General features: G+C 41.6%; 1 protein-coding gene across 1 annotated transcript; it reads right to left on the bottom strand.

The window, feature by feature from the left end:
* Nucleotides 1–30,628: 30,628 nt before the first annotated feature.
* On the bottom strand, nucleotides 30,629–106,366 carry WARS2 (tryptophanyl tRNA synthetase 2, mitochondrial). The gene is made up of 6 exons (XM_081025313.1): nucleotides 106,234–106,366; nucleotides 67,152–67,409; nucleotides 49,753–49,833; nucleotides 46,805–46,890; nucleotides 34,351–34,469; nucleotides 30,629–32,772 (listed from the first exon to the last, which is right to left on the bottom strand). The coding sequence occupies exons 1-6, from the start codon at nucleotides 106,321–106,323 to the stop codon at nucleotides 32,324–32,326; spliced, it is 1,083 nt and encodes a 360-aa protein (XP_080881439.1). The 5' UTR covers nucleotides 106,324–106,366; the 3' UTR covers nucleotides 30,629–32,323.
* Between the last annotated feature and the right edge of the window lie 37,813 nt (nucleotides 106,367–144,179).

The raw sequence follows: 144,179 nt of genomic DNA, 5'->3' as shown, positions 1-144,179 counted from the left end.
GAGCGTCCTCGCGAGCGAGGAGATAAACCCGCAGGGGCTCCATCCGGACTTCCCTCAGGGCGAGGCGTGGCCAGGCGCGGAGCAGGACAGACGTGAGGCCACCAGCCACACTGGTTGCTTCCGGGAAGAGAAGTGTCGTCCCTGGCGGGGCTCAGCCAACTAAGGATGAAGGCTCTGAGCTCCGGCTGGTCTCCAGTGGCTCCGCCGTGCAGGCCTGTCCCCGCGGAGTCGCCAGCCCCCGGCGCTCCCTCGCTGCGCGGGGGTCCGGTGGGCTTGGGCTGCTGCACGTGGAACTGCCGGTTTTCCGTGGCTCCGACTCTTTATTGGTTCAACCCCGAAACCCCCTAGTCCCCAAAGCTTCCTGCCTGCCACCCCCCACCCCTCACGCGCCGAGCCTCCACGGGACACTTGTGGGCTGGTAACTAAGGCGGAGGTACCTGTCTCTCCCCAGGGGAATTCGTCCCGGCCAGTGTAGCCGGTCGCCAGTGCCCTGCAGACCGTCGCCGCCCTCAGACTGGCAGTTTCCTGGGGACAGAGGGTGTTACTCCGGCCTGGGAGCCATCTCCCTCACTCCAAGGGCGCTGGAGGGAGGCAGCTCCCTGAGGCGGACCCTCAGAGGTCTTCACACTGAGTCCCCTTCCCGCCCTCTTGCCACCCCCACCCACCCACACCTTCGCAGGGCTCAACTGCCAGCTCCTCCTTATATTTTGATCTTTATTTGTACTACTCCGATCCGCTTGAAATGCCAATAAGAAATAGGTCTTGTGGCCCCAGCACTGATGGGTGTCGGTCGTTTATTCCTCAAAATAGCTGAGGACTCGGACCTCAGGTTTGTCGCACAAGAGGGGACCGAGAGGGAAAACGCCTAGGTCCTTGGGGCCCGGGGTAAGGGACAACTCCGGGGTTCGGAAGAAAAACCAAGACGTGGGAGGGAAAGCTTTTTGGCTTAATTTGGTGGGAAAAGGGAGGAAAGCAGAGGTTCCCGGCGCGGAAGGAGGGCTCCCCGTGAAACCACATAGCATCTCCTGGAAGCCGGGCTACCCAGGAGACAGGCTCGTCGTCGTCAGAGCCCCCACCTTGCAACGGGCGCGCCTGGCAGTGATGCCCCCACGTCCCGCGAGACCTTCAGGCTCCCAAGCTCCTGTTGAGTTTAGTCGTGTTTCCCGTCCGGGTGGCTTTCAGCCTCCTGCCTTCGCCCAGGTCGCAGGCCTCGCTCATCCCTTCCACCCCCAGCGAAGGTAGGCTTGGGGAGCTGGGGGTGCGGGGTGAAGGCGGCTGTGAGAACCGTCCCGGGAGGGTCCCGGGCTCGGGCCCCCGCCGCTGCTTCCTGCGGGATCCGGACAGAGGGAAGACGGTGAAACGCAAGAAGACCTTCCCTCCTCCTTTTTCCCTTTTCCTGATTTTGGTTTCTCGGCGGAATGTTGGCAGCCTCTCTTCTTGGGCTATTTTTCTCTCTCCTCCTGATGGCAATCCCAGTCTCACTGGCAGACTTGCTCCGAGCAAACACTCCTGTAGTGTGTGCCGCTTTCTGTGGGTGGGGTGGGTGTTGCCCCAGGAGCGAGCCGGCTGCCCTTCTGGCGTTCTCACAGGTCACCTCCACCTGCGTCCTTCATGCGGGGGAAGCTTCCCTCAGTGCCACAGATGCATTTTTCCACCCAACCAGGTGACCACGTCTGCTCTCCTACCGGTAGCTGTCCTGGACATTCTCGTGCCGCCTTTCCATCTATTTTTTCCTGAATTTTTACATTATAACTGGAAGCCGAGCTCGCAAGTGTCTTTTGGGGAGAACTGTGGGGAGAGAGGTGAGTGAGTCGGGGTGTTAGTGGGGCAAAGGAGAGGCGAGGTTTGCGCAGGGAGGGTCACTGAGCCCCTCTCTTTCTGATTTCCTCCCAGTTTCCCACCGGGGTCCCTGAAGGCTCTATCTGGGTCCAGCAGTGGGGGGGGGGGCAGGTCGCTGGTGGCTTCCTTAGAGCCTGAAAAATGTGGGTTGGGGCTTTTAGGACTAAGGGCTGAAGAAAGTAAAAGCTACGGAAACGTCAAAGGGAAAGGTAGCATAGAAGGCAAAGACCCACCTTAGGGGAGAAAGAAAGAAAAGAAAGGGAAAACAACAAAAGGAAAGAAAAGGAAACCGAAAACAAAGGGAAGGAAGAATAGAAGAATAAAGGCCAGGACTGCTTCCACTCCTGAAACCTCAGCCCCACTCTTCAACTGGGCATAAAAATCGGGTGCCCACTCTAACCCCTATTCCCAAAGAAGGATTTGGGGTGAGTGGAGGCAGAGGTTTAGGGAGAGGGCCAGGAATGGGTCTTCTGGGCAAATACGTCAGGCACAGCAGAGCTCCTGTGGCCAGCCACCTAGGGTTTGCAGCCCTTGGCGAAGGGTTCTTAGCAGGAACCAGACTCCCACAGAGACCCCTGTGGCCTAGCGGGACCAGCCTGCAGACTGACGGGCTAGGTCGGGGGAGCCTCCTAGACCGCTGGCTCAAGCATTGACGTGTTGGATCCAGAGTCCTCGGGTCTCCGGAGAGGAAAGGGAAGAAATTCCAGTTAGAGAATAGAAAGAGAGGGTAGCTATGAGGTGAAAGGGCTGAGGACCCCAGGGAATCAGAGACTCCACACTGGCCCTAAAGCGGTGGGAGTTTGGCCAGATCGGTGGAGGCCGAGGGGGGACGGCCTTTCAGCTGGGTGTGAGAGTGGGAGGAGTTGGTGGGAAGCCCGCGGCGTTTGACTGGCGCTCTCGTAGTTTAATACTCTCCCAAATCTTAATCCAATTTGAGGTTATTAGTCAAAATGCCAGGAAAGGTTGCACGTCGGTTTTATTTCCCCGGGCGGGCAAAGACCGATGGGGACTGGTTGATGTTACCTTCCACGCACCAGGTGTGCAACTGCCCTCACTCCTTTCCTGGCGGAGGAGAGGGTGGGGGGCACCGAGCTCTCCACTTGAAGGCAGGAGGTGGTTTTTCTCCCTGAGCTGCTCCTCCCCTCTCTTCCAGTGCAATTCACCCAACGGGGAGCCTCAGTCTTAACTTGGACAGGGCACCCTGGTCCCCCACCACCAACCTCTCCACACCTTCTGTCCCAAAGACAAATAAAGCCCAGCTTCCTGCCGGGGGGGGGGGGGGTGAATCACACGGACCGGTCTGCTGGGGGAGGGGAGGGCGCAGAGGAATGCGCTGCGAAACCGGGGAAACCAGATGTGCCTGGCGCCCGGGGCCCACCCCTGGCCCGGCCCAGAAAGCCTCTCCTCAGCCCTGCGCCCGCGGAATTATATTATTTTCTTCCCGGTCCAATCATCTTTTTACAGAAAAAAAAAATATTTAAAGAAATATAAATTGCTGCTTTGCGAGATCAAAGTGCCGCTTTCTGGGGCATGTGGCTGAGCCGGGAGACGGGGGAGGGCGAGGGGTAGAGTGGCGCAGTCACAGGAACCCAACTTCAAAGTGTTCTCGAGAGTGAATTTGGGCCAGTATATTTTAACTTCTCTTCCCCTCCAACTACGCGGGGTGCGCAGCGGGGAAGCGCGTACCTACGCGCGTTCGGGGGCGCGGAGAAACCTGGCCTTGACCAACTCCGCACCCGCACCAGGTTCCGCGCCCTGAGGCTCCCGTGGAGACCCTGCCTCCGGGGCCGTGCGGGGGGCGTGGTGAGCGCGAAGGCGACGGCGGCCACCTGCAGACCGTCGAGTCCCCAAACACCCAAGTCAACTGGCGGAGACGCCCCCAAATCGCTACATTCCTCTGCAAGTAGCTGTCAGACGCTCCAGCCACCGCTGCGCTCGGGCTGCCATATCACTCCTGCTCCGGCCGAAGGACTGGGGAGAACTAGATTAGGATTCGGATTATTCGGGGGACCCGGGTCCATCCCAGGCTGTCCAGGCAGAGGGTAGCGTGGATCTGGAGGGTGGATTTTTTTTCCATGTGGCAGACCACGGGGCAACGATGCAGGCCTGGGGAATTAGGCCGGAGCTCCCTCGGCCCCCACGCGCTGCCCACGAGCGACGCGCGGGGCTGGCATCCGCCTGGCCGAGCGCTCGGAAGTGGGCCAGAGCGCGGGCGCCCGCAGCCGGGAGAGGGGCGCCCAGGGTTCGCAAGCCTTGGGAGCTTTTGCGGCCAAAGAAGTGAAGCCAGGTTGGGCTGAGTCCCGGGGAGCGCTGAGTGATTTTACTCTCGCGACTCGGCACCCACCTCCGGAGCAAGGCGGTAGGGAGACCGCCACGTCCCCACCGGGCTCCTTGCGCCCTTTGGGGCGGGCCCGGGGTGGGGGTGGGGGTGTCAGGCCGGAAGACTGGGCTTCTCCTAAACCCCAGCGGTCTTCCCTTTCCTGGAAAGACCAAGTGCACACGCAAAGCCACCTCAGTTACACTTGATCTGAGTTGTCCCTGCGTGGCTGTTTCTGAGGATTTAAATGTCAGAGTTTCCTGCCAGAATACCATGGGTTAAGACAGCCGATGGCGCGCCTGCTCTTCCCTGCCCTGGGCTCCACGTCTCCCCGGCCGCCCACGGGACTCCGTCTCCCATAAGACTGCTGTTGCCCCCTGAGGGGGGGGGCATGGTGTAATTAGTCTCAATTCGAGATAAGGAAACCAAGGTTCCCTAAAACTTCATTGACTGGTCCCCTCGGTTGCTGAGCGGCAGTTAGAACCATCACCCAGGTCACCTAAGAATTCTTGTTCTTCCCCCCCCCCCGCCCCCCCGAGGGTGAGTCCACCCGTCTCACGCTCCCGTCTCCCGCCCGCCACTCGAGGTCATGGCCCCGGCAGCTGGAGCTGTGCGCAGCGCCCGCGCGGCGCGCCGGGCATCTCACCTCAGCCAGGCAGGTGCAGAGGTGGCGGGAGCAGCAGTCGTGGGTCGTCTGGCCGAAGGGCAGGAGAAAGCTGGCCGCCTTTCTGCTGCCCGGTGGCTGAGGGGGCAGAGAAGGGGGGGAACAGGGCTGGGGAAACCGCCGTCAGCGGGTCCCGGCCCCGCCTCCCCAACACAACGTCCAGGAAACCTCGGAACTTTCCATTGTCTAAGGAGCTTCACTAAACAAATCGTCCCTATAACTATGGGGCTACGGAGAAGAGCGGATCACTGGGGGGGTTGAGGAGACAAGCGGCCCGGGCAGGCCCAGGAGGAGCCCGGGGCTGGGAAGTAGGGCCGGAAGCCCTGCGCCGCTGGGGAGCGGCGGGGAGCGCGGGGCGCAGCGCCTCGGTCCTTCCCAGTGCTGCACTCAGAGAGCTAAGTCCCCGGCGTCTGGGCTCCAGCAGGAGTGCGGGGGGGCGGGGGTCCAGGCCTGGCCTCTAAGGTTGCGGGTGGTCATGGCGCGGGAGTCAGGCAGCGGCGGACTTCGGGGACAACGCGAGTTCCTTGGAAGACTGATGACAAACCACCAACCCGAAGCGCCAGGTTTCTGGATAGGAATGTGTCGCGGTCCCCACCCTAGACGGTGTCGGGTGGGGAAGCTTCCCTTTCCTTATCTACACAGAAGTTACCGCCCCATCCCCCCTAGATACTTGCTTTCTGTCTGCAAATCGTGCGCGCCCCACTTTGCCTGGCACGCGCGGTCCTGCAGCGTGCGCTCCCCATCACCCCAGCCCGCCCTTGGAGACGGATTCTCAAGAGGCCCAGGGACCCGGACGGCGACTCTTCTGGTCTTCTCACCACCTGGGGTAAAAACACGGCAGCCTCCTCTCGGGAAACAGCCGCGTGTGGGCGTAGACCCCACGCCCTGGGCTGTCGGGTCCGGAGCTAACCTTGCGCAAGTCTCTGGATTCCCAAGGCCACATTCCTCAGGTGTCAACCTAGGGCGTTTGAGGCAGCTTAAGAGAGCTCTGTGGTTCCTGGGACTCGTCACCTGTGGCGCCCATTCTCAGCACACTTAGGAACATCTACATTTGACTCCCCGCCACCTGAACCCCTGCGCACCAGCGCACAGACCCACTCCGTCTCTCTGTCCCTCTCGGTACTTTTCCTGCCGGCTGGCCTGGTTTCTGCTGGGTGATTAACGGCCTCAGATAGTGTAAGGAATTCGGCTTCTCAAGCTCAGCATTTTCAATTCCTTAATTTGTCCCTAGGTGACCGTTAGCGATCGCGGCTGTAGAATCACACGGGGGCGGGTCAGGTAGAGGGAGCAGCTGATTCAACACCGGTGAGTTAGGATTTGGTTTCGTTCTTTAAAGGCGATTCAGAAAGTAGCCCCCGGAGAACTCCAAGAAGGCGTCAGTCAGCAGACTGCGGAGGTCCCGGCGCTGGGCTAGCCTTTGGGTTGTCACCACTCTCGTGCTTTATAAACTGTAAAGCGCTAACAAATCGCAAAGCCCCTCTGGGCCTCAGCCTCTGATGTAGGTGGGGCAGATAGGTGGGGAAACGGAGGCTCCCAGGCGTCCTGCCCAAGCCCAGGGCCACACTGGGAGAACGGTGCTCTCCGCCAGGCCTGTTCCCGGAACCCACTGACTACCTAGCCGCTCCAGAGACAACAGGTTGGAGTCAAAACCAAGTTAGACTCCCTTCCCCCTCTGATGAGAGTTTGCTGCCCCTCTCCCCTTACCCCACTCTGAGTTCTGATGGCTGTCTATCTCATTTAAAAAGGAGGTATTGTCCCTTGGGGGTCTGACACTTTCCAAGTGGCCCCAAAGAGCTGCCACTATTTCTTTGGCAGTTTTGATTTTAGCGGAGCTTTTAAAATACTCCTTTCCTGCCTCTGCCCCTCCTTCCTTTCTGATGTAGCAAGCGTCTGCCCTGGGGGTGGGGGGTGGAGGTGGGGGTGGGGGGGGTGGGGAGCCTTGAGAGACAGCTCCCTCTTGGACTTCCCAGACTCCCAAATGCTAGGAGTTTGAGGAGAGAGATGGAAGATAAGTAAGAGGAGCACAGAGGGAAAGGGAAAGGTCTTCGTCCTTGTTTTCCTGGGTCTTTCAGGCTGGGTCAGACCCTTTAGAGGGGCCAGAGATTAGCTGGTTTTCTCCTCTGCAGTGACAGGTTGGCTGTTATCCTTCCAGCGGGCTAGTTCTCATAAAGGTCTGGGGGAGGTGGCAGGGAGAGGATATCAGCATTCTCTAGGTGGCAGCAGGCTGGCTGGGGCACCGTAGAGGACCCTCCAACTCCCTCTGAGGGAGGAGGACTTGGGGACCATTGGATGGCAAGAGAAAGACCCACTGAGCTTCAAGGCACTGGCTCTGGACTCCCTTCTTGGGGTCACCAGGTTTGTTATTTCTGGGGTCATACACTATTGTGATTAAATATATGTTTTTGTGAAACAAACCTAGAGCAGAAGACGAGTCTCAGCCAGACGGGGAACAGTGGCTTCTATCCTTCCCGGAACTGCCAATCCTCTTCCAAATTAAGACCCCAAGCTTTCCTGAGAACTTTGTGGAAATTCTGTGGAAATGCTGACTGAGGCTGGGTCGGCTAACAGGGGTGCCCTGCCTGTTTGCAGGCCTGTGAAACCCAACCAGCATGCCACCTAGAGAGAGTATAAGGGCACTTTGAGGTGACATCAGCCAAAGAACCTTTACAGAAGCAGGAGTGTGATCTGTGAGAGAAGTAAGGACGTGACCAAAGTAATGAATTTGCTTTTACTGGCTGACGGGACAGGCTTGGGTGGAGGTGGGGTACATTTACCAACTGGCCTCAGGCAGGAACACTGGATGGGAGGGTGGGGGTGGCGGGTGAGGGCTGCTTAGGAGAACTGGAAGGCAAAAAGACAGGTACGAAAATTTCCCCTATGTTCTGGGCACACAATTCTTTGTCGCAATATATATTACACATGCATATACCAGCTTATTTAGTTAAAACAGTTGCCTTGGACAGAATAAATACACACATGAGTTCAGTCATTCACTCAACAAATAATCATTGAATGTCTACCACGTGCAGAGCATTTTACTAAGCTCTCCTTTGTAAAACTGTGTGTGTGTGTGTGTGTGTGTGTGTGTACAAGTGTGTGTGTGTACAAGTTCATGTAATGAACTCTGATTTGGCTTCATGGCAGGTTAGTGAGACTTTCAGTTCTGAACAGAGTGATGGGGCTTAGACTTCAGGATGAACACACACTTGGAGTCATTGTCAGAGATGGTAATGAGTCTGCTGGTGCCCTAGGAATTCGCACTTTGGCTACCGCGCAGTTGTGGAAGTGGCGGAGGGACGGCCGTGAGCTCCAGTGTCCAGTCCTCCTACCTTTAGGGGAAGTGCTGAGAAGCAGAATATGTTGAATCCCTTTTAGACAATGTTTTTCATTTCTAAAGCCTGTCCCCTTTCCAGGAACGTTCTCAGGAGCATGAGAATCATAAAGTCTGCAACCAAAAAATTTATTTTCAGTGTGTATGCCAGAGAGAAGGAGAGATTGATGGAGGGCAATTTCCCTAGCTGCACATTTCAATTGCATGCTCTCACACACACAGAGACACATGTGCACCCAAATGCACTTATTACAACACTGCTGTACACGCTCATTGACACACCTGCAATAGAAGCAGAACGGGAGCAGGCTCTATTCAGTGGTCCCTGTTTCCCAAATTCAGAAACTCTACAGGTAGGCTCCAAGGACCACTCAGCTTCTTAACAGCCCTTTTCAGACGCCCTTACCAACTTATCTGCTTTATCAGCGCAGGGCCAGCCCAGCAGAACCCAGCCTGGACGTTAGCAGCTAACGAGCCAGTGGCCTGGTTTCATGGCACAGTGGGTTAACATCAGATCTACAGACCCTGGGGTGGAATGCTGAGACCCCCCCGAGACCCAGCCGAGGCTCAGCAGCCTGGGAGTAGGCATTTGCACGTACAGGAACGTTCCTGGGCAGTGACTTTGAACTCTAAGATCCAGGCCAGGCAGAGAGCTACCAACATAAAGATTCGGTCTGAGAAGTGCCTTTTTTGGTCTTATTGCGGGAAGGACGTGTGTGACAAAGGGGAGGAGAGGAAGGTAAAACGACCCAAAACAGAGAAAAGCTGCAATGGAAAATACGCCGCTGACGCGACTGGGGGCACAGGCGGGAGTGGGGGCTGAATGCTACCGAGTTGGTCCAGACGCCGCTGCGCTCTCGCTCTCCCCACGCCATCGGCGGAGGCGGGCACGATTTTCCCAACGCGGAGGCACTGCGGCCCCGGAGCTTTTCTTTTTCCAGTTTCAGAGGCCAGTGTAAATTGCACACGACCTTCCTCATTGCACACGACCTTCCTCATTGCCCCTTCACCTTAAGCTCTGTCTAGTGGAGTGGACAACGGAGAAATTCCAGTTCTCCCAAGCCGGAAACGTTTTCACTTTCCCCTTGAACCAGTGACGTGTAAACGGCCTTTCCTTTTCTGACCCTCGTTCTTACTTTTCCAGCCAGACTTTGGAAATGTAGCCTGGGACTTACACGCGCCCGGTCCTTTCCACTGCACCTGTGCGGGTGTGACCGGCTCACCCACCCCGCTGCGCTGGTGGCTAAATGTCCCAGGCAGGCGGCTACCATCCAGGTGGAGCCCTGGCCGCGGGCTCCCCTTCCTGGCCCAGCGTCAGCAGTGGGGCCCGCAGAGGTGCGGGCCACAGGGAGAGGCAGAGAGGTTTGCTTGCGGACCCCGTTGCCTACCCGCGCAGGAGCTCGGCGAGAAAAGGAGTGCAGCCGCCGGGGTGCTCGGGCGCAGGAAGCGGGCGGTGCCCAGGGCACCCACGGCAGCTCTGCTCTCTCACGCCGTCGCGGAGCGCCGTGGATTCTTCGCCAGACTCGGTGCTCACCCGGCTGAGCTCCTGAGCTCCACGCGCGCCTCCGGCGTTTCCGGGATATTCAAACGCAGACCAGGCTGCTGCGCCTGCCTTTGTCCCAGGCGGGAAGCCGGCGCGCGGGGCTCGAGTGGGCCTGCGAGGCAGAAAACAAGTTAACAAGGAAAAACAAGGGAAGGAGAGCGGAGGGCCCGAGCTCCTGGATGGGGCCCCCTTGCAGGCCAGGTCTGCGCCCAAATATGCCTTTCGGTCCCGCGGGCTTGGGACCTGATGCTACCCGCGAATTCACACGCTAGACACGGAAGAGACTTCGACCTGGGGTCCCCGGCGGCCTTGGACCCCTCTTGAGGTTTCCAACCTCATGTCCTCGCAAGACCCCCCCTCCCGCGAACACCCCACGTGAGCAGGACGTGAGGGGGCAAAAAGGCGTCTTCCCTTATTTCTAGGGGCTCTGAAATGAAGACGCGCAGAGCCATTAATCCATCCAGAGTCAGGTATTGTCCTCCTCTCCGTCTTCTGGAAGAAGAAGAAAAGCAAATGCCATTTTGAACTTGAACAATTTTCTTTTCGGGTTTTGACAAGGGACCGCCTCTCCCTCTTTTCCATAAGGGCCCGTCCCGCAGGCACAACTTGCGGAGCCATGGGCCGGCGCCCTGATCTCCGCGGAGCCTGCGGGCGAGGGCCCCGCGCTGGGGTCGCCTAGTTCGCTCCGCGCGGACCCGCGTGGGGTCCTGGGCTGGAGGAGGCCTCGGCAGTGGGCTCAGCGTTCAGGCCAAGGTCAACGCCGAGACCTCGGAGCCCATTTGCTCCGAGTTCCCCGCCTGACACTTCCCCCCCCTCGGGAAACGTCGCTGCTCCCTGATTTGGGAGGGTACCCCCTCCTTTGCAGGGCAGGCCTGAAGCAGAAGGAGCTCAAGCCGGGGGAAGTCCCCGCTCAGAAAGCCAGACACCCCGCCGCTGTGTTGCGGAGCGAGGATCTGGCTTTGTTTTCGGGAGCGCTCGGTGCCCTTGGGTTTACTTTACACTCTCCCAGCTCGCACGCCCGGCTGCACGCGCGCTCCGCCGGTTCTCGAGCTGCCCGACACGCATGTACACGAAGGGACACTCACTCGAAGGGACACGTGTACGCGAAGGGACGCATGCACACGAAGGGACGCCTGCACGCGAAGACACACAAGCACGCCAAGTGACAAAGCCCTCCAGGCCCCGCGCCCTTGCCCACGCCCAGGGGAGCCCGCGGTCGCCTTCCTTTTCACGGACTTTATCCTCTGGCACACCAAGGGTTTAGGGACTCCTAATGCTAAGACATGAACCCTTTGAGTGGGGAAGAGCACGAAGGTTTCAGACACGCGCGTGGCCTGACTGCGAAGGCTGCAGCGAGTGAGCCCGCATCCCTCCTTGCCCAACGGCGGGTCCCTGGAAACGCCCCCGGAGCGACCCCGAAAGCGCACGCCTGTGAGAGCACCGCTCCGCACGCTTCTGGCCGCCGCGCCTTTGGGGGCAGGCCTGGGAGCCCGAGCCCGTGTCTCCACGGTTGGGGTCAGGGAGCGCCTCGCAGGGTCCACGCCCCGTCCTCCCTGTGCTGACAAGTTCCCGCGCGGTCGCAGGCGGGAGCTGGGGTCTCAGAACACCAGGAGCTGGCCCGGCGCGGTGGCGCAGGGAGGACTGTTTGTGCCGGCAGGGGGGGGCGGGGAGGGAGGAGAGGCTTCGTAAGTCCCCGGAATGCGGGGAATCCCAGCCTCTCTCTCTCTTGCCATCCGCGCTGAGGTCGTTAGTATCCCAGGATCCGCAGTCTGCAGCCCCCCCCTTCGCTTCAGAGGCTTTCCATTTCAAAGCCCCAAAGGACAACTTTTGTGACTCTTCACAACTCCTGCACATTCTCGTGGTATCACCTCCTGGCTGCTTGAGGAAGTGGAAGGCTCAGTTCCTCAGCCGTCTCCCCCCTGGCGCTTTTTTTTTTTTTTTTCTCACCCCTCAACTTCAGATCAAGAAACCGAGCACATCCAGGAGGGAATAAAAAAAAGCACCATTTGTGCTCGAATAAGGCAGAGTAGGTTTAGCAGTCACAAGACTGCCCCCAGGTGATGGTTTTCAGCAATAACATTTCTGGGCAACTTGAGGTTTCTCTTTTGCGCCCGTGTCATCAGTGGTGGAGACATTATTGAATCCAAACGTTTATATTAATCTCCCAAGAAAAGAAGAAATGGCCTTGAGAAACCTTCTTCCCACAGACGCTGAGAAATTGTTCAATTTGTCTTTCTAGCCTCACTACGTGAACGTTTGATAACTGCGCTTTCAAGATCAAACTCTTCCCTCCCCAAGGTGCAGACCTGCTCCCACCCATTCCTTTTTCTTCTTCTTCTTCCCCCACCCCCTTCTCCGTTGTTTCCTCCTTCTGAAACAATAGCATAGGCTGCTGCAGTCAGTCTGATGATATAATCCTTAAGGCATTCACGGGCAGACCAAGGGCCAAGCTATCAAAGGGTTCAGCTTCTTCTTTTTAAAAGCTGTTTACTATTCAGGAAATTTGGTAATTATTTTTTTTTCTTCATGTAGTGGCATTACCCTCTTCCTTTTGATATTAGATCCTCTGTGGGCCCCTAGCTTCATGCTGTAGAGACAGGAGAAAGATGAAGGGGCTGAATTCTGCATCAGAATGTAATTTTCCTTTATGTCATCATTGCTGCTAAAGACCAGCTGAGGGCTTCCAAAAGAACAGGAACCCCCAGAGCAGGCAGAGTCTTCATATTTCCAGAGGCAGAAGAGGGTGCCGATTTCATTTATTTTTTTACACCACAAACTTATTTTTTTTCGTATCTCACTCAACCAAATAACTTTCAGTATTTTTATAGTAGGATGGAAGAAGCTTTCCTCAGGAGGGGAAAGGGAAGACAATAACCAAATTTAAAAAAAAAAAATCATTTGTTTAGAATGTTTCAGAATGAATCATGGTATTTCAGGGGTGTTCCTGTCAGTATTGATACCCTGCATAGACCTGGTTTTCCCTGTGCCCAGCATAGAGTCTTGCTCCTGACAGGTGGCACTTGATATCTGTTGAATGGATGGACAGATTGTTTGAGAAGTATCAAGTTGGTGCAAAAGTCATTGCGGTTTAAAAGGTTAAAACCTAATATAAACAAAGGAGTACAAAAGGGATTGGATATTTACCTCCATTTGGTTCAAAACCCCTCCATGATCCATTTCTTGAGTGAGATCCATTTCTGTGTTCTACAAAGCAGGACTACTTTTGCTGGGTTGTGAGGGACTGACCATGTTTAAGTGGGTTTAAGTTTTGTCTCCTTGACTAAACTGTAACATATCGAGATCAGAGATTCAATGTTAATACTTACGTTACATACAGTGTCTTGCATATTGCTGGGTACACTGATTAACCATCTTGGAGTACAGTGAAGAGGAAGACTCAACTTAAGATGGAAAATGTTAAGAGAAATTTAATGTGTGGGAATCCCTCTGGGCAGTGCCAGGTTTCCCAGTAGAGGGGGAATAGTGGTCGGGAGGCGGGGAAATTTCTGTTCTGACTCCCCCTGCAGTTGAGTCATACCTCCTCTTGCCCAAATTCTCTCCAGAACCAACATCCTTTCCTCCCGTCCTTTCCCACATTGGCTAGGACAGCATAGAGAGGGGGATAAGTTGAGCTGAGGATAACTCTTCCACGTTACCTCTCACCCCATTCCCCCATCCACAACTTTCTTCACTGCTTCATTGTAAGCTGTGGTGACTGGTTAGCTCAGTGGGTTTGTGTGGGAACTCATGAAATCTTTACAAAGGTTCCACCCACTTGGGTGCTAGTTAGTTTGGCCTAATTCCAAACACATCATGATAGCCTTTCTTATAAATACATGCTATTTGGCCAAAGGGAAGTGTGTAAGGGCCACCCTTAATCTCCTCACAGGAGATTATGTTTTTGGAAAAGGTATGGCAATTGGATTTTCTCATAGGAGCCAAGGCATCACACAAGGTTATGTGCCTGTGTTGGGCGATGTAATAAAAACTCTCCAAGGAGATTTCTGTTTTCCACTTTCTTTTACGTTTTTCATTTAAAATTTCCCCAAGGCAAAGATAGGTCCTCAAGATCAAGCCATCTGTCATTTCCTCGTGGCTTTCCAAATAGAAAGACTTTCTACCTGTAAAGCAAGATACACAAACATTTAAAATGCTGGCCTTCCTCGCTGTTGAAGCCTGGTGGTGGTGGGAGTGGGGGAGGGGGAAGGAGAGGGTTTGTAGGTCTCCTATAGCGGATTCCTGGAAATGCCCTTCATCCTTCCATTCCTCATTATGTTTCTGCTTTAGCATGTACTCGTACAAAAGTCTCAAACATTTGAACGGCGTGTTGGCTAAATTAGAAGGCAAACACTGTTGGCTTTGGTGCTAAATCCCCCTAATCAGAAGTATTTTCTATCTCAGTCACACACCCTGCATTTTATCTCAGGATGGTGACTAGCAGCTCTCACTAAGGCAGAGCTCTTTCCTTTGATCAGTTAAAAAAAAAAAATTTTTTTTTGGGAATCAAGGATTGAAAGCTGACTAGAAAGTAATGGGGCTGATATATATTTTTAAATACCAGAATTTATTTACTCAAATTGGAGTTGTCTTTCCCAGAAGTTACCCTGGGGTTCTAGATCTCATTCAAATGAGTGCTCAAAGCAGTTTTGGAATGCCTCTTTCGGAAATGACTTCAGGGAAAGTAGTTTACCTGCCACAAAAAAGGCTGCATCGTCACTGACTCCAATACTTTTTTTCCTCCTTGCGCACTAATATGGGTGTACTCCTGGAAACCAAAGCTGCCCAGACTGAGGAATTCACTCAAAGCTAGGAGTGTCGGGGGCAGAGCAGCACCTTTGCCTAGAAAAAAGAGTGTCATTTCAATGGTGTCCTCATGACAGAACACACAGCAAGCGAAGGGGTGACCTAAAGTAATCACGGGCCAGTCCCAACTAAATCCAGTGGCCCCAGCCCTCCAGAACAAGGCAGCACCAGGAAACCAGAGCAGATTCCGAGAGGAGGTGCACTTACCTGGGAGCTCCAGATATTCTGGTCCCTTATGAGAGAGCTAGAGTTCGTTGCAGGACAGCATTCTTATTGGAAGTTTCTAAGATACTCTAAGATGGCCTCAGAGGAATTGAGCTAAATTAGCTGTCAGGCCCCTCATCTTGCCTACCCCTCTAAACAAAACAAAATGAAACAATAACAAGTGCTTTAGACGAGGAGTCATACCAGTAAGGCCCAACAGTGGAATAACAAAAATTTGCTGGTGGTTTAAATGATGATGGAACATCTATAGTTTAAGAAATAACAGTCCAACGGCAAACCACAGGTTTCTGAGTGCCCCCAATATAATCCTCCAAAATATGGATGAAGGAAGACTCCCTGCTCACTACCTAGCCCATGTCTGCCCCTTAGGATGTGCTGGAATGTGTGTGTGTGGCGGGGGGATGTCTCACGCTCCAGTATATACACAATACTGGCAGCTGGAGGTGGAGGAAGTGTCCCCTTTGCTTCTCATCGACACTTCCAGACTGTTATTCCTCTCTCATCCCTAAAACCTCTGATTTTGGCTCTCATGCCATTGCCTATAGACTCCCAAGACCATTCCCTTTTACTTTTTGAAGATTTTATTCCTAGCTTGCTCTGTCTGCAGCGCTACTCTGGGCTTTGTCTTTGTGGTTGCACATTGAAGTAAATGATCTTTGCAGTGCCCTAGCTTCTTTGACCTTCTCTCCGCCGGAGACCATATATTCCACCCTGGATCAACAGTCATTCCTCAGGCCATACCTCAGACTTCACCAGTACCAAGAATTGCACGCCCATATCTTGAATTCAAGCTCAGACCCACACCTCCCGTCTTTCCAGCTGTCTCCCTCAATCCTTTGACAACACTGGGACTGTCAATCTCTTGAGTGCCATCTTCTCACTGTCTCCACACCCCTCACACCCTCATGCCCCTGGCCCTGTGAGGGCACGGTGGCTCATTGTTGTGCATGCTTAGGTCCTTTGCCCTTTTGCTCTTTTGTTGCAGTCACCTAAGAAGAGGCCAGGTCTAGGTGAACCCAAGTTTGCTTACGTTCTGCCTACACCCATACAGCGGAAGGTGGCTGGAGAAAACCAATCCACTGCAGTGAGCTCTCGGAAATTCATGTTTTCTAGCCTCAAGAGAGTCTGTAAATGCTGCCCAGCAGTTCTACTGCGTTTCTCCAGTCGTTCTCTTTCCTTTTCGCTAGATGACTATTTCACAGCTCCTCCACTCTCCTCAAACCTCCAACACGTCTTCCCTCACCCTAATTCTTTGCGGAGCACCTGGAGTCCTATATCAGTAAAAAAACTGGAGCCATGAAGAGATCTTCTACTTGCTTTTCTACCATGTGTAAAAATCCATCTGTGCCTGTGCCCATATGTTCTTCCTTCTCTTTGGTCTCCCATCGAACTCCAGCCTGTTCACGTGTGCTCTGAACCCCCTCATTCCTTACTTCCTCAAGGACATGCATCAGTGATTGTCCTCTCTCACTCATCTGTCATTCAACATTTCCTCTTAACTGGATTATTGCTATCAGCATACACACTTGCAGTTATGTCCCCCAACTTAAAAGGTAACCAACCCCTCTCTTGACTCTATATTATTTTCACACTGCCCCATTTCTCTGCTTCTCTTCATAACATTACTCCTTGCAAGGGTTGTCAAGGTCACCCTCTCTAATTTCTCTTCTTCTATTTCTTCTTAAACCTATTCAGTTAGACTTTTGACCCCACCATCCACCCAAACTGCTTTGATCAAGGTCTCCATGACTCCCCTATGGCTAAATCCAACGGTCCTTTTTCGGAACTCACCTTACACATTAGTTCTTTTCTGAAAAACAGCTTTTTCACTTGGCTGCCAGGGCAACACTCTGTCCTGGTTTTCCTTGTGTCATACTGGCCTTTCTTTTTCAGTCTCTTTACTGCGTATTTTCTCACGTCCCTCCACCTCTAAACAGGTTCAGTCCCTGGAATCCTCTTTTCTCTGCCCGCACTCACTCCCTTAGAGATTTCAAGACTCCTGGCTTTAAATGCTATGTCTATATTGATGACCCCCTAGTTAATATCTCTCGCCGGGACCTCTCCTTGACCTCTAGTTTTAAATATCCAACTGCCCACTAAACATCTCCACATGTCCAAGACCAAGCTCCTGATCTTTCCAGTTTTGCTCCTCCTACGGTCTTTCCCAGTCCAGTAAACAGCAATTCCATCCTTCTGACTTCTTAAGTTAAAAATCTTAAAGTTATCTTTGACTTCTTTTTTTTCTATCTCTCAAATATCACAACCATTCTGTTAGCTAGATAACAAATACTGGCAAGAATGTGCAGAAAAGGGCACTCTTGTAAACTGGTAGAGCCACTATGGAAAACAGTATGGAGGTTCCTCAAAAAATTAAAAATAGAACTACCTTATGACAGAGCAATTTCACTTCTGGAAATAGCTGAAGGAAATGAAAGCACTATGTTGAAGAAATATCTGCACCCCCATGTTCATAGCAGCGTTATGTACAACAGCCAAGATGTGGAAACAACCCATGTGCCCGTTGATGGATGAATGGATAAAGAAGTTGTGGTATATATATAATGGAGTACTATTCAGCCATAAAAAGAAGGAAATCCTGCCACTTGCAGCAACATAGATGGATCTTGAGGGCATTATGCTAAATGAAATAAGTCAGACAGAGAAAGACAAATATTGTATGATCTCACTTATATGTGGAATCTAAACAAACAAACTGTGGGGACAGAGCCAGGAGTGCAGTTTCCAGGCTCTTGGCCTCACGTGGAAAGGTGCTGGCTCGGGTAGTAAATGGCCATCAACTGTGATTGGATGGCCATCAGCGGTGGCTAGTTGGCCGTCAGCTGTAACCAGTGAGCCATTGGCCACTAATATAACTGCCGTGGCTACGCTAGCAAGAAAAATGGGGGCTAGCAAGAAGATGGTGGCTGAGCTAGCAAGCGTGGATTGCAGTTAGGATGGCGGGTTGAGAACAGTGTGGCTCCTGCTTCCTGTGTCTCCAACCCAGCCACCAGTGAGACGATAGTGGTTTGACTCCCCTACCTATGGCTCCGTGGGTGTTCCTTTTTGGCCTCACCATGTCCTGCGTTCTTATGTGGGGAGCGGGAGCTGAGACCCCGCAGGCTGTCCTGCATGACACAAACAAAAAACCAAACTCATAGAAAAAGAGATCAGATTTATGGTTACTAGAGGTGGGGGTGTGGAGAGGGCCAGAATTGGGTATAGGTGGTCAAAAAGTACAAACATCTAGTTATAAGATAATTAAGTTCTGGGGATATAATGTACAGCATATTGACTATTGTTAACACTGCTGTATGGCATATTTGAAAGTTTTTAAGAGAGTAAATCTTAAGAGTTCTCATCACAAGCAAAAAAAATTGTATCTATGTGAGATGATGGAAGTTAACCAAACTTATTGTGATTATTTCACAGTATGTCACATCATTAAGCTGTATACCTTAAACTTATACAATGTTGCATGTCAATTATATCTCAGTAAAACTGGGGTGGAAATCCTGTTAGCTCTACTTTCAGAAATGTATCTCAAAGTTGATCATGTCTCACCACTTCCTTCACTATTACCCCACTCCAAGCCTTCCCTCTTACGTGGATGATTAAAATACCTCTTGAACTTGGTCTTCCCACATCTATCTCTGACTCCTATAGTCTATTTCCCAACATAATAGCCAGCATGAACTTTTATAACGTCAGCCTACCATGGCTTCCCAATTCCATTGCCCTGAAGTAAAAGCCAAAAACCTAACAAAGGCCTAAAAGTCCTTGGGTGCACTACAGTTCCCACCTCGTTTCCTGCTCTCCCTCTAATTCCCCGACTCTAGCCACCCTGGTCTCCTTGCTACTCTGTAAACCAATCAAGCACCCTCCTGCTTCAAGGCTTTTGTGTTTGATGGACCCCTGTCTCGACTGGTTTTCCCCCAGATATTACATGGCCATGTTCCTCACCCCATTCAGTTTTCTGTTTAACCTCAGCAAAACCATCCTTTATAACCTTATGTAAAATAAGCACTGATATTAATGGCTAGGGCTGCCATAACACAGTACCACAGACTGTTAAACAACAGAAATTTATTTTCTCCCGGGGTGGAGGATGGAAGTCTGAGATCAAGGTATTGGTTTCTTCTGAGGCCTCTCTCCTTGGCTTGCAGGTGGTCACCTTCTCACTGTGTCCCCCCCATGGCCTTTTCTCTGTGCACCCCTGCTGTCCCTCTATGCGTTCTGATCTCTTCTTATAGAGACGACAGGCAGACTGGATTAGTCCATTTTTATTCAGTCACCTCTTTAAATGTCCTCTCTCTTCTAATATAATCACATTCTCAGGTGCTGGGTATTTTCTTTATATTTCTACATAACACTGATCACCTGGTGACCTACCGTTTACTTTCCCGTTGTCTCTCTCCACTACAATGTTAATTCAAAGAAGATGGGGATTTTTGTCTGTTTTTGTTCATCCTTGTACTTCTTGTGTCTAGAGCAGTGCCTGGCACATGGTAAGCACTGAATAAATATTTGCCAAGCTATTTAATAACATTAAAAAGTGATCTGTCTCTCGAAGCCATTTGAATTTGCAACGCTTCACCCCCCTCTCTCCCTCAGGGTTGTTTTCAATCAATAAGCATTTATTCAGCATCTATCCCTGCCCCCATATTGTGCTCCAGACTACGCATAATTTACAAAACAAAAACAACAATAAAATCCCCAATCTTTTTGTAACAGTATGCTCTCAAAGTCACTTATAAGCAAGTACATCTATGATAAAAAAATACCAGTAACTTATGGTGCAAACTTCAAGTGTCATAAATAGATCAGGTGGTGACAAAAGACTCAGGGAAAACTTACCTGTAAAATGGGGATAACAATTCTTCTGCTTTACGCAGGTTTGTGAAGATGAAATAGGGTTAGAGTTCACCAACCACTTCTTCATATGTTAAATTAGGAAATGGTTGGAAAGTTATGAAAGAGACTTCTGGGGGGTCACATAAGCTCTCTTGTGGAAGGTTCATGCGGACCAAGAAGGAGTTAACCTGCCCGGCAGTGCCCAGGGGCCTGGTCAGCCAATATAAGCAGATCACAGTGATGTAATTCTTGAAACATGAGTCCTTGCTGGGGTGCAACAGTGGGGCATGCTGGGGCCTCACAGAGGAGCCCCTCTCTAGCCTGCCCACACAGTTCGATTTACTCTCAATAAAAATGCAATAAAAAGCTCACTTGCCTCCAGACTGTTGAATGCTTTTGACTCTGAATTATTTGGAATAGAAATCCTGACTGACAGTATTTGGGGAAAGAAGATGGATGAAGTATCCTTAAAGGGATCAAGGAGGGAAAGAAGGAATAAAGTAGTTGCCTTTTACCAACCTGGATGGTAGTTTAAAGATATTGCAAGAGTTTAAAAACAGATAAGCCAGAGTTGAAATAATTTCTAGCAGCAAATGGCAGACATACAAAATGACTGTGTGTTTCTAACCGTGGGTGGAGAGATTAAAACCCTTTTTTCTAGAGATTCATATAGCTTTGGGGAAGGTGGGCAATACTAATTGCTATCTTTCCATTATCACAAAGTCTAGAGTTCCAAAGTCTCAAGTTTGGCTAATTTGGGGCTGTGCCAACACTTCTCTACGTTAGCGCTATACAAAGAGTTTAGCACCTATCCCAACGACATAAGGTCAGTTTACTGTGTGTACTAATCATTACATATAATTTAGGTCTTTGATTATCTACAGATTTCAGTGATCTGGGTTGTCTCTTGTTAATAAGAATAATGGCACACTGGCTTTACTCAGAAAAATCACAAGTTCTTTTCAGAATCACATCCATTGTCTTCCATGTTTTCTCTACCTTTATCATCCATTAAATCTGAAGTGTGTCCAGGTTTTTATAAAACACACTAAGTCCAAGAGTCTCTGTCCTCAGGAACCTCCTTCCGAGCCCATCACCAATTCCATCTTCATTGGTGTCATCGGGTCCAACCTAGAGTTCTGAACACGGAAGATGATGAGAATAAGGGTGGTGATAGCCAAGATGGTAGTTTCTAGCATATCAACATTAGACACTTTCAGAAATGATGTGAACATTCCTAACTTGTGCTTGATGCAATTTTATGACACTCTCACTCATAAATGTAATCCATGCTCAACTGTTTTTATTTCCAGGTCATAGAACCCTTTATAGCGTAGTAAGTACTGTAATTTTACTACTCACGGTGTAAAATAACTCCCTCTTCTTATTTGTCTCTCTTGGCTTCAAAAGATCCTCATTAATTCTAGTATTGATGATCAAATCTCTGTGTATCTACAAATGTAACTTCAGTTATTTCCCCTTTTAGGATGTTCATAGACCCAATGACCTAAGTTTTTAGCCTGTTTATTTTTTAAAGATTTTTTTAAATAAAAATATAGCTAACCTACAATATTATATTAGTTTCAGGGGTACACCATTGTTATTCGACATTTATATATCTAAAGGAGTGATCACCATAAACCCAGCAACCATCTGACACCGTACCACGCTGTCACAATATTACTGACTATATTCCCTGTGCTGTACATTATGTCCCCATGACTTATTTGTTTTATACCTGGAAATTTGGACCTCTTATTCCTCTCCCCTCCTTCCCTTTGAAATTTATCAATTATAGTTGACATTCAGTATTATTTTATATTAATTTCAAGTGTACCGCATAGTGGTTAGACATTTATATAATTTAAGAAATGATTTCCCTGACTAGTCTAGTACCCCCCTGGCACTATACGGTTATTCCCGTTTCATTGGCTATATTCCCTATACTTTATAGCCCCATGACTAGTGAATACCAAGTTGTACTTCTTAATCCCTTCACCTTTTTTTATCTTGCCTCCAAACCCCCTCCCATCTATCACTCCAACAAATCTAGTACCCATCTGACAGCATACGTAGTTATTACAATATTATTGACAATATTCCTTATGCTGTACCTTCCATCCCCATAACTACTTTGCAACAACGAATTTGTACTTCTTAAAACTTTCCCCTCTTTTTCACCCACACCCTCAATCTCCCTCCCATCTGTCAACAATCAAAATGTACTCTGTATCTATGAATTTGTTTCTGTTTTGTTTGTTAATTTTGTTCTTAGATTCCACATGAGTGAAATCGCAATGAATATGTCTTTCCCTGTCTAACATACTCTACTCAGTACAATACCCTCCTGGTCCGTTCATGCCACCACAGGTGGCAAAAACCCATTCCCTTCCATGGCTAAGTAATATGCCATTGTATATATGTACCACCTCCTCTTTATCCATTTTCCATCAACAGACATCCAGGCTGCCTCCATATCTTGTCCATTCTAAAGAATGCTGCAATGAATGTATGGAGGCACATATTCCCTTGAAGTAGCTTTTTGGGTTTCTTCAGATAAATACCCTGAAGTGGGATTTCTGAGCCCTTCATTGTCTCTTCTTATAGCTTTTGTTTTAAAGTCTCTTTTGTCTGGTATAAGGATTGCTACCCCAGTTTTTTTTGTTTCCATTTTCATGAAATACCTTTTTCCATCCCTTTACTTTCTGTCTGTGTGTGTCTTTCAATCTGAAGTGAGTCTCTTATAGGCAGCATATGTAAGGGTTTTTCTTATCCATTCAACCACCCTATATCTTTTCATTGGAGCATTTAATCCATTTACATTGAAAGTAATTGTTGACAGATATGTAGCTGTTGCCATTTTATTATTCATAATTTTGCTTTTTTTTTTCCTGTCTTAAATAAGTCCCTCTAACATTCCTTGTAATACTGGTTTGGTACTCCTTTTGCTTCTTCTTGTCTGGGAAGCTCTTTATCTGTCCTTCAATTTTAAACGATAGCCTTGCTGGGTAGAATAGTCTTGGTTGTAGGTCCTTGTTTTTCTCACATTGAATATTTTGTGCCCAACCCTTCTGGCCTGCAAAGTTTTTGTTGAGAAATCAGCCGGCAGTCTTATCAGAGCTCCCTTATATGTTACTAGTTGCCTTTTTCTTGCTGCTTTTTGTTATTTTTTTTTAAATTAAGGTTTATTGGGGTGACAATGGTTAGTAAAGTTACATACGTTTCAGGTGTACAATTCTGTAATACATCATCTATACATCACATTGTGTGTTCACCACCCAGTCAGTTCTTGCTGCTGTTAGGATTCTCTCCTTGTCTTTAACCTTTGCCATTTTATTTATAATGTGTGTAGGTGTGGGCCTGTTTGGGTTCATCCCGTTTGGGACTCTCTGCACTTTCTGGACTTGTATGTCTCTTTCTTTTGCCAGATTAGGAAAGTTTTCAGTCATTATTTCTTCACATAGGTTCTCAATGTCTAGCTTTCTCTCTTCTCCTTCTGGTACCCCTAGGATGTGAGTGTTATTATGCTTCATGTTGCCCCAGAGGTCTCTTAAACTCTCCTCATTTTGGGGGGGATTCTTTTTTTCTTTTTGCTGTTCCGATTGGGTATTTTCTGCTACCTTGTCTTCCAAATCGCTGATTTGATCCTCTGCTTATCTAGCTGGTAATTCCTTCTAGTGCATTCTTCAGTTACTGTATTCTTCACTTCTAACTAGTTCTTTTTATGGTTTCTATGTACTTTGTAATGCTTGCTACCTCTGTGTTGAAGTTCTCACTAAGTTCCTTGAGCATCCTTATAACCAATGTTTTGAATTCTGTCTCTGGTAGGTTGCTTACCTCCATTTCATTTAGTTCTTTATCTGGATTTTTCTCCTGTTCTTTCATTTGGGACACATTTCTTTGTGTCCACATTTTGGCTGCCTCCCTGTATTTGTTTCTAAGTATTAGGTGGATCTGCTATATACCCCAGTCTTGGCTGAGTGGCCTTACGTATTAGGTGCCCTGTGGGGCCCAGTGGCACAGTCTCTCTGGGCACCTACCCCTGGTGCTCCAGAAGTGTCCCTTGTGTGTGCCCTCCTGTTACAATTGAGACTTGATTGCTATTGGCATGTCAGTGGGTGGGATTGACCTTAGGCTGACTGGCTGTGAGGTTTGGCCACATCCACAGCTTATGGACTGCTATGTGGGGGGGCTTACACCACTGAGTGGGATTTACCCCAGTTGGCTCTGGTGCCTGTTGAGACCACCCTTTGTGTGTGTCGCTTGTGGGGCTAACTGGGTGGTGTTCTGCTGTGGTCTGAGCCGATCTCCAAATATGTTGGTTCTGGGGCCTCTTGGAAGGGGCTCTGGTGCAGGCCCAGGTCACCCACTGCCTGTGACTGTTTGGGAACGACCTGGTAGGAGCTACAAAGTGATCCACAGTTGTTTGCTGCCTGTGCTAACTCTAGAGGCACACGGGAGAGGCCACACTACGAACGGAGGATGTCTGCCACCACTACCAGGCCGGGGGTAGTTCTGCAAAAAGCCAGGACGTCCCGAGGCCTTCTGCCACCTGCTGGCTCCCTTGAGGTTCAGCCACTGATAAGAGCCTCATATGCAAATTGGGTGAGGCAGGGTCTCAGGGAGTCACTAGAGTGGAAAGGTTAATGCAGACTCTGGTGTTGGGCCTGGAGCTACTCAGCAAAAACCTTAGAGGACACCGAGGCGTTGCTACCCTCTGAGGGTCTGCCAGACTTTGATAGTTTCCTAAGAAAGAGTGCAATGTGGGCAGGGCAGGCTACTCACAGAGAAAGTGCCTCCGGCGTTGGGGAGTGGGTGGGGTACAGTCCCAGTGAATCAGCAGAAGGAAGCAGCAGAGCTCACCAGGCCAATCAGATTCAGATTTGGCCAGAGGGGGCGGGCTCAACATGGAAAGATGGCGCCTGCCTGTTGCTTGTATGGGAGGAGGACTTCACGCTTGTGTGGGAGGAGGACTTCATGCCAACTGTCTTCCAGTCTTCCCCCAAAGCTTCACACCTCAGTCTGCTCCCCTGTATGTCTCCGAGGCCCCCTGAATAACCGTCCTCCGCTGGAGCCCAAGGTGAGTGCCTGCGAGTGAGTGAGTCTGTGCAGGGGCCGTTTAAGAGGACGTCTGAGTTTCCCAAAGCCTTCCGTCCCACCTGGATGGTCAAAATCCCCACTGTTTTTCACAACCAGATGTTGTGGGGACTCCTCTTCTTGGCACTAGTACTCCGCCTAGCTGGGGAGATTGGTGTGGGCAGGCTGGGGTACCTTGCTTCTTTGGGGGGAAATTCTGCAGCTGAGATATCGCTCCTGATTCTCAACTGCCACATGCAAGTGTGGGGCCCGTTCTACATCTCCGCTTCTCCTAGTCTCGACGTGGCTTCTTCTTTATATTTAGTCATAAGACTTCTGCTCAGCTAGCCTTCTGATGGTTCTCTAGGTTGATTGTTCTATAATTTAGTTGTAATTTTAATCTGTTCACAGAAGGATGCAGGTGGTGTTTATCTACTCCACCATCTTGGATCTCCCATGGGGTCTCTCATTGTGAAATTTAATAGTTAATGTTTGTATGTTTGAGCTCAGCACTTAGTGGACTGCTTTGCTGAAAATAGGTGCTACAGTCTAGAATGTTTATAAATAATCATATATATAAATAAAAACAATTTAAGCTAAATTATTTTCAGTTAATCTGATGAAAAGGTGGGCAGAGAGGAAATTGCAGAAAGTCAAGACAACCATTGTTTTTATGACTCCTTGACAGAGGCTGGGTTTTATTCCCTTTTTATTCCTCCAGCACAGTGGTTCTCAATTATTAAGGTGCAGCTGGATCAGCTGAAGGGTTTGTTCAAACCAATTGCTGAGTCCCACCCCCAGAGTTTCCCATTCAGTAAATCTGGTGTGGAGTTTGGATTTGCATATCTAATAAGTTCCCACTTGAGGATGATGGTGCTTGTCTGGGAACCACACTTTGAGAAGCACTGCCTCACCACATAGAAGGCTTTCACACAATGTTGAATTGAACTGAAATGCCCCAGTTGGATGGGAGACATGAGACAAAGAGATAGTAAGATTAGTGTATTAGTTGGGATGGTAGCTAAGGTACTATAACAAAGTGATCCCAAGATAAAAGTGGCTTAAATATGATAAAAGTTTCTCACATAACAGTCCAGAGGTAGGTGGGCAGTCCAGGGCAGAAAGGCAGTGCTGCTTGCTGAGTCCAGGGACCCAAGCTTAGGGTTGACTCACCCTATCTTTCTCATGGGGCTTCTTCAGTGGGTCTAACATGCTGTTCCAGGAAGCTGGAGGTGGGAGGAGCAATTTCCTTTTAAAAAACTATGACCTGAAAATTGTACACATCACTTTTGCTCATATCCCATTGGCTAGAACAAATTCACAGGACCATACCTTTTTGCAGGGTAGGCTGGGATATGTAGTCCTCACCTGGAACTGTGTGCTCTGGTCAAAGTGAGAGCGAGGGTTCCACTAAGTGAAAAGGAAGGTGAGACTAGATACTGGGGTATAGTTAGCAGTCTCTGCCAAAACAACTTTATGGTCAATTCATGTATAAAGTTATGAAAATCTGAACCATAAATACAGTAAGAGTTCTTTGTATGTTTGTACACATTGTTTTTTTGGGGGGGAGATGGGATGGGATGGGGTGGGAAAGCATTTATATTTAACACAGAGGTTGTTAATTTGGAATTACGATGGATCAAAAGGCAAAAACTCTTCCATTTACCGTGACATGTCAATACACCAGGATATCAGAGGGCATCAGAATGTGCTCTCCTCAAAAGAAGAATATGGAGGAACAGGTTGTTTGATGAATACAAAGTTGTAGAAGGTGTGAGAAATGGCATGGAAGCCATCGTAGTGGAGGGGGTAGAGGGGACAAGGGGGCTGCGAAGTGTGTGGGAGTGATGTACACAGGGGTGGTTACTGCAGAACAGTGGGCAGGAAATAAGGGGGAATCCAGAGGCCCAGACACAACATGAGCCCGTGGAGGTGGCTTTCCTCGGCTGTGGTGGTGTTAGACATCAAGGGACACTAGGGAAGAAAGAAATAAAACTTACACAGGAGTCAGGCAAGATCTTGAGCTAGGAGAGAGCAAAGTTGAAAAGCTCTCAGGAGAAGGAATATTTGGTTTATTTGTTTCTCTAGAAACGAAGTAGGCAAGGATCAGGTAAGAGGAGCAGCAGCAGCTGGCGGGGTATCCACCTAGTTACGGGGCGCGGGCAGGAGATGCCAAAGAGCACATGTCCATTATACACAAATGTTGGGGTACACTAATCACCAGGGAATTCTGTCCTTGCACTGAGCTTGCAGGACCTAAAGATAACTAGAAAATAACAAATAGAAAAGGCAGGTATAGAAACAATGAAAGAATAATAATTGACCAAGGAAGCAGCAACCTCAGCCATCCCACTGCTTGTTAATTCCCAGGAGAGGATTCCATCACAAAACAATGTTGTGACTTTGAATTCCCATGAGTCCTCACCTCCACTTCTAGAAAGAGGACTTTCTTCTGGAATATTGCTGAGGAATAGCACCCTTCTTGCTCACTAGCTGTCTGGTTCGTGGTGGGAACACTTTCCTCCCCAGGTCTGGTTCCCATGGTCATGTCTAGACAAGCCACATAGTGCTTTGTTTTCTTAAATTAGCTCCTCTTTGTCCGGAAGGCTACTGCACACGCAGGGAACTCTCTGGATCTATTCATTTGAACTGACGATCGCACTCCCTGTGGGACAGGCGAGTGAGGGAGACCCAGTGGTAAACACCAGGCACACTGGCTTCTTCATTCTGTGTTCTCAGATAGGAGATGGGACTGGCTTTCTTCCCAGGAGGAGTCTGTATTTTAAAACCTTCTTTGAAAAAGCGATTAAGGTGGAAATGATAAGACAGTGACTATGTAAAAATCAGACCAGTTTATTCTAAATAGAATCATATAATGTCACATCATCGGCTTTTCAGAAACACTTTTAGAAAAGGGAGACTGTCAGCCTAGCCTCGCGTGTATGTGTATAGGTAGGAGTGGGGAGGGGATTAAAAAAAAAAAAGTTTGCATGCCACAGAGGCAACATGGTTATAGCAAATGCTAACTATTCTATTTGTTTGAGAACTATTGAGTGTGACATTTAGAAGCCATATTCCAAATAATTAGGACCTAATGCCATAGATGATATACCCAGAAGGAGTACATGGCTCAAAACACTTTGGCTCGAGTTCCTTGTCTGCCTCTTACTTTCCATGTTTATCTCCACGTCGTCGAGAAGGCCGAGGATGAACGCTGTGTTGCATTTCTAATTCTTAGTGCTTGGCTGATGCCAGCAAAATAGGTGCTCTACAAAATGCTTGTCTACTGGATATACTAGGCTGTTCCACACGGAACTACCAGATTTGCTGGTAAAAATCATAACCCACCCTTGACACTTTCATATGGCTCCATCTAATAGTTCCATCCTCATTTTGCTTACAGACTGCATGGATTTGCTTTTCCCTAAATGTTTTCATGTTCCCGGATGATAGTGTCTCATCAGAACCCCATTTTCTCTTACCTGGTAGCGTATTTCTTTCCTCAACATCTTGGTTAATCACTCATTCCCAGGCTCACCCAGCATTTGTTAGCTAGTAACTCCTCTGCATCATAGGCATGTGCTAGTTCCCCTGTGCTTTTCACGAAATAGGCCCTATGTAAACATTGCCAGACTGCTGCGTTACATATCCGAGGATAAGTGACTGACACTCTGAACCCCAGTTTCCTTACTGGAGAAAGAAGATAATCCCTAGCTAACATACCAGAATTGTTGAAAGTTAACATATAAGGGTTTAAAATGATTAACAGTAAAGCCTCCAGGTTGCCCTGCCAGTGGGGGTATTTGAAAATGTTCCGTGATGGTGACAGGCAGTCAGCTTTCAGCTCAGTTTTGCTTGGAATGGACTCTTCTCAGCCAACGAAATTTTAAAAGGCCCATCCGGTTGACAGAGTGCAAACAGGATATGGATCACACAGCGAGAACACATCGTCAGTGAGAAAAAACACAGAGTCGTCACGTTAAAGACCCAGAGCTGCCCCAGGGCACTGTTACCCCCTTAAACCAGTAACGCAGGCACACAGCACTTGACAGAGTGACCTGGAGGAAAACAAAGGCTGCAGGAGAAAGCAACCTAAAGCCTGTTGTGTGCACAGGTGAAGAACTTTGGGGGAGTAACTATATGAGCACTGAAGTAAGAAGGCACAGGGAGGAAGAAGGGAGGGAGATGTAAGGGCTGAAATCACGGGACATGAAGAGGGCATCCCAAGTGCTGAGAGAAGAATCTAGATCGTCAAGAAGGGGCAGGTCACTCCGCTAGTTTTCTAAGTAGGAGAAACTAGAGACTAATACTGTGGGTGTGACTTAAAGCAAGTTGCTGAATCTTACTTATTTGAAAAAGTAGCACCAATAGTTCCGATCTCATAAGGGTGATATAAATATTGAGATATTGCATATAAACACACAAAGTGCCCCACATAGAGCAGGTATATACTACACGCTAGCTCTTATTATCTAAGTATTGTTTGGGAAGCTCTATGGTCTGTCGTTCTCCGTAATCCTTTTGCTAACGTCACGAATTCTCCAGGGAGAGTCCTCAGCGGTATGTGCTTGGTCTCTTACAGACCAATCCAGTAAGCTGAATGCCTAAAGCAGCGGTGTCCAAAAGACATTTCTGTGGTGACGGAAATAGTCTCTATCTGCACTGTCCAATGTGCTGGCCATTAGCCGCTGGGCACTTGAAACTGCTGTTGAGGAAGTGAGTTGTTTATCTAATTCGAATACATTTAAATTTAAATGGACACATGCTGTGTTGGACGGGTGCAGCCTCAGAGCACATTACCCCAAACACACCAGATGATATTCTGCAGGCGCCAGGGTGGCCTAGCGGGGCTCTGGAACAGACAACGTGACTCTACCTTTTAGAAGCTGAACGATCTTGGGCAAGTCACTCAGCCTTCTATGTCTCGGTTTCATCCTTAATAAAATGAGACTGATAATAGCATACTTTAGTGGGTTATGAGGATTACATGAGAGAATACATGTAAAGCACTGATTCTCAAAGTTTAGCACGCATCAGAATTACCTGGGAGGCTGCCGGGTTTATCCCCAGAGTTTTGATTCAGTAGGTCTCGGGTAGAGCCAGATAATTTGCATTCGTAATGCGTTCCCAGGGGGTACTCAAACTGCTATGGGGACCACACTTGGGAAAACACTGTGCTAAGACATTTAGTATGGTGTCTGATACGCAATAGTGACAGTTATTATTCTATGATTAGCATCTTCAAGGTGTTTCAAAGGTTCATGAAAAACAAACTAACAAGCCTCACGCTTTATTAGGAATCGCTAGCTCATTTTCTGACATTATTTTGGTAAATGTTTGTGAGGCACCTACAAAAGGCATGATAGCCCCACTGAGCTCTGAGTGACAAGACAGTCCATCCGGGTGGGTTTGGAATAGGGTTTGCCAGTTCGTGGAGCTACAGAGCCCCGAGTTACCTGACCATTATTACAACCATCTGAAATATTTGTCATCATTTCATCTCTCCATAAAATATACAGAAAATAACAATTAAAATCACCTTTTGAGGTGAGGCACAAGAGAGATTTCTCCCCGATTCTTCATCTAGATAAAAAGATTGTGCTGAGGCCTGTAAATGGTTAAGTGGTAGGAATGTGAAAATAGATCTGGGGTCTAGCATTGGCTTTTTAAAATTTTTTAAAATTTTTAATTATTTTTTATTTATTTATTTGATTTTTTTATCAGAGCTCCCGAGATCCCTGGACACATCTCTCAATCATTATGGGCTGACTGTGGACCTGATGAGCCTTCGGGTCACTTTCAAAGAGTAATATCAGGGTGTTCACAAGCCCAACCTCATCTGTGCAGAGTTTTGTTCCTTGGAAGTTGTCACAAGTCATCTAGTTTTTCTTCCCTGACATTCTTTCCATGCTGCCTTTAGTTCTATGGATGAAAGGTGCTGCAAGGGGATAACAAAAACCCCACACAGACAGACAGACAATAGTTTGATAGATCCATCTTTAATTTTATCATTTTCCAGTATTCATAATAGGTTTCCTTTGAAAGAAAAAGCAAAGAGCCTTGGAAGAAATATGCCCCAAAAGGCTCTAAAACTATAGAGACCCCGTTCCAAAAAATGTTCCCCAAAAGGGCTTTTCAGTTTGGATCTCACCACGCGGTATTTTGTGGATTTTTATCTGTTGGTACAAGGACCACTCTACTTCTTTCTCTTAAGACACACGAGTAAAAATTCTTCGCCCAACATACTAGTCTTTTATGTATAAACGACAATCATTATTATACTCATTGGCAAAAAAAATGATAAGCAATTTTTCTTATAAAATCAGTCTTGTGGACAGACCTGGTAAGTCAGGGTTACCACTTCCATTTTCAGGTGTGGAAAATGGAAGTGCTGAGAAGCTAGGTTTCACAGTGACTTGTTCTTACTTAGAGACTGAGGTGGGGTGAGATGAGAAGCTTCCATGCACTGGGAAAATCTGATTTGTCGGCCTCACTACTGTAGGAGTCTGGCAGAGAATCCTAGAAAAATCTCTGCAATTAGCTTGGGACACTGAACTTGGGACCTGCCTTGGGGGTTTTGTGGAGGAAATGTGACTGAGGTGGGCTGAATCCAGATGTAAGGCAGGCAGCTATCAGTTGATATAAACAGTATATTTATGATATAAACAGTATCGGTAGTTCAGGTTTTGTATTTTCAGTACCCACCGTTAAAATAAGCCTGTTTGGAGTCTCAGACATGCCGCCTCTCAGGGTTTTGTGCTGATCACAAAAGCACTGCTCTTAGGAATAAGGAGAAAAGGTTTTGATCCTGGATTTGCTTCTCACTTACTGAGGGATACTGTCCAAGCTAACTGTACTTCTGAGCCTCACTTTCCTCAGGGATAAAATGGCAATTTGTCTCCTATATATTTCACAGGGGGTTAGGGAGATTAGACTGACAGAAGAATGCTAGGAAGTACTTATTAAGAACATAATCCAGGAAATTGGGTTCTTGTACAATGAATAAATCAAGTTGAAATAATGCAACCTTCTCAGAAGGTTCTATCATGTAGTTTTAAATTAAAAAAAAAAAAGAAACAAAACTTGCTGAAACAGTCAATGTGGTCTCTTGGGAAATAAGTTAAGCAGTTTTAAAAGATTAAGGCAGGCCCCATCACAGCAACAAACAAACTATAATAATAAATTCTTTTTATGAGATCTAAACACAAATGGGTCCAAAGGGTATCCCAAGGATGATAATTCTAAGACCTCTGCATATTACTAGAAAAGGGTTAGATTAAGTGTCCACCTGTGACAATACATGCTTGAGAGACACAAATGATACCCCCATTTGCCAATTACAGCTCACCACAGTCAGTTCTGTGTGGATAAATTCAAGCCAAGGAGCGTACCTCAAAAACTGAGGATTAGGACAGCTATGACGTCTTTGATTTTTTTTTTTCTTTTTTCTGGCCACAGCATTTTGCTGAGGGGATTCAGAGCGTTGCTCTGTTTGAAGGCTACGAAGCATTTTTCATCAAAGGAAGCCAATAATTAGGCACACCAAATCAAATGTCCCCAAATTATCGTTGTTGTTTTTTTGTTGTTGTTGTTTTGCCGGTGAGGAAAGCTGCCTTTATCGGAGTGCACAGACCACAGAATAAAAAAGCCTCTTTTGAGATGAGCTGAAAGGTCCTATCGAAACCCCACCAACTCCTTCACCTCCTGGCACACAGGATATGCCAATTCCTTGGCTTTTGCTGACCCCGCTTCTAAAACCTTCTGTAAGTGGCCCTTGTCCATCTGCAGTTTTGCCATTTCGCTCCGAATTGGAGCAAATTTCTCAATCACAGCATCTGCCACCACCAGCTTGTAGCGAGCCGTGTCCATACCAGCACTCTGGCGGACCACTTCCTCCACTGGGAGTCCTGTCACTGCGGAGTGAATGGCAACCAAGTTGGAGACGCCCCCACGGCTGGCAGGGTCGTAGGTGACCTCGGAGGTGAAATCCGTCACAGCCTTGCGGAATTTCTGCACTATCTCCTCCGGGCTGTCTGTTATCCTGACGGTGGCCAGTTTGTCAGGGTCTGATTTTGACATTTTGGCAGAAGGATCACGGAGGGATTTGACCTTCTTCATTGAGGCTTCGGTAAAAACACCAACACACACACATGCCCAAAACAAAAACAGCAATTAAAAAAAAAAACTCACCAGGAATGTCCGTGTCTACATCTTAAAAAAAATGCCAAGAATACCAAAGGATTTAATTATTTTTCTCTGATTATGTAAATGTCACATACTCATTGTGTAAAATGCAATTTATACCGGCACGGAAGTAGAGATATCTGAAATTTGTAATAATACTGTTTACATTTTGTCGATCATAGTTTTATCATCTTTGAATGCACATATAAACATAAAAATGCATAATCTTATACAAATTAAATTGTATCAATCACACTGTTTTTGCTGGTCAAACCTTTTAAAAAAGTACGATTTCTTTCCTGTCCCTCTGTCTTGCTCTCTGTGCTTCCCTACTAGCTAAGACCTCTACCCACAGCCACTGCCCTTCCTCTCCCCAAACTAGTTTTAACAGTGTGTGGCAATCCGTCAAATTCTTTACCCACAACTAAATAAGTGTACACACACACACACACACACACACACACACACACACGGCTTGTTTATTACTCTGATAGAATCAAGATGTTAAGCTGTGCTTCATAAACCAGTGTTGGTAATAATTGCCTATTTTAGGGCTATTACAGAAACATATAAAGTTGAAATAGGTAAAATCATAATAGGCCAAAACATTACAATGTTACTTATTGCTAAAAGGCTGATTTCAGTACATTGGTGCTCTGAAGTTCTCTGTGGGAACTGTTGGAATAACTTAGAAATTCATACCCGCCTTATGTTTCTAAATTGTTCCTAGGCACATGTTATACTCCTTGAAAATGCTGTCAGCTTAATAAAGATGGACAGAGCTTAGGTTCAGTGATTTTTGCCCCTGCCACAAGTTTACACAGCTCGAAAAATGTTGATAGAGATTTACAGCTTCTTTCCTTAAGAAAATGCTAGACTAGAATAGCCTTGCAAGCTGTGGCTGAGGGCTCAGATGCAAGTTTCCACCTGAGACGTGCTTTTAAGAAGGCAGAGTGTGAGGATTTGTTTTACCTAGATTCTGAGTTGGCAGTTCTCACTCTCGTGACTTTTGTTTTATTGTGAACAGGGACGGCAAGGGACACTGGTTTTGGCATCAGAAGAACTCCGTGTAGAACCCAGCTTGGCCACTAACTAGATACATGACTTGGGCACAAAGTTAGCCCTGCCAAGTCGTAGTTTTCTCTTCCATAAAATCGGGAGACACACCTGCTCTACCAAATGAGATGTGTTTATATATATATATATATATATATATATATATATATATATATATATATATATTGATAAATTATGTAATGCTTTGTAAATGAAAGTGATCATTTTTAGTTTTTAATCTCTCCCATACTTTTCAAGCTCTTTTCGTTGTTTTAGTCAATTAGCCAATGAGGTCTACTAGTCCTACATGACAGAAAACGATGGGGATTCTAGTTACAAATCCTGAGGCCTATCTGCAAGAAAGCTGAATTTAGCCTCAAGAAAGTTTTAAGCTTCAGTCCGTGATCCGATCCTCTCTCCACAACATACCTTGATGTGTCAGTCACATGTTTGTTACTTACTTAGAATGGACTTGGGGACCGGGAAGAACTCCCCGTACTTCTTGTTAAACCCTCGAGCGAGATCCTGGATGAGCTCCATGTGCTGGATTTGATCCTCCCCAACAGGAACGTGTGTGGACCTTTAATAAAAGACAGAAAAACTCTGCAAGACTCCTGCCTATCCGGAAATGATATTGCAAGCAGCTGTATTTCCTGTACCTATTTCACGGGTGGTGTTCAACAAACGTTCACCCACTACAGAGGGCATGTGGAGACCCACGTCTTTATTTCGTGTATCAGACAAATGCCAAAGAGACGTTTGTCTACTCTAGTTCTCTTTCTTCCATAGCAGCGGAATATAGCCATCAACACCCGTGTGACAAGATCTTGCTGGGAGGAAGGAATGGTATCTTAAATAGCACATGCTCTAAGCATAATTGTATTTTAAAACCATTCCTTGTTCTCTCACCAAGTCAGCACATATTATCCTAGCCCTGACCAGATGCTTTTTACTTCAGAGCCTGGGCTCACACTTGAAAGACACTCCACCCTACTCGTCAAATCAAACACGGCAGACAGCTATTGAGGCAAAAGGTTTTCCTCCCTGTCATGCAGGGAGTAACCCAAGATCTTCCTGGAATATGCTCCTTTGTTTTCAGGTAAATTGCAATCACAGGACAATTAATATGCTGCAGGGGGAAAAAAAAAACAAATGAACAAAATCTATCAGTACTATGTAGACAGATCTCAAAAATGCTGAACAGAAAAAGCAAGTTGCCGAAGACATGTAGCATACAATGATAGTTACGTACATCTGAAATGTACATATGGAAATACGACTATGCATTGTTTACAGATGCGTGTGTGAGTGTAAACACGTGGTGGAAGGCCCTTTCGCACTCACGATTACAGCTTCCTCCAGAGAAGGAGGAAAGACAATGGGCTTGAGGAAAGGAACAAAGGAGACCTAAATTTTCTCTAAGATTTTACTTTATTAAAAAATGAAGACACAAACCCCAAATTAGCAGAATATGGGGACTTTACTGATAATTATTTTAATCCCATACATAAAGCTTGTAGCATTAGATCGTCAAACAAGGGAAGAATTAAGCATTATAGAGAAGACTGGATGGGGAAAACTTTACACGGAAATGTTATTGGGAAAGGAGATGGGTGATTTTAAGTTTTTAATGCTTTTGGCTGGGGAGTTTACATTTGATAATACAGTTAATAAAGTGCTGTCGTTTCTTGATCAAGGAAGTTTCATATTCCCGCTGTGAAAGGAGCAGCCTTAAAGTGAACTTGAATATTTAAATAATTGTACATTTTAAGTGGAAAAATAACAGATTTTCAAAACAGCCACAGCAAAGGAAAACCACTAGACAGCTATGGTGTTTTGTTATAGAGAGGAGAACCTCCTAGCTCCTAGATTAATTAGTGGTTCTTGAAACACTGGCAGAGATCTTTTATTTTCCTTGGGAATTACTGTCCATGGGCCACTGGTCCATTTAACACAGTTGTCTAGAGCAGGAGGAAGTCAATTTAGGTTTGACTAGCATAAAGACTAGCTACTTGAAGACAGTAAAATACTTGAAGACATTTTGAAAAATTTTGCAATATCCTTCATAATTTTGCAATTATTTTTATTTTTGCAAATTACTTTCCAGTCCTTGTTCTTATCTATTTGGATGCATATTTTTACATAACTAGTTATAATATGCATGCCATCTTTTATGTTAACCTAAGAGGCATTTACCATGTTTCTATGTGGTCTTCATTAATATAATGTTTAATAGATGCATAATAGTGTTCCTATACTATAGTTACAGAACCATAAGTAACTTATATTATTCTGTGACAGATTTTTTGAATATTCATATAGGGGAAAATTTTGATTCCAGTGGAAAAAAATTTTTTATATAATAACACAAAGTCCTATACAGACAAATCTGATAAATGAAAGTTCAATACTTTCTGGTCAAAAACAAGGTAAGACTATCAGTTAATTAAACTAATATTTATATCATAAAAAAATCTGAATATATTTCCAAAAGAAGAGCTGATTATTAAATAAGCGCTAGGTGTCAAACAACTCTTTGATATACTTTTGCATGAAAGCAATAAATGGTATTCATTAAACAAATCCATGGATATGTAGTCCCTCATGTACTCATGCAGTTGCCGTGTGTGTGTGTGTGTGTGTGTGTGTGTGTGTGTGAGAAAGAGAGAGAGTAGAGAACACAACAAAAGAGCACAGCTTTTGGGGTCAGGCCAGCTTCAAACCCCGACTCTGTCATTCTTGTCTTGTGTGACTTTGGGTAAATCATAGACTTTCTATCATAGGCAACTTTCATACTATAAAGTGGGAGTAATAATAGTCACCCCATACTATTGTTTTGGAGATTAAGTGAGACAATGCATATAAAGTGCTTAACACAGTACCTGAAATTTGGTAAGCCTTCAAATAACGGTGGTTATGCAGGGAATAAAATCTTACAATGGTATATATGTACTGTATTTCAGAAAACTGTTCAAGACACACCCCGTACGTAACTAGAGGGTCCCTCATTACCAGACTCTGATTCCAAGTTCTCTCCAGCGTGGCCAGAAATAGGGCAGTTGGTGAGGGGAGAAACAAAGCCCAGGGTTATCATGCATATTAAGTAAGGCAGATCATCAGGAGCAGACGTAATACTTATTTAGGTGTAAATTTTCACAGGAGAGTAAAAGTAAGAGAATCAACAGTGCCATGCATTGGCTTATTTTTCTCCTTTTGTCCCCTAAATGGAGACATTTCTATTAAGAAAAATATAGTCTTGGCCCTCATGTTCTCTCCCACCACTGGGGAGCTTATCAACACGAGGAGCCACATGCCTCTTCTCTTCTGATGACTTCTAGGGCTCTGTCTCTAGCTCTGCCAGCTCCTGGAAGACTCAGGACTGCATCTCTGCCCTCCTACTAGGTAGTGGCATTAAATATTCCACATTGATGCCCAAACTCAACATGGAAGAATCATCGTTTGACATGCTATCAGAATTTGACATTTGACATGATAGCAGACATGAAATTCAGAATAACCTATCTGAATTTCTTACTAGGATATCCATGAAGACAGAGGACATATAAATAACTGAAAACTAGTACTGAGAGTTTAAACTGAGGACTGAATTTGAGAAGACTTTTCATTAACAGTGAAGGTCAACTGAACTGAAAGAGCAACGGTTGATCTTCCTGTGGTACATGGTCAGAGCAAATGCCCCCGTTGCTGGGCCCGCTGCTCTACCCCAGGACACAGAAGGTTTTCTGGCTGTGGATGGGCAACACTCAAGGAACATTCGTTGAATGAATGAAATGAAAAGTGCCGAAAGGGAGAGACTAAAGCAGGACGAGCTCTGTAGCAGTGTATCCCTCTGACGGTTCTTTTTCATGGACTACATCTTACCAGTGAGTGTAAGAGCCAGGCAGGCAGTGGGGGAGAAACCTAGCTCAGGCCGGCAGCATTTACCTAGTTGAGAGACACAAACAGTTGGATGAGGAGTATAGCACCGTGTTCTGCTTTCCTGTTGAATTCTCAGCGGGGAATCCAACTAGTATCCAAGTAGACAGAAGGTAGGCAGAGGCCCTTTTGATTCTGTCTACTGGCATGAATAGAGTTTTCTGGTTTCAGTATGGATTTTAAACACCCAGCACATTAAAATCCATCAAACCCACAAGCAAGTAAAAAAACCCCAGTACGGAGCCTATGAAAAATAGCGTAGGACGAGGGCAAGACTACTGTACCCCAAGGAAGATCAGACATTTGAAAATGAACTTTTACGAGACACAGATACTTTTGTTTTTCGAAAAGAAACTGTTTGGTAACTCCAATAGGATTCAAAAAAAATGTGGCTGTGTTAAGACAAGAGGAAGAAGCCACAAAAGGAGAAAACATAGGTGGTGACAGAAGACATTAAAATGAAGAGAAGATGAAATGATGATACAAAGAAAACCAAACACATAATGGAAGGATCAAGAGTGCTGAGCAGCAGAGGCATAGGACAGGTTTGTATTGGTGATCTGGAGGGGAACCATGATGCTTTTCAAGGACTCAGAGAAAGAGGAAAAAGAAGCAAATCAGGGGTTCGGACCATCCCTTGGTCTAAGAGAAGGGTCCTCCTAAGGAAGACATCAGGCCCATCTGGACAGAAGCAATCACCGAAAAGAGAAGGAAACCTGATGGAGTTAAAAACAAACCGGCAAACAGACAAAACCGAACATGCATATTGAAGGGGCTCAACGAGCTTCAGGAAGAAACACCGAAACATGACCCAGAAAAATATTTGAATTCTTAAGCAAAAATCCTATAGGCCACAGTCAGGAAATAAAAACAAAAATAAGAAAAATCAGGTTGCTAATACAATGGAACAGTGTTTACAGGGTGGAGAAAAAAAGGCATTAGAAACCTGGCCAAGCTATCTTTTTTTGTGAACTATAATCATAATTACTGTGATGATAGGAAAGTAGCTAATAGCTATTGAACATTTCCTATACGCTGTGCATACAAGTGCCAAGCACTTTTAATGTATTGTTATTGGACTTAATCCCATTTTATAGATGAGGCATGTAAAGGACTGGGAAAAATTTTGAATCAAACCTAAGGACTCAAGAACTCAGAAATGGAGATGCTGAGGTATTAAGACGGGCTGTAAATACTGAAAACATAAAGTCTAAATTTTGGTCACAGTTTGAAATATAAAATAATGGAATCTAAAATCAATCCATTTATAACACCCAGCTTTGTTGGAAATCCCAGGTTAGTTAACAAAATCAAAAGGAAGTGAGTATAGACTGGGGGTCCCAGCACGCTGTCATTTTTAATTTTTTTTTTGCTTGGAATGCTTTTTAAAAGACTCAAAAATTATTTTTTTTAAAGTGAGAAACTGATATACAAATGACCAAACAATACATGACCAAAAAACTATGACCCCGAACCTTGGGAGCAACCAAACGAGGAAGCCAAACCACAACCTCTGGGGCAACTAGCCAAGAAAAGCCAAGACTTGGCCAGTAACTGCCGAAGTCCCAATCTTTGTTCGGCTCAGGACCAACCAGAGAATTGCGTTCCCCAAGCCAATCCCATAAGATGCCCCCCTTCCAGTTAGCCAGCCTCTAGCTTCCCCAATGGCGACAACCTCAAATCAGAAAGCATGCCGGAATCCTTCCTTTCCTCTAACGCTTCTTGCACTCCTCTTCTGCCTTCGAGGCCCCTAGAAACACAAGCGATGGTAGCTGACTCCCTTGCTGTGGCAACTCTGAATAAACAGCCTCTGTGTGTTCTCATTTGGGTGGTCTTTGGTTAGTTCAAAGATGATCGCTACTAGGATGAAACACAGCAAGTACACCTTCCGAATGAATCACTGGAGTAGACAAAAGCAAAGACAACACAATGTATCTAGCCAAAGACACGAAACAAAGAATCCCCCCAAAAAAGAAAACATTTAACGATGTGGGAAAATATAAGACGAAAGAAGTAGGAGGCAAGTGTTTTGTAAAAACACATACAACATGGATTCCCATAAAGGCGAGGTCACAGAGCTTGGAGTGTGGACTCTGGTGTCAGGAGGTTCTGGGTTCAGATTCTGCTCCGCTGCTTACCAGCTGGGTGTTCCTGGGCACATGATTCAACCTCCTTCAGCCTGTTTTTTTTTCATCTTTGAAACTGACTAATAATAGTTCCCACTCATGGGGTTCTTTGGGGAGTAAAATAATACACGCAAAGCCTACAGTCTGGCACATAGTAGGCAAACAAGAAATGTTAGCTTAAAAAACTGGTTCGAAAGGAAATGCACCAAAATGTTAAGAAGAACAGAAATAGTAGCCGTGATTTTTATTTTTATTTTTCCTGTAGACTATAGAAAGACTGTTTCAACTATATCAGAACACCGGAATGGACCTGTGAGAAACTGTTGACTCTCGCACTGCCAAACCCTATAAAGACAGAAAATGAAATCACGTATCCTGGAAAGTTTATAACTCAAACGTCTAGGACAGGGAGCTGGATCTGTTGAACATACTGCTTTTCCACCCGACTAGAATGTACCTTAACTCCTGCCTGCTGGCTCCTTTATTTCAGGTCTAAGCTTAAATATCACCTCCTCAGAGAAGCCTTCCCTAACTACATTCCCCAAAGTTGGTTTCCCTCTCTTGTTCTTTTTCACAGTATCCTATTTATACTCCCAACCTAATTATTTTATTTCATTTATTTGTTTATTTAATTATATATTGTTTTCTCTCTTGTTAGAATATAAGCTTTATGAGAGCCTGTCTGCCTTGCTTTTCGATATAATTCCAACACGCAGTTGAGTTGTCTGGTATGTATGAGGAGCACAATACTTATTGGATAAATGAATTATCTTAAGAGGAAGTCATTATAAATCTATACCAAGGCACTATAGTTTTATACCAAGGTAAAAATCATGATAAAATCAGTTCGTGATAAGTATGAAGGATAAAAGCACCGACTCAGAAGTCAGACTACCTGAGTTTGTCACAGCTCCACCAGCCAGAGGTGGGTTATCATAGGCCACGAGAGGCCACGTTTCTTAACTTGCCTAAACCTCCATTTCCTCTGTAAAATGGAGATCAGTGCTTACCTCCTACAGTTGTTTCAAGGATTAAATGAGATAACCAAGCATAGTGCTTGATAATTAGAGCTCAGTAAATACTCGCTACCGATAGAACGTACATTCATTAATATGCGACATGATGAAGGACAAAATGGTAAAAGAAAAACACAGACCCTGGTGTGAGGTACATTGTGACTTTTTTCAAACCTGAATCATTTTACTTTCTAATAGCTGACTCACACCACAAACACATATATGGACATATAATCCCAGAGCCAGGCACAGACCCGGGCAGCAATGCTGATATGTATGGGTACAAAACCCATTTCAAACTGACAGTTCACATCTCTGATTAGGTAATTGCAAAGTATAAACGGCATGCTGTAGGAATTCTGAGAATTCTTTTAATTTAAGGAAAACAGGGACAGAACAATGACTAAGAAAGGCAAACTGCAGGGACCATGACAATGGATTAAGAAGTGGTTTCTCTTCTTCTAAGGCAAGTAAATAAATTTAGGGAATTCTATAAAATGATAGGGCTCTCTTCCACGTGGCCAGGAACTGAAAGTCCCTGGCTAATGAGTAGTAACAACCAAAATGTTCCTTTTCCTGTTCCCTCCGTGCTCATAGCCTTGCATATGCTCCTCTCTGAGGTGTATCTACATTCACACGCCCCACCTTTCTACATTTCTCTTCTTGGACTGGACTTGGCTACTCCTGTCTTGTAATTACAGTGAGGCTGACATGCAGAGGTCCCCTTGACTCGCCCGAACCAAATTAGCCAACAGGGCAGGTTAAAAAGCAATTACAGTAGCCCATAGGAAATCACAATGGACTGCAACTAACACAGAAAAAACAATTACCATAATCAATACACTTTAAGCACATCAAAATGAATATTTCCACATGTCAAAATGGTTCCAGATTTACAAAGCAACCAAACTAAACAGAAAACACATTGCGTTTTCGTAATGACTCTGCATGCGTCTTTGCCTTCTGTCGGATCCTTGCCTCTTTTCTTACAATTCTGTGAGGTTTTGCCTCTTTTTTTTTTTTTTTTTTTTTAGAAAAAAAGGATTTAAAACATTTTAATTTTTTTCACCTGGTCCTATTGCTCCATTCCGGCTTCTTCATCTGATTTTAGTTTGTTTGTTTCTCGTCTTTCCTCCCTCTGCTCCTGCTGCTCCTTTCACCTCCTATAATTTATCTTGGCCCTTACTTCTCATCCATTGAGTTTACACTTTACATTAATTCAGACTGTCTTTGATTCTGCTCTTTTATGGGGCTTATTTGCAACCTCTCTCCTCATAGTCTTCCTTTCACTTCAAATAATTTAGTGCTGTTTTTTAAAAAAATTTATACCCTACATAATGATATCCATATTAATACGTCTTCTCTTTTTCTCCATTTTCTTTTTTTTTTTTAACTTACCCTGAGTGTGCTTTCTTAGACACAACATAAAACAAAAGTCTTTCATAATTTTGATTGTTATAACTTCTGTCACACAATAATGCGTCTGATCTTCTTCTCTGGTGACTGAACCATTTTTCTTTCGCAGAGTTCCTTGTTGCAGCTACGTTTACTTGGGACCCAACCCCAACCCCCTGGCAGAATTAGTGTCTAGATGAATAATCACTGCCTACATATATCTGCTCACAGAGATCTCGCTCTCTCTCTCCCCCCCACCCCCTTTCTTTGGCTGTGTTTGTGCGTTTTCCGTGCTGCTGCCGTTAACCAGCCTGGCTGGGTCTAGAGCTTGGTGCTGTTTTTCGTTTCGTAAATGATTAATTTGCCGTCACTGGTTGCTTGTTGGATAATACTATGATGACTCTAATTTAGCAATTAGTCATTGAAGACCTACTGCTGGGTACTGTGAGAGAGATACTGAAGATTTTACCTCCCAGGGCGTTAGGCCTCCGGGAAGAGAGAGAACACTGCATGGATCTCCACATCCTTGTGGCTGGTCCTCCTGCAATATTCCCTGTCTCGGTGAATGGCAACACCATCGGTCAGTAGCACCGTGAGAACCCTGGGGTCACCCCTGGTACCTCCTTCTCACACACATCCTGCCCATCATAAACTCCTAGCCCTTTTCCCTCCTCACATCTCTTAGGTCCATCCACTCTCTTCCTCTTTACTGTCATCTCATGGTCCCAACAGACAAGTGAAGGAGCCTCTTAATAGACTGCCCCAGGAGCCCTTGTGCCCTACGATTCACACGGTATTTCAATAGGTTTTCTTTTAGAAGGATAAATGGGATCATTTCGTGCTATCCTGAAGAGGCACAAATGCCTTCCCATTGCTTTTAGGAGAGTGTACTGGATTGTCTGTTGACATCTAGGCACCCTTTCCCCGCTTCTGGGCTATTTCCTGATTTTCAGGGGCTAGCAGCCTGGAAGCTACATTTCTCAGACTGCTTTTTAGTAGGGCTCCGGTTTAGTGGAGGACGTGCCTGGAAGCTGGAAAGGGAAAGAGAGGAAATTATTGTTTTGGCAGTGGTGGGTGAGTATGTGGACACCAGCGGACTGCTGAAATGAGGTTTGGCCAGCAGTTTTCAGGATCTCATAGAAATTTGGGACAGATGGGAATCACAGAGAAAGGCTGTAATTAAAGAACAGGGAGTCTCCAAAGCGGTTTTAGGAAGTGATTCTCTCAATTGTTCTCAATGTCGGTAGTCCGATCCTCAGAACTTATGGTACCTTAGTTCTTCCCTGGAATTACCAAGCCAACCAACCGTTTTTCCCAACCAACCATTTCTCTCTATACTCTGTGTTTTGGGTTGGTTTTGGGTCTGCTTACTCACAGTTCCTTGAGGACTCTGTTTCCTCATTTGCCTGTCATCTCAGTTTTTGCTTTCATTATCTTTTCCTCTTCCCATCCTTCTCTGTTCAGTTTCTTGAGAAAGAGAAAGCCGTCGGCCAAGGTAATCACTCTCATCCTATTTGAGTAGACTTAGTGGTACCTCTCTAAAACGTCACCTCCTGACCTGTAAAATGGGGATAACACCACTTACCAATCTCACAGAGCCGTTGTGAGAATCTGACTAGATAATGTGTGTGCAGCAGCTAATATGGAGCCTGGCAAACAATTTTCACCACATGTTAATTTCTCCTTCCTCTTCCCCTCAGTCCATGCATAGTGCCTTTTTCTGAAGTAGAGGCATCACAGGTACTTAACAAAGTGCCCCTCACCCCTGTGTATGTGTGTAGAGAGCGAAAGTGAGAGAGAAATATTTACTGTATGGTCAGCTATTTGAAATTATTCAGAAACATAACGCAGATGCAAACTAAAAATTATGAATGCTTGCTATTTCTGAGTATTAATATTTTGTCTCTCTTCAAATATCTGCTATTTTATTATATTCTCAAGCTGAAGATGGTCTCAGCTCTCCATTTCTGGATTCTTTACCAAGTTCCGCCAGAACAGTTACATAAATCTTTCATACATTCCTCTTCCATTCCCTTCCTTCAAGCTCATTCTCCAGTACACCACGTACCACTCATTCTATGCTGATTCTGACAAAATCAAACACTAAATCTACACTTGGCCTACATCAGCATTTTATGAGGAGGCCACATATAAATTTACTCTTAGGAGAAAATACAAATTTTTTTATCTATCTATCTATCCATCCATCCATCCATCCATCTGCATTTGTGTGTTTTTTGTATCTGTCTCTATTTATAATGTAAATATTCATATACATTCTGGCTATGACCTTTTTCAAAATCCAGAAATACCTGAACCAAAACCAAACAAAAAATAACCCCAAGTGCATGAGCACTGGTATAAAGAAAACAACATGCAGCCTAAAAATCGGACCTGAGTTTGAGTCCTGCCTCTGCTACTTATTATCAAGCAATTAGGAATTCTTAATCTTGGGAGGGAGCATAAGGAAACCGATGAGAAGTGTATGTTAACAGAATAAATGCTGTGGGAAACCAGGGCTGGTTTTATTGTACTTGTCTGCATGCTCTGTAGTGGTCCAAAGGACACACATGCCCAGGAAACATGGAATATGTGTGGTGTGACAACAGTTCACCTGGGAGCAGTCTGAAGGAAGAAGGCAGGAGAAAACAGCACAAAGGAACAGAGTCTATGAGCCGAGCATGTTCTAGTTCAAGTTTACTCTTTTTCACAGCCTGGAGCTCAGAGGATTCTCCCATTACAGTTCTTGAGTTGTTAAGGAAATGTACCATGCTTATGTGCCTCTATATTCTGGGGCTAAAAAAAAATCTCAGCCTTTTACTCTATAACGAAATTGCCCTTGAAAATGAAATTAGATAGAAGATTGTTGTTGTCAAAGACAAAACCATCACCAATCATAACCAAGGGACAGAAGGCAGGCACAGCACTGGCTGGCCCACGTTTCTCTCAAATCCTTTAATAATCCTGTGCAAGATAATTATTATACCCATTTTACAAGCAAGAACAATCAAGGTTCTTTACAGAACCTTTCTAAGTAAATAAGCTACATGGCTGGGAAATATATTATCAGATCTTTATTAGACTTTCACTTACTACTCCTGGGGATAAGTATTCTAGACTTCCCAGGATAAGTCAAAAGTCACTTATAATAAATAATAAATGCTATCAGGAGTCCAGCATTCAAGTTAGTACAACCAACAGACACATAATCTTTATATATAAGTTTCAATCATAATTAATTATGGCCTGCATATAATATGGGACATTCCTTATTTGTAAAGCTACGCAGTTACTCTTCTGGCTGTTCCCATCATAACTGCACAAGGACTCTGGGGTCATGCCACAAGGTATATACATTGTCGTCTCCATGCTATTGTCACATACATGCAAAGAATTCGAGTTCTCCTAGGGAAGAATCACTTACAGGATCAAGGCCTTAAGGAAGTGGTGAAAAAAGACTAATGGAATTTCTCTTTCCTCAGAAGCTTTCACAGTAGCAAGGCTTGGCCAGGTGTGAATGATGATGTAGAAGCTGATGTGGGGATAACAGAGAAGAATCGGGAGAGGGAAGGGACCAGAAGCCGGGACAAGCGGTACGGAGAGTACAGGGTTGGCATTCTCTGGTTGTATATCCTGGACACCTGTAAGTGGCAGCAGTGGCTGACGAGAGGATTATGGGTCTAGGAAAAGGGAGGACACCCTACACCATATAGAAAAACTTGCTCTCCACCTACAGGTCCAGTACAGTAGCCAGTAGCCACAGGTAGCTGTTAAAATTTAAATGAATGAAAATTAAATACAATTTACAATTCAGTTCCTCTGTCAACATTTCAAGGGCTCAATAGCCACGTGTGGCCAGTGGCTGAGGTCTTGGACAGCACGGATATGTTTCCATAATTGCAGGCAAGTTCTGTTCAACAGCATTGCTTTAGAATCTGGTTCCTATGAGAAATCAACATTGAAAACTCTTGGAGTTGAATTATTCCTGGGGAAGAACATATTGCACAGTGGTTAAGAGCACAAATTCTGTATGTAAACCTTCTAGACTCCAATCCTGAGTTCAAATTTTGCTAGTTCCATGACTCTGGGCAAGTTACTCATCACTCTGGGCCTCAGTTCCCTCATCTGTAAAATGGGGATGATAACAGTCTAACTTTTGATAAGGTTCTTGTGAGGATTGAATGCGTTCTTGTATGTAAAGCACTTATAATGTCTCCAGCCCATAATGGCTGTTTAAGTATTAGCACTCAACGTTATCACTGTCACACTGGAAATTCCTTCTATAATTGAGTACCTATTATTGGGGAATAGAGGCAAACTGATTCCTGGGTCTGATCCTTTCTACGTTCCCCTTCCCCATGGACCCAATCTTTCTGGGACAGGTTAAAACATCCTCTCGTCAGCACGAGTCTGGATAAGACGGGGTAAACTCTGCTCCTTACTTGTACAACAGTACGTCAGCTGCCTGGAGCACTGGGTACGTGAGTAAACCCATAGTTCCATCGTGCTTCTGCTTGGCAGTCTTTGCCTGTGGGGGTGAAAAGAGAGGAGAGAAAGAAATCTGACGTGAACCTAATTATACTGCTAAATTAAGAAATCCTTAAAGCAAGCAAAGGGTAATCTGAAGCCACCTGTCATAACATTACGTCTCAGTTCCTTTTAGCAATTCTAGCCATTTTATAGCTGGCTTGTCTTCACGCTCCAGGCTTAGGCAAGTCCAGTTCACCACTGCCCCGCTAAAGCACTGCCACTACATTTATTCATTTTATCAAAGCAAGGGTGTAAGAGTTTTCAAGGTTCCAAATAAGATACAGTCTAGATTTCACAGGTAAGGTCAGAAAATGTCATGAAATTAAACCTCTATAAATTAATATGAGTTAACATCAAACTGCTTATTTATCTGGGAACACCTCCCCGAAAGTCTGACAGCATGTTGTTGACCAAACGGGAATGTTCCCTCAAAATCACACTTAAGAAAACAAAAAAACAAAAATCATGGCATTTGAAAACATGAAACAAAGAGAAATTTTCATCTACCAATCCTGATCATCTGTATTGATCTTTAGGTGCTAGAGCAGTGAGAGTAAAGTGATTCCAATACACAGGACAGGTTGTATAGACCAAAATATTACCTTCATGGGGAAGCTGATGGAAACACTGGAGGTGACACTAGAAATATTTAATGCCACCTATTGTGACAACTATAAACTACTAGTGTGTACCCGCTCAGTATGAACCCTAGTGGTACCCAGTACCCTGCTGTGGTTAAACGGTGATGATGCTTCATTTGTTCTCTGAGCAGAGTTACTTATTAGCAGGGAACACTATGTGTAGCTCACTGATAATTGTTTCTAAGGCCTAGGGATCTCATTGCTTATAAAATGATAAATAGACATTTTGTCACGTAGATAAATCTCATGTGTCTATTTAATATGAATTACTTCCCAGAGGCCCAATTATTTCTGAATGAACTGAACAACTGAATTCATGAACTTGCATGATCCCAGGACCACGCTCATGTGCTCACGTCACGTGTCTCCCACCAACGTGCAGACACACCCTTTGAGTGCGGGTCTGAAAAGCAGCCGCTTCTCTCTTTCATCATCTTACTGTCATCGTTTCATAACTGAGTTGTACATTTCACTTTTCTGGTTACTTCCAGTAGTTTCTGGGTTTTGGCAGCTAATGCTACAGGCCATTCAAAGGAAATGTGAAAAGTTCAAACATACAATCCCTTCAGTACCTTTCCTTATGACAATGCCCATGAGAAAGGCCAGTTCGCAATGATCACTGGGTAAAGATAATGACAGTTTAATTTGGCAATGAGCAAATGGGAAAAGAACCCAATTTTTACAAATTGCGACTGCGTTCAATTTGTAGTGTTGTTTTTTTTTTTTGTTTTTTTTTATGTCAGAATACTGAATCTTGAAATTACCAAGAAAAGGGAAAGATGTGGAGAACACTAATATTTATTGAGGGCCTATTATGTACCGCAAATGCCTTCCATCTCTGTTAGCTCATTAATCCTCCAGATAACTTTGAGCCCTGACCCCACCTTTCTACCCCACGGTCCTACCGCTCACTGCCCCAATCAAAACCAAGGTACTCTTAGATCCTTCCCTAGCACTGGAACCCCTCCTCTTCCACTTCCACACTTTCTGATGACTTGTTTAATGGTCTCTTCCCAAATAGACTTGCAAGCCTCATGGCAGGGCTGCAACCTTCTGTCTTTGTTGACTGCTATACCTCTAGCGCCTTGCATGATGGAAGATTCACAGAAGGCATCACCAGTTTTTGTTAATGAAGAAATGACCAGATGAGGCAGTAACACGCTCTAAGATAAGGCTGGCATTTGAAATCCATGTTTCTGCTACAAGTAAGAAATTACGGGCTAGTGGGAAGGCGTCTCTAGAATGTCAGTGCATTCACACGTCACGTGTTACTGGGCGGTCCTCAGACACTATTTTTAAGTAGGAACATTTCCCATGAAATTAGTATTCAATTCTTATAAAAAGGATTTCAGTAGTCAACTGAGTGTTAGAGTACTAATGATAAAATGGGAAGGTTTTGCCTAAAACCAAAACATGGTAGAGAATATTACAAAATGGTGTTTGTGATTCCTGGTAGGTAATGATTTTGTAGCATCACCAATACCTCTTACTTAGGCTCTGTCTGTCTCTGCAACATATGCAAAGCCTTCTGAACCAGCTTTTGAGAAAGCCAACGGCCCTGAAAATATGCTGGAAAGAAGCTGAAAACTGAAATTAATGTTGACATAGTTGGGGGCTACCTACCCTTGGGTTATCCAATTGCAAAACATGGAAGCAAAGTACTATGAATTATCCAATTTACCTTTTGCAGTCAAATGTCTAAGAAAAAGTACAGTCTTAATTCTTCTGTGGGTTTGAACTGTTGCCTGGATTCAACTTCTTTATAAATAAATAAAATATGTTGTCTCTTCTCCCCACAATGAAAACATTCTTGCCTGATTTGCCAGTTAATTCCAGTGGCGTTGGGACAACTTCAGAGTCCAGTAATCCAGAAATTGTGATTATGTGTTAAGTAGAATGTGGCAGCTTGAAAGTCATTACCACGTCTATCCAGTGTTACTCTGATTCAACCATACGCAGATAAAATCAAATACTAAATTGGATATTTTTATCCAGTTTTTACGTTGAAAGGCATCTTAACCCTTTTACTTTCCGTTTAATACCCTGAGGCAGAGAGTTTAAAGATAGTTCTTTCAGCCACCAGTGAACAGCAGACCAGGAATGCCAATAAACTCGGGATTCCCAGAACCTACCACAAAAATAAACAGAGAGGGAAAAGAGTAGCTGTAATGAGGACCTTGAACTTCTTTCTGATTATTAATCAGATCACTGGCATTTACCTTCCACTGGTGTAAGTGTTGTAATCGGGGTAGTCTGATCATGCAGGTAAGGATCCAACTTAACTGGGTGTGTTCAGACACCTAAAAAAATACAGTAGAACATTAACAAAGATGGTCAGTATTTTCCCGCACATTTGACAAAAACTAAATAGATAACAGGTATTACCTTAAAGGGTTGAAAATATCCCTTATCAAGGTAATTTTAAAAAGGACAGATGAAGGGGACTGATTCACAATGCATAGAATATTAGGTGAAGAAGAAATCTTCAAAACCAACCAATACGATTACTAGTCTAGTGTTTAAATCCTCTTTACGACATCCTTAGCAAGCAGCTGACCACATTACTACAAAAGCTTCAGTGAGAGGATTTCATTATGTCCTGAGACATCTATTCCATCTTTAAAAAGCCAAGATTATTAAGAAAACACACACACACACACACACTCACACACACACACACACACACTCAAATCTGTCTAACTGCTAAATACACGAAAAGCAGCTTTAAATACCTTACATGTAAATGGCAGAGAACGGTACTGAACTTAAAGTTAAAGACTGAATCTTTTAGACCTAGAATAATTTGAAATTCAGGAATCACTTTATCATCCTAAAGGATGTTTTTATATGTTTCTAGTTGTCCCTCCTTCTCTTCTTTTCCTCCTCCTTCCTTTTTATTCTCTTAAAAAGAAGACGTCTAGTCAACAAGAAAATATAACCTTTTCCCAATTTGTTTTCTTCTTAACCAAATTTAATCAAGTAAGCAAACCTGGCAACAATTGGGATGATTCTTGGGCCTAAGCCAGGTTCTAACCGATGACCTGGAATTTAAGGCCTATGCGTCTTGTTTCTGGACCCTGGGGAGTCCGAGCCCTTCATCCATTGTGGCTTTATTTGTGTCCATATGATTTCCTTAAAAAGCAGAGACTGTTGCCAACTCTGAAAAGTGGCCCCAAATGTGTTCTTTGTGGGTTTTACAAAACGAACATAAAGGAATGGAGCTGAACCAGCCCAGGCCTATTTTACGAGCAAGGAATCGCCATCTGGCCTAAGATAGTTTCTCATTTTTTTCCTCAAGTCATGGAGGGGGAAGAGTTGTTTTTCACGTGTTTGACAAGGAGTCACTTTTAATGTTTTGCAAGCCGCTGGGCTGCATCTGTCCTCCTTCTTCCAAGAGGCATTTGGGTTTCATTGAGGGCAGTGATTTTGACAGCACTATCCATGCAAATTGCTAACTGCTGCTGTAAACAAACAGCTATCAGACAAAAACAGTAACCCTGGATGGAAGTAAGAGGATTATTGCTTCTAATCAGCAAGCAAAACACATTCCCATTAGAACTAATAAAACAAGAACTGGTTTTTGACATGAAGGAGGGGAATTTTTTTTTTTTTTTTTTTTTTGCATCTTCTTTACTGGACTGGGGAAAGGAATGACAACAGAAAATAATCATGGTCATGTGGAAAGAGACCAGATGACTGCTTTTCTTCAGCTCGGGCTCATGTGCCCAGCTTTGGGGACATGCAAAAAGCTAGCATCAGGTCTCCACGAAGTCAAGGGTTTTCCTTAGAGTAGCTTTTTATTTGGACATATGGAATGAGACTGAGTTAATATTCTGCAGAGATCTTCCTGGTGTTTCCAAAGAAGGGGACATAAAATTAACCCAAATTATTCTTATACAGAAAAAAAGGAGGTCAAAGGCAATTAATATTCACAACTTATCATTACTAATTATATCAGAAGGGTAGTACACTTCAGGATTTGGTTCTCTTAATGTACTCACATTGATAACAACTGCTTTCTATCCGGAAAAAAGTGAAAATAGTATTTAAATACAGTATATTCTGAGTTTTGTTGTGAAATCACAAACAGAATAACAGTCTGATCTGTGTTAGCTGCAGAAAAACAAAAGATGGAACAATACGGTGGCCTTTTGCACAGCCACAAACAAGTCAGCAGTGACTGAAGAATTCTGATGCATCTAATAGTAAGAGTAAGGACATGCATATTTGTCATTTGCAACAGTTTTGTCTGTCTTGTTCATCGCCGTAAAACCACAGTCTGGCACGCTGTAGGTGCTCAATAAATACTCGTTGTATTTGTTGAATGTATGGACAGTATCACAGGCTGCAGACAGGATGGTTGGGACCAAAAAGGAATCCACTAGATGTAGCAACGGATTTGTTGGTAACCCAGGCAAAAGTATATCCTGGTGCAGTGACTGGGATGGAAGCTAAATTATAGGGGGCTGAGTTGAAGTGCGACTAGAAGGCAGGAGATGAAGACAGATGAACAAGAAGAATAGCAGAGTAGTTATGAGCTCTGTCTTTGGAGTGAGGCTGCCTGGATTTGAATGCTAGTTCTGTCACTTAATAGCTAGGTGACTCTGAGTAAGGGACTTACCTTCTCTGTGTCTCAGTTTCATTTCTAAAATGAGGTTAACACTAGTATCCACCCAACAGTGCTTAGAACAGTATTGAGCACACGGTGAGGGGTCAACAAAAGGTAGTTACTATTATGGATAAGTTTTAAAGAGACTTTTGTTTTAACTTTTTATTTTGAGATAATTATAGATTCACATAGAGTTTAAAGAAATAATACAGAGAGATAAAGTCTACCCTTCACCCATTTTCCCCAATGGCAACACCTTGCATAAATATTATACAATATCACAACCAAGAAAATGAATTTGACACAGTCCATCCACCCTATTTAGATTTCATCAGTTTTACACGCACTCATTGCATGGGTATATTTAGTTCTATGCAATTTTATCACGTGTAAAAAAAAATTTTTTTAAGGGAGGCTAGAGAAGGCAATAACGGGTTAGAGAACAAAAATTTTGTTTTGCTTTTTAAGGTGAGATAGACCTACTCTCTGAAACATCTTTCACTGAAACAAGAGGAGGGGAAACAAATATAGATGAGGTTATATCTGTGGGATAGGAGTGCAGAGCGGAAAGTCAGAGGACTTCACATATAATGAGCTCTATTATCTCTGAAAATAGAAGACAGGGTGATTAGAAACAAATGGGGTAAGAAATATACTCAACAGAATTGCTGGGTTTGATAGCAAAGAACAAAAGATCTTCTAGAATAGAGTTATATGAGGCTTGATGTTTTGTGGATGTTTCTGTGAGTTAAAGAGGGCAATCATTTGTAACATACATTTTGGGGAAACACTGATATTCTTCAAGGTAGACTAACACCTTCTGCCTAAATAATAGGTCTATTAAAAATTTTGCAGAAAAAAACCAAAATCAATTGACTGCATCTTTAATTTTCTTCAGGAAGGATTTTTAACAGGATCCAGTAAGTACTATACATACAGCAAAAAAAATCGGGGTAAATTAAACTACATTAAAATCAGTGACTTCTCTTTGTCAAACACTACCATTTATAGAGGGAAAAGGCAAGTCACAGAGTGGGAGGAAGTATGTGCAAACCTCCACAGAATATATTGCTATACAGAATATGCAAAGAACTCCTACAAATTGATAAGGAAAATAAAGCAGATCTCCCTATGAAAATCGGCCAAATGTATTAAATGCAAATTAAAGTCATACTGTGATACCACCTACACATGCATCAGAATGATTGAAGTGAAAAAGCCCAATAACGCCAAGTATGGCAAGGATACTGAATAAATAAGACTCTTCCGCACTGCTGTGTGACGTAAACTGGTAGTATACCAACTTTGAAAACTATTTCCACTGACAACATTCCTATCACACATGACCGAGGTAGTCCATTTCTAGGTATATATCTAACAGGAACGTGTATACGTGTCATTGTTCACAAAAATATATGTGCAAGAATATAATGTAACAGCCCCACACTGTAAGCAATCCAAATGTCCACCTATGCAGAATGGATAAACTGTGATATATTCATACCGTGGAATGAGGATGAATGAACAATTCCATTCAACAACATCAGTTGATCTCACAAGTGCAATGGTGAGTGAAAGAAGTCATACACAAAAGAGTGTGTGCTAAATAATTCAAGTTATATTCAGTTTAAAGGACGTTATCTTTGGGGAGGGATGGTTCGTGACTGGAAAGAGGCACAAATTGCATTCTGGGTACGAGTTACATGGGTGTGTTCAGTTTGCAGAAATAGGTAAACGGCTAGTACATCTGACAACATTGGGCCCTGAATAAAATACAATAAAAAGCTTTTTGGTGTTTAAAACAAGGTGGAGGGTCTTCTGGGATAGCAGCATAAGAACCTCTGAAAAATCTGCTCCTTCATAAAAGCAATGAGAACACTAGCAAAAAATGGTCAAAGTCAACTTTTACACAACTCTGGGAAATTAACCTGTGCTGGCAATAGAATATTTAAGAAAAACATCTGAATCTCAGTAACAGCAGAGAGCTTCGTGGCATTCTGACTCACCTGTTCCCATCAGCCTGTGGTAGCCATGGTAACCAGCAGAGTAGCCGCCCCGTGGACAGGGAAGACTGGGTTTGAGGCGTCTCAAAAGGGCCCATCCCCAGAGAACTGTCGCTATCTCGACCTGTGATAGCTCCCTGGAAAAGCCCCATGCGTGTCGTTATCTGACCTGACTTAAAGCTCATTCAGTGGGGAATGAGCCAGCTCCCTAGGACATTTTTCAGAAATAATCAGCAGCAAATAATTATTACAGCTGCCTGCGGTGCTGATACCAGCAGGAGAAAACAAGAGGCTGGCCAAAAAACTTAAAGGGAAAAGCTGCGACATGATATGGCCATAGGGTGCTTTGAAAAAACCTGACATAATCCCGGGCATCTAACGGGCCACAAACGTGCAGGGCTATGACACATCCAGGAAGAGCCTGAGAAGAGCCTCAGATCTCTCCTCTGGTTCACCTGAGGCCCCGTGTCAGCCCTTCAGCCAGGGGTTGAAAGTACAAGATCGAGGCATTTGGAAATTTCTGTTCCATCAGTACCTGAGCACCAAGCTAACCCAGCAGAGACTGCAGTGGCCAGAAAGGACAATGAACCTGGCTTTCCAGAATTGCTGCAGAAGTCACTAAACAAACACGCAGCACCCACAAACATGAACCCAAGATGTGGGGGTATTTCATCAGGGAATTCTAACAAACATTTTTCAAAAATCAATTCTTCACAATCTCTTCCGGACCATAAAAGATGGCACACTTTCCTCCTTATTCCAGGAGGCCAGTATGATCTTGATACCAAAAGCAGGCAAAGACATCACAACAAAAGAAAACTACAGACCAACAGTCCCTGTAAATGAATACAGATACAAAAACCCTCAACAAAATACTAGCAAATGAATCTAGTGACATATATAAAGAATTACATAACATGATCAAGTGGGATTTATTTCAGAAATGCAAGCTTGGTTTAAGAGCCAAAAATCACTCCAGGTAAACAGCAAGGAACCGAGAATAAAGATCGAGAAAGAGAGGAAAAAATCAATCACTGTAATACAGTAATCTAGACAACACAGTACTGGAATAAGATAGAATATATGGATCAGTGAAACAGAATTTAAAGTCCAGACATAAATCCATACATTTATGGTCAATTGATTTTCAACAAGGGTGCCAAGACCATTCAGTGTGGGAAACAATAGTCTTTTCAACATATAATGCTGGGACGACTGACTGTCTCCATGATGTATATACATGCAAAAGAATGATATGGGATTCCTACCTCATAGCATATGTAAAAATCAACTCACAATGGATCACAGACCTAAATGTAACAGCCAAAACTATAAAATGCTTAGAAAAACACATAGGAGTAAATCTCCACAACGTTGGGTTAAGCAATGGTTTGTTAAATGTGACAACAAAAGCACAAGCAAAGACAACACCAAAATAGATTCATCTTTGTCAAAGTTTGAAACATTTTGTGTTTCAAAGGATATCATCAAGAAAGTGAAAAATAGTTCAAAAAGTATGAGAGATATTGCAAGTCATATATCTGATACAGAGCTTGTATCCAGGATAGATAAAGAACTCTTACAACTCAACCATGAAAAGATAACCCAGTTAAAAATAGGCAAAGGATTTGAAAAGACATTTCTCCAAAAAAGATGGATAAATGACGAATAAGCAAAGAAAAGATGCTCAACATCCGTAGTCATTAGGGAAATGCAATTCGAAACCACACGGAGATACCACTTCACACCCACTAGGATAGTTAAACTGAAAAAAAGACAACAGGTTTGGGGAGAAAAATGGAGAATTTCAAATCCTTACGCATTGGTGGTGGAACTCCCATACACAACAGAATAGACGCTTTCAAAACAGTTTAACGTTCCTCAAGGTATTAAATATAGAGTTACCACATGACCCAGCAATTCCCCTCCTAGGTGAATACCAAGATAAATGAAATTACATATCCATATAAAAACCTGACACAATTGTTCACAGTAGCATTTTTCATAATAGCTCAAAAGTGGAAACAACCCAAATGTCCACCACCTGACGAATGGATGAACAACTCAGTGAAATATACTAAAAGTCACTACATTGGACACTTGAAATGAGTGAACTGTAGGACATGTGAATTATATTTCAATAAAGCAATTTAGGAAAATGATGGAGTTGGAGTTCATCACACCTATTGTTGGAGGCATCACCAATGAGTTATTCAGTGGCAATACAGATTACATAGTTCAAGCAGTCCTGATTTTCTGATCTTTGTCAAGATCTCTATTTTCCTCCACACGGGACAAGCCCTCCAAAACGGTTAGTGGGGAGAATGGGTTCTCATCAGTGAAGAAAGATAAGGAAAGAAGATAGAGCTGCCAGTGTGTTTGATGAGACTCCCCATCTCACACCCATTCCGATCAGGTTTTCACCTCCACCTGTCCACTACGACCGCTCACCACTGTTAGCAGTGGTGATTGTTCAAAGTTGGCATCTTAATTGACATATTTAGCAACATTTGACATAACTGATGACTTCTTTCACCAGCATTCATTTTCTTCACTTGGCTCCCAGATACTGCATGACTGTCGTGTTTCTCCCTGTCGCCATAGTTTCTCTTCTCAGTCTCTTTGCGAGGTTCCTACTCAACCCTGACTTCTTAATATCGCAGGCACGCGGTTTTTAGTTCTTGTTTCTTCACTTCGATTCTTTTTTGCACTCACTCTCTGCAATTCCATCTCATCTCCTGGCTTGAAATGCAATCTGTGTAACCGATGACTTCGAAATTTGTTCACTCCAGCGGGACCTTTTCACTGAACTCCGGACTCATGTATCCAATTACCTGTTCGGTATTTTTCTGTGAATATCGAATGGATATCTTCAACTCAACACATCCCAAACCAAACTCCTGATTGCCCATCCCAAACCTGCTCGTACCCACTATTGTCGTATCTGTTGGTGGCAACTCCATCCTTCCAGTTACTGAGGCCAAAACCTAGAGTCACTTTTCACTCTTTTTCTTTCACACTCCGTATCTAATCCATCTGCAAATCTTATTGCTTCTACCTGCAATATATATACCGGGGGGTGCCAAAACATATATATATACACATGACTTGTATTCATCTTTTGTTATCGGTATATATTGAGTATTACAGTTTTAATGCAGTTTTTTCCTTTCTTAAAATGTGTATACATTTTTTTGGGCACCCTCGGAGGCAAAATCGCCTCTCACCTGGATTCCTGTAATAACTTCCTAACTGGTCCCCTGACCTTCACTCTAGCTCTTGTACAGTCTATTCTTAACCCCGCAGCCAAAGTGTCCCTTTCAAATAGATCTCATGTCTCTTCTCTGCCCCAAATCCTGCACCACCCATTTCCTCCGAGTAAAAGTCAAAGGCACAATGTCCCATTCAACCCTGTCACACCTCCGGTTCTAATCCTACTCCCCCTTGGTTCCCTCTGATCCAGCCATGCTGGCCACCCTCCCACTTTAGGGGCTATGTGCTGGCTCCTCTTTCTGAAAGGAATTCTCTCCCCCACATATTTACCTGGCTAACTCTCTCACTTTCAGGTTTTGCTCAAATATTACCTTATCAAGGGGGCTTACCTCTCACCCCCACACTGATTAAGATAGCATTCTATTTTCCTCAATACCACTCCCAATTCCCCTTATTTTTTTTTTCTGTATAATCTATCACCTTCTAATATACTTTATGTCTGGCTTATTTATTATAGTTATTACTTATTTGGTGTTACCCCAATGGAGTAAGTACCATGGCGGCAAAGATTTTTGTTTTCTTCACTGATATAACATGAATACCTAGCACACAGTAAGTTCTCAATAAATATTTGTTAAATAAATGCCTGAGTGAAACGAAAGGTTTATTAATAGGGGCATGTCTAAATAAAATGTGTCATATTTACAGAATGGCATACTATACAACTAATAGAAGAAATGAGCTAGATTTATATGTATAAACATAAGAGGATCGCAAAAACATTGTTGTATGAGAAAAGAAAATTGCAGAAAGTTACCACAATATGGCATCACTTAAAAATAAAAAATAAAAAAAAAACCCACACAAATAAAGATATTATATATTATTCATGGGATAATACACAAAAAACAGATACAAAAAATTGGCTCGATGGATACACACCAAATCCAAGATTTTGGTTAACTGGGGATAGAAAAAAGGAACTCATGGAGGAGGGGCAAAGGGAATAAGTAAGAAAAAGGATTAAAGGGGCCTTCAACCTTATCATTATTTTTTAATATGAGGAAGTCACACGAATATGATAAAACATTAACAATATTCATCCTTGGTGTTAGAAATATGAATGTTTGTTATATTATTCTGTGTATTTAAATTTTTCCCCCCAAAAATATTTAATTAACAAAAGCATAGAGACTAGCATGGTTCCAAAAGATATAGCTGCTAAGTATTAATCAAACCCATTCAAGCAATAAACCAGTTCAGTAAATACTGGATCAAATGTCTAAGATACCCTCAGTGCCCCTTAGGATTTTACTATTTCCCATAAATGTTATCTTCCCAGGAATCAGTTCCTACAAGTTTTTGTTAGGACACTTGGAAGACCGTTCAGACTCACAAATTCCCAATTATCATTTCCTCTTGGAAACTAGTGATTTCATGCTGAGTTATTTTTATTAGACTCTTATCATGCCCATGACAAATCCCCTTAACAGGAACCTTGTTTGGAGATCTGATTTTAATTAAAAGACCTCTGCTTCAGTGATAAACTCTCATTCACTCTCTTCAACTGGTCTGCCTCCTGTCAGTATTTATGTTCAACAGTGCACATCTCTCTGTACACATCTGGATTTTTCTATACTTTTTCTTAGTCTCACACTTCCAAAGCTAAATAAATAGCTTCTATCAGTCTGCTCCTGACTTAAAAGTCACCTCCACCTAAATTCTATTGCTTATTGTGTATATGTGTGTACATATGTTTCTTTTTATCTCTAGCATTATATCAGGCAGCTTTTTCTAGGGTATGCTGGGTAACAAATAACCCCCCCATAATAAATGGCTTACAACAATGGTTTCTTTCTCATTCACTTTACCTATAGGTAGTTGAAGGCTGGCTATACCTCTGCTTTTTTACACATTCTCATTCCAGGACCCACACTGAAGGACTACCTCCTATCTGGAACATTCCATTCTAAGTTAGAAGGGAAAAGAGCAAAAGAGTTAGAACAAACATGAACAGCTATGAAAGATTCTGCGTGGGCATGGTGTACATCATGCCCACTCACTTTCTATTGGCTAAAGCCAGTCACATGGACAAGCCCAACATCAGGGGGTAGGAATAGATGCTTCGATGCACTGTCAGTTACATGGCAATGCAGGAGGACACATCATCCTCACTTGCCATCCTCAGGGGGTAGCAAGCTACTGCTCAAAGGTCAGATCTGGCCTGTGGATTGTTTTTGTTCAGCCATTGGGCTAAGAATGGTTTTTACATATTTTAGAGGTAGTAACATTTAAAGAGAAAGAGAGAGAAGGAAAAGGCGAAAGAGGAAGAGGAGGAAGCAGGGAAGGTGAAGAAATGGTGGTGATGGCGGTGGTGACAGAGACTGCATGTGACCTGCAAAGCCTAAAATATTTACTATCTATGCCTTTACAGAAAAAGGTTGCCGATCCCCATTCTTACGGAAGATGAACACAAATAATTCAGGACAATAATCTACCACAAGCATCCCCCTGAAATTAGCTAACTTGAGAAAAGATAAGACAGTTATCCTATAGAGAACAAGATGGCACACAGTGTGTTTATGTATATATATATACACACATATAGATAAATATATTATATATATATTTATATATATTTTATATATTTTTATTTGATAACATAAATATATGTTATCAAATCTATCTCTTAAATAAGTTTTTATTTTAAATTTCTATGTAGGTGTATCTGATAGCCCCAGGAATTTAGGTCCAACAAAACAATGAAGTTTTTTTGGACTACATCAAAATTAAAAACTTTTGTTCATCAAAGGACACAAGCAACAAAGTGCAAAGGCAACCCACAAAATGGGAGAAAATGAAGAGCGCCTGCAACTTAAAACAAAACAACAAACAAACAAACAATCTGATTAAAAAATGGGCAAAGGACTTGAATAGACATTACTCCATTGAAGCTATAAAAATGGCCGACAAGCAAACAAAAGGATTCTCGATATCACTCATCATTAGGGAAATGCAAATAAAGCCACAATACCTTTCTGAATGTTTGAAATATTTCTTACAAGGTCCCCCAAACGTTTGACAACAAAGTGTTCTGAAAATAGTTTATTATTGAGTATAAAGTGAGGCACTGTCATTAATTTGACCTTCATCTTCCAATTCCACTCCAGCTTTAAACAAATCAAGGAGCCTGGCGTGGTTGTAGTGTGTGTGTAGTAGGACGAGAGAAAGTTAACGTTTTCGAAGTTTTATACATCATAGTTCTTAAATATCCCTATTATAGACATAAAAAGGGGGTTCAGAGAGCTTGAGTAACTTGCCCAGTGTGTCACAGTGAGAAGAGGTCACAGTGAGAAACAGGCCAACTCTAGCTGGCTTCAAAGCCTGTACCATTTCCACTATTGCTCTGATATTAAAAATAAACTCTTCTTGAAAGTATAAGATAGGACCTAAGCCTGTGGTCCAGGAAGGAGGAGGTGAAAACACGACAGCTTGCTCACCAAATCATACAGGAGTGTAGGTCTAGGAAAGGAAGTGGTAGTACCTGGAAATGTTTTAGAGAAGAAAATAACGAGGAGTTAGGACACCGGGGGAGCCAAAAAAATGTATTCACAGGACTTGTATTCATCTTTTGCTATCGGTATATATTATTACAATTTTCATCCAGATTTTCCTTTCTTAAAATGTGTATATACTGTTTTGGCACCCTCTGTCATATAGTAATCTTCCTAGCTTCTCTTTCTTATTAATGCCAAGGGCCATTTAGATCCTTTGTATCTCCCTTGAAACTTGGGAGGCAATGACAGTTTTACAAATAGATTCCTTAAGTCCATTCATCTATTAGATGTTTGTTTGCCTCTGTCCTTGAGGTTATGAGTTGAATGTGCACCTGTCGTTGGTAGTCTAACAGTTTGAGGGTCCAAGAAATATAAGTTTGTACTCAAATATGCTTCCAAAATTACTAAGATAAGCGAAACTTTAGGCCTCGGCGTTATACCTCTAAGATAAGGGACAATGGGTTGGGTATAATTTTTCTTTGTATGCAGTGAGCCAGGTTGGGTATAATTTTTCTTTGTATACAGTGAGCCAGGATTCACACAGTCAGTTCCCTGGGCCTTCATGCAGAAACTGACTCCCCCATAGTCCCTTTCATGATTAGTATTGATTTTAGTTTCCTGGGAAACAAAACATGACTCTAATTAGAGAATGAGGCCACGTTCCAAGGCTGCAGATTCCATTCTCCTCCCTTGACTCTTTCGCTGGACTGTTTAGACCCTCTGGAACATGATGTCTGATGGTCAAAACTGTCCTTTTCTCCTAGCTTTGGCAGAAAGCCATGCCGAAAGCTACAGACTCCAGCTTTTATTTCCCATCTGCAGGGTGATTTGATCGCAAGAAAAGTAACAACTAAAGATGTGGAGACACGCCCCTCAGAGAGTGCTGTGGGAATCACATTGGATCTGCACTCGAGCCTGCTGGAAATCAAAGACCATTGACTTTGGCACTGGGATGAAAACCGCTGCCAAACACACACATAGGCAGGCTTTTTCTCTCCTTTCTCCGTTCTCTCTCTCTCTCTCTCTCTCTCTCTCTCTCTCTCTCTCTCTCTCTCTCTCTCTTTCTTTCTCTCTCTCTCTCTCTCTCTGTCATACACACACACACACACACACACACACACACACACCTTTCAGAGGAGAAGCTCTGTTAAATTCCCCACATATGGCAAACATATTTTAGGGGAAGCACCATGACTAGAGGCCAGTGGGAGAGAAAGAAAAAGAAAATAATGAGAAAAATCTTCAATAAGCCTAAATTGTTCCAGTCAGACTGCTGAGAAAGAATGCGAAGGATTGGAGATGAAAATTATTGGTAAAAATCAGCATTATAACATAGCTAAATTCTTTCCGTACTTCAAATGATTACTAGAACTTACTCTGATGTATTTATACCATGATCAGGTTATTTTGTGTTCAGATGATCTGATTAACTTTTACCAATAACTCTTTAAAGCAAAAATTGGAGGGTTTTCTGGTTGTTTTGTTTTCAGAAAATTGGATAAATCAATTCTTAACGTATAAAACAGGTAACTTAGAAATTATCTGTAACAGGATGTCTGATGGGGAACTAGTCTTTATATTTAGCTCTAAGAACTTTGCTTAATACAATGGATATCATGAAAAGAGCATACTACACAAAACAAAGTCTTTTTTCTCAATTTCAAAAATTCTTAATTTTACTTGTACATAACTGTGTGTGTGTGGGAATGTGTGTGGAGGGGAATGCAGGCATAACTAATTTTAACTGGCATTGGCTCCCAACACTTTAATTGTTTTCTAAAATCCTTTCCATTACATATTTAATGGTCAATTAAATGCACTACAAAATTCCCAACATAAAGGAACTAACAAAAAATCTTGTGAAAATGTAAACAGCGGGTCTCTAAATTACCTGTTTTATCAGCATTGATTTATCAAATTTTCTGAAAGCACAACAACGACAACAACAAAAAACCCTCCAATTTCTGCTTTAAAAGAGTTATTGGTAAAAGTGAATCAGCTCATCTGAACACACAGTAACCTGATGATGTTAAAACGTGATGAAATAGAAGAAACACTGGCTTGATGTTCCCAGGGTCCTCATTCTGTAAGGGCTTTCTATAAGCTGAGTTGAGATTTTCACCCTGAGGGGATCAGAGAGGTGCCTACGTATTTTAAGCAGAAAGTAGAGCGCGGCTAGTGTGTGGTGAATGGGCTATGCATTTTTGAGACTGACGCAGGAGTGAAAGGGTAATTTAACTGTCCAGACAAGAAATAATGAGTCCTTGAGATCAGCTCTGGCTTTCCACTGCTCCTCTGCCACCAGCTCCTGAAGCAAAGGCATGGTGGGGGCAGAATAGGTTTCTGTCCCATGAATATATTTTCCTAAAGTGGTGCCTTAGGAAGAAAAAGAGTCCTGGATTTGCCACCTAAAAGCTATATGACCTCAAGTAGCTAATACCAGGTATCCCTCAGAGATGGTTCTAAATACATTTTCTAATTTACTTAATTTCTTCATACTTTAATGTATTAATCTGTGAACGAATAGTAATGCCTAATTCATGCACTGTTTGGCGGCTTAAAAGAGAGGTCATATACATTAAAACGCTTGGTAAATCTTACACATTTCAAAAGATGAGTTTTCTAATAAACGTGACTGTCAATGTTTTTACCAGATCTAAAAATGCTGAGCATTTTCAGTCCCCATCTTTTAGAGACTCCACAAGTTGACCAAAACGGTTAATTCTGGATTTTTGTATTGCAAAACATAAAATACAAACACCATAATGATTCTTTCACTTCTTAGAACACTGTAAATACGGGCCAAGTGTTTAAAATAGTAACTGGTTGGGGGAGACTAGCTTACTTGATTATACTTGTACTTGAGAATGGTTCTGAGAAGCAAAACTCAAGATATGCCTTCAGTTTCAAGATAAAGCATAAGGAAAACTTCCCATCCTCCTCCGTGAACAACTCAAAGCTTTATGGCCTTTATAAAGGAAGGATGTTTAGGCTCTCCTTTCTAGGCAGTCTGTGGGCATTAGGCAACCACAATTCTATTGAAACTATTAAAAATGGTTTTATGGTATGCAAGTATATAGCCACTAAATATCAGCTAACAGATTAGTGCAACAAAGAGAAAGCAGCAAAAAAATTAAGGCTTATTGTTACGTTCAAATGAGCTAATTTTATAGCAAAGAAAAGAAAACCTGATAAACATATCAAAGGCATGAAAAAAAGGAAGAGTATAAAAAAATCAAAGTTTTCATTTTTTTTGAGTGCCAAAAAATTAACTTTATGGGAAATACAACTTTATCAATCTAATCAAATGGCATTTTTAAAAAAAGAGAGAGAGACTTAAGATCCATAATATAATGTGTGGACCTTGATTGGCTCATCATTCAAACAAGTCAACAATAAAAGACATTTTGGGAGAATCAGCATAATTTGAATATGGCCTGCGTATTAGATGATAATTTGGAATTATCATTAACTTTGTTAAGTGTGGTTATGTAAGAAAATTTCCTTAGTTTATAGAAAGGCACACTGAAACATTTGGGGGATGAAATGCCATGATGTGTGGTATCTGCTTTAAAATACTTCAACAAGGAAACATCAATGACACAAATCACAAAATGTTAGTCAGTGAGGGGGGTACAGTACACTATTCTCCTTACTCTTCTTCTATATACAGAGGGTACCAAAAAAATGTATACACATTTTAAGAAAGGAAAAACTATTAAAATTGTAATACTCAATATATACCGATAACAAAAAGATGAATACAAGTCATGTTTGACTTCTGCAGTTACAAGAGGTGCTCAAAGGGTCCAGACACTTCTGATGATGGCAAACTACTGCTTGAGCAACACTGACCAAAGTGTCCACGTGTATACATTTTTTTGGCACCCCTGGTATATTCAAAATTTTCATTATTAAATATTTTAAAAAGGAAAGAGGACCCGATACAATATGCAGTCTGTCCATTGAGTTGTAATAAGGTTGGGTGCCCCGGTTGAGAAATAAATGGCCCAGACCAAGCATGCCTTCAGGCCAGAAAGATACCTGAGGAAGTCTTTCTGGGACAAGTTGTGGAACGTGGGCTATCCAGCACTTCCCTCAGATTTTACTGGCCAGCTATCAAATTATGCCCAAGGGAGATGAAGGCAGGGGTGGGAGGAGTGAAATTGTAAGATAGTTCTGAGTTGTACTAAGGCCACTGAGGAAACAGTCAACACCAGTTACCTCTGCCCTCTGACCTAGACCCACAACCACTCGGGGAACCGATGAGCTCATTACAAACCCTAAAAAAAAATCAAAGAGAAGGTGAATTTTATTATCCCTCACTTACGAGGCAGTTCTTACAAAGTCTCTCATATTGTGTGTTCCTCTTTCAATTGCTATTTTGAACAACAAAGTACCAGGTGGAAGATACCACAATTATTGCAAACATTAGATGCATCTGGAGGTTGCTGCCAAAAATCCTTTACAAAGGAGAAAAAAATGTATAATCTGGTAACCATCCCAGGGGGTATGAGCTCAATGTGCAAGTATTGGAAGTGGTTGTAAAGAAGCCTTTAATTTCAAAGGTCACTTCGAAAAGCAATCTGGCCAGTGCTTACTTTACAGGGATTAGACATTTTCATCTACAAGAAGTATGGAAATAGGTACTGGGAATACAATTTTTAGAAACACTGTATAACATAAGGATCCAAAGAGAGTTGGTATCAAAAACAAGTTAGGGGGAGTGAAGATGATGTACCCTGGAAAATGTATCAGGCGACTCAAAAAGTGGCTCTGATGATGACCAGTATTGTTGGAGACGGATGTGAGCAATTGGGATAAACATTGTTTCATGAAATCTGAGAGGTAAATTCCTTTCAGAGAGAAGGTAAGCGTGCTTCTGAGGTAGGACAACCAAAAGGGTGAGAGATCTAGTTTGAAGAAGGTGAGACCTATGGGTAAAGGACCTGTAGGGTAAGGATGTTGCAAAATAAATGTCTCTGAGTATTTAAAGAGCAGTCACATGGAAGACAGAGTGGATTCGTTATGTATTTTTGAGAGAAGTAGTTAAATGAATGGATGGAAATTATAGGGAGGCAGGTTTTGTTCAACATAAGTACTTTTATAACCATTAGATCGGTCCAAGATTGAATTTGAAAAGTTATGTGTATAAGTCAAGGCTTTCTGACCATCTGTAAGGAAGGAAATTGAAGTAATGTGCCTTTATGGTGATTTTAATGATTAGATTTTAATATATTATCAAATTTATATCTCCAAGCTGGCAGTAAGTTTAACTTGATAACTGCATTTATTTTGTGGAGATACTCTTTTCATTTCATTTTTTTTTTAAATGGTTGCTCTGTGTGAATCATTACATTAATTTCCATGGGTGATAAAAAAATACATAAAACCAATCATTATCAGAAATTTATGATCAAGGAAGAGATAGACACATGTATACCACACACCACACATGTATACTTGGTAACATGTGCGAAAACACGTATAACATACCAATTCCTCGACTAGGGCTTTGTCACAAGGTTAAAGCAGCTATGTGATGAGGGTATGATCCAATTACCCTTTTCATCTTCTTTGCTAGGGAATCTCTTAAGGACCCTGTCTCTAGTCCAAGGTATCAGCCTGTCCAAGAGTAAACTGATTCAAACATAGTAAAGATATGAGTCAAATATTTTGGCTTTGTTCTGAAGCCTTTCTTGGCTTGGACTCAAGACACTGGACATTGCCTTCCAATTTCCTAGCTAGTCCTCTCAAAGCTTCTCAAAAGCTATTACACAAAGAATGAACAGTGGGGCTCATCCAACAGGCCTTCCAAATGCAATACCCAATAAAGCAACATCGGAGTTATGTAAAACCACTGGTCGCTGAATTCTTTGATCCCTGGGAGATTAGGCAACAACATGAAGTCATCCATTTGAATGCAACCCAGTGTAGAAAACGATTCCAGGATTGGAAGTACGAATGAGACGCCACTTTTTGGTATATGAAGCACTATAAATGTACCAAGTAGAGTGGAGGAAACGTTGAAAAACACTGCTGCACTATAAGGGTACTTAATGATACAAATACAGGGGAAACATTAAAATGACATCTGATGAAGTCACATCTGATGAAGTCATCCTCGAACACATTTAAAAAAAAAAATCACTACGAGGAGCTTTATAGGCCATTCAAAATTTCCCTCAAATATTCTGAAAGTGAACGTTTTCTTGGTTCTAATCTGAGAAGCTGACCTGAGATTGTTGGAAAAGGATGCTCTTCTCTGGGTTTATGCCACAGGCAAGAAGTGCAGCGGTCATGTCCCAGATGCTCCGCCGAAGGACGGCCGGGTCTTGCGGGACAGTGATGGAGTGTAGGTCAACGATGCTGTAGAGCACCGAGCCGTGCTCGCTCTGCAGTCTCACCCAGCTCTCGATGGCACCCAGGTAATTGCCGAGGTGGGGGATCCCGGTGGGCTGAATGCCAGAGAACACGCGCTTCACGCCATCGTTCTGGAACAGAGGAAAACAAACCAAGTTGCTTTTGAGGCAGAATCCACGAATCCTATGTTCATGTCACCATCACTATGACGGCTCGTCCTAGTATTTTTTTAAATTGCAGTCTGCATTTATTTTGTGCCTACTCTGTCACGGAGCAGGGACAGAAAATGATATGTAAGATGTGGGAGTTTTTTTTCCCCACTCAAAAACTTCCAAATACAAACGCACAAAGAAAGGTCTGCATCCCCCAGAGAATACAATCTGATTGGACACAGAGGATATGTTTATGAAAAGATAAGGAAATACAATGTGGCAACATGACCTTGACCAGTCTGGAAAGATAGAAATAGTGGGGGACAGGCAGGAGTTCCCAAGAGGAAAAGATGACTGTGGGTCTGGGGGTCAGTGACAAAGACTTCAGACACAGAATCAAATTTCATTGGTGATTAAAGAGGCCTCAAGGATTTTTCATGTAATTTCATTCATTTTGCCATAATATTATGGCCAACGAAGGCCATAGTATTAGGGGTAAAAGCTACTATTTACTTAATTGGGTTTTCTTTACAACTAATTGCTGATATATTAGCAATATTATATAATAAAGTGTGTACATTAATGAAGTGTAATTAGTTATATAAATTAGTATAATTAAGTGTGCAGATATTGGGCTAGAAATTTGGAAATCTATACTCTAATTCTAATATTACTTCTTGATAGAATATTGAACTTTTTCGTCTTTAGTTTCCTTTTACTTTTGATAAATCATACTTGATTTTTTTAGTACAGCAAAAGGAGTTTTTTTATTCTGTGTAATTTTCTAAATTATAAAAACATTGTTGTCATGGTCATTTTCCCCCCCTGGCTTATACTTTCTAATATTGACGTTATAACAGGAAATGAGAAGAAAAAAATATAATACAGGGTGAAAAAAATGCAATTTTCCCCTTTAGTGATTTTGCATTCTATAGTGAGGAACCAAAAGTGAATATATATCAGTAAATGCGCAGTAAATAAAAGATTGTAAAATAAATCAAATGTATCATTATGATTTTTAACACCAATAAAGATATTAATAATCACAGCCATAACTTACTGGATAACTATTATACTATGTTGCAGGCATTTATGCTCAGTGCTTTATATACATTAATGAATATAGTCTTTACAATACTCAATATGGTAGGCATATAATTACCTCTAATTTACAGATGAGAAAACTGAGGCTCACAGATATTAATAGGTTGCCCATGGTCACACAGCTAGTAAGTGGTGGAATTAGGACTTCAAGCCAGGTATCGCTGGCTTCAAAGCCCTTGTATGCTCTTTCTGCTAGCTACCACTGTATGCTCTTTTTGCATAGCCACCCTCTATTAAGAACTTACTACATTCATTGCACTAATTTTGCAACTTTGCTGTAGGTTTGAAAATTTGCACACACACATAAAAGTTACAGGGATAAAGAGAACATTCTAATACATGTATCTTTGTGTAACTGTGTGGCAAGTTTCTCTAGTGTATACACCTAAGAGTAGAATTGCTGAGCCATAAAATATGCATATATATCTTCAACTATAACTACACTGTACCAATGTATTTTTAAAAATGTAACAATTTGCACTTTCTACTACCAATTCCCATTGCTCCACAGCCTCAACACTTTGCCAGCATTTTTAGTTGTAGCTAATCTGGGTGGACATGAGGTAGAATCTCATTATGGTTTAATTGCATTTCTCTGATTATTAATTGAAGTTGAGAATTCTTATGGTTATTGGCACTTTTTATTTCCTCTTCGTGGGGAGCCTATTCAAGCTATTTGGCCTATTTCTCTCAGATTGAATTGTCTTTTTACTGACTTAAGAACTCCTTTATATTCTGGATACTAATATTTTGTCAAGTATAGGTGTGTTCCATATATTCTCTCACTGTGTGGCTGTCTTCTTTGAAGAGATGTTCCTTATTTTACCAAGTGTATCATTTTTGACTGTAGATTTTTATGTCATAGGAGAAATCTTTTAATACCCTGAGGTCATGCTATGTATGTTTATACGTATCTACTTATGTAAAGCATATATATGTGTGTGTATGCTTTTTACCTTTCACACTTAAGTCTGTATCCATTTGGACTTATTGGCATATGGCGTGAGGTAGGCACCCAATTTCTTTTTTTCTTTTCTTTTTTTCCTATATAGATACCTAATGGTTCCGGCACCACTTATTGAAAAGATTGTCTTTCCCCACTGCACTGGAATGTCACATCTGTCATAAATCAAGTATCTCTGTATGTTTGGGTCTGCATCTGGTCTTTCTACTCTGTCCCATCGGTCCACTGACCTATTTGTCTATCTCTGCGCAAATATAAGACCACAATTGCCTTTTGAATAAATCTTGGGGCCTGGTGGAGAAAATCTTTCTACCTTCTTCAACAGTATCTTACCCATCCTTGGACCTTTACAGATCTCAATACATTTTAGAATCATCTTGTCAAATTCCAAGAGGAAAAAAAAATGATTGGGGTTTTTGATTGAGATTACATTGAGTTTATAGATTGCTTTGAGGGGAATTGACATCTTTATAATATTGGATCCTCCAGTCCAGGAAATCATATAGCACGTGAGGGTCTAATGTGAAACATAGTAACCATAGTTGGTAACGCTGTACTGTATAACAGAAATTTGTTAAAAGACTAGAACTTAAATGCTCTCATCAAGAAATAATTCAATATGTGAGAAGATGGGTTAACTAGATGAGGGGAATCCTTTCACAATGCATATCAAATCACCAGTGTTCACTTTAAACAATTTTATTTGTCAGTTATACCTCAATAAAGTTGAAATTTTAAAAGAGTGATATTAAAAAGTCCTCTTTATACCTAACACTAGCTCCTAAGAGCTAATCTACTTTAGATATGTGAGTGCCAAAGTGACTTAAATTTTGCCCTTCCTTTTCCGCAGGAATTCCAAATCCTACAAATATGGTCTGTTTTCCCCATACCTGCTTGTTTTCCTCTCTGCTTCTGAGATAATAGCACTAAAGAACAGTTTTACATCATAATTCCATGGTCCAGAATAGCACTTAATCTAAGCACTCAGGAGACCTAAAAGATTTGTGATTCTGAGGTTATGAAAAATATCTTTTAAGTAACTGAGAACAAATATAATCTTACTACTTGAAACCACACACACACACACACACACACACACACAGAGCCTTCAAATGACTAACTCCCCAAAGCATAATTTAGAGCCTTATTTGAAAAATAGTTTGTAGTTGAGAACTGAGGCTGGGAGGGAGGGAAAGAGGGAAAGAGAGAGAGGAGAGAGGAAGAGAACTTAGCACAGAAAAGTACCTCTCAGTGAGGCTTTGTCCAGTACTTTGGGACCTTAACCAGCTCTGGATTCCTGATATGGGAATAAGCAAAGGAGCTTTCAGTGAGGTAAAGCATGATTAATGGGCTTTAGGGACTGTTGATGAAGAGAGAAAGCAAAGCAGAAAAACAAGCTCTGAACTTAATAAATGGAAGAGACAAAAAAATCCAGAAATAATTCACCTAGGATGAAGAGGGGCTGTTTATGCAAAAGTAAAGGGTTATGAAGAATATCATAGAATATTAATCAAGAATATGAAGAAGGGTTATGATGGAATATCAAGTTGAAAAAAGTAATATGAATATTTCCACATCAATCCCTCCATGATCAAACTAAGGAATTATTCCCCAGGAGAAATGGAGGAACTAATTCTTGAGAAAACTAGAAGAGAAAAGCAATAGAGGGCAGACTGTGGGAAACAAGAATTGCGACCAGTGGGAATGGACTAAACATGATCTAATAACATCTTTTGCATTCTCTAGTTTCTGTGATTCTATACGTCTATGCAGAGGGAATAATGTTAGCAAGAAATAAGAGCAACAAGAAATGTTTTGTTCAGTGTTCAAGGAGCCATTAAAAAAATACAGCCTCTAAATGAGAACTGGATTCCTGGCCTTGAAAATATACAGAGTGCGTCCTGCTCTTCTGCGCTGAGTTTATGTTCCTCTCTGTTCCCCCTGCAAGAGTCAGCAGGCAGCCTGACGGCGTGGCAGGGGAGATACTCCTGGTACCATGAAATCATGGGGCTGGAATGCGGAGTGAGGGTGGCGGGAGGATGGGGGTTCTGTGTTCAAAAGCACTAGAGTTGGGAAAAAATGAAAATGAAAGGAGTATGGCTTCCCAGTGGACAGGAGGCAAACCACAAAGAAAACAGCTTTAAGACTAGCCCACAGGCATTCCCTCATGGTAAGCCTGCAGCATCAACCTACAAGCCCATCACACTGTACACAGGATAAAAAAGGAACATTTTTACAAAACAGAGCTTCGTTTCTATTTCAGGTACATTTCCTTAACACATGCCACTTCTAATCAGTACTTTCATCGGCTCATTTTGTAACAGAATCAGCATTACCAATGAGCAACTCCAGCCCTGGGATTTGAAATGTTCCAGAAGCAGGGTGGGTGTTCGAACCAAAGGGAGAACATACTTGTTCATCTGATGGATGTAGATAAAACTCTTCCTTGAGAATATGCAAAAGTCCTAATGTTCTTAATTTTAATGACTATACCCAAAAGCAATTCAAAAATCCTAAGCTGCGAATTATGGCAAAAGATAATTTTTGTGTGTAACAAAAGAGAGCTCCTGTCTTTAATTCATAGTGAGTAAAGTACATTAAAAGAAGGCTGCCAACGAGCTTTGAAACACTTTCAACTTTGGTATGGCGGTGGGAACCAAGGACTTCAACGAGAGATCTCAAGACTCTTATTACAAAGTCCTGCTTGTGTCCAGCTGTAGCATCAATTGTTCATTCGTCACACCTGTTTTAATTATAGTCAAAGGTACACCAAAAACTTGGCTACACAACCAACCACTATGTCCGATTGGTTCCATGAATGACAGGTTATCACAGATCGTGATAAAAAAGTAATCAACAACACTATCAACTAATTAGGATGAAAATCTCTTTCCATAAGTCTGTTTATTCTTCTAATTGTACATAATAAAAAAAAAAATGCACCTTAACACTTTGCTTGGGTGGCCGATTGGCTCAGTGGTTAGAGCGCAGTGCTCATAAGACCAAGGTCGCCGGTTCGATTCCCATACGGACCAGTGAGCTGTGCCCTCCACAACTAGACTGGAAACAATGACTTGACATGGAGCTGATGGGTCCTGGAAAAACACACTGTTCCCCAATATTCCCCAATTTAAAAAAAACAACACAGGACTCTCCGCGGCTCCCTGTTACTGTTTCTCAATTCGGTCAGATGACACCCGACTAATTCAACGCTAGGTTTGAATACATCTTTGTTTTCTTGAAAATGCCTGGACGAGCAATCAGTGATTTTAGAGCTGAAACAGAGGAGACCTGGCATAGAAAAATAGCACTTTAGCCCCCGACGGGGAGGACCCAGGTGCTTCTCTGAAGCTTTCCTTGGCCACAGCTCAGCATTGTTCTGCCGCAGTCAGCTCTTTCTTCCAGAAAGTACGGAGATCCCTGGGCCTGCCAAGAAAATGCTGACTCAGCACCAAGAAAAATGGGTCTGTTTCTGCTTGGAAATGAAAACAGATGCTCAGACCGGGGAATCAATATAGTAAATATTAATTCAATGTAGGAGAAAGCAGGTCTTATATCATCCCCCAAACAAGCAACAACATGCACGCCAACAATTAAAACTGAAGGAAAAATTATTTCTAAAAAAAAGGGAGGAGGAGGTGTGACTAACCCGTTAGACGGTGATTTCCTTAAGGGCATAGATGACAAGCACCTTAGTACATATTATTAGGCTAGTGAATGAGTTTAAAAGGAATACATGTGATTTTTTTGGTTTGTTTTATTTTTTTTTTATTGGTTTCAGGTGTACAAAACAATATAGTAGACATTTATATCCCTCACATAGTGATAACCCCCCCTCCCCATCTACTACCCCTCTGATTTCACACACAGCCATTACATTTCCACTGTCTCTATTCCTAATGCTGAACTCCGCTTCTTGTAACTATATATATATAATATATATGTATGTTGTATAGATATATATATATCTATAAACTTGTAGTTGACAGTCATTATTGTTCAGCTTCAGCTTCAGGTGTACAGCGCAGCGATCAGGCATCTACGTCATCATGTGATTTTTAAAAAGCTTTCTACAGACTTTTTGGAGACACCGCCACGTTTTAAGAGCTATGCGTCTGTTTTCCCTACGTGCCCTGTACTCTCCTTTCATCAGATGATGGAAGGCTTTTGCAGATGTATTTTCCTTCGTGTCATGAACATTTGCTATCAGAAATATTCCCTGGCACTTGTACGTTCCCCATCTCGTTTGATGGAGGTAGGAATTACTGGCCTCGCTTTCCAGGGAAGGACACCGCAAGGTTCAATAACCTGCACGAGGTCACGGGCAGCAGGGGCAGGTCTGGGTCCAAGCTCTCACCAGTTCTGTCTCCTTCCTTCACACTGGACTGCATCCCATTTAAAACTTCTTGACTTCAGGGTGGGCCTGGCCTTGAAGAATCCTCACTCCCACCAACAGCTCCTCGCCACACACACACACACACACACACACACACACACACACACTTCTCAGAACGGGGAAGTATGCTGCAGAGATATTTGCCAAAAGGCTAAGGGCACACAGCTGGTGCTACAGCTGGACCACAATTCAGAACTCCAGAGCTCTGCCCACCAGGCCACATAACGCTCGTCCCTAGTTTTGTACATCTAGCATGTCGCTTTCTTCTGGAGCTATTTCTTTTGTACCTCGAACATCTCTTTGGACTGATTTCCTTCAGGTCTTTCTTTTGTTTTCTTTCTTACGTGTCAAACAGCACTTCAGTGAATCTCTCCCTATCACACAGCGATGATACATACAAAATCTGGAGACTCTGCCCCCCAGGAAAGATGGCAGCTCAGGGCAGCTCAAGCTGCGTTTAAATGCAAAGGTTCTATGTAAGCACAGAATAAACTGGCAAGTCCCTTTAGCTTTTATTGGAAAGGTGATTAAAACTCAATTAATATATTTTCGAAACATGACATAAATAATTATAACCAAATCAGCGAGGGTCCAATTCTTGACATAAACATCTTAAACACTGCTGCATAATTTATTTTATATTGTATGGAATAGTAAATACAGACAAGAGATCAAGAAGTACTAACATTTCAAAAGTATAAAGAATGACCTGAAATGCTTAAGGCAATACTAGTTTTTCCTCATAAGAAAATTTGAAGATTGATCTTAAAGTGTTGAGAGATTATCTCGGGAAGATTTGATTTTATCATTACCTCGTGTGGCCAGCTAAAGGCTTAGCCTCCCAACGGTGGTCACTGGCCACATATCCACATCAGGGCCTGTCTGATGTTCCATCTTCAGCTGATTGTCTGAGAACATTTATTCTTTTGCCAGCTACGCACACCAAAATCCTCAGACTGTTACTAAATGTGTGAAGATTAGATTACACCTGTTTTAAAACGTTTTTAGTTACGTACTCTTTTCCAAATATAATGTATTCTTATTAGATCTGCCCAATATGTAGAACAGTCCAAAGAAAAGCTTGGTAGGTGAATGGCTAATGGGAGCGTTAGGGAGGGAGCCCAGTAGACAGGCTCTGAGGGGCTTCCTAAAGCACAGGTTTGAAATCCACTTGATTCAAGATATCCTCAAAGTATCAACATTTGGTTGAAAATTTTTAAAAAATGTCTTCCTCAGGGTAGTGGGAAACACAGGAGAAGAAAGTTCTCAAACAAGAAGGTCTAGGATAACAATGCAAATCCCATGAATGTGGACTTAGCCTTATGTGTAACTCTTCTCATTTCTTCTTCTGGGTTAAAGTTCAAACTCTGTGTGGCACTTAATGCCTTTCCCAGTTGTCCTCTGTCAGCCTCCAAGAGGAGCTGACCTACTTACTTGTCCTTCTTGCGTAGCTCATTATCCCCTGCCTTCAGACTGTTCCATCTAGGGGTGGCTCTGCTTCTGAAGGCCTTAAGGGGAGCAATCTAGTGTGAAGAGAGGGTTTCTCCTGCATGTAGACTAGACTTTTAAAGTTAGACAGTATGGTTTCTTAAAGGGTGGGAAGCAAACTGCTAAAGCTTCCTCAAGCATCCATTAGCTTCCCTAACACTGATATTGCGAGGACAGCCTTGGAGGCAGTTGCTCTGGCAACCATGATTGGGAAGGAAAGAGGAGAAGGAAGGTGGAAGGAAGATAGAAGACATTAGAGCTGAGGTTCTCACAGGTGTGTCCCCTGTACCAGCAACATCGTCAGAACAGGGAACTTGTGGGAAAGGCAACTCCCACTCAGACCTCCTGACTCAGAAATTCCAAGGGCGGGCTTATCCCAGAAGAAGAAAGGAGAAGAGTTATGCAATCTGGGCTTTAACAAGCCTTCCAGCTCATTCTGGTGCACGCTCCAGTTTGAAAGGGATTTGGGGCTACCGATATCTATTCTTAAAATTCACTTTGACTACATAAAATACGGTCCAGATGAAAACATTATATAAGTGAAAAAGAGAAGATACCGTCTAAGCCAACAGTTCTCAATCTTGGCTGTACGGTGCTCACCTGGGAGCTTTAAAAAATACCGATGCCTGGGCCCCTTCCTCGGGGATTCTGATTTAATCAGTTTGGGATTTGGCATGAGCATCGGGATTTTTCAAAGCTCCCCAGAAGATACTCATGTGCAGCCAAGATGGAAAAACCAATGTTCTAAGCCAACTACTACACAATTATTCTCCAAAGCTGCCAACCTGCTAGGAAACAAACACACACACATGGACATAGAAGACTGTAAAAATGCAAAAAGTAAGTTCACTTGCTTATAATTTACATTTTAAGGTAACAAAAATCCTTGAGACAGTGATTTATTAATGCTTGAGACAGTCAGAGGTCTCTTTGGCTTCAGGCACTTCTGATATCACACTCTGCAGCCATGAAGGTCAGCCGATTATGAAGGTGTAGTTATACCCTTTACGTTGGTGAGAAAAGACACCTGTGACAACAGGTAAGCACGCCACCTTCCATGGTTAGGTAGACTTGCTTGGCAATGTCCAATTCATAAATCCTTATGGCTCGGGGATTTAGAAAACATATGTAGCTTGGACTTCACCAAGAAACTAATCTCACTAGTAAGAACGTTTTGACATCAGAATTGAAATCAATAGAAAACAAACTTCTCTGCATAAAATGCTCTTTTCTACCCATTTCCCTGTCCGGCAAACTTTCTAACTCCCTCTGATCCCTACCAGAGAGCCTGAATTCAACACTGAAGTAGGTGGGTCTCATGTTTGGCTTAGTTGGTTGACTGAAAAGCTGGACTCAGAATTGGAGGCCTCAGTTAAGTGAAGCTGAGATGCCAGAGAGTTTCATATACAACATATGAAATAAGTCCATGACTAGCTCTAGGGTTCTGAACCTTTGAGAGAGACACAGTATAAACTTACAAGGCAATTACATTATAAACAGAGGGAAAAAATTTTTTTTAAAGTTATTTTCCTAAAGACAGTTCACACGCACACAAAAGAGACTCTCTTTGGCTGTCCTGACCACTACTAGGAGAAGTCTCCTTTTCCAGCCACCCATGGCCCCCTTTCTCATCTTCCAACCTGTTGACAGATACAATCCCCAGGGTTGTTTCAACATTTGCATCAATTCAGACCCTTCTGTCAGCTCAGATTGTTAACTCAACTTTAGACTAAGTTAGAAAAGTGACAACGTCAAGCAGTACTATAGGATTAGTATAACTTGTGTGGTTGTGAATCAGGGTTGAGCAGGCTCTAGGTCCAGGTTGTGTAGGTTGAAGTCGTGGCCCTATTACTTATATGGCCGTGAGCACCTACAAGGTGGGGATAGTAATACACCTACCTCACAGGGTGGCCAGTGCACTGTGACAAGTTTATTAGGGTGAACTGCTTAGTGCCTGGCATGCAGGAAGCCTCCCTAAGTTATCTGACCAGGTCAACATTTTAGGTGTTTATATATTTTGACCCAACCATACAATGTAGAGAAATCTGTCTTTCAGAAATGCTCATACAAGAACAGAAGGATATCTGGCTTTCCCTACACAATTCTTTAATAACACATGAACTGCAAGCAACTAAATGTCTACCAGTTCGGAGAATAGTAAATCAATTCATGGTTTTATTTTTATGGGATGGAATACTGTGGAGCCGATAAGAAGAATATAAATACTGAGAGCACAGAGTGGGGTTGAAGAGGCCCAACTTGGGAGCCCGAATGCAGAGCCCAATACCCGCTCTGCAGGGCACTAGCTCTGTGTCTCCATGCAAGTCAGAGAACCTTCTTGTCTGTAACGTGGGAATAACAGCATCCCCTTCAAGACCCAGGAACAGTGCTTAGCAGAGTGGTTCTTTATAAACGTTTGTTACACAGATGAATGCGGACAAGGAAGGAGGATACACATCAAACTTAATAATGGTTACCCCAAGGAATGGGAGTGACAACTTCCTTTTTGACACTTTTGTACTATTCAACGTGTTTTACAGGCATGAACATTTTCGCTAGCCAAATTTTAAAAACATGTCTACTTTTCCTGCATATGGCTGATTATAATAGTAATTGACATGTGTAAGAGTCTCATACTAACTGGAATGTCAGTCATTACTATTTTCATTTTCCATAATGATAAACAAAGACATAAATAAAATTAAGGGATTTCTTAAGCTCACATACTCCTATGAAGTTATTTGTTAGATGGAACTAGAATGAAAATAGTATAAAGTAATAGAAAGGGCATGAGTTTGGGGAATCAGACAGTGCTAGGTACAAATTCCACCTACATCTCCTAGTACCTTGCACAAATTAACCTCACTGAACCTCAGTTTGATTATTTGAACAATGAAGTTAACAATGATAATGGCTAACATGGACTCAGTACTTACCGAGGGCAGAGTATTATAGCAAGAGCCATGAATGCAAAATCCTATGAGGTAGGTAATACTACCATCTGTGTTTTACAGATAAAGGAAACTGAGGCACACAAGGGTTCAGTGAGTAGTGCACAGCTAGTAAACAGTGGAGTCAGGATTTGAACCTGGGTAGATCAACTTCAGCTTGAGAGAGAGACTATGAGTGCCAGGCACTCAAGAAATCGCTTTCACCCTCTGATCCAACTAATGATACTACCTTCTAGAATGTATGACTTAAAAATCCGCTTTGATGCTACGTCGTGATGAACTTGTAAGGGGATGTGTGGTTCTCTCTCGCGCACTGCTCCCAACAAAGATAATTGCGCTTCTTGTTTTCATGCAGAAGTGGGGGTCTGTACCAGGGCAGGTGACAAGGACAGTGTCTTATTCATCTGGGCAGCAGCTTCAGTGCTAATTCTAAACACAGGTGGTGAGAGAGACAGCCAACAGGAAGGGGGAAGGAATCACTGCTGACATGTGCAAGCAGGAAGATTGATGGTTTCCCTCTCTTTTTCCCCAATGCGTCGGCCTGGGGGCAGAGACACAGGAGCTGCTGTGCTGGGGACAGTGAAACACACAGCACAGTGTCTACCTGCTGCAACGCTGATTAATGAGACTGAAATGACACAGAAAAACAGTCAGTGCTTCGGAAGGAGAATTCACAGGCCTTTCTTTCTTTAATGATTTCAACAAAAGCAGTTCCCATAAACCGCCGGGCTTGAACTGGAATACCCCGGGGTTCGAGCAAGGCAGGGGCATCGGGAGAGGAATGTAGGGAGTAAAGGGGAAGAGTGTGAGGGGAGTTTGTAATGAAGTAAATTCACTTAGGATCGGATGGGTGCAAATCGTAATGAATGAACTCCTCACTTCTCCTCTGTCTGCTTGGCTGAAAAATGTCCAAGTTCCAGGTGAGATAGTTATTTACCTACCTAACAATGTAAAGGGGACACGAGAATACACCATCACAAAGATTTCCCTCTGTTTAAAGCACTCTTGCTTTTTTAAGCTGGGAGAAGTATCATCAATTTTGCATGTTTAATGTAGCTGCATAATATGTACCTTCCGACAGTATTTTCTTTTCGAGAAAAGATGAGTTTTAGCACCAAATATCATTTCTAGTATGTACTATCAACTATCTATTGGACATATCCATTTGGATTTCCCACCAGCAGCTCTTCAAACTTAACACTATCTCCCAAACTAAATTTACTTCCTGTCAACTCCCCCCTGCTCTTCTGTATTTTCAATGCTGGCTACTGACACAACACCCCTCTCTTCACCTGCTCAGTCTCCCAACCATAAGAGTCACTTCCAATTCCTTCCTTTCCCTCACCAGTTTCTGTGGGTTAAAATCCTGGCTCCTCTGACGACTAGCTATGTGATCTCTAACTTTGTGCCTCAGTTTCATCAAAATTTTAATTGTACTACTTCATAGGGTTACTGTAAGAATTAAATAAATTAGTACATAAAAAGTGCTTAGCATAGTGCCCGGCATATAGAAAGTGCTCCATAAATATTAGCTATGATTGATCTTACATGTTCTCACCACACCCACACAAAATTATAATTATGTGAGGTGATGAATGTGGCAACCACCCTTATTGTGGTAACCCTTCACAATATATACGTGTATCAAATCATCATGTCGTAACACCTTAAACTTACACAATATTGTGTGTCGATTATATCTCCGTAAAGCTGGAAAAAATATTCGCTATAATTATTAATATCATCTAATTGGTTGCTAAATTCCCAGGGATATTACCCAATACAATCTCGCTCCTCTTCCTCCATCAATGTAATCTAAACCCCAGTCATCTCACCTTTACTGTTTCATTACCTTCTATCGGACTTTTATATCCAATAAAAGTTCGAACAGTTTATCGAACTGTTTCATTACCTTCTATCGAACTTTTATATCCAATATACCACCACCTGAACCACCTTTTTAAAATAATCTCTACGAGTTCTTCCTTTCCTATAGAATTCAAGTTCAAACCCTTTAAATTCATGTATAAAACCCTTCATAATCTGACCTCACTCATATAGAGCTTACTTAGACATACGAGGGGCAAGTATCTCCATAAATGAACCTTAATGAAGCAAGTGAGAAATCCTTGAGAAATTTTGGGTTAGCATTTTATATTTAACATTGTATAACATGCTATTTTTCATTAATCATCCTAGCACTAGGGCCAGTAGCATATTCAACTAAAACCACAGGAGTCATCATTAGGATCTAGAATTTAAAGACTGAAATGTAAAAAAATATTAATGTACCAACTGACGTTATTCTAGGTGAGATTCAATTTATCGCATTCCCATTGCTTGGTGTAGTAGTGGGTTGACTATGTCCCGTCCACCAAATTCATGTCAACCTGGAAACTCAGAAAGTGACCTTACTTGGAATCAGGGTCTTTGCAGATGGAATCAATTACGATGAGGTCATACGGGAGTAGAGTGGGCCCCTAAATCCAGTGAGTGGTTATCTTTATAAGAGAAGACACACAGAGACACAGAGGGAAGAAGTCATGTGACAATGGAGACAGAGACTGGAGTGAGGCAGCTACAAGTCTAGGAATGCTACTGTTTGCAGGGAGCCACCAGGAGCTAGGAAGAGTCCAGGAAGGGTTCTTTCCTTCCTAGAGCCCCTTCAGGGAGAGCGTGACCAGGCTGACACCTCAACTTCAGACTCCTAGCCACCAGAACTGTAAGATAATACATTTCTGCTGTTTGAAGCCATCCAGTGTGTGGCACTTGGTGATGGCAGCCTCGGGGGACTAACACATCTTGCCAATGCAGTACACTAATATGGCGAATCTTTCAAGATCTGTCACCGGCCAGGCCCTGAGCTGCTTCTCCAAAATGCAGAAGCCCATGCTGGGCGGTGGCTATTGTGACTGGCCAAACCACAACCATACATAGACAGTGGTGCTGAGATGCAAGAAGCATTACAGGGTAGATCACGTCAAATAAACAAGCAGCCAAGGTAACTAAGGGGATGTAAGCATGGATGTCCTTGCTGGTATTGTTCTAGGAAAATGAAAGTTCTGGAATCATATTTGCATTGATTCCATAAAATTATGTATGTGGTTGGCTTTGCTCTATTTCTTTCTTCCATTTAAACAGTAGCTCTGAAACTTTCACTGTGTTGTATAATCAGTCAGAAAAAATGAAAATTGAAACTTGCAAACACGATTCCCTTTGGTGAAAAATATTGACTGCGTACCACTTTTCTGATGAAGTAGTACGATACACGCTATTTGAACTGCCATGATCTATTATTCTACAAAAGGCCTTTTTTTTTAAATTTTATTTGAAACCTTAAGAGATTGGGTTTTGTTTTTTGGCATAATTACCCCAGCTCAAATGGTTTTGAGATATAAGTTTTCTATAATAAACAACGCACTTCTATTTTTAAAAATTAGGTAAGCATATCTGTGATTTTTCTTTGAAGCTCTTTAGAAAGAATTCTTATAATGCTTTGTAGGAACTAAATAAACTTAGCGGAAGAAAAGAGTAAAATTCACATTTGGAAACCAGAGTCAGCTGATCATTAATTCATATCTCTCTTTATGTTTGAAAGATTATCTGGATAATCTCTGGAAGCTCTCAGTGACAGCCCATAATGTTGGAGAGCAAATCGTCCAACATATCTTTGACATGCCACATAGCTTACTGCATGTCACATCTTTGGGCCTCTTATATGAGTTCTGAAAAAACTGGTAGTCTGCATGGAGATGCAGAGACTTGTCAGAGAAGTGTTGGGGGCATTTCAGGATTTTCGATTCCTCATACTAATTTACTTTAGAATTTTGCACAATTGAACACTTAGCTCTTCCTCTAAAACTTCACCATCAGATTCAATTTTCTACTCGTGCTTCGTGGCGACATCACAATTCTGATTTGCACTCATTCTGTGTGTGTGTGTGTGTGTGTGTGTGTGTGTGTGTGTGTGTGTAAAATAACTCTACCCTCCTTAGCCAGTTGTCTCATTGTACCCAATAAAATTCAAGAATATTTCTTTAATTAGGAGAACCTTTCCTGTCCTGATTGTTTACACAGATTGATGACATTTTTTTCATGCAGCTATTAAGTTGCCTTATCACATGTTGTTGAATAAGCTGAAGAAATACTTATCTCATTTATAAGGCAACATGGCATAGTTGTAGCATTCCTCTAATTCCAATTATTTCATTTGGCATTTGCGCATTCTTGTACTAAGCAAGTTGGGAATGTATAAACCAAACATAATGATTCTCTTTTATAATTTAGTTTGATTTCCAAGAACTCCAAAAAACTTTATTTACCAATGAGTATTTATCATGTCCCCTTGGTGGTTAACGCTGTTTTCCAAGCAATTTTCAACTCTGATTTTATCTTTATGTATTTTATACTTTTATGTGGGTACATTCCATTTTTGTAATTATGCTTTGGGCGAAAAATAATAATTTTTCAACAGCTTCACCACAAAATCAGCACTCACACGCCAACTATATTGATTTTAAATGCAATTTATTTCTGTTTTTGAGACTCCTCTCCCGTCTCTGATTGGAAAATTTTAACGTTGTACATAATTCACCTCTATGACTAAATTTTATTAGGTAAAATAATTAGTAAAAAAAATAAAATAAATATTGCTCTCATTTTCAATAATTTCAATTAGATGGTTTGAAAGTACAACTTGGAAGCACATTATTTTTCATTTACTTAGATGACAAATTCCCATATGCTGAACATATACTGAACGATAAAATACTTGGTACTACAGGTGACACAATTGCTTGCCAAAATAGGTAAACTCTTGATATTTTTGTGAAAAATAACACTGATTTTTGTTTTGATATTACTCAAATCATCAGAGGTACTGAGAAAGGACCCACAAATGCTCATTTCTGAACCACCAAATAGTGAAGAAGAGTGAGAAATGTATGTACCAAGCAGAAGAGAGCTGGTTTGGGTAGACAGAACCCCACCTACCTGGGTAAGGCTGCTGCTATTGAAATGTCATCAGCTGAGTTACACGAAAGGGATTTTCTTTATTTTCCATCTTGATGAGAACGTTTTTTAAAAAAACACTACTGCAGAAAAAATAACCCAATGCCCTTTCAGAGATGACTTATGCAACAAAGTTATTTTGCAAGTTCTCTCACGGTTCTGACAATTTTACCTTCTTTGCTGGTCTCCACCCTGCCATCCCTGCTGAGTCAATAAGGCCCAAGTCTACCTTTTCAGCCTTTTCCTTCCACCACTCCACTCTGTGAATTGTACACTTAGTTCCCCCAAGAAGCCACACTCCTTGTGCAGTCAGTTCTCTCTGCTTAGTGTGCCTCTCTCCACTTGACAAATCTCAACTTACCTCTTAAGACCCAGTTCAGAGGTTACCACGTTTGTGAAGTCTTCTCTACCTTCCCAAGGCTAGGAGAGTTTTTTTCTACCTACAAGCCACCTACAATGCTTTGTTCTCCATCTGGGGTGGTTTTCTATTTTACTTTCCTTATAAGTCTACTACCCTCACCTGCCAGTGAAATCCACATGGTAAGAAGAAGCATGTTTTTATTTCTAACATCAACAGGGTGGAGGTTCAGTATATGGATACGAGTGAAGTAGCAATGAATACTAACGATATGCAGCTTAGAGAATACAGGAGCTGGAACTCTGGTCTTCACTCAGTAGCCCCAGGAGAGAGGAAGAGAAGGGAAGGACATATACCAAGACTAGTAGGGCATTTTCAGATGATCCCTTCCGAGGTTACCTGTGCAAAGGCTAGCCATCTTTCAGACATCAATACCTACAACTATCAGAATGCTTTCCCAATTTTTAACGTATTCTCATTTTAGTTGAATCTATCATAAAATACCCTTGGAATAAAATGTGCTGAAAAAAACCCTAGTTTTACGAACCCATCATAAAGTTGCTCAACTCTCCTTAAAATGCAAGCCATCTTAAATGAAAGCCGTCTTACCTTATGGTGCTGAGTAGATTTTATGTGATAATTTCCTGACATTTTATTTTAACAATATGCTGTTAAAGAGGCATTGACAAGTATACTGGGAGCTCACAGTATAAATTCAGTTTGACTTTTGACTAGCTCTGCCCTTCGGTAGAGTGTGTCTAACCTACGATAGTGTCATTTCCTCTTTTCTGGAAGACAAGTATTGCATGTATTTCCTCTTTTCTGGAAGACAAGTACCCACCGGGCACCCCCACCGGGCACCCAGGAGCACACCTAAACCAGTGGGGGGCAAAGGGGAGGTGAGACACAACAGAAGGCTGCCATTGATGGGAAAACTGAGTGGAAATGTCTTGATACTTCTTTCATCTGAATCTTTAGAAAGGATAAATTAAGAATCTCAAAATCAACATCAGATGTGCACTGACGACGACGCGACAAATCACCTCTTAAAACAAAATATTTTGAAATCTAGTTCCTCCCTCGCTCAGCTGCTGCTACTATGGTTCAAGGGGCCTGGGGTCCCACTGTGACAGTACCTGAAAACCAAAAGCAACATGGAGAAAAATGTTTTGGTCCTACTGGTGTCCCCGGCAGTACTAAAGAAACAGCCAACTGCTAACGTTCACGGGTAGGTTGAAGAGAAATGTAGGTTTCAGTATCAGAATCATGTTAACTCCCCTTTGTTAGGAAATAATCAATTTGAAATATTCGTTCATGGATTTACAATTCAAACAAGGCCACGCTATTATCTATGAAGAATAATAAGAAACCATTTTTCCATCAGTGATTTAGTCACATTTTCCTAGCCTCATCTTAAAGAGACTTCCTCTGCATTCCACAGGTGCTCGATCTACAATTATTAAATGAATGAGAGTTTCATCACCAGTTTCCTCTTTATTCTTATTGAAAGATAAACGACTGGAAGTCTTGGACTGGCAGGGTGGCTCAGGCGGTTAGAGCTCCATGCTCCTAACTCCTAAGGCTGCTGGTTCGATTCCCACATGGGCCAGTGGGCTCTCAAGCACAAGGTTGCCGGTTCAACTCTCGCAAGGGATGGTGGGCTGCAACCCCTGCAACTAGCAACGGCAACTGGATCTGGAGCTGAGCTGCACCCTCCACAACTAAGATTGAAAGGACAACAACTTGACTTGGAAGAAAGTTCTGGAAGTACACACTGTTCCCCACTGAAGTCCTGTTCCCTTCCCCACTTAAAAAAAGAAAAAGACTGGAAACAATGTCTATTCCTGTCCTCCTTTCTCTTCAAAGTCTTTTACTGAAGGGAAGGCCCATGCATGAAGCCTGGAAAGTTGAGGTTCATATATGTGACACAGGTTCCCTAACATGGGTTCCTTAGCCTCTCTAACACATCATGCTAGTCATTCAGTTTTAAACAGGGAGATATGAACTAGTTAAAAGTTACTGGAACATTCAGAGAAGAAGGCAAAAGCAGGAATGTCCAGGGTCCTGGGGGCCACTGAAACTACGAATATGGGCCAAAATAAGACATTTCTGAACATGGGTCAAGCAGCAGAATAATGTGTGCTAGATCTAACCACTCACCCTTTCATCCAGCATTGCCGAAATAAGACCACTGCTATCCCTCATCCCGAGGAAAGCCAATACATACAATTTGGGGCTTATAGAAAGGGTGCCATCTACTTTATTAAGTCCTGTTTGCAAACTGCAGACTATTATGGGCTTATTTTAATGATCACATTTAATTTCACCTAGCCTTTCATTAGGAGTCAGGGGTAGTTTAATAAAATTAAAATAAACTTTCAATAAGCATATACTAGATACCGGATCATCCATCCATCCATCCATCCATCCATCCATCCATCCATCCAATATTTGTTGAGCACTAACCATGCACTAAACATTGTGTTGGGCACTGGGGATACAAGAGTGACACAGTCCCTGCCCTTGACAACTCTACAGTCCAATGGCAGAGCCATCCCAGTTAATTCACTGTTCTATTTTACTTGGAGCTAATTTTAAATCTCCAGCTCTCCAGTCTACTTAACCCCCTTCTATCAGATGACCTCAGTTCTTGGTTTACTGAGTTCAGTATAATGGATCGTCTTCTCTATTCCATACCCCTAAATGTTTCCATGTAGATAACCATCTTTTCTCCTCTTTTGTTTTAAAGAGAAAAATCCCTCTAAGACGAACTGTATTCCACAATGCTACTGATTCTATCCTTTTTTATGTTCTTCAGACTCTCTCTCCAAGTGTTCTTTTTCTTTCTTCCATCTCTAACCTTTATCTCTTTATACAGGCTTTCCTGTATAAGAATATAAAGAGGTCTACCCCCATCTGGATTTACTTCTCCCTTTCCTACTCTTCCCAAATATTGCTGGGAGAACCCTATCATTGCCACCAACACTTTAACTTCCCCCCTAACTGGTTTCTCACCCACCGAGTTACTAAAGCTTTTCTATATCCAGTAATGGTCCCCTAATTCTTTAATCCAATGGCCTCTTCTGTCTTGTTGCTCTTTAATAATCTGTTGGAATTTATCAACTGACACTGTTTATGACCATCCTTTAAAACACTCTCCTCTGATTTTCATGAAGCTACACTGTATTGTATGTATTTTAGCCTCTCTGGTTTCTCCAGTTTTGTCTCTGTTGGTTTCTGATGTCTGTTCTTACTCTCTAAATGGAGTCCTACCCCATAACAGCAGTTTTCAACTAGTTTCTGGAACGACAGGTAATGTTCACTCAAGAGAGAGCCTCCTTTATTCGCGTTTCTGTTCCCTACTTGGGTCAAAGAATTGCTTGTTGGATTGATCAGCTTCAAGGACTGTGACAGGGCCATGTTTGTTTCCAGAGGAGTCTTGCCCTTTCTGTCATCTTGATAAACCTGCCTTAGAGCCAGGCCTGGCTCCTTAGACTTTCTCTCTCCTCATTCAGTAGATCAAGTTGACCTCTTGCACCCTCTATCTCAGGTAGCTGGTAATTCACATCCCAACATTTGGGTGCGGGTTTAGAGTCTTGGCAATAATCAAGTTTATAGAGCTATATGTTGGGGTATCAGCTTCATACCAAGTTGATAATAAAATAGTATTTTAGTTCTCATATGCCATATATATATATATATATATATATATATATATATATATATATATGTATATGTATATGTATATATATATATATATATATATATATATCCATCCTCTGGCATCTCTTAGAGAAGGAAACCTGAGATTTAAAGGAGAATTGGTGTCTCCTGGACCTTAGGCCATAATGTCACCCTTTTTTCCTCCTCTTCACTTAATTAGATTAAAAAGTCAAATAATACATGCTTCTTGTAACAAGTCAAATAATATAGAGATATTTAAAGAAGGAGGATTAAAAAAAGTCTTTCCGTCTTCATCTTACACTCAATTAAAGCAATGAACATTTAGACTCTGGAGTATATACACACATACCTTTATCAAAAAATATGAAAAAATTTACATATGTAGGATACATTTCTAAACAAAATTGTAATCATATAATACATTCCTCTGACCTTGCTTTTTAGTCTCACTTCACAATATGCCATAGTCAATATATGGAGATGTAACAAATTGTTTTTAGTATCTTTTTTTTAACTTTCATTTATTAAGTGTGTTTTTCCAGTATCCATCAGCTCCAGGTCAACTAATTGTTTCAATCTAATTGTGGAGGGCACAGCTCACAGTGGCCCATGTGGGGATCGAACTGGCAGCCTTGTTGTTAAGAGCACTGCGCTCTAACCAACTGAGCTAACCGGCCGCCCCTTTTTAACATCTTAATACCCATAATATTAGGACCCTTTCCCCATCGTGCATATACTTTTACAATAATCTTTCTACTGGTGTCCTAGCCTCCATTCTCTTCCTCTTTAGAATCCTACAACATACGAATATTAAAATTCACTAAGTAAAACAGCAACATTTCTGATGAAAAAAGTGATGTCTCAAGAGATTAACTGACTCGCCCAAGAACGCTAAATTAGTGGGAGATATTCATTCATTCAACAAATAATTGTGAGCATCTACCATATGGCTTTTGTATTGTGGATCTTAAGTCCAGGAAGGGACGTGCAAAACAACAGGTAAACAAATAACCACAATGGCTCCTGCTGCAATGTGAAAGCCAACAAGGAGATAATGTGATCTCACTCTCCTCTGCTCCAATTTCTCCTGCTCGCTAATCCCTGAAATTCTCTAGCAGAACTGAAAATCTTTTCATCGACAATAAACAGTAAAGGGCTTAACATGCTAAATATTTGATTGGAGTAAAAAATAACTAAACTCGTTTATACTAAAGTGTATCACATAATGACAATCACAACGACAGCAATACATATATATTGAGCACTTTGCTGTGTCAGGCTCTTTTCTGCACAGTCCTTGTTTAACTGTCACAGCAAACCTGTAACATAGGCACTATTACTGGTCTCATTTTACAAATAAGGTGACTAAGGCACAGAGGGATTAAGTAACTTGAGTCGGAGGTGTCAGGGCAAGGAAGTCTGGCTCTAATAATGAATGACTTGATATCACAGGCTTTCTTTTCTTCTTCTCCTTCTCCTTCTCCTTCTCCTTCTTCTTTTTTTTTTTTTTTTTTTTTTTTTTTTTTTTTGAGCCAGGGAGGGGATCTGAGAGTAGATAAACACTGTAGGGAAAACAAGCCACCAACTACAGAAAAGGACAGGCTATCCTGAAAGGAGCCAAATAAAAGCTGAGTACAGTAAGTCCTCACTTAACTTCATTGACAGATTCTGCGACTTTATGTGAAATGACATATAACGAAACCAGTTTTACCATAGGCAAATTGATGTAAACAAGACTTAAGATCCTAGGGCATGTCATCAACATTATAATGAAACGACGTTGGACAAAGTGACATTATTCAAGGTCCTGCTGTATGTGCACAAAGCTTAGTAGGGATAATTAAGAATTGTCAACATCGCTTTGCTTGATTTATGTTTGGAGGCGATTTTGTGTGTTTTCTTTATCTAGGAGAACTACTTATGGTGCTCAATACCAGGCTATCTTAAGAGAGAAAAGAAGAACAGGAAGATTTTGAGGGTAAAGTTCATGAATGACAAGATGGGAGTGTAGACAGTATCAGTTTGGAGCAGAGAAAGTGATAACTGTGGTTCTACTGGACACCCTGAAAAAAGGACAAAACCAGAGTGTTTCTGTCCATAATACCCCGTTAGTGAGCTGGCCAGAACCCAGCAGGGGCCTTTGCAGCTTCCTAGGTCACTATGAGAGATTTGGGAGTCTCTATGTATTGAGTGTGTATTGAGTGTATAGCTTGGGGACCATTCCTATCCACAAAGAAAAGTAATGTTCATGGTTAGGGTTTGGCAACTCTTCCTGCCATCCCATCCCTGTGTAAGACACAAAATGGCAATGGTGCTACAATTTTACCTACTACAGAAGCTATACATTCATCCCTAAGCACATCCTGCAAATATCCTCCAACCAAAGCCTGCTTTAGCGGAGCTTAAGCGTTAGACGGCCTCCAGCTACCTTAAAATACAGCCATATGCCGGTCCCTGGTATTACACGTCTCAGTATGCAAGGCTCCTCCCCGATCCCAAAGGATACCAAATGACATGCCGTTGCTTGCTGTTGCTTCCTATCCACATTTTAAAATAACAGAATAAAAAGAAAAAAAAATGCAGCCACAATTGGCTCCAGTTGGTGTGAATAATGAGATGTGGTTGTCAGATTCCTGGAGAGCCGCCAGCATGGTCATTAGCTGGCCAGATACCGGGCCCCCTTATAAAGAGGATAAGGAATACGATTTTAAATGAGGTTAATTTTAAGGAGACTTTAAATTTGGCCTTGGGGTATGGGAAGGAACAATCTAGGAATTAAAATCCTCCTTACATTAAGGGCTCTCCATAAGAAAGGGGCTAGATTAGAATGAGACGGAGCTTCCTCAATTTTGGAAAGCAAGCCTTGCCCAATTAAAATCTGGTCGTTTTTTGAAGTCTGTGATGGAAGAATCCTAGCTTTGACAAGTTGGCAGTAAACCTTGTGATCTATTTTACTAGGATGGATATATATATATGTGTATATATATATATATATATATATATATATATATATATATACATAGCAAAACTGGAGAGCAGACCTTGCCTGTGATCATTAGACAGACTGGACCGAGTGCCCCAAGCCTTTGATGCCCCTGACATATTATTTTCTGGATGGTGTCCAGGAACCCAATGCAGAATAGCTTTTTCTCTACTGTATCCAGATGGCAAATGGAAGAGATCAAATTCAACAGTTTCAGGGCTAACCCTAATGGATGTGAAAGGCTGGCTTCTCTACTAGCTTTTCAGGGATCTACAATCCAAAAAAAAAAAAAAAAAGGCCTTTGAACAAAGAGACAAATAATTGGCTTTTTTTTTCTCTCTCTCTCTTTCTCTCTCTTCAAAACTAAACCATGGATGGGGTAATCTGGTTCAAATCCATCTTCTGGTTGAAAAGGACAGCCAACTATCTGATCAGTTCTAATCACCGACACTTGCATGACACTTTCTGTGAAGAGCAGATGGGTGCTGCACTTAACATTCTGGACAGCTCTTCTTTCCCCTTCAGGCAAATATTTTCAATCTTCCTCTATTTCCTCCAAAACGTTCATAGAACATATATATATATATAACCCTAACTGTTTGGCAGCAGCCTCTCATAGGAAGTTTTCACACCCCCATTAAAGGCTGAATTTCAGAATTGGCAAGCATGAGCCTTACACATTTGTGTTACTGTATAAGGGTACACGGGAACTTCGCTATAAATCCATTTGTATAGGAAGCAATAAGTAGGAAGGTCCACCTCACTCTCCAGACAAGAGGGTTAATTTATTGAAGTGCCAGCAACACCTCATTATAAAACAAGCTCACATGAAAGTGCTAGGCGTAGATCACAAGACGAGCTTTATAATGAACGAGCGGTACAAGAGGCAACAGAGAGGAGAGCTCAATATTTGAAAGAAGGCAACACGTTTACCTTCTGTGAGTTCGTCCACAAAACAGAAATAGGACATCTTAAAGTAGGAGTTCTTAACCTGGGTGGACGGACTTGTGAAATTGTACACAATGTGTTGAGAATTTATGTACATATTTTACTAGGTAGAAGGTCCACATTTTAATCAAAAGAAATAGTGCCCCCCCCAACCCAAAGTATAAGAACTCTGAGGACAAGGCTTAATAGAAACAAGATGAGGTACATTAACATATCTAAGGAAAGAATATGCCCCCTGGATGGGTAGAAGCTTAGAACAGGAAACTGTAGTGGGGAAACCTTGGCCATGTGTTTAAAGACTGTCCAAGGGAAAGGGTGTTGTGACCCAGGCCAGAAATCTGTTGCCCAAGGACTACGTCCCGTAAAGGAGATGGAGCTTTGGGGTATCACTTGACTGCACTAGCCAAGGAGGTGATCCAATGAACACCCCTTGCTCTGATCCCACACCCACAGACTCCCTTATTTAATACTTTGACTCCCCAGGTAAAGTTGCCTGCAAGCAGAGACAATCGTGAAGGAAAGTCGCTGGTACTCCTGATCATTCTAGCTTCACATATGATACGTGGTGTGCATGTATGCATGTGTGTGTATGTGTGTGCACAGATGCATGTGGTTGGTCTAAGAAACATTTTCCTCGCTTGGCTTCCAGGATGTCACCTTCTCCTACTTTTTCTTCCATCTATATGGCTACTACCGTGTTTCCCGGAAAATAAGACCTAGCCGGACCATTAGTTCTAATGCATCTTTTGGAGCAATATAATATAAATATATACAATATAATATAAATATATATATAATACACCGTCTTATCTTATATTGAACTAAGACCGGGTCTTATATTAATTTTTGCTCCAAAAGACGCATTAGAGCTGATGGTCTGGCTAGGTCTTATTTTCGGGGAAACACCGTACTATGTTAGCTGGTTCGTCTCATCATCCCAATCTCTTAACGTTGGAATGTTCACAGGCTCAGTGCTCGGACCTCCTCTCTTCTCCTTCTGAAAACACTGCCTAGATGATCACACTCAATCTCTTTAAGCACACAGTCTATACTGAGGACTCACAAATTTATATCTCTATCTACACCTCTCTCTTGAGCTTTGGTCTCATATGTGTAACTGCCTGCCTGACATCACTTAGATATCCACTAGGCATCTAAACTCCACATGTCTAAAACTCAACTCCTGAGCTTCCCCTCAAAGTCCTACTCCTTTTGTAGTCTTTACCATCTCAGTAAGTGGCTAATTCATTCTTCTGGTTGCTCTGGCCAAAAACTTGGGAATCAATCTTGACTCTTACCTTTCTTTCATCCTACATCAAATCAATAAAAAAAAAAAATCTCGTTGGTTCTATATCCTTTAAAAATAAATATCCAAAATCTGACCACTTCTCCTGAAACCATCTTTACTACTCATCCAAGTCCAAGCAACCATCATCTCTTGCTCGTGTCTTGTATGAGTCTAATGGGTCTCCGTGCTCTTAGTTCCTCTATTCTATTTTTAATGTAACAGCCAGAGTAAGGCTTGAAAACCTACATCAGATCATGCCATTCCTCCAAACAAAGCCTTCAGTGGCTTTCCAACTCAATTCAAGTCAAAGTCTTTAGAATTGTTTCTAAAGTTCTATACAATTGACTTCCCCACTTCCACTTTGCTGTTAGCCATCTACCTTGATACCCTACTACTATAATGGGAGACAATGCAAAACCAACACGAGGTTAGAACCCTAGCTCCTTCCCCTTTCCAGCTGTGTGCATTTGTTGCTCCTGTGACATTCCTTAACATCTGTTTTACAGGTCCTCATCTGTATAAGGGGGCTAAGTCATAGCATTGCTTCGTAGGGTTGTTATGAGAATGAAATGAGTTAATATTTGCAAAGTATTTAGAAAAGCATCCAAAACATAGTAAGTAATATGTAGTACTTGCTAAAGAAAGAAAATGCTCACTCTTCTTCAGCCACACTGGCCTCCTTGCTGGTCTTTCCACATGCCAGGCTGGCCCCCACCTCACGGCCTATCCGTTCTTCTTTCCTCTGCCTGACACGCTCTGCCGCAGAACCCACCTTGTACGTGTTCTCACCACCGCAGGTCTTTCCTCAATGTCACCTGCTTGGAGACCTCTGCTGCCCACCCAGTGTACAACCGGCATAGCCCTAGACAGTTTCCATCTCCTGCCCCTGTTTTATTTTTTCTCCATTATTATCGTCTAACACACGCTAAGCTTTAATCACTTATTATTTGTTTCTTCCTCTGAAATGCAAGGTTTTTGTCTGTGTTCTTCACCAGTCTATCTCCAATACCGGGCACACGGTAAGTGCTCAATATCTTTTCAATGCATCAATACATATAAAATATTCATGACCTGATCACTCCCATGAATTGGAAAGGAGGACAGAGTTCACAAGGTAACAGGTCCAAATAACACACCACTCAACAGGGTCTTTTACTAGTTCAGGGGACACGGTAAAATGGTCCAAAATGCCCTACATGACTGTCAATAGGAGAAGAGTAGATGTTGACATTGATTCAGCAACTTGTTATCTTCCCACCTCTCAAATACTCTCCTAAGTCGATTAAAATGCGTCGGAAGCTGTCTTTTTCTACACTAATGTCCATTATCCAAGAAGGGTTCAATTATCAGGTAGACTACTAATGCAGGACACTAGCATTCAATTCTTTGTTTGATCTCTTCAACCTCAATCACTAATTCCCACGGGCAAACCCTGGACCTTGTTAGCACCCAGAATTCCTGTTGTTAAAACCATAAATGTCAATACTCGGTCTACACCCCTCCACCTTTCAACTTTTCCGTGCTTTTATTACCACTATACCTGCTCTCCAAGCTCATTTAGAAATCAGAGCCCCTGATTTTTCTATTTTTTTCCTGGTGCAGCAGTCCCTATCTGTCCTCTCTTCTTCCCGGCCCAGCCGAGCACCAAGGTGAATCACCTGGACTCTGCTCTCATGAGCAATCCCCAGCTCCCCTTGCCATTGTGTCTCAATGGCCATGCAAAAACTCGAAGCCTGGATCAAGGCCAGACAGCTCATTCTTTACTTATACACCTCGATAACTGAGCACTCTGGGTGAAAAATCTCAAACAATGCAGAACCTACCTATTCATCTAAATTACAGTTTCTAATCTCAATTAGACTCTCAATTCTCAACACTGCTTATTGCACCCTTTTTAAAAACTTACGTAAGGCTCATAATGTGCCCGGGACTATTCTAGACACTTATAAATATTAACTCGTTTAACCCTCCTGGTAATCTTCTGAGGTAGATACTATTATTGTCTCTGTTTTACAGATGAAGAAATTAAGGCACAGAAAGGTTAAGTGACTTGCCAAGGACATACTAGTTAGGGAATTCAGTGGTAGAACTTACTAGCTCCAAACCCTGGCAGTCTGGCTACAGAGTCCAAGCTTTTCACTTTTAATTCCTCTTACAGATGAAGAGAATTAGGGACAGAGAGGTTCAGGTAATTGCCCAGCGACATCTAGTTATCAAGTGAAAGAATGTGGATTTGAACCCAGACACTCTTGACTTTAGAGCCCATATGCTAAACCACTAACCTATTCCATCTCCTCAGGACTTAAGCCCATGGAGGGAATTATACCTATCAGGTTTTGGAGTTCCTAGATTTCCCATCCCATTCCCAACAAAATGATCACAACCATCTCTATCTCTCTCTTCCAGTCTCAGAGTTGATCTGTCTCTCCTGGAGTTCCCTTGTTTGCGCTGGACCACAGTTCCTCCATTTCTTCCCATCTCTTTCCTGTATCTTCAACCTCTCCATCTTTACTGGCTCCTATAACCATGCTCAAGTCTCTTCTATCCCAAAAGACCCTATCTCCAAAAAAAATCAAATGGTCAGACCATTCGTTATAGCTCCCTTCGCTCTCTGTGAAACTTCCTTCTCATTCAGGCTCCTCTAAAGAGCAAAACTCACTTCCTCACCTCTCGCTTCACTGTAATTCATCTTCTCTACCAATATCTTTTCTACAATGTTGTTGTTAATGTCATTAGTGATATGCCCATTACAAATGCTAATGGGTAATATTTTGTCTTTGTCATCATACTCTACCCCTGTCTCGCTCTTCATTTCTTCTCAGAAATTTTCTAGCCCCTGGTACCCTTAGATCCATACTCTAATAGTCTTCTCCCATCTCTGTCTCTTTTTTTGGATTCTTCAACTCCAGTCTCTCTGCCAGCGTTTGAGTCTACAGAGGGTTAAAAAAAACCCTGACTTTTAAAAATTATTTTTTCCTACTTTACAGGCTTTTCTTGATGTTTTCTCTGTATTAAACACAACTTTAGGTGTTATTCAGTGGACAGTAATTCCATCAGTGATCCTGATTTTGTTACTGCTTTTTGAAGAGCCATTTCTCTCTCTCCATCCCTTCTAACATGTGGGCCAAATGGAAGCTGGATGACCTTATCTCCCCATGATTAGTCTAAAGGTGGATGTTTGACTTTCAAGAAGACAGGTGTCATGGAAGCCTGACCAATAAGTCTGCAATTTAGACAGAAAAATAAGGGGAGAGGATAAGCTGTGTCTCTATTTGAGTCATAGATATGTTAATATATTCCCAATCAAAATGAAGGACACATGGTGTGCCGGAGAATTTCTGTTCCATTTTAGAATGTGAAAGACAATGTGGGAGATGTCATGTGGACGCTGAAACGCTGGAATTTCCAAGCCATTGCAAAGATTTATGGGTACAACTGATCCTTGATTTAACAAGATGTCTGGTCACTAGTCAAAGACTTACCAGGTAGATGTTATGATCCAACCTCTTCTAATAGAGATAGCATTCTGTGACAATTCTATGATTATGCTTGGTTGGTTTCAGGTTTTATTAAACATGTAAACGATAAACTGGTAAGCAAGTATAACAATATAACTTTCCTCGACCAACCTTTAGAATGCCACGAGGCACTTTACAAAAAGAAAATATAAGTTCTTTGTAATGTAGATACAAATTCTGCCTCAGTCACACTAACTCTACTCTTATGGTGCAAAGAAAAATGCAATAGGATTCGGTTGAAAGCTTACAAATGGCCTTACCATCTGCATAGCGCAACAGTACAGTGAGACTTAGGGCTTTTTCTGTATCTACATGGAAAATACCAAGATCCACAGAGCAAAGGTGCTAGGCGTGGTTTGACAGGTTGCTTTCAAGGGACCTACAATAAACAATTAAGACAAATGGCAATGTTGATACAATAAGTGAGCTTTTTATTTCCTTCATGAGTTGAAGAAAGCATACTCTTGGCTATAAAAGCAAAAAACACATCAGTTGTTGTAGAGATAATATGGCACATTTAGTGAACCAGACAGTCTCTTGAGGCAAAACTAACCTCAAAATAAAATCTTCTCATCTTACTCCTTAATCCTACACTCTTCTGTGTAGGAAGCTTTAGTACCATATAAAAAGGTAGAAAACCCCAGTATATTTAGCTACCTCTGTGAAAATTAAAATTAGGGTTAAAGTGGTAATAAAAGTCAATTCTAGCAACAAGTTGGAAATTCACAGCCTACAGGACAACCATTAAAATAAACGTGGTATTATCTCCCAATCACTTATAAACATCTAGATACCGAAGGTAATAATCAGATCACTTATTAACTGCAGCAAACCTTGAGCATCTTCTGTAATTAAATTCATAAAAACATACACACACAACGTACGGTTTAAATTCAATATGCTAAATGTCAGTGGTAGGTACTTTCTCATATCTTATCTCATTGGTTTTGTTTTTCACTGTCTTCGTTCACGCAATACTCAATAAATTGAGCTCTTTCTGATACAGGAATCAGTAGGCCAAAGATGTAAGCAATCACTCATTTTCTCACACACATAGTTATCATAGCCAGGGTGCAACAGGAGAGTTCTTCCTGTCCATCTTTCCCAACCACAGGTGGTTTCCAGGGACATCCTCCGGTTGAAGTCAACCTGCTAAATGGCCACCTAAGGCTGCACCTATGGAAGAAGGTATGTACCATAAACTATTTCCCGCTGGAGTGTTCACAAAAAGTCCAAATAAAAAAAGAGCGTATTCTCCATCTGTCCTAAAGCAAATGCCTCTACACAGAGACAGAATATATGGAAGGATGTGTTCGTTTCTAGAAGAAAAATACAAAGTCCTGTACAATTTCAAAATGGGAGCAATCATTTCCAGCTTCAGAACAAAGTTGTCTGGAACCTACATAGGAGTTTTTGTTAGTGTTTGTTTTTGATCTTGTTTTTGTTGTTGTTTGTCTCATAAAGAATGGTGGAATACAGATAAGAATGGGAAGAAAGGCCTTTCCAAGAAGAGATAGTGGCTTTTACAAAGAACTAAAAGGGAAAAGGTCTGAACAAATTTGGAAATTCTATGAACTCCAGGGCAAAGAATCCATGTAAGATAGCAATGCCCTAGAGTGTTTTGGACCCGGGCTGTGGGAGGTCTTGAATGTGAGGTGATAAGGAGTGTAAAGTTTATGAAAAGCTCCCAAAGGTTTCTGAGCAAGGGAACAACATGATTAGAGTGCTGCTTTTGGGAGATTAATCTGACCAGACTAATTTGGGGTGCGGACAGAGGGGTAGAATAGTGCGGAGATGGGGGAAATAGAAGGATTATTAAGACTGTTAACAGTAGAGGAGAGAAAGGTAGCTAAGAAGAATTATATATTGAAGAACTCATCATCATCAGGTACGAAAGAGCCACTAGGTGCTGTGCATTGGGGACTTGATATATATGGCAGGAACTAGAATGCACATAAAATCCCTATAATGTATTATTATTAATCCCTTGTAGATGAGAAAACTGAGGTTTAGTAAGATCAAGTAACTTGCCTGGCATCACACGGTTAGTATGTGATAGAGCCAGGCCTGATTCCCAAAGTCATATACCTTCTGCTTTATCGCACTTTCTCTCAGTGAAGAGCCGGTCAACTTTAAAATGACTGGGAAATGTTTGTGTGACCATTTATCCTCTAGATACTTGCTTCTCTAGATTACTGAATTGCACAGCTTGGTGGCATGGAGGTGGCTGGAAAGTTGCCAGCTATTCGAGAAGCCAACATTGCCTGTAGAGAAGGATTTTCCTTCACAACTGAAATGGCCAGGTAACTAATATCCACAGAGAGCCAACCTGGCTCTCTCCCCAGAATGGGCAAGGGCTCCACATCGTCTGGTCCTTAATATGTCCCATGGGACTCCACCTTCATCCTGCACACTTACGCCCAGCCCAAGTGATCTCTTCTCTCTTCCAGGAAGTTTATGAATCCAAATCGGGGATTTGAGTAAATAGCTCCATTTCCCTTCACCATTACATTCTCCTGCTTCCCCAAAGGAGTCCAAAGTAACACACTGAGTAAAGCACGGGGCTGACTGAATATACAGTAGAAGGGCCCATGCAAAGTCTCTTGGAAATAGCCCTTTTTCTGGTGTAGAAAATAAACTCTGGTCAATGTTGCTAACTTTAAACCTTCAACAGCATCCTGATTGATGTACTAATTCACTTGAATTAAATTAGTGAGTTACAGACCCTTTTAAGAACTCCTCAGAATGAGAAGCCTTTAGAATGAAATTCTTACTTATCCTTTGTAGAAATGGCCCACAACATTCATTACTTTCATTTCTCCCATCTTCCCACTTTGTACCTATGCTACTTTTGAAGAAAGTACTCAGCCATAAATCCCAATTAGACCCTAGATAGTGGTCCCCTGGCCATCCATCAGCTGCAGCACTCACCACCTCCCCCCTGCCTGCCGGGCTGTGCACAGGTTGACCTTTTAGCTATAGCCTGTGTATAAACAGCACTTCCTACATGCACCTTGGGACTCATGTGTTAAAAGCCCTTATTTTACACAGGGTAATCCTAGTGGCAGTAGCCAAATAGAGACATGGAGATAAATTTACAAGACAGCTTTGCTCCCTTCTCATAATTCATCGAGCCAAACAAGACTGTAGGAACAGCAACAACAAAGGATGATTTATAATTTCTACTCTGCATGTCACCATGGCAAGATATATAAGTGGCTTTCATGGAACAGATTTAAAAGTTGCAAAGCAGTTATCAAGATATTATCATGGGTAATTTGTTCCAGAATTTAATGTCACTTGATTGCAGTTAGTGTACTGAGTTTGGAATCCGGAATTCGGCTACTTTGGTGTACATCGTGGCTCTAACACTTACTTGCGAACCGTCTGAACCTAGGTGAGTACTCTCAGTACTCATCATCTATAAAACGGGGCTAATAGTAGCACCTACCTCATTGGGTTGTGAGGGTTAAATGAGCTAATGCATGTCAAGTGCTTAAAACCATGCTCGGTACATGGTAAGCCCTCGACAGATGTGTGCTAGTATCACCTCCCCCATCATCAGAATATTTAGTAATAACTGAAGTTATCACAGTCTGTCACACCAGGGCCTCCAAATAAATTAAATAGTCAACAATTTTAGTACAAACAAGAAAATAATATTCACTGAACTAAAACTCTAAAGAATATTGATATTTACTTCTTTAGATTCACCATCATTACAAAACTGGTTAAAAAAACGGGCAGCCACTGTAAATTTAATCAGTGAGTAAAAATTTTATATGGCTACATATGAAGTTGTACTCAAAATTCAATGAGACTATATGAAGCATTTTGGAAACTACAAAGTGATATATTAGAACGGTACTATTATTAGTGAAAAAGAATAGATTCCACTTGAAAATGTTTTACAAGTTGAGATTTGTTATTTTATTTTATGCTTTCAAATACCTTGATGACAAAAATCTATTAACTATTGTCCAAAGAGCCTAGGATAAGAATCAACATAACCACGGTCATTCATGGAGGGCTCCATCCACGCGGAGCTGCCTGGCACTGTCATGAGTCACAGCCAGAACACCAAGATAGGAATGCGAAGGAGAAACTGGCATCCCTACGCGTTGGTTGGTGTCCTGGCCCAAAGGGCAACAGATGGAGAAGCGGAAGTTGTGAGAACCTCCATGGTTATCGGGGTCCCAGGTGGCTTTCATGGAACAGATTTAAAAGTTGCTAAGCAGTTATCAGGGGGCTGGTTAGAAATGGGGTGGCTGGCCTCTGCTTTGTAGGAGACAAACAGGCAGTCAAAAGGATGGTTCCTTAGCTAACCAGAAGTTCAATAGATGCAAGGAAGACTGAGTGCCAAAAAAAAAAGAATTATAGGTGAATTTTTATAAATGATTAGAGGACCAATAGCACTCTGATGATGAGATAGTGTGAAGACCTCGATATGGCCTTGCTTCGTGCAGTATGCAGGAAAACTAAGAAAAAGTGTTAAGCCTCCAACTGGGAATAAAAGATCAGGTATTGCTAAGAAATGATATGTAGAGCAAACTGTACACGTCTGAGCAGAGTTAAATTAAGTCAAGCTGGAGTCAGTGGATCACTCCTGGGTCTATAAATTCTCTCTGTGCATGCGGTGTCTCACCCTGGCAGAGCCGCTTCCACCCCGAAGGAGTCGATTTCTCCTGTGGAAATTCAGGAAGAAGCCTTAGGCCTCCTGTTGCAGTCTCCAGAAGAGCAATTCCTGAATCCTGAGCGGTGGTGGGAGAATAGAATCCAGGGCAAAGCTGGAGGAAGTGCTCTTTGTGAGGTGGCTAGAAGCCAGGTTAGCCGTGACTGAGTGAATCCAGAATCATCTTTGTGTGCAGAGATCAGCATGTTATGGAGAACTGAGCTGTGTTTGGAGAGAAAGAAGGAAGGAAGGAAAACTGACTGCTGTTATCTTAAGTATACTTGTGTAGCTTAAGATAAGTAGAATGTATGTTGCATTTCATTGCTAAAATACGTATCTATCAAAGTAAATACTCCTAAACTATTCATGCACAAGGCAGCTCCTTAAATATAATCCATCCATCCCACATGGTCCTGAGCCAACAAACTCACTTGCATATTTAAGGAAGCTGAAGTCGTTTTCAGACTTCATCATAAGAAATCCAAGATTGTAAGGCATCCTCTCAGGGGCCCCTGGCTGTGCGTGGAGGGAGGGCAGTGGGGGCTGGAGAAGCCAAACAAGCAAGGCGGAAGGTAGTCCCCTACTCCTTCAACCAGAAAAGCTCTGCTTTTATCTGTTTTCTCTCACAGGGGTTCATATTAGATTTTAGTTGGTAAGAGACCACTACTGGTCAAGTGGCAAAAACACAGACCAGGCTGAGTGTCCATCCTGGCACGGCCATTTACTAGCTCTGTGACTTGCGAAGTGACCTCAGCTCTCCGCCCCTTAGTTTCTCCTTTTACAAAAATGGTAGAATAATATTTCCAGGATTGATGTGAGAAATAAATAATATAAGGATGTACAGTAAGTACATAGGAGACACGAACTAAATGTTAGTCCCTTTTCTGAAAGACACAGGGATAGGTATGTATATAGGCTTACATACGTGTGTAAATACATCATTGCATAAGTCTCTGCTTACAGAAGACAGTTCTTCCGTAACCTGCAGCCATGCAGCCGATATACTGAGAAAGGACCTGGGCTCAGCAGCCTTACTCTCTTTAGCATTTCCTGGCTGTGGCTGCCATCACATTTGCTAGCATAAATCCTCAGCACGTATCTACTAGTTCTCCTCTATATGTTCAGCAATTACCATCAGTGGTTTTCATTAGCTACTCAAAGATATTTTTAAAAATGTAACTACAATTATTTCTAATTAGCTAAGTCAGTTCGCAGGGAAAACCAACCTAAAGAGCATTTTAAGAAAATGGACTCATACACTGAGCTTCCAAGAGGCTTTAGATTTAGAAAAATACATCATTTAAAAATAAATGTATGTTTAATGCAAAATAATAACAATAATAAAAGGGGTTTTAGAGTGGATCCACACAACACCCTTACTTAAGAAAGGCACCAAGATGAGGTAACCTGATCAAACCGACAGTTCTCATCTAGCAAAATACCCAAATGACTATAGCAACTCCAGATAACTCTCCAGGCTGATTAGGTCACGTTGCATGTTGAACGGACAATACACGGCAGAGAAAAGTGAACAGAAAAGTGACTGGGAACACTACCCGTTTTAATGTCATTAAGATCACAGAAACACCTACAGGAACAAATACAAATTGCAAAATACAGAATGAAATCCCGATAGTAAATTTTACCATCCTAACTCCACAGTTAACTCATTTTGTGACTTTAGGCAAGTTCCTTAACTAAAGTTTGTTTCATGATTTAAAATAAGGTGCTAATCCCTGCTCTCCAGCCTTGTTATGAACAATATCTCTTCTGGGATATTCTTGCCAAAATCCATAATCAAGTCTAATCATGAAAAAACATCAGACAAACTGGTGTTCGTAGTCTACAAAATAATTGACTGATTCTCTTCATAAGTGCCAACATCGTGAAAGACCGAGAAAGTGCCATAGATTGAAGGAGAAAAGACAACCAAATGCAATGTGGCACCCTGGATTTGACCCCGGCCCAGGAAGAGACCAGTGGAAAATCCGGTCAAATTTGAACTAGGTCCCTAGCTAGTATTGTACCAAGTTACTTTCTTGGCTTTGATCATTGGATTATGATTATGTAAGAGGAAGGTTGGTGAAGGGTATATAGGAATATTCTGTACAAATTGTGCAACTTTGTAAATCTAAAATTATTTATAAGTAAAAAAGTTAAAAGAGAACAATTTTTTTTAAAAGCCTTTTTGCAAGAACTAAACACAAGATCAAAAATGTCATACATTGCCTATTTGGGGGGCAGGCATGATTTCTTCACCTAATGGCTATACTTAGTGACATTAGTGATACACTTAGTGACAGTACGTTATTACTGAACAGTACGTTATTACTGGCCCAGCCCAGGTTCGGACAACTCTAAAAGAAATGTGTTGTTCAAGTGTGATGAAATGGGGACAGTGTTTACTACCACTGAGTCATTATAAACCTTGTGGCAGAACTCGAGGAACCATCAATATTTCACCCTTTGCACAATAAAACCGTTAAGTTAGTGTTTCAAAAAGAATGGATTCTGTGTTTGACTAATGATGACAGGCTTTTATTTACCTAATGCCATCAGCATTTAAACATAACCTGTCAGATCTGCATTTTGACTCTGGGGCTACCCTCATCTTGTGACGCTTCAACGGTTTTCTGTCAGGTAACACCTGGCAAAATACACCGCTTTCATGCAAATTGTAGGCATCTCAAAATCAGGACTGCTTGCAACAGTTATTTGTTTTCTCCCTATTTTTTATTTTAAACTTGGGTCTACATTTCGCACTGAGGAGCAAAAGCCTCCCTCTGAGATCACTAAAGGTCGTCAATGCCAAGTTTATTACCCAAGATTTTGGCTTTTTAAGAAAACATTAAAACAACCTAGGAATCACAATACAGCAGTCACAATTTCCAACAGGGAGCTATGGATCCTCCACTTTCGCTTCTCACCTCAGGGAATAGTTTCGCAGCCAACACTAATAACGAGCAACTTAGCTATTTCTTAGTTTGAGATAGAATCATTCATATGATAAATCTACATTTCTTTCTATTATACTATACGCTGGCAAAATAATTTTTGTTTTCTACAAAGGTTATGAGATATCATAAAAATGTCTAATGCATCTGGTTCAAGAATCCAATTCTTCCTTCACATATTTCTGCATCTGTTCACAAAATCTCTTTGACTTCAAAGGAAGCTTTTCAAGAGAAAAAGAAGATACAGGAAAAGTGGCCATAAATTTTTAGTAGTCCTTTTCTAAGGCCATTTTAAAATAGCACTGTGGGACAAGTATCTCAGAGGCCTAAAATATCACAGATGATGTTAATGACTATGCATTTATATGGAGATTTACGCTTTAAAACTGTATTTGAGGCCTAAAAGTGATAGCTCTTCAATTTAGAACATGTGAAAAATATGGAAAGCTTAAAAAGAAAACTTGAATCACTTTTAATCTACTGTTTTGGAACACCAAAGCAAAACAAAAAAAGTGAAGACTGGTTGTTTCCTTACAGTCTTTCCTCTGTGCATATATTTATGTAAATATTTATTTACAAATATTATATTGTAGTTACACTATTAATGCAATTTTGTATCTTTTCTCAATTGGTCTTTCAAGCGATGGCAGTAGTCCTTCAAACTGTCATTCTTAATGACTGAAAATTATATGTAGTTTTATACTTTAAAAACGTGTTCTCACTTACATTGAATTCTTATTCTACTCAAAGCTAAATCTCAAGTTTTGGAACACTAATCTGTTCTGGAAATTCTACATCTTGAAACACTCTAGATGAACAGTTGATTAACTTTAAGATAATCATATTCATAAATATCACTGAAACAATAGTAGAGGTTTAAGAAATTTTTTCTTTAGCTTTTATAATGATTTAGTCCCCTTAATATCTCTGGGCAATTGTTAGTGGGCGCTAGTTTGTTTTTCTTTTCTCTTTGATTCTTCATTTCTCATATAAGACCGGGTTTTATGTAAGACCCGGTCTTATTTTACTATAAGACCGGGTCTAATATAATACAGTACAATACCAGGTCTTATATTAATTTTTGCTCCAAAAGACGCATTAGAGCTGATGGTCCGGCTAGGTCTTATTGTCGGGGAAACACAGGGAAATCAACCAATTCTGGTTCTGCAGAATCAAACCCTCCCCTTGCAAAGGGAGGAGCACTTGATGGATTTATCTAACTTTGAATCAGTTCTTACCTAACAGTTGCTGTCTGAAATTTAGAATCACATTTAAATAGCTGTTTTGTTGATGAAGAGCTTTCCAGTAGACTATCCTTTAAGCCTGACAAGACTCTTGTGAGGCTCAGCCATGAAGAGAACGGAAGCAGAGAAAGCGGTGTATGGGACGATTAGAAAAACAAGGTGAACTTAAATCTTGGTTGTCATAATTAATCTCACTGCTCTCCTTTGGCCTCTTAATCGCGGAGCCATCGATTTTTCCCAAGGTTGAAGGCACATGAATGGGTCCATCAGTCCAACCCTTCCTCCACCCATGTGGCTCAAGAGAATACACCGGGCGAGACCAAGTGACTTGTGGTGTCACACAGCTGGCAAGTGGCTGACAAATCCCTTGCCCTCTGGTTTCCTAACTTCCAGTCTACTCCTCTGTCCAATTCCCAGTTACCGTGCAAAACCCTCACACCTACGCGCGACAACAATGCACGTACAAGGACGCCAAGAAATCACCTAATAATCCCAGCATCTCAAGTTTCTCCTTCGTTGCCAGGGGGCGCCTCCCAAGAGATGCATGGCAGCGGGCCTACCCCCGGGGGACTGCACCCGAAGGCGTTTAGCCAACGAGTGCAGTCAGTGACAGGGGGCGTTTACATAAACATAGATATGTCTTCTTTGGATGGGAGGCTAACACGGCAAATACCGACGAGACAAGTAAAAGGCCGCGTCGTGCTCTCAGGAGGACAGCGCGATGGGAGCAGCAGTGCTGCAGGCGCAGGGCAGGAGGAGGCACTTTGGCAGCTGGTGGTAATTCCTTCGCAGAGCCTGCGACCTCTACGACCTCTACGCCGATCAAGGAGGAGGAGCGAGCATTTGCTCCAGTACCGCAGTGCCGGAGGGAGGACATCACACACTGACACCTCCCGACTCCAAACAAGACGTCCCTCTCATTGCCTCGCTGGCACCCCAGGCGTGCAGTTTGGGGAAGGACCGTAACCCAGTTAACAGGACCACGAGGAGCTGGGCACTCCCAGGGGGCAGGCGGCGGCGCGCTCCTCCCACCAGCGGCGCGGTTACGTCATCACGCATTTTGCAACGTCGCCACGCTCCGTTGGAAGAGGGCAGTCTTACGCGAGTCAGCTTTAGGAGAGGAACGGCTGGGCACCCTCCAGAGCACACGGGGGGGAGCGAAGCAAATGGAGGGAGGGAAGGGGGACGAGAAGGGCCTAGCGGGATGGGAAACCGGCAAGAGAAGGACCAGCCTGGGTTACCTGGGGAGCGGGAGTAGCTTCGGGTCCTGTATGAAGTGCCCGGATGAATCTCCAGCACCCACGCGCCTTCCGCATGGAGTATAGCGCCATCTTGAGAGGGGCGGAGCCTTCTGGTCTTGAGTGACATTTGCTCAGAGCCGGTCCCAGAGTCGCCGCTCTTTAGCTTGCTGCGCCTGCGCGCACGCCCTCGGGCGCCGGCTGCGGCACAGCTGCCGCGGGGAATCCGGTCTTTGCAGCGCAGGTGGGGGCAGGAATGGGGTGGGGCTTGACGTGAGCGTTTGTCCTGCGCCTACCACTCTTGGCTCAGGCTTCCTGGAAGGAGAGGCTCCTTCGGGAATGTTAGGATCGGCGTTTTAGACAGGAAGAAAGTCAAGTGAGTTGTTTTTGGGGTCCTAGCCGTGCAGAGTCAGCTTTCAAGTGTCTCACTCTGGATGGTGGACACACCATGGGATTTATAGATGATGTCATACAGAATTGTACAGCTGAAATCTATGCAATTTTAACTAACAATTGTCACCCCGATAAATTAAAAAAAAAAAAAGTGTCTCTAGGAATGGGGTCTTTCCAATCCTTTTAGAGAGCAGGAAGTGGTCTTTGGAGACCTGTGTGGCCTCAGTTCATCTGATGTGCAGAGGTTTGGTGAACCCTACCATCTGCTAGGTACTGAGGGTACAAAGAAAGACATAGCTTGTCTTCAAGAAGTGCACGGCCTCGTGGAGTAGCAGATAAATAACGCACTCTTTTAAGTTTTAGTAGAAGTAAACACCCAGATTGGGATTGTGGTATTTCAGCCCGGTCCAAGGAAGCCTGATAGGTATCAGAAAAAGGTGATACTGATAGAAGAATTGTTCTGTGTTTTGGAATAAATCAGTGGAGTAGCGTTAACAGAGTGCTTTTTGCTTCTGTTAATGCACCCCGAAAGCTCCCAGACGGATAAGATAGATACCGGGGAAAAATAGAACAGATTCGTCAGAATTCCTTGATATGTTTTGTTGTATTTATCTATTGAACAAATACTGAGAATGGCAATGTTTTCTTAGGGAGAAGTAGGAGATAAATGGAATAAGGATGTCCATACTCGTAAAGGAACTGAACTCTTGACAGGTTAAGTTAAACTGTAAATTAACACTATACATTAAAATCTCAACAGTGGTGCAGAGTACTGGTGAGGATCAAGCATAATTGGTATAATATAGAAATAAGCAGGGGAGGAATTGTAGGGATGACGGCAAAAAAAAAAAAGCAACTGAGGAAATCAAGTCTCATTCTTCAACAAAACTGATCAGTTTGGGTTTTATCAAATTGGAGGTGTTTACAGTACTCGCACATGTGACGCCCATTAGATAGATAGGTCTGAAACTCAGGTGAGGGTTTTGAACTACAAAACAGATCATTGAAACCAAGGAAGCCGTGAAACTGCCAGGTAGTATTTGTGGAATAAAAGTGGATAGTTGGATGATGGAAATAAAAAAGAGTAGGCAAAAGATGCTTAAAAAAACCCAAAATGCAGTATTGAAACCCAGGAAAGATTTTGCCAGTGGAAGTGATTGATCTTTATAACGATACACAGTATCCCTTGTAAATGCGCAGTTTTATAAATGCCTCCATGTTTTGTACTCAGCAAAGCATTAAAATACAGTTCCTTTTGCAGGTATGTTACTAATTAGATTCAATGACCTTAGGAATTAGTAAGATTAGATTTATGACATACTAAGCCATCAGGATTGTAAGATGAAGCCTAGAAATAAGATGAGGGTTACAGTAGAAAGCTGTCAAAGAGCCTGCCCACTTTATTTCCTCAAACAGTAATTTTAGTTTTGTTATCTGCCAGGACTCACATGACTGATAATACTTTCACAGGAGACATACGCCCATTAAAGAAGGTATAACAGAACACAAGTGTGTGATCACTTCAATATCTGTATTTTTTTCAAAGTAAATTACTTTCAACCTTCGTAATAAATTGTGTTTCCCACCACAGTGGTGACCTGGTGACTCTTGTCATTCAGCCAGCAAGGATGCTCCTTGGACAAGAACTATACTTTGTATTTCTTGTATTTCCCCTTGCATATAGTCTAGTTCCTTGCATAGAATAGACATATCTTCTAAATCTAAATTTTATTTTGACAAAGTGCATGACTAATTGTCATAGGTTGATAAGCTTTTAACAGCCAGAAGGGACAACTGACAGTAGAAAAGACATCAGGCCTATTAAAAGCAAGCTGGTTTTGTCTGCTTTTGTACTTTTTTTTTTTACAGCATTCTGAAATCTTTTGGTGTCAGGAAAAGTATCACCAAGAAACCAACACCTAAGCTCACCATCGTGTACTCTTCTAAGAAGTACAGTATATTCAGCATATTTTAATAAGGATTCTAAACATTAATCTTGAGTCTTCAGGAAAATATAGTTAATCTTTTAAAGAAAAACTATGTCTTGCACTTTTGAAATGTCTCCATACAAATGGTTAACATTTTAAAAGTTTGTATAATGTAGGATTAGTTTGGTTACACGGGAAGTTCACTTCAGGGGATATTTCATTGTCCAACGGTGTTTTTTTAAATGAAGCACCGCTTTATTTATTGCTATCATTTGGTAAGCCAAAGAATTTTAGTAAAATGAGATATAAATGTTGTATTGAAAGCAGACTTCAGAGAAACTTACAATTAAAAACCTTTACAGTCATACCCTTATAGCACGCCCGGCATGGCCATACAATATGTTCAGGTTTACGATTTTGAACACTTGTTTAAAATGTGGTTGCTCATCAGCACTTTTATAGTGACTTTTGATAATTTTGCTCTTTTTCTTAACATTCCCTGCAAATCCTGTCCTGCTTGAAACAATAGATTAAAACCAGACTGGCAGTTGGGGGGAACGCTTTCTATTGCTACCATGTGGTCAGAAGAAAGGATTAGGTTTCCTTGTCCAGGAACATCAAGGGGAACCCCCACCTCCGCAGACACACCTCTATTCCTCGGTAATGGAGAGTTTATATCTAGTTAGATTTAAATGGGATAAGGAAAGAGTTTAAACCCACTCTTAGCTCTCCTAGTATAATCAGCCCTCAAGTCTCAAAGTATCCAGTTTTGTTTCTCTAATTTAATTCTAAGTGTCAGGTTGGTATTAGATGCTGATCAGGGTAACGGAGAGTTACCTTACACATTTATTCACTTAAAGAAGAATTTTGCAGAATGCCAGGACTACACGGCATCTGTGTTCAAAACTTACTTAAAGCAGAGTCCATTCACTTCTGACCTTTTATTTATATTGAATATGGTTTTTGTTTTTTGTTTTTAATATAGAGGAAGAGATTCTACATACAATAAAGGCAAACTTTTCATATTATGGGATACAACTACAGTTCTCTGATAATAAGCTGGACTTATTATAAGGACTTACAGTGAGGCAGAGTCTACCCTTGAATGAGATAACTTCCAAGAGTCATTGAAGTATGTGGGAAACCACAGTGATTTGGAGATTGTTCTTTTTCACATTTGGCTTAATTCTAGTTTTGCTCTTCATACTAAGCACCTTGACAAAAATCACACAATGAATATGAGGGATAGGAAGAACTGATTTTCAGATGAGTGCCCTACTTTAAGTGACAGCACTGTCACTTAAAGCTGAAATAGCTATAGCTGGTCCCAGGGAAAGGCACATCCCTGTGTCATGCTTCATAGAGTGACGAAATGGCTCGTTTTTAAAGGGTTGATTCTCTCATCTCTCCACCTCTGACTTTGAAAGAGGCTGTCTTCCCCCAGTAGGTTTAGAGGAAGTACAAATTATAGCATCTTCTTTGTGTGAGGAGGTCATAAGGAGGCTTACCTGGTCATTGGGAAAGCTACTAAATGATTTTAAGGAAGGCATTCGTATCAGCTTTTTTCCTGGAAGATGGCCACCTGACAAAATTAAGGGAGACACTGGCTGGTGTGGATAGCAAAATGGATTTTTTTCTCAGATACCTTTCCCTTAAAATTAAAGTCCATGGCCATCCATAGTTTTTTCCAGATTTAACTTCTTGCCTTAAGGACTCTCTTTCCTACTCTACAACCAAGACATTTTGATTGGAGTTGGGAGAAGGTGGGGAGGGTAAGGAGTTGGAGCTGACCTAAGCGAGTAATTTTCCTGTATTAATCTTCAGAGAACTGACTCCATTACTTGTAGAGTCCTGAGGACCAGGAAGATACTGGATTATGTGGGGTGGTGCAGGTCCTGGAATTCCTGTTCATATTTAACGCTTTCTCTCGATTCTCTTTTTCAGACTGCTGTTTTAACGTTAGAATACAAGTTTTCAAAGAAGACAGAGAATTGCTCCCTTAATGAAGTATGGATGTAAAATGGAGAGAATAATGTTGGAGAAATGTAAGAGACTATTTTCAATATTCCCCATCCCCACTGTTCACCCTCAGTCTTAGGACAGAGGTTCCATGGAGGAAATGGAGCTTAGAAATTAACAAACTAAAGTTTAGAAAGCTCATTTTACTTTGTTGTCTATGTTTGCATGCTGTAGCTTTTCCAGATGGTATGACCCTAAAGACAAGATCTTTATGTTATCTGCACATTCATTCTATTTTTAAATCACCACCCTTTGTTCCCCAGCAACTTCGTAACTGTGGTGAATGGACTTACCACTTCCGAGTTTATGTCTTACAGAAAGAACTACCGTGTTTCCCTGAAAATAAGACCTAGCCGGACCATCAGCTCTAATGCGTCTTTTGGAGCAAAAATTAATATAAGACCCGGTCTTATTTTACTATAATATAAGACCGGGTCTTTATAATATAAAATATAATAATATAACATAATACCAGGTCTTATATTAATTTTTGCTCCAAAAGATGCATTAGAACTGATTGCCGGCTAGGTCTTATTTTCGGGGAAACACGGTATAGCAAGGTCTCCAAAAAGCTTCCTGCAGTGTCTTTTAGATAGGCCCTTTTCTGTTTTGTCTGTGTAACCAGCTACATAGATCCCTTCCCACACCCTGTCTATCTGGTGTAATGCTAGGATCCTAGCCATGACTGCTGCTTAGATCTTGATATTTCTAAAAACAACATCGAAAGATATCTTGATCTGTCTAAAAACAGGGAGGGTGTTAACCTCACTGTCTCACTCAAATCCAGTCCTCACTAGTCAGATTCCCTTGGACTTTCCAAAAACCCACTGACAGCTATGTTTTTCTTCACTTTTTGTCCTTAATAAGTAGAACTCAGCATGAACTCAAAGAAAATTTGTATGCTAGACTCGTTACTGATCTCAGTGAACCATTTAACCTTTATGTGCCTTTTTTCCCCTTTATTTGTGAAATGAGTGAAAAACAGGAGGGTTAGATGACATACATTGTAACTCTTGTGGTTCTAAGAACTAGTTTCTGTTTGATTCAAAATTAGGTTCATTTAGAAATACAGAGATAGGTGTTACAGTCAGGATCCAAATTTCAGAGCATACCCCCGCACCCAGTGTCCACGGCAGACGTGTGTGTTACGTGCCATTGAGTCAGCTCCCACTAATGGTGACCCTGTGAATGAGTGACGTCCACCATGTCCTGTCCTCACAGCCCTGCTCAGCTCCTGTAGACTCATGATAATGGCTTCTTTTATGGAGTGAATTCATCTCATATTTGGTTTTCTTCTTTTCTTGCTGTCTTCTATTTTCTCCAGCATTACTGCCTTTTCCAAAGACCCCTGCCTTCTCATGTTGTACCCAAAGTAGGACAGCCTCAGTTTTGCCAGGGCAAATACTGAGGTACAGATATTGAGAATAGGCCTAAACATTCCTCTCTAGACTGTTCTACAGGCACCTACCTTCAACCAAGTAAAATTGGCCCTACTTGTCATCCTGTCATGACAGGGTTACATTGATTAAAGACAGAGAATAGGAAACTTTTCTCACCCAACCGTGAACAGGAAGTAGCTTCCCACAGTAGCTTTTCAAAAGGTAAATAGGAAGAGTTTCTTGACCAATTTTCATCTGTCTAGCTGCTTTAGGTAGCAGTTCACTTAGTTCCCAACTGGATTGCTTTTTGTTGTTTCTCAGAAATATACTAATTATTTTGTAATTGGCCATCACAGTGATTTGCATGACAGCTGCTAATCCAGAGGGGGTTCTAGGAGAGAGTAGTTATCCAACAGGTGCTTTGGTCTTTAGGAAAAGAAGGCAGCAGCTGTCCACCCACAGCTTGGCTGGAGAGGGGAATGAGGTGCGTGTTGGGGTGGGAGGGCAACCCACCCTGAGAGAGAGAGAGTACCCTGCCTCTCTCTCTTCCCTCCCCCTGATCTTCTGATCTTTTATTTCCTCCCGTTTGCTGAACCTCAGGGCAAAGGAGCATGATTTACCTGATCCATAAAAGTCTGTTCTTTCCCCCTTTCCCACCCTCCCCCCACCCCAGGAGCACAAACAAGAGACAGGATAGTAGACAGTGGATCGGGAAGGCCAAATGGAAATATTCAGTATAGAACTACTGTCCATTTACAGAACTAAAAATATAACTGGGGGGAAAAAGTGATAAAAATCTAAATCTTCTTAGAAAAAGTTTCTAACCAGGCTTAAACTTGAAGGCAAGACCATGTTTTCATCTCTAACATAGCAGAGTACTTGGGACATCAGAGGAAGGCTCAATAAATATTGGCAGGTTGGTTAAATGAACAGATGAACACATGTGAGGGGAAAGAGAGAGGGGGTATGGTGAGATATTTTAAAGATAGACAGTGCAGGGAATTGGGGAAATTTTTTTAAAGCCTAGACTAAGCCCTGGAAACATTTTTTAAATCTCTGATATATGCTTGCTTTCTTGTGGTTCGCTCTTTCCACTGAAAAGCAGAATGCATAAAATATTCTGATTAGTTGAGGGTTATTACTGAGGTTCCAACTAATGTTTTATATATAAATCTAAGTTGCTGCTTCTCTTTCTGTTTGGCCAAATCCCTGTGGGAGGGAACAGCATTCCTGTGGTGGGTAAAATAATTTCTATGGAAATCATTCCAAACGCAATTTCTGTAAACACTACGTGAAGATATGATTTATTTCTGGGTTTAGGCCTTGTGCTTATAGCATCTCCCTATTTATCGTCAAGTTTTCTGCTTGCCAGCATCTCTACTTAAGGATCTGCCCATATCAGTTTGGCATCTAAGAGGATCAACTTCCTTTAGGACGGTTGAGGCAATGGGAAGCGAGAAAGAAGAGACCGTTTTAGGAGACAACGGGTATATTAACAAGAGCACTGGACTTTGTTCCCAGGCCCAACTCAGCCATACTAGCCAAGTGACAGTGGGAAGTCCTAAATCTCTCAGCCGGTTTTTTGTCTAAGAGTGGTTGGACGAGGTCATTCTCAAGATTCCTTCCAGCCCTTAACTATATAAGCTTATGCTCAGGCAGGTGTCACATTTTTAACTCAAGGATCTCCTGGTACTTTGGAAATAACATCTACAAGGCTTTCAGGCTGAAGTATCCTCCCCTTTAGATGGTCCTGCTGAGACCTCAGTGATTCTTTAATTATTACTTTGTGAGTTTGTAGAAGAGCCAGAAACTGTGTCTTGCATAATCTGGTGTTGGAGGTAGTGAACCGCACTGTGACTAACTTGAATAGAGTGTTGTTAGTGAGAAAAATCATGAGATAATAAGACAAAGGTGGAATAAGTGAGTCTTCTAATATTATTACATGCATTTCCTGGGGGTTGGAGGGTGTTTGGGAGCCAGTGTTGGGAGAGAGCCCGGAGGCAGAGTAGGGATAGAGGAGATGGGAGAATCATTTAGCTGTAAAGGTTGTCAGGCGAAGGTGCCAATGCTTTTATGTATTCATACTGTCCACTCATTTGATGGACTGAAGGACTAAAAAGGTAATCCTGTGTCACTACCGGGACCACGTCTGATTCTTCTTATATGTTGTCACGTGTATCACCTTCTCTTGGCTCCAGTTTCCTAGTTTCCACTCTGAGACCTCAGAGACAAAAGGAATTGGAAAGCCAGCATTCTTCCCTCTCGCCCTCCTTTCTTTCCTCCCTCACTCCCATCCTTCCTTCCTTCTCCCTTCCCACCTACAGTTAACCTGGGACACTTAAGGTACTGGGGATCCACGGAGGATAAAGACGTGGATGTCACCACGGAAAAGCTGAGTCCCCCAGGGAAGATTTCTTGTAAACTTGTTACACTGGAACGGGATTGGTGCCATTCTAGAGCATGGACATGGTAGTGTCGACTCAAGTCCCACAATTTAAAAAGTGTTAGCAGCTAGGGAACTCGGTCTGAGTCCACAAAGTCACAGACAGAACAAAGATGCACATTTTGGGGCCTCTCTCTTGGTCAACAGGCACAGCTCCCACGCCAGCCCTGGCTATGCTTATCAATTACAGTGGTACCTCGGTTTTCGAACATAATCCGTTCTGGATGACCATTCGTGTTCTGAAACATTCGAAAACCGAGGCACGGTTTCCCCATAGAAAGTAATGCAAAATGGATTAATCCATTCCAGACCTTTAAAATCAACCCCTAAAAATGCACAGTTAGCATGAATTTTACTATCTAATGATACCATAGATCCATAAAATTTACGGTGTTTGTAAACTGAAATGTTCGTCAATGGAGACGTTTGAAAACCGAGGTACTGCTGTGTATTGTCACTGTTAGCTTGCACCGTGGTAAGGAGACTCCCATGCTTAGGGCACAGAAGGTCACACCAAATTGTGGTTTCTCCTCAAAGAATAACATTCCTTTTGAACTTCCTTTGTCTGTTGTCTTAGAACTGCTTGGGAATCAGGGAAGGAAACGTAGGGTGTCGGTAGATCTGACCGTGACCGTCTTAGGAAGACTCCACAGCAGTCGAGGTGCCACCCTTGTTAAAATAACAACACTCTATTCAAGTTAGTCGCAGTGCAGTTTGGTGCCTCCGACACCAGCTTACTAGGACGCTCAGCGCAGCCTTGTAGATTCTTAGACCTTTCCTCCAGTTGCCTGACACATGAGGGTGGTAAGATGGAACAGGGAGACACGGTGCCAATAACATGTAAACACAGACTCTGGTGAGTTTGGTGTTCTGGTATTTACTCATGTAGCAAATACTCACTGAGTGTCTGTCGTGGGCCAGGCACCATGCTAAGTGCCAAGCACACAAAGCTGGATAAGACACCGTCCATGCTCTTTGAGGTCATAATTTAATGGGGAGACTGCACACAGCAAACAGGATTTTGGGGAATACGTCTTTGTGTCAAGGAGCTCCTTTAATTTCCTTCAGATCGCACGTTAGGGGCATTCCGGGGCCCACTGCTTCCGATGTGTATGACCTTGGACAGGCCTCCGAAGGGTGGGGGTCCCAGTGTCCTCATCCAAGGATGAGACAAAGGATCACGAGCTGCCCGAGTGCCCTCACAGCACTGAGATGAGTACTGAGCGGGCTCTTGAAGGAGGTGCTGAATGGGATTTCGAGTTGGAAAGAGGAACAGGGTGCCTTAGATGCAAGAACTGCACGAAGGAAGCAGGGACCTGCAGTTGAACGAGGTGTACAGAAAGGTGAGGGTGAAGAGAGGAAGGTGTTAACACGCCTCCCTGCTAGGTCTGTTCCCTCAATCAGCAGCCACAGCATGTCCCATCATGGCCACTTCTCTGCTCAGAACCTTCTAGTGGCTTTCCATGTCGTTGGGGAACAACCCAAGTCCTTACCCAGACCTGTAAGACCCGAGTCATCTGCCTTCTCCATCCCAGCCCCCTCCGTGGCCTCTTTCCCCATCGCCGGCCCCTTCCTGTTCTCTGCTCTGGACGCATTGGTCTCCTCATGAACCCCCAGCATTCATCCGCACCTAACATATTTTACCTAACTTGTTTTTTTCTCCCCTCGAATGTAAGCATCATAAGAGCAATGACTTTTGTCCGCTTTTATTCTGTACCCCTTAAGTTTAGCATGTGCGTGGCTAATAACATACTTGCTGAATGAGTTTCTCCAGTTCACAGATAAGATCCAAAGAGGGAAAGTGGGTGAGGTCAAGGTGCTCTTTAGAAGGAGAGTCTGGGCTCCTTAAGTCTTAGGTCGTCTGCCTCTCTGCCCACAGGCCCTGCGGTAGACAGAATAATGGGCTCCAGAGATGTCTGCATCCTGATGCCCAGAAACACGGCAATGGGCTTTGCAGGTGTGATGAAGTTAAGGATCAATTAATTCAACCAACATTTACAGTACATATTGATATATCTGATTTAGCAAAAGAAAAAGGAAGGGTAGGAAAGGGGAATTTTTACATGTTTATGTAATTTTTTTTTTTAAAGCAGAGGGAATAACTGTGCATCTTACTTTAATGTGAGGATTTCCAGTATTTTTCAATTTAAAAAACAGTAACAAATGTGTTCTGAGAGCTACTTCAAGCCAAGCACCATGGTAGACACTAGAGATAAAAGAAAATTTCTGAACTATACACATTTACAGCTCAATAGGGGTCACAAGTGAACAGAAATTGCCCCACCAAGGACGCAGGTGTCAGCAGGGAGGGAAGCAGGGTTTCCATGGAGGCCCAGAGGACAAAGCATTGGGCTGGAGGGGACAGGAAGTAGAGAACCCCCAAAGTCACAGCTCAGTTGGGTGGTCTGATCGCCATACCGGAGGTTTTGCTAACCAGTGGCAGCTGTTTTGCGGGGACCTTTTCCACCATCCCCGTGTCCCTGCCTGCTCCCTTCACTCACTGCCTCCCACTCCACACCCTGGCATGACACGGGCATTTTCGGACCCTTTCTCAGGAATCTATTTAGAGCCATCGTCCTGCGCAGCCCAGGAGGAATCACAGGCCATGACGAAACAAAGGAGGGACTTGGAAGAAAACACCATAAACACGGACAAAGCCAAGCAGGAAATATGCATGTTTTCATTTGCTGTCCCCAAACAGGATGCTTTCACACCACTTGCTGTAATCCAAGCAGTATGTTTCTCCTTATCTATGAAGATGTGGTGACTGTCTAGCGGAAAGCCCCAGAAGAGCTGTTCTTCCCCCACGATGGGGCCCTCCCCCGCCTGCTGCTCCGTTACCACCCTGTGCTCCCCCATTTCATGGAGTCTCTCCCCCCACCCCCATCGCCTGACTGTGTTCTCCACGGAGCCCGGAGATCCCTCCAGAGCAGTGACCTGTCTTGCTTGGGGTTGTATAAGACATACCCTGCACACCAGGAGTACTCGTACTCCATAAATAATTGCTTCATTGCATCGAATGGTATAAAACAATGTAGGTGCTAGTTTGGGCACATTTTGAAACACCTGCAGTGAAATTCGCATTTCGGAAGGCAAGAGATGGTTTTCAATTTTAACCGACGATTTCTATCAGAACGTAAAAATGTTCCCACAATTCTCAAATGGATATTCGCCAATGATATTTCTGCCTGGTTTGACAGGCTGGGGATGGGGTACAGGTTGAGTACATAAGAAAAACTGTGCTTTAATTGTCATGTACCTTGTGGTTGTGTATGAGAAGGAGCACAGGGTACATGAGGAGAAAATGCTCTGAAAACTCTACAGGGGGTTGCAGACAGCAGTTTAGGTTTTCACACAACTGCAACAGGAACTGCCTCTGCACTCAACTTGCCGATCGACACAGATGTCGGCGTTTGGATGGGACACGGAAGTGGTTACTTGTCACAGAACATCCTGGACTTAGGGCGCAGATAGTTTCTCATCATTGGCATAGGTCAGGGACAACCGGGGGGAGGATTCAGGCTTTCAGGGAATCTTTGAACAATAACACCGTTCAGGTACCCACGTAGGGAGGTCACCTCTTGATTCGTTTTTTGAAAATTCAAATCACACAAGTGACAGTGACACGTCCTGGTGCCATTTCATACCATCCCTGACTTCTCAGAAGCAGTGGACGCCAGTTGTGTTGTCTGGTAGGGTTTGCTAGCCCTGGCTTTGTAACGGTCCAAGGCGCCTGCAGATCTCCAGGGGGATTGCAAAATACTTGTAACTATTCTAAAAATGAAATTAAATACTCATTTTTGTCTTAATTTACATATGCCACCCAGTACTCTCAGATGTTAGCGCTGTGGAATGACATGGCCAGCCACCCTAGGCTGTGACTCTGAGACGCAGCTGGGAATTCTCAGAATACGATGGCAATGGTCCTGCAGTCCAGTGCTCTGTGGCTTCTACCTGAGCCAGCCGTGAGGGCCAGCCAGTACTTAACTCTCTGTGTGGTTGTAAAAAAGTCTTGTAGGTCCAAGACAGTCAGATATTACTTCATAAAGCCTTAGTAAGTTCTAGTAATTCTTCATTTCTCTCAAATCTTCCCCGATAGCAAAGTCACAAAGTGTCTGCATCTTACCATTGTAATGTAGGTTTGGTACGAGAAAGGTATTTATTTCTCGGTCTCCAGAATTGAGAAAGTAAATGTGTAACAAACAACTAGGGACGTTAGGGTCATGGTTGGGGAGGCAGAAGTCCTGCGCTCTCCATCCCAGGCTCTTCACTTAAAATTTCTCGCTCTTTTCCTTTTTGCTGAAGCGTATTTGGGTGTGTTGCTAGGGAGTTTGGATGTGTTACTATAACACAACAGAGATTTATGTAAGACAGACCTAACTCGCTATCTTTTCCCTACCAGGTCTACTGCACCTTAGACAAAACTCAGTCATTTTCTGCCATTATGTGGAATGGCTACTGAAAAGGAAGGATGTAGGAAAAAGGAAGCTTTCAGGGGACAGAGGGAAATGAAGGCATCGCGACCTACTCAACAGGGAACTGTAAGTAGGAGTCATGCCCAAGAATATGGAAATTGCTTATTTAAAATACTTTTTTTAAATTTAAAAGAATATGTGCACCTGGTTAAAAAAAAAAAAATATATATATATATATATATATATATATATATATATATATATATATATATATATATATATATCTCAAACTCTTAAAATACAAAACAAGAAGTAAAAGTTCTTTTATCCAGTGTCCTAGCTCAACTCCAGAATCCCACTACCGAAAGAAACACTGTTAGCCATTTTTTGGGTGTCCTTCCGGAAGTATTCCATGCACATTACAAAGATGTCACAAACAACCATATGCTTTTTACCCCTGTATAAGCTCTACAACTTCATTTTTCCCCTTATTGAGTCTTAAGCATCTTTACATAGCAGTAAATATCTATACCTCAGTTTAAAAGAAAATTACAAGTTTCTTTGTATACCATTGAATGAGACTATCATTATTTGTTTATACAGTCTTTTTTTGGTCAACATTTCCGTTGTTTTTAGATCATTGCTATTGCAAACAGTGCTTCCGTGAACACCTTTGTAAATATATATTTGCACACGTGAGTAAATAAATCTAATATCTTCAGGGTACATTTCTACAAGTGGAATGACTAATTCTCAGATTATATTTACATCTGTATATTTACATTACATATTATCAAGATATTTACATCTTGATAATTATCTCCTAATTTATCTCCAAAAATGTTAAGCAATATCTACATCCAACAACAGTGTTTCCCATTCGCTCCCATCCTTGAGAATTTGTTTTTATAAATAGCAACATATAAATACTATCATTCATTACCCGTGGGGTTCTGGCAAAGACTTTTACTTTTTGCTTGTAAGTAATACACCGTACAGGCTACCCACCTGTGAGAACTGGGGGCGGTAATCCTGTGATACCGAGATGCAGGAGCCCTGGGACGTCCATACATCTCTCGCAATGTTACTATCTCCCCATGAGGCCATAATCCCTAGGATGAGAACTTATTTTTGAAGGCTACACCTATAATACAAGGGACAGTGATTAAGTACTACACTTAGCTCTCCTCTCTTGCCTCTGAAGGACAATACAATCAGTGTTTCTTATTTCTAATTCTTCTAGAATAGAGTATGCTCAATTCCTCTTTTCCTCACATAGACTGGAATACAGTGGTACCTCAGTTTTCGAATGTAATCCACGAGTTCTGAAACGTTCGAAAACAACCGACAGCGAGGCCTCAGGATCTTGCCCTCAGCGGAAGCTGCGTGACATGTTCGACTTCTGAGTCGTGTTTGAAAACCGAAACATTTACTTCCAGGTTTACGGCATTCATAAACCAAAATGTTTGTCAGTGGAGACGTTCGAAAACTGAGATACTACTGTACTGGGATCTATCCCCAAGTTTACCTTTTTTGTTTGTTTGTTTGTTTTTAGTTTAGAAAACCCACATGTTCCTCTCTCACGACTGTAGTAGAAGTTTTTCGGGGAAGAATTCTTTGTAAAACAATATCCAGATTCAAGGGAAAATATCTGAGTCACAAAAATTTCAAGTCCAGTCTGGTCTGCTACAAAGGATGTTTCTATAACATCAAGTATCTCACATGCAGTTGGTAAATAGGAAAATGATGTCAGTATAGCATGGAATTTGTGGAACTCAGACATGGTTTTCCTAGGCAGGGAGAGCTGGAATATCGGGAATAAAATTATAACCCTCAGTAAGAAAGGAAATACTTTTAATGTGGCTGCTGCTAAGCAGTAGTTCTCTCAGCTGTATTTTAAGAAATTTAAAAATAAGTGCTTGACTGATGGCGATAGTACAAAATGTATAAACCCAACGACGTGGAATTTGACATTACCTAGCATTTACTTTTGGTTATGGGCTGAACTGTGTCCCCTCCCAAATATGTTGAAGTTCTTACCCCCAGGACTTCAGAATGTGATTGTATTTACAGATGGGACCTTTAAAAGAGTAAGGCAAAACAAGGTTATATGAGTGTACCCTAATTCATTATGACTGGTGTCCTCATAGGAAGAGGAAATTAGGATTCAGACAATGCACTGAAACACAAAAAACCATGTAGGGATACGGCAAGAAGGTAGCTGCGCAAGTCAAGGAGAAAGGCCTCAGAGGAAACCACCCTTGCTGGCACCTTAATCATGGATTTCTAGCCTCCAGAACTGTGAGAAATAAATTTCTGTCAGTGAAGCTCCCCAGTCTGTGGTGTCTTCTTATGGTAGCCATACCAAACTTAATACACTCTCGGACACATATTCTGGAGATATACTTCCATGATAACAGAGCAATATATAATTAAACTTATTCATTGTGGTGGTATTTATGATAGCAAATTAATGGAGACAACCTAATTTCCTTCTATCGGAGATTGGTAAACTGTGGTGTTTACCAATGGTTAACACAGTGGAGTGTGAAGCAGCCATAATATACGATGAGGATGACCTCTGTGACCTGATAAGAAGTTATTTCTAGGACATACTCTTGTTCTTTTGTTGTTTTGGTTTATATACCACATATCAGTGAAATCATAGGGTTCTCTGCTTTTTCTGTCTGACTTATTTCACTTAGCATTATACTCTCAAGATCCATCCATGTTGTCACAAATGCTCCAATATCATCATTCCTTAACGCTGAATAGTATTCCATTGTGTATATGTACCATAACTTCTTTATCCATTCATCTATCGAAGGACATTTTGGTTGTTTCCATGTCTTGCCCACCGTAAACAAAGCTGCAATGAACATTGGAGTACACGTGTCTCTATAGAGAAATGCTTTTATATTTTTGGGGTAGATACCCAGGAGAGCGATTGCTGGGTCATATGGTAATTCTATTCGTAATTTCTTGAGGAACCTCCACACTGTCTTCCATAGCGGCTGCACCAGTCTGCATTCCCACCAACAGTGTATGAGGGTTCCTTTTTCTCCACAGCCTCTCCAACACTTGTTACTATTTGTCTTGTTGATGAAAGCCATTCTGACTGGGGTGAGGTGATATCTCATTGTGGTTTTCATTTGCATTTCTCTGACAATTAGTGATGTTGAGCATTTTTTCATATGTCTATTTGCCATTTGTATATCCTCTTTGGAGAAATGTCTCTTCAGGTCCTCTGCCCATTTTTCAATTGAGTTGTTTGTTTTTTCGTTGTTGAGTTTCATGAGTTCTTTGTATATTTTGGATATTAGCCCCTTATCAGAGGCACTGTTTGCAAAAATCTTCTGCCATTCAGTTGGTTGCCTCATTATTTTGTCAATAGTTTCTTTTGCTGTGCAGAAGCTTTTCAGTTTCATATAATCCCATTCGTTTATTTTAGTTTTTACTTCCATTGCCTTTGGAGTCAAATTTATAAAATGCTCTTTGAACCCAAGGTCTAGGACATACTCTTAAGTGAAACAAAAAGCAAGGTGCTGCAGAGTATACGTAGTACATCATCTTTTGTGTTAGAAAAGAGAATTAAAAATATATGTATTTGCTTATTTTTGCAAAAATAGACCCAGGAAAGATAAATAAAAAATTAAAGTGGTACCTGAGGTGGGATAGGGGGCAGGTACTAAGCTAGATAAGAATGGGACTTCCTTGGGTATATCTTTCATGCAATTTGAATTTTTGAATTATATAAATGTTTTACAAATTCAAAATAAATTAAATTGAAAAGACCGAAAGAAACAAACCCTAAAACTGAATACAATCAGAAAAAAATAAGCCCAACCCCTTATCAAGTTGATAACATAACCATGAAGATAAAAAAAATTAAAGTAACTTTTGAACACAGTCATCTAAATGGGGTATTGCCTAAGGATCAAAAGATGTGTCACAAAATCTGGAATTCAGTAGCTTTGTTTGTAGGGTTGGTATTGGAGTACTGAATTGATTTTATAATATTTGTATTGTAGGACAGAGCAAAAGAAAAATGTGACAAGGTAATTGGGAACGTGGGTTCTCCTTGTTTAAGAAATATGGAATAGGGAAAGGAGAGAAAGAACCCTGAAATTGGAGGATGCCATTAGGAATTCTGTGGCACTGAGCACAGTTAGAAATTAGCTCTTAGTTTTTAAATACCATTCTTCACTAAAAACAACAAGCCTTCTTGGCCAAATGGCTAATTCTAAGTTTGGAGCAGGGAAAAACACAGATGCCCCCAGAATATCTAGTACCAGAGATCAGGAGGGGTCCAAGACTCAAAAAGACATGCTACAGGGCACAGGAGCTGCCTTGAAGGGGCTCCCAGTGGCCATACTGGAGAAAGTTTGAGCATCCAAATATTAACATTTAACACATTAATAATGTATTACGTAACATATAATAATATTATAACATATATAACACGTTGAGTTTTTAAAAATTCATGTGTCTGTCGTGACACTATAAGAGAGCAAAGCAGAGGGAGGGAGGAAAATTCTTCTTTACAGAAGAGTGCCTACTACTATATGTAGAAGGGATGATAAAATTACAAATTTACCGTTTTGCAACCACCAATGCAATGATTGACTCAGATAAAGATCATACATGGTGGATGTTAACTAGAGTTATTGTGGGGATCGTTATACAATATATGCATATATTGAATCATTACATTATATACTCGAAACTAGTATTACATGTCAATTATATCTCAGTAAAAAATTGAAGATTAAGAAAAGGATCAGTGGGGAACTGTGATTGGAGTATATAGTAGTCATACATCTCAAAATATTGCATCACAGATTGCTTATTAATTACAAAGGGAGAGGGTATCTTTACAATGGAGAAAGTCCGCAGATGCCACTTATACAAGTGATTAAACTCAGCATCACCAATGGGACAAAGGACCTTAGGTCTATCTACTGTGGTCCAATGGGAAGGGTACAACATCACCTGTGTAGTATACGTGCCGAAAATATTTAACCTGTATCCAAGCTTGGGGAAGTAGACAAATCCATATTGTTGGACATCTTTCAAGACTATTGGCATGGGCTTTGGAAAAATGTCAATGTCATAAAATGTTTAAAGACTGCGGGGAGGAGGGCTATTTTAGATTATGGGTGATAAAGAGACTTGAAAACTAAATGCAATGTATAACCCTTGATTTGATCCTGGATTGAAAAATAGCAAGAATAGGACAGTATTGAGTCAGTTAAGGAGGTTTGAATGTAGACTCTATATCAGGTAACGTTATTATATTGGCATTAACTTTATTGGTATGATAACAATAACCTGGAAACATAGACTAGTCACTTATTTTTTTCAGGTACATGCTGAAGTACTTAGGTTGAAATATCAAGGTACTTAGGTTGAAATATCAAGGTATCTGTAATATCAATTTGAGATGTAACCATTACATCAAATGGTTCTTCAGCAAATAAACAACTGCTTGAAGTTTTATAAGTTCAGGTTTTACATTTAGATGAATAATCTATATTGAGTTAATTTTTGGTATATGGTGTGAGTTATAGATTGAAGCTTACTTTTTTGCATATGAATATAAAATGGTGCCAGCACCATCTATTGAAAGACTGTCCTTTCTTTACTTCATTCCCTTTGCACTTTTGTCAAAAACCAGTTGACCATATGTATGTGAGTCTATTTCTGTCCTGTTTGTTCTGTTCCATAGATCTATTTATCTTCCTTTACACCAATACACACTGTCTTGATTACTGTTGCTTTATAATATGTCTTAAATTCAGGTAGTGTATGTTCTCTAACTTTGTTCTGCATTTTCAAAGTGTTTTAAGTATTCTAGGGCATTGTCATTTTCATATAAATTATCAAATCAGCTTGTCCATTTCTACAAAAAGAAAATGCCTATGGGTTTATAGATCAACTTGGAAAGAATTGACATGCTGGCAATATTGAATCTGCTGATCCATGAATGCAGTGTATTTTAGGTCCTTTAAAATTTAGCCATATTTTGTAGTTTGTCAGGTTTATCCTTTACTATTTTATATTTTTAATGCTACTGTAAATGGTATTCCTAAGTTTGTAATTGTTGCTAGTGCAGAATTGGTTTTTGTATATTAATCTTGTACCCTGCAACCTTGCTGAACTCACTAATTAGTTCTGGTAGCATTTTTGTTGCTTCCCTAGGATTTTCTATATAGGTGATCATGTCACCTGTGAATAAGAACAGTTTTACTTCTTTCTTCCCAATTGGATGCCATTTATTTCTTTTTCTTGCCTGTTATCCTGTCTGGAACCTCCACTATAATCTTGATTAGAAGTGATGGAGCAGACATCTTTGACTGATTCCCGATTTTAGAGGAAAAGCATTTAGTCTTTCACCATTAAGTATGATATTAGCTGTAGGTTTTTTGTAGATGCTATTTATCAATTTGAGAAAGTTTTCTTAGTTTGTGGAAACTTTTTTTTTTTTAAATCAGGAATGTATATTGGATTTTGTGCTTTTTCCTTTGTCTATTGAGATGATCTAGATAGATCATCTTTTAGCTTTTATTTTTTGTTTCTTAATATGTCTGAAAAAACTATTTCCCTTTCAGTTTGAAAGATATTTTTGTGAACTACAGAATTCTAGCTTATCAGTTTTTTTTCGTTGAATACTCTAAGGATGTTCTACACTAGCTTCTCAATTGCATAGTATCTGATAAGAAATCTATGTCATCCTTATTACTGTTTCTTTGTATGTAAAGTATCATTTTTCTCAGGCTTCTTTTAAGCTTTTCCCTTTATCACTAGTTTTAAGCTATTTGATTATGATGTGCCTTGGTGTAATTTTTCTTCATGTTTTTTGTGCTTAAAGTCCATTGAGTTTCTTGGATCTATGGGTTTATATCTTTTATTAAATTTGAAAATATTTTAGGCATTTGTTTTCAAATCTCTCCTCCCTGGCCTTTTTTCCCTAGTGCCTCCAATTTTACATATTTGGCTGCTTGAAGTTGTCCCATGGTTCAGTGATGCTTTATTTACTTTTTCTTGTTCTTTTTTAAATCTCTAGCCTTTATTCTGGATAGTTTCTCTTGCTGTGTCTCCACATTCATTTATCTTTCTTTCCATTATGTCTAATCTGCTGTTGATCCCATCCAGTGTATTTTTCATTTCATACATTTTAGTTTTCATCTGTAAATCAATTAAAAATTATCTTCCATGACTTTATTTAACATGTTCAATCTTTCTTCTAGTTTTTTGAACACATGGAATACAGTTATTATAACAGTCCTTATTTAATAATGCTATCACCTATGTCATTTTTTAGCATTTGTTTTCATTGATCTTTTTTTCTCCTCATTATGGATTTTACTTTTCTGAATCTTTGCATGCCTGGTTGTTTTTGATTAGACAACATTATGAATTTTAATTAAAAATATTGTTTTACTTTGTTCTGGAATATGGTTATTTGATACTTTTGGGTCTTGCTTCTAGGCTACATTTGGTGGGACTAGAACAATAGTCTAAAGTTAATGTTTCCCCACTACTGAGGCAAGAACCTTCTTATTATTAACCTTGGCCTCATAAATTATGGTGTTCCACTCTGGTTGATGGGAATGCCTACTGTCCTGGCCCTGTAAAAAACCTAGAATAGTTTCCTCCTATCCTGTAAGGCAGTTCATTTCCTAGTCTCAGGTAGTTTCCTTACTCACGTGCTTGATCATTACTGGCTAAAATCTTGAAGGGGACCCTCTATAAATCTCAGTTCTCTTTTTGTGTTATTCTCTCCTTTCTGGTTCTCTGCCTGTAAACTGTAGCCCTAAGAACTCTTACCTATACTTCAACTGAGGGAGATCACTGGGCTCTACCCAAGTTCTCTCTGTGTGACGACCTGGAAACTCTCTTCAGTAAACTAGGCAATCCTAGGGCTCACCTCATGTATTTTCCATCCCTCAGAGATCAATGGCCTTCACTGCTCATTTCCAGTATCTTGAGAGCTATTGTTTCATATATTTGTCCTGCCTCCCTTCCTTCCTTCCTTCCTTCCTTCCTTCCTTCCTTCCTTCCTTCCTTCCTTCCTTCCTTCCTTCCTTCCTTCTCTCTCTCTCTCTCTCTCTCTCTCTCTCTCTCTCTCTCTCTCTCTCTCTCCTTTCCTTTCTTTTCTTTCTCTTTCACTCTTTCTCTTTCTTTCTTTCTTTCTTTCTTTCTTTCTTTCTTTCTTTCTTTCTTTCTTTCTTTCTTTCTTTCTTTTTCGCTTTCTCTTCTTCTTTCTTCCTCCCTCTCTCCCTCCCTCCTCCTTTTCCCTCTCTCCCTTCCTTCCTTCCTTCCTTCCTTCCTTCCTTCCTTCCTTCCTTCCTTCCTTCCTTCCTTCCTTTTTTCCTTCCATCCAGCCATTCATCCATCCATTGGTTTTTTTACACAACAGGGTAAATCTAGCCCTTGTTACTCCATCCTGGCCAGAAGCAGAAATCCCACACTATTGTTTTTATGCATTCTAAAATTACCCCTGAGGCAACCTCTAGCTGATCTGCTTTCTGGCTGATGTTCAAGTTATGTCCCACACAATAATTACTGTTTTCGTTAGTGCTCTGGTTACAAAGTTGACTATGTTTTTCTCCATTTCCCTTTTATTTTAACATACAATTTTATGGTATGCAATGTTTCTGAAGAATGAGTAGATTGTGGCATAGCCGTTATAACCTGTCCAATTTAAGAACCTATGCTATCCCATGGCTGGTAACTGGTACGATTAGCATATATTCTAGGCAAAAGCAAAGAATACATAAAGAGATATTTTTACTAACATTTTCAAAAATGGAACTAAATGGTCTGATCTTTGAGGGTAGTTTTTATTTTGTGTAAGTCATTGTATTAATATTTTCCTTTCCCACAGTTCCCAGTACATAGAGCCTCAGAAACTTTTGTTGATTTCTCATAATAGATTTGTTGACAATTCAGGAATATACTGTCATTTCCATCATTACGATCGTTACTGGTTGTTATGTATTGATTATCTTTGTAAGTTAGGCACTCTGCCAGGCACTTTATACGATATCTAATTTAGTCATCACTATGATGTATGTATATGTATTTCAGTCCTGTATAGACAGGGACATGGATTCAGGGAAGTCAAAAAACTGGCTTAAGATCCCATGGCTGGTAACTGGTACGATTCCAAACCCAGGTCTGTCTGATTTTAAAGCCCAAGTTCCTCATGTAGATTTGTCCTCTGTTCCATGAAACCTAATGAAGCTTAGTGTTTGTTTTCCTCTCACAGGAGCTATCTTCATTTTTCTTTCATTCTCTTAAAGAAGGGAATAAAAAAGAAAATTGTTTTAGGACAGGACAGTCCAACGTGGGCAGAGTTAGTTGGTGGAATAAACATGCACCTTGAATTTTCTGAATTTACTCACAGATCAGATTTGAGTCCTGGTTGATTTCACTTGGCTGTATTATACCTGAAGACCAGGAATATAGTATGTTCAATAAACTAAAAATATGCCGGAATCTCTTGTTTCCTTTTAAAATAACTGTAACAGTTTCTGCCAATAGAGATGTCTATACTCGTCAAGCACAAACCAGTTCTTTGAGTCATGACAAGAAATGTATTTTGCTTGGAGACTCTTTCCAGAGCTATGCAAGGGCTCTCTTAGGAAGGGTCTAAGGGTAAAACAGATGAAAAACTCTGTTTTGAGCTCAAATCGTTTTCTTTCTAGTGTGGTATGGGCTGAGGAAACATGTTTCCTGCAAAAGGGAGGATAAAAGTAGAATGACCTCCCAATGGTGCATTTTCTAGTTTCCCACATGTTGCTCCTGCACAACCAGGAAGCCAGATTTCGTGTTACTTCTCGTTTGGGTTTGAGTTGGAAGGACCAAGAACAGGAGCCTGTCTGTGGAGGAAGTGAAGGAACATGAGTCCATATTGTCCGCACGGGGCAAAAGAAGCTTGGCTTCATGGGCAGGACCCAAGTTTATCTGAATTGCCTTCCCTCTCGGTCAAGGTTTACCATCAGGTCATTGGTACCTATCACTGACAATAAGGGATTATTTCTATTAAGCACTTTGTGTTTGTCCAAGAGCTTTCTGTCATTAATCATTTAACTCTTGTTCCCCATGAGACTTCTGTGAAGTAAAATGGAAAAGAAAGAACAATGATTCTTATTTTACAGATAGAAAAACTGAAACATTTTTGTCCGCCCCTATTACACACTGAAAGAGTTAAAGCCATGCATTAGAATGTGGGAGAACCAGGTCGGAACTTTGATGAGCTTTTGTTCCACCACAGAAGTAGGGTTTTCTGTTTTTACACAAAACGGACTTGCATATTTTTCATTTTGAAAGCAACGTGATTGATACCGAGGTGGACTGAAGAAAAAAACAGACTTCACTTCCTCATATAGTCTGCAAATTTTATGGAGTTCCCACACATTTTTTGGAATCCAAATATGCATTGAGGTGGAAGTAGTAAAGATTGTTAGGCATTGCTAATCTTGAGTTTTCTAATAAGAAAGAGAATATAAGCAAACACATCCAGTGTGGTTGTGAATAATCAATAGCAAATTATTAAGGGGCTTGGAGAGGATGGTATGGAGTTTTGCTGCCTGGAATTTATCTGGTGGGCTTCCTGGAGAGGGTGTGTTTTGAATTTCAATTAAAAAAAAAAAAGATTTCAAACGCGGTATGTCCTTCAGCCCAGATGCTTTGAAAATTTTTTCCTGTTCCTATGGAGTGTAAACACCACACACACACAAATTGTCAAGTATCCCAAGAAGGAGGAATTGACCGAGGGGTCCTCAAGGGCACATTTCAGAGTCATGGAAAGGAAATGAAGAAGTTTTCTGACAGTGAGATCTTTCTGATCTTTTAACAATGAGGTAGTTCAAGGGGCAGATGAGTTAGGGTGGGAGGGGGAAGGGTGTCAGTGGAAGCCCTTAAAGCAAACTAGATAAAGCATGGAAAGATTACTTCCGGAATCAGCGTGCCCTCTGGTGGAGGTGGGAAACATAGTTAGAGCTAAGACTAACTTCCTTCCTTTGGCAAAAGACAGACCTTGGATTCAAATCCTTCTGCAAGCAATGTGACTGAACGTCTTACGGGCCTCCTTCTTAAAATCATATGAACGAGACCTTCCTTATTTGTTGTTGAGTGAAATAAAAGAAAGTGAAAATTGCTTACATGGCACCAGAGGCAAATTTGGGTTATATTGGGTCTGAAGCTTATGCAGTATTGGAGTTCTTCTTTAAGAAAAAGAATACACAGCTATGTTTATAAAATTAGGTAGTATTTATTTAGAATGAGAAACAAAATCACAACCAATCACTAAAAAAGTAACCAATAAATGGACAAACACCACAAACATCACAAATTCCAAATTCCAGGAAAACAATGTGAAGTTTTAATTTGTTAACTACCTAAAATATATCTGTTACGTATGTGTGCCCACGTGCTTGTGTGTGTATATAGACACATATAGATATATGTGTATTCTGATGGCCTCTTCACATGACAAAAAAAAATTGTAACATGTAGAGAGAATGAGAACATATTTAAATTTTCCTCTAGTATGATTCATCAAAATTTGTTTTTTTTGTTATTGGCATTTTAGGAAAATTTTTTTCAGCACCACAACTTGTTCCTTGTAATAATGTATGCAAAAAATTTACAGTTGTTAAATTGAGAAAAACTATCAAGGTTTTAATGAAAGAGTTGGAAGATTTAGATAAGTCCTCCATGGCTAGCTTCTGATTCTGTACATTTCAAATCTTGTTTCTCTTCCATCATCCTCTTCATTTCGGGGCTGGGTATCGTAGCACGCAGTCAGATCTCAGCATGATATACCTTGGTCCCCCAACTCCCTAGAGGAACAGACAATGACAGGAGTGTTTCTGGAATCCATTGCTATAATTGAATGGCTAGCAAGCAATCAACCATACACAGACGTGATGTGAACCACATACTCCATCCCGCTCCCCTCGAGCTAAAAGTATCTTCAACTCAACTCCAAAGCCACCCCACACGAAGGGAAGCAGGGCAGAGCACAAGTCAAGGTAGTATTAACTCATTGGTGTTCCATACCGTCATCTTGTCAGCTTTACAAAAACACAACCACGCCCACACGTGGACAGAGCCCCTACTAGGGACTTGGAAGGGACTCGGGACATTAGTTTCGTGATCAGCTGCCTCTCCGTGTCGCGTCAACACACTGAACAATTCTGCCCCCATACTGGCAAGTCTTGCCGGAAGGGAGCAAGGATCTGGTGGGGATTTGGGGTTACAAGTTCAGGAGATTCCCTAAAAGTGACAACTGGTCCAACCAGAGATGAGACAGATCTCCTTCAGCAGCGGTCGGGACACTCCATGAACCCAAGCCTTGACAATCTGTTGGTGGCATATCAGAAGGAAACTTTTATTCCTCTTCTATTTTGCTGTCTTCTCCCAACATCAGCTAGTTATATTTGCGTTCAAAACTTTTCATTGAATCTGCTGTGATTTACCTGACTCTGAACTCTTTCATCTTGCAGAAAAGCCCTTCTTGGAGCCCCACAATGCCCTTGGAGCATGGTACCTGGAGGAGCTGGGGGAGAGCTGGTAAGTTTGTCAAATGTGCCTCAGGGCCATTCTGCCTGGTCCTGGGCAGAGATACTTTCAAAATGGGTGTAAGCAGCCGGGCCTTACGGGCCTTTTGGTGCAGTGGTCATTCCAGAACGTAACCCCTCAGAAGCGTGCTGGCCAGGCTCTTGTAAGACGGGTAAAACAAACAAAGCTGCCGCCTATTTGGAACATACGCTGGCTCCTTCCACATCTGTAGGACATTTAGCTCCTTGCATCTGGTAATGTTTGTGCAAATATAATTCCATATTCACTAATAATTCCTGGGGCTAAAAGCCCCCCCTTGGGTAACCTTGTTAATATTCTCTCAAGGCCTGGTGTGAACGCCTCATAGCATTTTGATTAGAATTCAATCTTGTGTTTTTTTCCCCCTCTCTGTCTCTTTCTCCCTCTCTCCTCTCATGCTTTTTTGGCCCCGGGTTTCCTGGCCACCCACATCAGGAGACATTCTCCCGCCCTTCCACTCTCCATTCTCAGTTTCAAGGAATTTCCTTGTGTCAAAGGCAAAGTGTGATTGACATATTTTTCCCCTCTTAAGAGCAGTCATCTCAGTGTTTGATTTAAACGTCTCCTTATGGGGCTCATACAGTTATTACCTGGGTGAAAAAGGGACCCCCCCCGCCCTATCTCCCCCACTCACGCTCAAGCACTGGCTCAAACCCACGTAGCTCAGTGTTTTTATAGACTTTTAAATTGCTGCTCTCCTTCCTTTTTTTCCTACGTTTTTTTTTTTGGTGTGTGGGGAGGCGATGGTTGGCACTAGCAAATGATTCCCTGGTGTGTTGTACTCCGAACCTTAAATTTTAGTTATCTGCAAACAGGTAGACCAGCTGCCTGCTGCCAGTGCCCTCCGCCTGCCAAGAAAAGCATTTGTTGTTCGTTAGACCTGGGAGAGAGCATAAGTACATAATAAGTTCTCTAGTTTTGAATTCACTACCTCTGGGCAGGTTGTGTTCCTTTGGTTCTTTAGTCTTACTTGACCAGCTTATTTAGCTCTCGGGAGAAGAGAACAGAAAACAAAAGCAAAGCAAATTAGCCACAGCATGAGGAATTATATTTAAACCCAAGAACAATTTCTTGGCAGCTGAGTTCATAATGTTTGAGTGATTCTGGAATGTATGCACTCTCTCTGGCTGCCTGATCATCGAATTACTGCGGGTTCTAAGGGCTTTTGCCTGAAGGGGACAGACGAGATGACCTTGGAGGGTAACTTGCAGCTTTTTAGTTCCACAGCAGTCCCCTTCTTCTCTGTGATGGGCCACACTTCTCACGGTGTTGGGGCAGAATGTCTTACGGGGATTCTTCATGTCTCCTAAGTAGCCTGAACCATGGCCCGCTACTTCTCTTTTGTGAATCACATCTCCTCTTGCTGATTATGATATGCTGTCTACTCAGAGCTCCCAATCGCAGGCAGCTCTGTTGTCATGCAATGATTATATTCTTAAGTCACTTCTTATGTCCCGAAGGTAGAGGCTTAGATGTGCAATAACAAAACTGATTATTTTTTTCCTGCTGGAATTTTAGTAATAAAGGTAGCTTTAATAAAAAGCTGTAAGTAGCTACAATATCTTAATTTGTGGCACAAAGCCAGCATTCAGTGACATTTCACTTTTAATCAGGAGTAATGAATGGCCTATTTGTAGCCATTACTAAAAGCAGTCTTATCAACATCGTGTGACATAAATACTTGCTTGTCAAAATTACCGTCCGTGTTATGATAAACAAAGCATGAAGCCAAGCAGGCAAAGCAGACATATGTTCCCACATGGCCAGTAACAGCAGTATGTGTCTTATAAATTGATGTTATTATATCCCATTGCTTTAGAACTTGGCTGTAGAGGAAATGCCAGTACTCGCCATTACATAAACACTCATAGGGATACATGTCAAACCATGGTCCACCCAGACTCTGAGTGTACAAGTAGAATTATGGGACTGTGTGTGGAAAGTAATGATTCCCCTCAAAAACGCTGGCCCAAAAAGGGTAAGATGCACTTCAAGACATTCCTAGCTTATCACTGTTTCCTCTTACAGGTTTCTAAGATCCATTCACGGAAGTCAAGACCTAAGGAACTTATGTAGTCCACAATGTATCTAAATCTTTTCTGCACCAACTTTATATTTGCAGCCTGTATGCCCCACTGGTAATAGTAGGTTTCTTAAATTCACTCCCTGTTTTGGGGGGGTCATACTTCCTCTTTTTTGCTGTGTATCTGTTTCTTTCAAACTCAAGGAGTTTCACCAAGTTCTAGCACCCCAGGATTTGAAGAGTGTGTGGTTCACCATTGCAAAATCCTCTGTGACTTGGAAAACTTTAATCAGATTTTTATTTCATACTTCACCCATCATACTTCATCCCTATATCACCACTTTCATCTTTCCAGATGGATAAATGAGAAATTTTCACAGTTTTTCTTCATGTAGACTCCTTTCCTCTCCTCCTAAACATTTCAGATGATGATGACCGAAATCTTCAATACCTAACTCATGGTTACTAGTATTGCATATCTCAGTTCACGTTGATACAGGCTAGAATTTTTTTTAGAAGAGTCAGTATGATATATCCATGTGCTTTTGTTCAGCTATTCTGCAGTATTTCTGTGTTTCAGATAATGAGAGCAACTTTATTGATTGATCACCATTAATAAGTTTAATACCTAAGCTGATAATTTCTAATTTTGGGGGCAGTGGAAATGATTTTTCAAGTGAAAAGTTATATGGAATACACACATATGAATGGGGTATAAGCAGCAGGAGTTGGGGACAAAAGCCTTCCTCGTTTGGCCTCCCCCTGGTCTCTGAGGTCCTCCTTGAAACTAGAGAGTTCCATGAAACATGGAACATGCTTTGAAAAATCACCAAGATCACCAGTCACCAAAGTGAGTACCAAGCAGTGCTCACTTTAAAAAGCTGGAATGCATGCATCCACATTTTCTTAACCAATTCTTTCTTTACAAAACAGATTAATTTTGAAATGTGGGCTTTATTCCAGGTCACTCAAATACCCCCACCCCCACCCCCCCACCTCCACCCCGGCCTCATGGTTCATTTATAATTATGAACAGCTATACATGATACATGGTTCAGCACAAAGCTCGCTGACCTGGTGACCTTCAGCTGTGGGACAGCAGGACCCCAGCCCACTTCTGAGGTGTTCTTACCCTCTGATGTTTCTCAGGGAGTCTCTAAGAGGTGTCTTGTTTGTGTTCCCCTCATTCCCCATCAGCAATGACAACTTAGACACATCGTTTCTGAGTGGGAAGTGGCTCTGCTGCTCCAGAAAGTTCTCTGTGGTTCCCTGTATTTCAGTGCTCTCTGAGGCCACAGCAGCCACCACTACACTGCCTCTGGGTGATGCCATCCCCTCTGCCCAAAAGCGGACACAGACCCTTTCTTTAAGACCTCACAGCACATCCAAGAACAGGTTGTAACACTTAATATCACTTTCTTTTTGTACAGCCTCAGGTATAACCAAAAGGAAGCATATACCAAAATCACCCTACCGCTGGCAACTGTACATGCTTATGCAGTCTGCTATAGGCCACAGTTCTGCTCAGCTACTAGAGCAAAACTTTCCACCCAATATCCATTCTCTCCTTTTGTTATAGAAAAACAGTTTTATTCGAGATGGCGATGAAGCAGGCAGGCTAAAAAGATATGTTCCCTAGCCTCTCTTGCAGCTAGGTATGGTCCCAAGACTAAATTCTGGCTAATACAACAGAAGTAGACTTCTGGGAAGGTTCCTCGCAGGAACTGATACAATGGGAGATGCTTCCTTTTTGCCTTTTCTGCCGCCTAAAATGAGTATATGCTGACAGGGGTTACAGCAGCCATCTTGGATCATGAGATGGTCTTGAGGCTGAAAGCCAAATGCTGAGGATGGGACAGCACAGAGAGAAGGAGATGGAGTCCCTAATTGCATGGTGAAGTCACCACAGTGTCCTTTGAATAGTTCCTTCGGGACTTTTTTGTATGGTGTTTGGGTTTTCTATCATGTGTAGGCAAATGCAATCGTGGCACAGTAGCCATGAGCCTGCCTTCCTTCGTCGCTCTGGGCTGCTTAGCTCCCGGCCTGGTCCCACTTGTCCCCATCATGTGGGAAAGCCCTTAATTATATCTAGCCTCCTCAGAGCCTCTTCCCAAGAGAACCAGGGCCCCAGAGAGAGGGAAGTCTTATCCACAGTCCCCGGTCCAACTGCCAATTTTTCATCTACTGACCCAGAAGCTGCCTCTTTTACAGGAAAATTTAGAGTTATAATGATTATTCCCTCAGACCCTACTCTCTGCCCACAGGGCTGTGGCCTCACCTGCTGCTGCCAATAGTAGGCACGTTGTCAAGCTCAAGTTTCAGCCACAGCTCAGTTCCTTCATCTGGTAAATGGTGAAAAATTAAAATAAACATAAACCACAATGGTTTGAAAATACACTCTTTTAGGCATTAGTTTTGGAATCCCTACCAGAGGGCTTCTTAAATTTTATTTTTGGCTCATCTTATTTTTGGCTTATCTTACCCATATGTACATCTTCTTAGATCCACAGCAACACATGACTATAAACCCAGACACACACACACACACTAGTGCCTTTACTTGTACATGCACACATAGATTTTAATATATACTCCTACATCGAAACGTATACCCTTAAGCGCATACTCTGGCACATTGCTACACAAGCTCAAAGGAATATGGATTGAGGTTCAATTAATAGGAAACATAAGAAATGCAACTAAAAGGATTAGGCAGGTAGATTACAAAAGAGCAAAGCAACTCCCACCGGACTCGTACTCATTTTTAATGGCATGGCAAGAATGTGAATTATCTCTGTGCTCGAGGGATAGGCTAAATGAGACGCTGATTAGGGAGATGGGCCTAATGCATAGCCCAGTGCTGCTGCTAACCTGCCCTGTGACAGCGTGGCCATGTCACTGGTCACTTCTCGATAGCAGAATTATCGTGACCTATCATGAGCTCATTGATAGTAGTGGGGAGCCGCAGTCTCTTTTTCCAGCTTCATAGACACTCAGCAAAATTTTGAAATGTGAATGAATGACGAATATTCTCTATACAGACTACCCCAGGCCCAGAGACTGTCTGACCCTCATTGGGTATGCGTGGGGAAGGGAGAAAAAGCAAGCAGAGCGGCCACTGGGATCCAGGACAGCACAAGGCCAGGGAGATGGGAGCTTCATGGAGATAAAAGGCCTCTATGGTGACATCTCACCCCCTGGCCTGGTGGCTGCTGTGGTTCATGAGTCTGCCAAGGTAAAGATTTCTCTAGGACGTGATCCAAGGAACAAGACCTCCATTGCTTTTCTGGAGAGGTTGCTCTGGAGACAGAGACAGACAGAAAGACCGAGACACTCTGTTTTTCTTTTCATGTTTTTGTCTTTTTCCTATCTACATCCTTGACTGTTCCTCTCCTGTCCTGGTGTTTGAACTTGTTCAATACATGTGTGTATGTGCCGACCACGGCCTGGCCCTGCTGTCATTGGGCCAAATGACACACATCTAGGTCTTTTCATCTTTCTTTATGAACCAGTCTCTCCAGTGTATTTAATCACTTTGGCAGTTCTTTTCTGAATTCCACGCAATTTAAAAATAAGCTAAATTGTCACCCCTGTGGATTGAAAAGCAGGCTGTTGCAAAGCCCTGCAGAGCGCAAGCCTTGGTTGGGTGCATGTGGGGGAGAGATAGCCCCACGCTGTTATACTGTCTCGTCCTGTCTTCCTCAGCAGTGACAGCCTGTAAAAGGTGGGGGACGTAGGGAAAGGGCAAGAAACTGGGCTGGCCAGAGCTGGAGGCCATGGTTTAGTTTTTCAGTTTTCCTACTGAGCGATTAGTTGATTGGTATAAGTGGATACTCACATTTGTTTCAGCATCTAGAAGGTGCAGAAGCACATACAATAAACAGAAAGTATTGCTTCTGTTGTCACCTGGCCACCCAACTTGGACGAAGCAGCCGAAGTAACATGTTTCTTTGTGTGTCACTCCAGAGATATTTCAAGCATATACAGTCACATGTGTAGTTACGTCTATGTGTGCATGTATATCTCCTCACCTCCATTTTTACACAAGTGGTGATTACTATATGCATTGCTCTCCTCTTCACTGTTTCTCTTAGCAGAATATCTTGGAGATTTGGAGATTGGTTGGTCCATATTCACAGTAAATAGCTCTGTTCATACTTGTATGGCTATGTAGTTTCTATAATATAAATGTGTTATAATTTTGTAGTCTACAATTGAGTATTTATATTCTTTCTGATTTTTTATAGTCACTACCAATGAACAGTTAGGGATCTTATCAATTTTTTATTACTGATCTTACCAATTTTTTATTATTTCTATTTACCTATGACAATGCCTCATTGAATAACTTGCACATTTTGCACATGTGAGTAGATACATAGGATAAAATTCCTGGATTAAAAGGTACTTGCAACAGGTTGTCTAGTTCACGTCAGACTGATTTGTCAACTTACCCACCACTAATGTCTAAGAATACCTGTTTTCCCCATACACACACAAATGCAAAATTTTTAGAACTTTGACAATCTAGGGGGAAATGTAAGTCATTTTTGTATATGTCTTTTATTATGAGTCAGGTTGGTTTCTTTTCACAAATTTAAGAGCCATTTGAATTCCCTTTTCAGTGGACAGTCCATTTCCTTTCTTTACATTTCTATTAAGTTGCTGATTTTCTATTGATTTAGCAGGCTCTTTATATATTAGGGAGATTAGCTCTTGGTGGTATAAGTTGCAACTATATTTTCCTGTTTGTCGTTCTTTTCTATTTACATAGATGAATATAGTCATCTTTTATTTCATGATTCCTGGATTTGACATACTTACATAAGTTTTGCCCACTTTTTAAAAAAAGAGATTATTAAAAAGAGATTATTTTTTAAAAATCCCGTGGTTTCTTCTAGTACTCATATAAATGACATGTAAGTCAAGCTTTATGTTTTTCCAGATGGCTACCCAGTTGTCCCAGTGTCATGTATTGAATAATCTATCTTTTATCTATATATTTGAAATGATACCTTAGCAATATCTAAAATCTCCGTTGCATTTGTGTCTCTGTTTGAGATGCCTAGTCTGTTCCAATTATCTGTCGTGCCAGTATCACATTATTTTAATTATCTGTAGCTTCAGAATTGTTTTCTTAGCTAATAGAAATAGTTCCCTTTCATGACTCAGAATTTTTCTGTTTCCCTGTTTGTTTGTTTGTTTGTTTGTTTTAATGTGTATTTTAGAATCAGGTTGTCTAGTTCAAAAAAGTAATTTTGGAATTTAAAAAAAATCAGAGCCATGTTAAAATTACAGGTTAATTTAAAATCAGAGCCATGTTAAATTTATAGATTAATTTGGGGAAAGTCGGCATCTTTATGATATTGCTTGTTCTTCCCCAAGAGTATGACAGGCTTTTTCATTTGTCTCTGTGTGTTTATGTATGTCTGTTTACATAAGGAATATGTGTGTTTTCAGTAGCATTTTAAAGTTTTAGTCTCATAAACTGTGCTAGTTTCTTGGTAATTTTATTTCTTTTTTGGTTGCTGTTATAAATTGAGATCTTACATTATTTCTTCTAACCGTGTGTATGCGCGCGCGCGTGTGCTTTCTGCTAATTAATTTTGTAATCACCAGGAAAATTCCCAAATTCTCTTCTGTTCTCTCTGAGTTTCTGTTAAAGGTTCTTCTAGGCCAGTGGTTCTCAACTCTGTGCTATTGACAGAACCTGATAATTTTGAACCTGATAATTCTTTCTTGTCGGGGTGGAGGAGAGTGGGGAGGGAGGCGTTGCCCTGTGCTTTGTAGGGTGTTTAGCAACATTCCTCACCTCTCCCAGGTGGGGTGATGGTCGAGATGTGTGTTTTGCGTCTGATTAAGAACCATTGTTCTAGTCTACAATCCAATCTTTATTATTTCCACACACTCCCAAACCACTGCTCTGTGAGACACTATTGGGTCTGATCACAGGAGTGGAAATAGCTAAGGCCCAATGTTTTGTTATGAGAACAAAGTGTGCCCGGAAGTAGCCATGGAAGTGATGGTTATTCGTAGCTTATGGCCATGCCACATGTAGAAATCAGTCACAGGTACAAATCTCGTGAATTTAAAAGTTAAAAGTAATAAAAAGAGGGAGGCAGAATCTACTGTTTCTGTAGGCCACAGCGTCGCTCTGTGGTGTTTGGCGTGTTGTCTGGCTGTTGAACGTGAGACCACTGTCTTCTCAGTTGGCTTGAATCACAGCATTTTAGGCATGAAGGGCTGCCATGTTCCTAAAGGCCTGGCATTATGTCCTGTACCGCTTTCACACTCTCAATGGTATTATACCACTTTCGCATTTCCTGTAACTTACCACTGTGTTGGGTACTGACGGGTGTTCAGTGAATCTGATATTTTGCTAGTCTAATCCCTTTAGCGGCATACTTGGGTTCTTTAGGGAAAATCATGTGGGACAGCAGGAAACATTTAGTGCTTGAAATAAAAAAGATCCGAATTCAAATCCTAGTTATTAGTCATTAGATTATTAGCTGTTGTATACAAATTACCTAATCTCTGTGAATATCATTTACAAAACAGTTATAAATATTCTTACATTGGAGGGTTGCTGTGGAGATTTCATGAGATCACATTTGCAATAAGAGCATAGCGAGATCACAGTGTGTTTTTAACTCTCAGTTAAAATGCAGGCCCTCTATATGCGATATTTATTATTATCTTCGTTATTATTAGGTGAACACAAGTTCTGTATCTGAAGAATCAAGACTAAAACGATCTTAATTTTCTATTAAAATTTTAAAGTATAAATGGAAATATTGGGAAAGTTATTTAAAGGACTGGTTTGAGGTTTAATACTATTGAAGATCAGATATTTCTGTAAGAATCCTCCATTCCAAGCATTTCTTATTTATGGGAAATAGACTCTTTGAGAGTCTGTGTAGTTTGGGCCTCCTGATGAAATCAGTCAGCTTCATGGGTAACTCGCCTGTGGAATTCAGTGTTGACTATAGAATAACATGGGATACAAAGGGGAAAATTTGTTCTTGATCATGTTTTTATCAAGTGAAGCTGAGTTTAATGGCAGTATTATATTATTGAGCTGAAAGTGCTTATTGTATTGTTAAAGCCCTTTTCAAGTTTTGAAATGTCACACGCATTCGAAACACGTATACAATTTAAATGTACTGTGTAATAAATAAGCAAAGGATGGGTAACCTCTGCTCAGATTACGAAATAGCACATTACCAGCTCTTAGGACAGTGTAGCCTTTTTGAATCACAACCCTGTCCCCCTTGTTTTTCTTTATAGTTTTATCACCTGTGAATATGTCCCTTCATATAGTTAGGATATTTTCTAAACTATGTTATATCTGTTTTTCAACTTTACATAAATGGAATGATATTATATCTATTCTTTTGTCTAGCTTCTTTAAGTTTGTTACGTTTTCTATGTTTTTTGCTGTGTAATATTCCATTGTATGAATGTAACACAATTTGTTTACCCATTGGACTGTTGATAGGCAGGTGAGTTATTTTAGCTTAGGGCAAATATGAACCATGTTGTTATGAGCATTTTTGTACATGTATTGTGGTTGAAAAGTACAGAAATTTTTCTAGCTTAAGTACCCAGAGATAGAATTCTGGGTCATAGGTTATGTGTAACTTCAATTTTCAAAGGAGGTTGCACTAATTTATATGCCCACTAACAGCAGTGTGAGAGTTCCTGGGGCTCTATATCCTCGTCACACCTGATATTATCGGATTACTCGTTTCTGTGAACCTCCTGAGTCTGTGGTAGAAATTCCTTGTAATTTTAATTTGCATTTCCTGAAAGTTGAGAATCTGAGAATATGCTAATTGCCGACTGAAATTTCCTCCTTTGTGAATGGCCTTTTCTGCCTGTATCTCTGCTAGGTTGATTTTGCTTATCTGTTTGTAGGAATCCTATTTATATTCAGGATACTATTCATTTGTCAGTTATATGTGCTGCAAATATCTTTCCCAATTTTATATGATGTGTTCTTTCCCTTTCTTTATGGTTTCTATTGGTGAATAAAGTTTTAAATTCAAATGTAGTCAGTTTATCAATCTTTTCCTTTTATGATGAGTGCCTTTGTGTCATGTTTAATAAATAATTCTCTTTATGGAGGTCGGAAATATATTCTTATATTATTTTCTGAAAGCTTAAAAGTTTTGCCTTTTATATTCACGTTTATAAATTGATCTTTGGGTGTTGTCTGAGGTAGGGATCCCAGTCCATTCCTCAATTCCCTCCCCTGTCATATGCATATTGAATTACCCGGGTCCATATATGGAGAGACTGCCCTGAAGTTCCCCTGCTCCATAAGTCAAATTCCTATATATGAATGAGGTGGTTGCTGGGCTCTTTTCTGTTCCATTGTGCTGTTTATTTAATCCTGTCTAAGTAGCATTTCTTAACTTCTGTAGCATGATAATAAACGTGGGTGATCTGGTGGACAGTCCACCCTCTTTGTTCTTCTTAATGAGTGTCTTGGTTATTCTTAGCCTTTCACAATTTATTACTGATTGTAGGATCTGTTTGTCAAATTAAACACGCATATGCACATATATAGAGACGTGTGTGTGCATATGCACACACATATGCAAAAACCTGTTTGGAATGTGAATAAATCCATAAATCAATTTGGGATATCCAACATCTTTAGAATATCAATTTTTCCAAATCATCATGTTTCTTCATTTATTTAGGCTTCTTTAATGTTTTGCAATAAAATGTTGTAATTTTCCCCTCAAAATTCTTACACATCTTTTGTTAGATATATTCGTAGATAATTAATTTTTTAAATGATACCTTTTTTATATTTTTATTTTTAAAGTGTTTGTGGCTGGCCTATAGAAGTGAAAATAATTCTTGTGCATTGATTTTGTATTCAGCAACTTTTCTAAATTCGTATTAAATATAATTATCTGTAGATAATTTTTGTTTTTCTGCATATACAATCATGTCTTCTTCTAATAATGAATTTTGTTTCTTTTCTTTCCAATCTTTTTATCTATTATTTCTTTTTCTGCCTCATTGTACTTTTACAACCTCTAATTGAATGTTGAAAGGAAGTGAAAGATAGAAATAAGATTGTGGACATCTTGCTAGTAGTCATTTACCTCAAAGGAGAAGCATGTAAAAATTCACCATTATGTGTGATGTTGATGTATGTTTCTTTGTCACATTAAATAATTCCTTTTTATTATGAGTGGATGTTGAATGTAGTCAAATACCTTTCTGTATATATTATAGTAAGATGATCACATGATTTTCTACTTTATTCTCTATGTAAGGTAAATGAAATCAATAGATTATTTTTAAATGTTAACTCAATCTTACATTCCAGGGAGACACCCAACTTGGTCATTATGTATTGTATTTTAAATATTGTTAAGTTTTCTTTGCTAATATTTTCTTAGGATTTTCATAGCCTTATTCAGAAATAAGATTGGTGTGTATTTTTCTTTCTTGAATTGACTTTGTTAGCTTGTACTATCAGTGTTATTCTAGCTTCATTTGGTGAGTTGAGTAATACATAATCTTTTTCTATTTTCTGGAAGAGTTGGTATAAGAGTAGAATTTTGTCTTCCAAGAATTGTTGATGGCACCCATCATCAAAATAGCTACACACAAATTTAGGACTCTTTTACCTTCCTGGTAAATTAAACTTTTTATGATTGTGAAGTGACTTTCTTTAACATTATTATATTTATTATATTATTATAAATATTATTATATTTTAGGGTTTTTTGGGTTTTTTTGCTCAAAAGTTTATTTTATCTGCTATTAATATATCTAAAAGCTTCCATTTGATTTACCTGGCATATCTTTTTCCTCTTTTTTCTTTCAATCTTTCCGTATTCTTATATTTTAGATGTCTCCCTTATAAATATTATGTAATTGTTGTTTTGTAATCCAGCATGACAATCTTTGTCTTTAATTAAAATGTTTAATCCATTAACAGCTATATGATTATTGATATATTTGGATCTAAACCTACATTTTATTATTTGCTTTTCTCCTGTTTTATTTTTCTTTTCTTTTTTAAAATAAATTCTTTTGGATTATTTTTTATCATTCCGTTTTTCACTTGCTTTGAAGATATACTTACTATTTCTACTGTTTTGGTTTTTAGCCTAGCAGTGGCAATATCATCCTTAAGGTGTCAAAGGTTAATATTAATGAGTATGTTTCACTTCACCTGAAAAATATAAAGATATTAGAACAATTTAACTTTATTTAAACCTTTTTGACTGAGGTGCTGTTGTTCTCATTGTAGTTTTTCGAACCCAACAGACTTATGAATCTCTCACTTTGGGGAGCTGAATAGGTTTTGATTGTGTGTGGATTGTTTTAAATAAATTGGATAGAGTATAACTTGAACCCTTTTAGCAACCATACCTGACATGCAATTAAAACATTTTTCCAAAGATACTTCCTATCTCTGACATTTCACAGAACAAAATTTATGTGCCTGGAGCTGAGCATATAAGACTAAATATGCCACAGGGCCCACCAACAGTGGGCCCAGAATGTATTGTGGCAACAGGCATTTAAACAAGTAATTTAAGTAAACCGTAACAAATGTTCTAATAGATAAATGTATATAATGTCAGGTTGACATGAAAGTAGAAAATGACTAATAGTCAATCTGAAGAAAGCTTCACAAAGGATATGACATTTTATCTAGTCTTAAAATATTATCAGGAATTTTCCAACCATAAAAAGAATGGA

This window comes from Rhinolophus hipposideros, assembly GCF_964194185.1.
Source record: "Rhinolophus hipposideros genome assembly, chromosome: 19".
NCBI classification, from domain to species: domain Eukaryota; kingdom Metazoa; phylum Chordata; class Mammalia; order Chiroptera; family Rhinolophidae; genus Rhinolophus; species Rhinolophus hipposideros.
The sequence above is the reverse complement of the archived record's forward strand: the minus strand, read 5'-3'. Positions and strand labels throughout refer to the sequence as shown.

What these genes read in the sequence shown, in the direction of transcription:
- WARS2 (XM_081025313.1), bottom strand. Translation starts at nt 106,323, where the DNA reads ATGGCGCTATACTCCATGCGGAAGGCGCGTGGGTGCTGGAGATTCATC. An exon ending in AAGCTACTCCCGCTCCCCAG is followed by an intron (nt 67,410 to 106,233) that starts GTAACCCAGGCT and finishes CCTCTGTTCCAG; the next exon opens with AACGATGGCGTGAAGCGCGT. An exon ending in AACACTTACACCAGTGGAAG is followed by an intron (nt 46,891 to 49,752) that starts GTAAATGCCAGT and finishes TCACCCCCACAG; the next exon opens with GCAAAGACTGCCAAGCAGAA.